The sequence below is a fragment of the Diadema antillarum genome, unplaced genomic scaffold, assembly GCF_040938485.1.
Source record: "Diadema antillarum isolate AM-2024a unplaced genomic scaffold, OU_Dant_1.0 seq00001043_RagTag, whole genome shotgun sequence".
NCBI lineage: Eukaryota > Metazoa > Echinodermata > Echinoidea > Diadematoida > Diadematidae > Diadema > Diadema antillarum.
The window spans coordinates 253-144,431 of NW_027271874.1; the positions used below are offsets into that span (position 1 = coordinate 253).

At 38.8% G+C, this 144,179-nt stretch overlaps 6 protein-coding genes across 6 annotated transcripts; 4 read left to right on the forward strand and 2 right to left on the reverse strand.

Annotated features, from left to right (window-relative positions):
* Positions 1-11,257: 11,257 nt before the first annotated feature.
* Positions 11,258-41,072, forward strand: LOC139743061 (ATP-dependent RNA helicase DDX24-like). Its single transcript, XM_071653568.1, has 15 exons — positions 11,258-11,530; positions 16,751-17,117; positions 21,389-21,567; positions 25,840-26,352; positions 27,353-27,463; positions 31,164-31,282; positions 32,245-32,363; positions 34,713-34,831; positions 35,362-35,531; positions 36,249-36,360; positions 37,465-37,582; positions 38,208-38,382; positions 39,151-39,215; positions 39,752-39,850; positions 40,672-41,072. The coding sequence occupies exons 1-15, from the start codon at positions 11,258-11,260 to the stop codon at positions 40,812-40,814; spliced, it is 2,682 nt and encodes an 893-aa protein (XP_071509669.1). The 3' UTR covers positions 40,815-41,072.
* A 2,513-nt stretch (positions 41,073-43,585) lies between these two features.
* Positions 43,586-56,238, reverse strand: LOC139743057 (p21-activated protein kinase-interacting protein 1-like). The gene is made up of 9 exons (XM_071653565.1): positions 56,152-56,238; positions 53,826-53,997; positions 53,206-53,326; positions 52,276-52,403; positions 51,605-51,750; positions 50,328-50,437; positions 48,544-48,661; positions 47,863-48,004; positions 43,586-43,666 (listed from the first exon to the last, which is right to left on the reverse strand). The coding sequence occupies exons 1-9, from the start codon at positions 56,236-56,238 to the stop codon at positions 43,623-43,625; spliced, it is 1,068 nt and encodes a 355-aa protein (XP_071509666.1). The 3' UTR covers positions 43,586-43,622.
* Positions 56,239-56,820: 582 nt separating this feature from the next.
* LOC139743062 (sister chromatid cohesion protein DCC1-like) lies at positions 56,821-68,865 on the forward strand. The gene is made up of 11 exons (XM_071653569.1): positions 56,821-56,843; positions 58,451-58,696; positions 60,004-60,166; positions 61,230-61,455; positions 62,136-62,274; positions 63,597-63,643; positions 65,888-65,970; positions 66,498-66,575; positions 67,092-67,177; positions 67,902-67,964; positions 68,627-68,865. Exons 1-11 carry the CDS (start codon positions 56,821-56,823, stop codon positions 68,736-68,738), a joined length of 1,266 nt encoding a protein of 421 aa, XP_071509670.1. The 3' UTR covers positions 68,739-68,865.
* A 4,497-nt stretch (positions 68,866-73,362) lies between these two features.
* Positions 73,363-87,685, reverse strand: LOC139743055 (peptidyl-prolyl cis-trans isomerase FKBP1A-like). Its single transcript, XM_071653563.1, has 5 exons — positions 87,542-87,685; positions 84,829-84,876; positions 81,606-81,718; positions 79,332-79,405; positions 73,363-75,953 (listed from the first exon to the last, which is right to left on the reverse strand). Exons 1-5 carry the CDS (start codon positions 87,576-87,578, stop codon positions 75,896-75,898), a joined length of 330 nt encoding a protein of 109 aa, XP_071509664.1. The 5' UTR covers positions 87,579-87,685; the 3' UTR covers positions 73,363-75,895.
* A 13,083-nt stretch (positions 87,686-100,768) lies between these two features.
* Positions 100,769-104,740, forward strand: LOC139743063 (inactive pancreatic lipase-related protein 1-like). The gene is made up of 5 exons (XM_071653571.1): positions 100,769-100,913; positions 101,235-101,536; positions 102,143-102,341; positions 103,108-103,244; positions 104,423-104,740. Exons 1-5 carry the CDS (start codon positions 100,769-100,771, stop codon positions 104,738-104,740), a joined length of 1,101 nt encoding a protein of 366 aa, XP_071509672.1.
* A 7,209-nt stretch (positions 104,741-111,949) lies between these two features.
* On the forward strand, positions 111,950-140,622 carry LOC139743056 (uncharacterized). Its single transcript, XM_071653564.1, has 4 exons — positions 111,950-112,495; positions 133,335-133,382; positions 135,071-135,235; positions 137,219-140,622. The coding sequence occupies exons 1-4, from the start codon at positions 112,243-112,245 to the stop codon at positions 138,538-138,540; spliced, it is 1,788 nt and encodes a 595-aa protein (XP_071509665.1). The 5' UTR covers positions 111,950-112,242; the 3' UTR covers positions 138,541-140,622.
* Positions 140,623-144,179: the final 3,557 nt, after the last annotated feature.

The following is a 144,179-nucleotide window of genomic DNA, read 5'->3' on the forward strand; positions in this document are numbered from 1 at the left end:
TATAGAGTCATTGCTATCTATTTAAACGTATTTATTCAGAAGAGCAACAATATGATTGTGTATGACGTCTCTATTAACTTATTGTACATTTCAAGATGGTAACAATGATTTTATTTTTGTGAGCTGATGCGATATTTATTAGAGAGTGTATTATAACAAAGTGAATGAAATCGTATTCTGTAAAATGCATTATACTTCCTTGATACGAAGGAAAAACTGTGACCACGCACATGACTGGTTTCTCAATTGAGAGGCCGAGTATTAGTAAGTGCCGCAATTAAGTAACTTTCATTTTTCGAAAGACTCAAAACATACCTCAAATATAATGTATTTTTATGTAACCATGTGGTCACGAGAGTGGCAAATGTTCTGTATTATGCATGGTCATGCAGTCGCAGGGGCGGATCCAGGGAGGACCGCAACCGGCGCACGCCCCCCCCCCCCTTTATTTTTTGTTGAAACAAAAGAAATAACAAGAAAAAAATGGGGGAGGGGTGCGTGCGCCCCCCCCCCCCTTTAATTTTGTAAACGCGCCCCCTCTTTACGGAATTCCTGGATCCGCCCCTGCAGTCGTATGGTCATAATTGCAATGCATGCATCCACGCTTGTCGTGATGCCTTGATTGAAGATGGGTTGGTGTTGGAGGTGGCGATCGGATGAGTATAACTCGATTGCCTGGTTATCAGGGGTTAATTAAAGATGCAGTATTTCCCATTCATGGGCATTTATAGTGTAAGACTATAAAATGTGCAGAATTTTGACCAGCGTGCAACGGATGTTTTTGATGTAACGATGAAAGATATAAGTTATCAATATTGATGTTTATATGCACGTAATGTCCATGTGCATTATAGTGTACTCACTATGTGAGCTCCATTATCTGTATTTTATACTTGGAAATTTTGAAACACTGTATTATACACAGTGGCTGTATGAAGAAAAACAATAACAACAACAGCTCAGAAATATGCGTTTCTTCAATTTAGAGACTATTTCATAAGATCAAGCATGGTATTCAAGTTTTCATCCGTATTCCACTTACATGGTATTTTTTCTACGATAATATGCGTAGCGTATAGTCTATTTATTGACTCACAGTAATATTCATCTTCTATTGATTTCCCCTATAAGTCTTCCCCTATAAGAACCTTTGTAGAAGAAAATATCCCGCGTTCGTTTTTTTTTTTTCATGTAGACAAAACAATTTGTCGTTTTTGCGTCATATAGCTACTGAACTGTCGTATAGAGTCTTGGCGAATCTTATATTATTGCTATCTGATGTAAATGCCAGCTAATTGCATTTAGGGTGTTTATTCTGGTACTCCCGTATACTCAGTATAGTCATGAAATGTTTTTCCAAGTTGTAAGCGTTTTAAATTGTTCTTATATCTATACCTATTTTGTATAGAGATATCAACAAACCAATAAACGACATGATTCCTGAAAAGTGTGTGTGTGCTTTGTTTTTGTATTTTTATCTTGTTTCTTTTACTGAAGATATTTTCGAAATAATTATGTCATTATACGATGTCATCTAAAATGATGTTTGAAGAGAAACGATTTTGTGCACATGGTCCTCTTAACAGTCATTTGTCGCAGTTAGTGCTGCCTTCGACTCTGAGAAATCCCTCAATAAGACAACACAGAGCTTGAATGTATGTATGCTGTATTATAATGCTACCCCCAACACCCTGGCCCCATTTCATAAAACTTGTTATCAATAAAAATGTTACGATAGTTGTTATAAACTACTGAAATCCTTGCATCTCATCGGCTGAGAGCAAATTTGCCATAGAACTGTGGCAGTTGTTACTGATGACAAATTTTATGAAACAGCTCCCCCTCCAACTTGGTGATTTTTGTCATGATAACGACCCTAAATTGACCATTTATAATCAATGAATTGATTAATAATCAATAAATGAAAAACAAATTATGAGAGCATGACATCGTCAATTAGCTGATTTGAATATTCATAAGAACTGGTCAAGAAATTCCGCCCCCCCCCCAAAAAAAAAAAAAAATGTGAAATTTCAAAATGTCATAAATTATATCTTCCTTATGTCTTATCCTATTCTTGCCATTTTGTATCGTTCTGTAGGTGACATGTTTTTTCTCTTTTTTCGAATTTTATTTACTTTTGGAGTGGATTTCCTCTTTTAACCCTGCTTCGTAGAGACTGAGGGGTATTGATGAGATAGGACCAAAGTGTGTAATACCCTCTTGGTAAACGTCCAGCATCGTGGTTCTGGGCATATCTTGAGTCGTCTTGAATTTTCGCGTGCTTGAAACTGTAGCGAGGAGGCACAATTCGCGATGGCAAAATGCACACGAAAGATTTGTTTATTCTTAATCCAGAATATAGAATACTTGGATTTGGTTGTTGTGTTTTTTTCGGGCAGAGGGGAGAGGGGGTGTGTCGCAAAAGTCTTTTTCGTTTTGCCAAGAGAAAAGCCGTCGGCCCCAATTCGCGACAAGTTCTACGCCGCGAATGTTTCTGCTCTCGCTGTACAGTCAGCACTAACATACTGCTCCCGTAAGGTGAAAAAAAAAAAAAAAAACTTGTAAGACGGCAAAAGATGATTAAGGAAAGCGATGAAGATTAGATATCCCATCCTCTAATATACACCGTGCCAACCTCGAAAGACATGGGGAGAAGATGAAAATACACTGCAAAAAGTCCGGTGTTAAATAGGGAACACCGAGCTGGTGTTAAATTTCCGGTGCTCATTCATGGTGTTAGATTAACACCTCCGGGTGTCATTTCAAAATTTAAAATTGTTTTTTGAATAGTTCTTTAGTTACTGCACTTCTTGTTAATTTTGAACTTCAACAAAACGATGAAGAATTTTCCGATAAAGTACTTGATTTTTGAAAATATGTGTAAACAAATGAAGAGTTTGTTTGCAAAAACCGATAAGTCCATATTTGCCAAATGGAGATATTTGCGATTAAAGGTCAAGAAAAATAACGAGAATAATAAGAAAATTTTTGCTTCTTTTGATCATAACTTCAAAAATATACCTTTATATGTAGTGACCAATATATCATTCAAAAGTTATTATTTTGTACTTTATGACAAAGACCGTACTTCAAAATCTTCAAAAATGGACTTATCGGTTTTTGCGAACAAACTCTTCAAATTTACACCACAGTAACACCAGTGTGGTCCCCTATTGAAGCTGGACGGGTGTTATACCATTGCAATTAACATCACCAATATCAAATCAACACCATGCGGTGTCATTATTGAATTAACTCTAGCGCAGTGTCAAAAATATCACCAGCCACAGTGTCAAATTAACACCACGAAGTGCCAGGCGAACACTTTTTAACACCGTCAGAATACATTTTCAGCACCTGTGGGTGTGGTCCTCTATTGAAGTTTGATCGGTGTTAGATTTAACACCCATGGTGTTAAATCTAACACCGATGTTTTTACAGTGTATAGATTGGCAAGTGCTAACAAACATCCATCACTCCACAATGATCAATTATGGAAACCAGACGATACTTGAACTCGATCAGACGTGACAGTCTTTAGGTAATTTAGTGTACAGACATGAAATCAAGATATATAAGCGTCCGTGGTCGCATGTGATGTACAGGTTTCTACTGGAATCAATATCTGATTCTTCCACAGACATGATTATCACCCCCAAGGACAACATTAACTTATTTCTTTGAGTAAGTGGCTACCGACCGTGGCTGCCTTCCAATCAGTGCTCTGTATTTTGTCTACATTCTCAGCTTTCATTGAATATTGTGTTTGCATTATTGTGTATCATCTGCATCGTTTTCTGTCGGCGAGTCTCCTGCTTGAAATGCTAATAACTCAGTGCAGTTCAGTTCAATACAGTTTTTTTTCTATAGTTCGACTTAGAAAAGTAAGATCTCATGATTAGCATCCACAGTTGGGCTTACAATCTGAACGTTAGAAATGTGTTCTTGCGGATTATTCATTTTTTCAATGAATTCATTCACTTTGCAAAAGCTAAGAAAGTTGCCTGCCTATGAGAGTATCAAACGGTGAGTTACCCATGTGCAACACCAGAACATGTCAAACGGGTGTCCTTGGAAACCGGAAAGATTGGAAATCCCTTCCGTAACATTCGGAAGCCCATCATCAGTCATGCAGAAGAAACAATCCTCATTATTTTTCATTGGTTACTTCCGATGATTATGGGCTTCGAGTCATATTTTTTTTTTTGTTCTTCCAATTAATTATATAAAACATCTTGTCCCGTTTGTAATTAAATCTATGATTTTATTTCATTGCAGAAATATAATCAATCAATCAAACAAACAATCATAATAACTCATTAATACAAATTCGATTCAGACACAGGCAATATCCAACCCGAGTATAATCATATACGTCAATCATTAATTTTTCATCATGACTACTACTGAAACTTAGAATAAAAAATAGGTGCTTATTGTCATCAATAAAGAGCAACAATTACAGGCAATATCATTTTCAAAAGTTGCAAAGCCGGTGAAAGAATAGAAAAGAAAAGTATAAATGCATGATAAAAAAACTCTTATCATCTGACTCAGATAGATAGGCGAAAGTCGAAACTTCCTTATTGCGTCACTACTTTGAATAAGTGTCCATGCCGACACAAATAGCATCGCTTATCATCCTTTTTTTTTTTTTTTTTTTTTTTTTTTTTGGGGGGGGGGGGGCTCTTAATTACTCATGGGGTAAAAGAAGATCCATCTCTGTTCGTAACAAATCTCCGGTATACCCCCATGTATTCCTCCCAAAAATAGAAGCGTTACTCCTATCGGATCAGGATTCCACAAGCATGCCTTCTGCATTTTTTTTTTTCCGCATAATTACCCATTGGTTTAAATCGCCATTGAGGGCAGCAAACAGGGGACTACTGCCGCCATTCACCCTGTTGTCTGCCGGACGTGTGTTCATTCTTATTTCTATTTTTTTTTTTTTTTTTTTTGACAGTCAATTCCGGAAACGTCATTCATCAATATGTTTTCCTATAATGCAAGCGGATGGGAAGGATTCACTTTGCATGACAACAGGTGAATTAGACGAGGAGGTCTACGCTTACGACCAGATCTTACTTACCGCGCTGTCTCTCAGGATCGAATCCGCACGTGCGCCAAAAATGCAAATTTCATCACTCCCGAATAATGCTGGACTTCCTACAGTACAGGCATGCACGTAAAAGAAGAGGGAAAAAAAGGAGAGAAAACGAAACTGAGAAAGAAAAACAACACTTTGAGTATGCATTCACGCCTCATTATCCCCAGTAGCTTACGATCATTGTAAATCTGAGTTCTATTGAGCGTTGTTTATTGAATTTCGGTGGTTTGGATATTCGGCCTAGAATAGCCAGCTGCCACCTAGGGATTTCTTTATTGCGTAACTTTCATTGTTGCATAATGACACAAGGGCTGTTTTGGGGGCTATAAGAGCTGTCAAATCGCAAGGTTTTTCGCACTCACCGCCCAGCCGTCGAGGATCATCTTTTTAGCCACATAAGGGGACATTATCATAACAGAGACATTTCTAAGACCTGCCATTTCAGATAAGCTGTGACCAGTTCTGCCTCATCTACATCGAATCTCACTTCAATCGTCAACGCGCTCCTCCTTCAGAGAGCCGAGAACATTTCAGTTTTTTTCCCGCCAGCACTATATCATCGTCTGCTCCAAACGGTAACTTTCTGACGCATAACTATATATATATATATATATATATATATATATATATATATATATATATATATATATTTCTTGCTTTTCCTATACACTTTAGCTTACCAAAAGAGGATCAATGATGGTAGGTCATACAAACATATTTTGAAGTCTATCATGATAATCAGATAAGGGCATTTAAATTTTTTTGTCGGCGGTTGGATTATTCTCAGAACGCAAATCCAGAATATTTGAGAGAACAGAAGTGGAATAACATATATCACCACAGCCTGATTATTTCATTTTCCTCTTTTTATTTGCAAAAGTTATTTCTTTGTGTATTCATTTTCACATTTTAATTCCTTTACTGTGTTCTATGTGCTGAACATCTAGTAGGCCTAGCAATACTCAATGATTCGATTCCATGTCATGCACTTTATGTTTGATGATCTTAAACAGTGAATTGGTTGAGATAAAAGCAAGTTTCGTTGAGCTCCCCTGTTTTCTTTGCCTGTCCGATCTATAGATGGCGTTTTCCAAGATGATGTCCTTTGCCGTGTATCTGATGCTGTATCTGTATCTGCTTGACGTAATCCTAGTGAGCAGTGCCGAGTCGCAGCTTTCTGGCATAGTACAATGTAACGCTTCTTCAAGTCCAGTCCATGAGACTCTCAGTGTTGCCAGACGGGAGCTTTCCAACGACACCGACGCGGTGGCCCTTCTCGACTTCAATCTCAGCCTGAGCAGCTCCGACGCGTCTGACATGTCAACGGAGAGTACGACGTCGAGTGCGAATTCGTGCATCCAAGCTATCCCGAACCCCGAGCGAGACGGCCTGTGCCCGTGGGACCTCGTCCGCGACTACAATGCTTCGCGCATTCCGCAGGTCATCTGGAAGGCGCGCTGCACACTGCGCACCAGCGGGTCGCATCACCACATGTGCGGTTGTGGGGGACTTAAGTGCGGTGAGATCTACTACAACATGACCGTTCTTGAGAGGGTCTCGTGTCTTGAAGACACGGGTTTGGTCAAGTACGTAGAAAACTCGCTCAGAGTGCCTGTAGCGTGTGCGTGCAATTCGATGATCCCGTAACTCGTTCGTAAAAGAGCCTCAAAAAGACCAAAGATGTAGTCACAAGTTTGAAAGGTGTTTTTTATGTTGTGCACGATCTTGCGAATTTATATTCTAGTATGCATGGTGTTTCAACATGATATCCTTCATAGACATACATTAATTCCTTGGAATCTGTCTCAAATTGATATAGGCCTAAGTCTTCTGAAGTGAAGAAGTTACTTTAATGCAGCATCCACTTATAAAGAGGAAATAGAGAGATTTCCTGAGCTTAGCAACTCTGAAATATTCGTTGTAGGGACACTGCCTCCCCCACCCTGCCCCCGCCCCCCCCCCCAAAAAAAAAAAAAAACCACACAGCTTGCTGAACTGTAATGCTTGAGACAAGACAACGATTCTCCCTCGAAACAGAGTATTCTTTATCTACTCAGGGCAGCAGTGAAATACATGCGGAGACGATTCGCTAAAATATTTAAGTGCAATCGCTCCCATGTTTGCCAGCATTGAACATTAATTTTGTTCCCTTTACCAAGTTGAGCAAACATTGTCCTTATTGACTGATGTACTAAAATTAAAGAGCAGAGTGATTTTTTGTCTCCTTTGCGATATTTGCTGTAGCCATTTTACTCAACGATGCCATTCTTTGTCGAAAGTAATTTTAAGTGTGTAATTGTATAGCACAAACTATCAGCCAGCCAATTATTATTACATCACACTACCAAACCCGAGCTGTTATGATAATTAGGGCCTATAGCCTAATACTTACCTCATCCACTCGTATCGTAGCCACAGGTTAGAGCACCATTTAGTTGTGGCGTCGACACTTTAAAAGACTGGAATGCTCAGGGAGTTAAACACGCACAAAACAGACTATCAGTGTAGCAGAGTTGTTGTATAATCAAAGTGTCAGACTCCTTTAAAAATGAGCATTTCTAGATAGTGAAGTAACCAACAATACTCTATTCTTCCGATTCCAAGAAATGAAATTCAACTTGAATTTGTCACCAATAGTTAAGACCATTATTATTTCGCTATACAGCTGCAAACGTGATCATAACTTTATACACCAGAATCCGACAAGTTTTCCAATAACACCTGTCATTAATTGGAGAAAAGTGATGAAACAAAAACGAGCAAAATGTCGAACGTTACTGATTTTTGATAATATTAAAATAGGCGTAGAAACACTTAAGCATACAATGATGTCTCAGGATATCTAAGAAACTAAGTAATTTCTGCCAACTGTCTTGAAGCTCAAATTGTGCAAACTTGAAACCGACAGTGTCCCTATCGAGTAACTTTGTGCAGTGTTATTCATTTCCATGTCTAAATGATCTTACAAAATTATTGCATTACGTAACTCTCCTCATGCTAACCACCATGTATGATTTTATTATGCATTATGTAAAATTCAGGTTTAAAGATAAAGCCGATTGAATGCATCTTGTGAAAAGTAGCTATATGCTATCATGTTATATTCAAAGTTCGTGTGCTGTTGGAATTCAACACTTCTGACTATAGTTTTTATCCGAGACAATCAAAATAATTTTCTTGGCTCGTATTACTCGTGTATAACCTACAATGATTGTGCCTATCAAAGAAATGAAAGCGTCTTTGCCTTGACGTGCGCGGTCACCGGAATCATGGGCAACTTTTGATTCTCATTATGTCGTCATTATACAGATTTATGCAGAGCCCATTGAACGATATTCATTCTAGATATTTTGAGCATAGACTCATAGATTGGTATTTTTGTGTTTTGATTGAATTCAACATGATGTTTACTTCTTTGACAAGCTGATTGGCTTTTGTTTTACATTCATATTTATATTCCTTTCATAAAGGATGAGGCATGAATACAGCTAGTCAGCAAATATGTGTATGTATAGAGTCATTGCTATCTATTTAAACGTATTTATTCAGAAGAGCAACAATATGATTGTGTATGACGTCTCTATTAACTTATTGTACATTTCAAGATGGTAACAATGATTTTATTTTTGTGAGCTGATGCGATATTTATTAGAGAGTGTATTATAACAAAGTGAATGAAATCGTATTCTGTAAAATGCATTATACTTCCTTGATACGAAGGAAAAACTGAGATCAACCACGCACATGACCGGTTTCTCAATTGAGAGGCCGAGTATTAGTAAGTGCCGCAATTAAGTAACTTTCATTTTTCGAAAGACTCAAAACATACCTCAAATATAATGTATTTTTATGTAACCATGTGGTCACGAGAGTGTCGAATGTTCTGTATTATTCATGGTCATGCAGTCGTATGGTCATACTTGCAATGCATGCATCCACACTTGTCGTGATGCCTTGATTGAAGATGGGTTGGTGCTGGAGGTGGCGATCGGATGAGTATAACTCGATTGCCTGGTTATCAGGGGTTAATTAAAGATGCAGTATTTCCCATTCGTGGGCATTTATAGTGTAAGACTATAAAATGTGCAGAATTTTGACCAGCGTGCAACGGATGTTTTTGATGTAACGATGAAAGATATAAGTTATCAATATTGATGTTTATATGCACGTAATGTCCATGTGCATTATAGTGTACTCACTATGTGAGCTCCATTATCTGTATTTTATACTTGGAAATTTTGAAACACTGTATTATACACAGTGGCTGTATGAAGAAAAACAATAACAACAACAGCACAGAAATATGCGTTTCTTCAATTTAGAGACTATTTCATAAGATCAAGCATGGTATTCAAGTTTTCATCCGTATTCCACTTACATGGTATTTTTTCTACGATAATATGTGTAGCGTAGTCTATTTATTGACTCACAGTAATATTCATCTTCTATTGATGTCCCCTATAAGTCTTCCCCTATAAGAACCTTTGTAGAAGAAAATATCCCGCGTTCGTTTTTTTTTTTCTTTTTATGTAGACAAAACAATTTGTCGTGTTTGCATCATATAGCTACTGAACTCTGGTATAGAATCTTGGCGAATCTTATATTATTGCTATCTGATGTAAATGCCTCTAAGTACCAGCTAATTGCACTTAGGGTGTTTATTCTGGTACTCCCGTATACTCAGTATAGTCATGAATTTTTTTTCCAAGTTGTAAGCGTTTTAAATTGTTCTTATATCTATACTTATTTTGTGTAGAGATATCAACAAACCAATAAACGACATGATTCCTGAAAAGTGTGTGTGTGCTTTGTTTTTGTATTTTTTATCTTGTTTCTTTTACTGAAGATATTTTCCAAATAATTATGTCATTATACGATGTCATCTAAAATGGTGTTTGAAGAGAAACGATTTTGTGCACATGGTCCTCTTAACAGTCATTTATCGCAGTTAGTGCTGCCTTCGACTCTGAGAAATCCCTCAATAAGACAGCACAGAGCTTGAATGTATGTATGCTGTATTATATGCTACCCCCAACACCTTGGCCCCATTTTTCATAAAACTTGTTATCAATAACAATGTTATACGATAGTTGTTATAAACTACTGAAATCCTTGCATCTCATCGGTTGAGAGCAAATTTGTCATAGAAATGTGGCAGTTGTTACTGATGACAAGTTTTATGAAACAGCTCCCTTCCTCCGACCTTGTGATTTTTGTCATGATAACGATCTTAAATTGACCATTTATAATCATGTTCGTTTATTCAGTAGTTTTTTTTTTTATACACACTAACATCGACGTAGGCCCATCTTCATCGTACAAAGATATCCTAACAATGAAATGAAATAGGGCCCATGCATAATGACAAAACGTGGTCCTGTCAATGGCCATCATAGACTATAATACAGATCATGTCACTTAAATCAAGCTGAAAAGGATGTCATCAACTTATAGTGACAAAGCATAAGGCAATCAAGGAAGAGGAGAATAAAAGAGCACGTGGTGATGATGATGATGATGATGATGATCCACAGCATTTGTACATGGATAGCGCCATATATCCTGCCAATATATTCTTCTTGTTCTTCTTCTTCTTTTTCTTCTTCCTCCTCCTCCTCCCTCTCCTCCTCCTCCTCCTCTTCCTCTTTTCTTTATCGCTTCCTTATTATTTTCCTTCACTCGGCCGGCGCCACGTTTTTAAAAGTGTGTGTGTGTGGGGGGGGGGGGGTGGATTATATTTCTGGTGCCACTTCCGGGTTTCATCTGCTAACAAGTAAAAAAAAAAAAAAAAAAAACTGAGGATGAAAAAGAAAAAAAAAAGACCATCGCTCTGGTACAACTTGCATTTGGCATTTTTTTTCTGGTGAAATTTCTGGGGTAAAAATAAAAAAGAGAAAAAAATGTGTGTGTGTCGGGGGGGGGGGGGGGGGGGGGGGGAGGCAAAGTGAATACACCCTATGTATTCCTATGTCTTCTGCAGGGGAAAAAAAAAATGGGGGCCGAGCCCCCGGTTCCCAGCAACAACGCGGTACAGTGTCCTGGGTGTAAGGTTGCTATTTCTCGCCGCACGTACAAGGTTTGGACTGCAGAAAGACCACAGTTTACCTGTGTGTGAAATGTCACTGGAAATGAGGTTAGGGGCTCAACATGGCGACTTCCATGAGGCATCATGTGCGTAGAAGGGGCAAAGGGATTTCCAAAAAAGCGACGAAGATGAAAAGAGACAGCCGACAAGAATACAATCTTATTTCGGATAATAATTGGAAGCCCTATGAAATGGACTTTTCAGCATTTGCTGACGATGAGATGGGTGGATTTGTTGGAATGGAGGTGCTCACTGATTACGACCCAAGAATGTTGTTGAAGAAAACAACGATTACACGAACGAGTGGGACTAAGGAAAGCAGTAGGGAGATGCAGGTAGGTAGGGTTGGGGGTACCACGTATCGTCACCCTAAGGATCTGTAGCTTGTTTATTCTAAAAATATAACACAAATCCGCCTAATTCTTACCTCAAATATGCCATAAATACTGCAGTTTTGAATGTCGTGACCGTCTCGTTGATTATGAATCTCCGTTTTAAAATAGCGCAATTTTAGTGCGTGCGTTCCCAGCTGGTTCCGTTTTCTTCGCGCAGCTAAAAAGGGAACCTTGCGATCGATCGGCACCCCCTCCCCTCCCTAGGTATACACGTGAATTTCACAGCATAGGTAATACACGTGAATTTCACAGGCCATAAGTAATACACGTGAATTTTACAGCCATGCGTCGTTACTGAGCGGATGTGTAATTTTTAGCTTGGTTTGTTTGAGTTTGATTTTCGTTTCTTCGTTTTTATTGTCTTTATAGCTAATGACACTTAATCCCGCGCGTACCTTTTCGTTCTATGTATACGCAAACAGCCATGATACGCAGGGTGCCGATGGGAAGGTGCCCTGCCGAAAGGTGGTGCCCCAACCATACATAATAATGCAAGATTTATTTCTGATAGATCTACTACTGGTACCAAGCATCACAAGATTGGCAAGAACGAGCAAAGTATTGATTGAGCAGAACATATTACAGTATAGAACTACCATTTTTAAAACATAATGGCCATATTCTTGCTATGACTAGGTCTAAAAATGGTAAAATTTATGCCGTGCAGTGCACGCACTCGCAGTGCAGTGCCAGTGGCAGTGCCAGTGGCTGCCCCATTGCCAGTGCCAGAGACAGAGTGGTGTACAGTAGAAAACATTTGAATTTAATTTTAAAAAGTTTAAATTTACAGCCAATAAATTTTAGAGCATAGAGTCTAGACTAGTTATTTTACAGTCATTCCACCACTACCACTTACCAGCATGGCGGCAGGACCAATTACAGGAGGTGTAGGGGATCATGGGAATTAAATTGGGGCTACTTCACTTGTACGACGAAAATCTAACGTTAACCCTACTACCTAACTTAATAAGTTATACATAGCCCAGTCGCCGTAAAACATGCACGGTGTCTGGTCGGCCTAATCCTACCTGTTGTTACACTTGTGTCTCCTTACTGATGGGCAAAGTACGGGTAGATATCTAGATCTTGACCGAAAGATCAGTCTGTATCTGGTCGTCGGGGATATGTTCCGCGGAGACTGACCGCGTCTGGCTTCATGTATCCCCTCATCTAGAGCGATAACGTCAAAAAAACAAAAGACTTCTTCCAGACAGACGCAGACGGATCTCTCTGTCTAGGGTAGATCTAAATTAGAGTTGATCTCTATAATTGAATACCTCCTTGCAAAAGTGCTGAAATTAATCTCATTTTTGAAATGATATCTTTGCTTTTAAATGGAGCACTGTGTTTTCCTTCTATTTTTTCTCACTCCATTCTCATCATCTTTGTTGTATATGATGGCTCTAAAATCAATATCAAGGTTACAAATTACATGCTGTTGATCTTGGAGGACTTCAGACTGATTATCAATCGCAACAATACATCATGGTTGTACAACTGAATCTTAGTACACCAGGCCAGGACTTTGGATAACGGTTTTTCTCCTCACCTTTTACTATTTAGCTCTCCTGAGCTGAAGGCTCAAGTGAGCTATTGTGATCGATCGCTCTTTGTCCAGCATCCGCCGTGCGTCGTGCGTAAACTTTAATTACATTTTCATCTTCTTCTAAAACCCCACAACCGATTTTCACCAAACGTGGCAGGTAGCATGCCTAGGGAGATGGGATCTCAATTTGTTCAAATGGGCATCATGGCCCTCCTGTGGGCCCCCAGGGGTCCACCCCCCCCCCCCAAAAAAAAAGAAAAGAAAAAGAAAAAAAGAAGGAATCTTTAAAAATGAAATCTTGGAAGCATTACCCACTAGATTCTTGACACCTGCTGAATTGCCTTGAATTAAAGTATGCCAACTCATACAATTTTGAACACTCAGTAATACCAGCTTTTAAGTTGTAAGTAACAACAAGATTTGTTAACCTTCTCCTTTAACGCAATGCTCTGAGAACCTTAATGGCCCCAAACAAGAATCATTATCAATGCACATTGACAAAAAAAAACAACAAAAAAAACAACAACAAAAACCCGGACAGGTTGGATATCCACTTGTGAGAACGCAGTCGAGCATTACAATTTACAATCCTCTTTCCATTTTGAGTGTACACTGTATGTGCCGTTGAATAATGTAAAATATTGATTGAACGTGAGTACATGAATAAAGCCTGTGCTGGGCTGACAAACTCTTAATAAAATACAATATGTACAAGGGAACCTGAGTTTGGTCAGTGAAAGACCAATTGTAGCAAGCTCAGCCTTGACTGCTGTTTACATCTTCATATGAGTTTTACAGCAAAACAAGCACATTACTATGTTGGAAAAGGTACACATTGTACAACTTGTATTAAAGTTAGACAATAATACACACACTTTTGATACACAGAAAGAAAAATAGATACCGGTACCTATTGTATGGAAAAAAAAACTGTAATCTTTTGATCAAAGTCATTTTTCAGGTCTGCATTTACACAAACTACAGATCGAAGCACTCTGAGAGCGCAGACCCCCGCCAAGCAGCTCATTTCTACCACTGATTTTGTTCTTCCATAGACATGACAGATCAGTGATTTCCACCCATACGTTTCCATACTGAAAGTCGCCTGATTTCCCAGTGTAGAAGCCTTTTGTTACCTCATCAACTTCCAGCCTCACCTTATAGCAGAAACTAGAGCACGCACTTCAGTGCGCGGATAATGTATGAAAACCTCAAAATGCGCAGCTGGGACTCCTAAGTTCATTTATCTTACCTGCCAAAATATAAAAAATCCTTCATAAAATCTCCAAAAATTCCTGGATCGCTACCCAAATTTAATAATCTACTTGTGTCATTTTCAACCTTTCATGTACATATTTTATGTAAGTTTCATCCAAATCCGTATGCACCTTTTTGAGTTATTTTGCACACAGATAAACCAATAAACAAACGCCAATGAAAACATAACCTCCTCCCTTGGCGGAGGTTATAAAGATTGATTTACACTGTGAATGCAGACACTCTTGTCTACATTCTGGGAACCTGTTATACCACACCACGACCAGGTTACAGTTTACATTATGACACCGCAGAAACCATGTACAAGGTTCCTGTAATGCATGGAACTTTTTGATTTTTGTGAGGAGGCAAGATTTTGCAAAAGTGAAATGCACACATTCATTTTTTGTTTGTTTGTTTGTTTGTTTTTATAGATATATGCACACAATGCATTGATGGGAATTCACAGAAATCTCATGCCAGGAAAAAAGACCATCGCCTTCAATTCATGAAAGTTTCTTGACACATATATGTTTTTGGTTTGACAGTATACCACATTACGAGTTATTGCCTTATGGTCTTTTGCCATGGTAGCCTTGGCATAATGTGTGCTTGCCCATACTTGATGTACTTGTCATCAATGGCCCTTGACTGAAGCCCTGTTTTAACAGAGCCTTTCTATAAACCAGAGTTACCGCGACAACATCCGCGCAATTGTGGGGGTTTCTTTTTGCCCTGTCTGTTAAAATGGTCCCCACTAAATATTGCTCGGACGTTGTGGTAGCTTTTGCCAAGTTCCACCCTAGCCAGCTCAGTGAATTACCCCGACATTACTGTGACAACCCTTCTGTTACATGTAAAACGCTCTTGCGGTAACATTCCTTTGATACACTCAATTCACATGCGGAGTAGTCCCAACAGAATGGCGCATGACTCGTCAATCATGTGCATGGATTGTACATACCCCCTTTTACCCATGAACGGGTAGGATGTAAAGGATGCCTACGCAGAGAAGGTTTTAGATCTGTGTCTGTTTGAAAATGGCACCACCCCTTGCTCTCTCCTGCTTTTCTATTGCCTGAGGTAAGGAATTGTATTTTATGGACATTGTCCTGATGTTGTCCTGACGTTGTCCTGATGCTGTCGAGGTATTAAAGATCTCTTAAAGGGGAAATCCAGTCCAAATGTGCATTGTAAGTTAGTCCGATAAGAAAGAGTAAAATATTACGAGTTCAATGGTATAATTTTGATTGAAATTGGATGGAAAATAAGGAAGTTATGACATATTGAAGTTTTGCTATTTTGGGGGGAAACAGTGCTTGAACAGTCAATATGAATATGCAAATGGCAAAGGGAGCATGTCATCCTCTCACAACTTACCATAATAAAGTTTATGCATAAAATTTTGTAACTTCCAGTTTTTCGTTCAAGCGCAATTATGCATAGGAGGCTCAAATCCTTGTTTCTAAAAATTGATGACTATTATGAAGTTATTCAACCAGGAATAACATCATGTTTCAGACTTCAATGACAGAAACATTGAATTTTCATCATTTTTGTGTACATGATCAATGGAAAATTGTGAGGGTGTGACACGGTTAGCTCACTCATTTGCATATTCATATCCACTGTACAAGAACTGTTTTTGCAGAAATTGGCAAAACTTCAAAATGTCATTATCCCTTATTTTTCATCCGATTTCAGTCAAATTTTTACTGTTGATCTTGTAAGACTTTACTCTTTTTTTATCAGACTAACTTGTATTTGGACTGGATTTCCCCAAAACAGGGCTTTCAAGGGATGTCCGTGCAGGTGGGTAGGTGCAGAGAGAATCATTTTTGTACTCCTCTTGCACGTTCAGTATCTGAATAAGATCAAATTGTACATACATTGCATATACATATATAATGCTATTAACCTGTATAAATGACGGTCTCATTTAGTACTAGGGTTACATGTATTCAAACTGAATGGTATTCAAATTTTGAAATTGAAAGAATTGTTTCTGCTGATCTTTAAAACACTGAGGCACTGATAGTTACATTGTAACTACAGTATGTCAACTCATTTCGTTTCATTTATTCTGACATACATGTATTGTATGCCTGGGTTTCTTTATTTGATCTTCATTTTTCTTCTTTCTGTATTTATTTATTTGCAATTGATGTATTTTTTATCCATCTACATCTATATATCTATCTATTTATCTATCTATCTATCTATCTATCTATCTATTCATATATCTGTCTGTCTGTCTATCTATCTATCTATCTATCTATCTATCTATCTATCTATCTAACTGTCAAACACTCTACATGATTCACACATTATTTTTGCCATACTCTGCTCTTCGACAGACCAGCAAAGCAGAGAAGAAGATGAAACAGGGGAGCATCAAAAGTAAAACAGGCAATGTTGGAGGCAGCAGGGCCATGAAGAGAGCTAGCCAAACTGCAGTGGATGCCCAGCAAGGGAGCAGAGGTGACCGACTACCACACAGTCCAGCAGCTAGACAGCAAACGACAGAGGTAGGGGAAGGGGGAAAAGATGAGGTGACTCCCTCAAAAACTCCTCACGACGTTCGTGGGATGAGGGATGGACGGAATAAGAAGAGAAGGTCTGGCGTCGACCATCTCCGGGAGCTCAGAAGGAAGAGGAGACGCGAAAGAAGTGGAGAGAGAGATGCGGCGAATGCTGAGCCGACTCCAACAGATGCGGTTGAAGGTACTGTAAAACGTGGAATGTTCACGTGCATTTCAATTTCGCAAATTTTGTGAGAGCCAAGATTCGTGAAATTAAAATGCACATAAAAGTTCTTGTCTGCACTATATGCATTGAATGTTAGAGGCAACTTCGCGAAAATTTCATGCCACGAAAAAGGCCGTCGACTCCAAATTCGCGAAAATTTCATGCCACGAAAACGTTGTGTTTTACTGTACTTTTCTTCCAAGTAGATCAGAGTATGTACAGGATTATCCACTGTCATACATGTACACTGTAACTCACCCACTTTCATGTAATTGTACAGCTGGGGCTAAACTGACGGGGTCAGTATTGCACAGTTTAATATTGCATTGCATGGAGCAGACTGGTATTTGATAAGGGTCAAGAGTCAATCCTCCTACAAATGAGAAGAAGTCCGGGCCAAATTGAGCCATGAATTTTGTTGTTAAATTTTCATCATTTTTCTGATTTTCCCTGTTTTTTAAAATTTCATTTTTGTTGCTTTGTTTTGTTTTGTTTAAGTGCCAAAAGTAAGTGAACAGGGAAATGGGAGACTGCCGTGTAGGAAGAATTGGGGGATGTATGGCTAAGGCTGTGGCAGCTAGGTGTTTTGGATTGATAACCAGTCCAGTCGTCCTGCTTCCACGAAGCAAAAGAAGCAAGATTGAATGAATGAAACCTTGATGTGTCTGTGGCAGGGAAGTGTGCACTTTATCATTCAGAAGCTTATCATAGCAGTCATTCATACTCATAGACAGCATCAATAATGTCACTTTCGATTAGTCTGGTTTTGAACAGCACTCAATTGCATTTGCTTCAGAGATGACTTCTCTATTAAAGTTTTAAGTTTAATTTAGTTTAGGAGAATCATTTGTGTCCATCCCACAGCATTTCTAACTAATGATTTGGCTCCTGAAGAAGAGTGTTGTATGGTATGAGGATACTAGGATACATTGTAAATTATAAACTATGTCAGTCTTACATGCATTGATACAGTAAAACCTTGTTACAAAGAGGTCAGATTGGATTATAAAAAATAAACGAAAAACAACAACAGCAACAACATAAAAAAACAACAACTCTGTAACAATGTGAATTTACAGGTGTCAGCTCGTTGCATTTGTGCATTTTTGTACCCAAATTAAATGACAAATCTGATGTAACAAGGTAAAGTAACGGTGTATTTACTGCACATTTGATAGGTCAAAGACCCCGTTTACAGTGCGGGGCTGGGCCGAGCCGCGGCCAAGCCCAGCCTCAATTGCAGGGCCGAGCCCTGCAATTTTGTCCGTTTACACTGCCGAGCTCGGCCGCGCTTTTAATTCAAACCTTTCAATATTTTGTTGTAGTGGCGCTCTGCTTGTAAACAAATGCAATTTGGTATAGTCTGGTTTTCAGACCCTTTACCAACTGGATTCCATGGTGACGAAGTCGCCGTTCGGGCAAAGCCCTTTGCTGAAGGAAAAATCCTTCGCAGGACAAAACCATTTTAAAGTATACTAGTTTTCGATGTTGAGGGGGTTGATATCCTGAATAGGGAAATAGTACGGGCAGAGGGTTTGGAAGCCAGACTAAAATTGGCCGGGCATTTGACCCAGTTTGCGTTTACACTGAGAATAGACCGGGCTCAGCTGCGGCTTGGCGGCGGGTGAGACCAACTCCAGAGCGTGGCCAAATGCGCGGCCAATTTTGGCCCCGCATTGGGCCTTTTGGGCGTTTACACTGAAATGAAGGCGGGCTTGCCCGCGGCTTGGCCGCGGCCGAGCCTCGCACTGTAAACGGGGTCTGAATTAAGGGTGCAGGTTATACACCATTACAGCCGGAATATCTACTGAATGTCTGAGTAAAGTACACTTGTATGCAGACATTGTTCAATGTTTGAAATGATTTCCTTTTGTTAGGCATTATACTGCATAATACCTCCGTTCTTTTTGGCACCAAGATCAACACATTTTTTCCCCAAAACATATTACTCAATTCAACCAACATGTCTGTACATTGTATCTCCACTCATTGTGTGGCAGTATCCACGCTTGTCGGGGAATGTCATTATTTTTTTTCCCCCCGATGGCCGAAAGAAGGGGGTGTGGTTTTTAATACATCGAGGCAGTTAATACTCCATTATTTACATTTAATTGGCATGGTATTTAGGTCTTAAGCGTCCAATAAAGTTAACGAGGATCCCCTGCACAGTGGGAAGCGGAACCTTTGTAAAACTGCCTATTATCCTTTCATTCACTTTCCCCCCTTAAACCATGGCCTTGGGTAAGGGGTGAAGCAATTGCCCCGCAGCCAGGGATAATATGGTACATTCCCACATTGAGGCCATCGCATTGCAACATGGATTATAAGATTACATAATGCCTATCCATTTGTAGTCCATTTCAGGATGTGTGAGCTAATTCCCAAAGAAGCCATGTCAGTGAAAGTGGAGATTTGTGAAATATTCAAAAGCAGAAATGCACTTGCAATAATGAATGATGAGTGTTTTATCCATAGAGAATGAGGATAAATTATACGTATGATGTAACATCATCCAACAACATAAATAGCAAACTTGTAATCGACTTTAATAGAGTGAGGGAGTTAAGGCCGCAAATATTTCTTGCTTTTATAGCAACCCACAGAAGGCTAGTACAGAGACTCCAACCCCGAGTACCTTCTGATCTGGAGATTCTCCCGCCTGAAACTCCTAGCAAACGGGAGACTCCAACTTGACATGCTTGACGAGCGCAAAGTCCTGTGCGGTCTAGGGTTGTAGATGCTCTATTGTGCTATTTAAGGCTTATTTTTCAACATACAATGAAATTAAGGAAGAAATCATTTCAAGCGGGAGAAATTAAATCTCAAGCAGGAGAATGGGAGATTCTGCAAAAATTATCTTTCGGCGGGAGATCTCCCGTCGAAAGCGGGAGAGTTGGAGTCTCTGCTAGTACCAAGGATACATTGGTCACTGTTGAATCGGGAGGGGTCAGGAAGTTTTTGTGCAGTCACTGCAAGATGAGAAATCTACTAGAGTTTATGATGTCACACATGCATAGAATGATTTTCAAAAAATATAGAGAGATTTTCATGAAATTTAATTTTTTCAATAAGCACATTAGTAATTCCTTTCACTTGTCACTGATGTAAGGTACAACTGTACAGCTGCATGTTAAGGGTTATATCGTCCCCCTGCCTTCTGAAAGAGGCAAGTCAGGTGTTCCTTTATCATGTGAGAAAGTTTAAAATGTGTTAGATTTTCTTTTCATTCTACACATGTGACATCACAAGCTGTACATGTGTAATTAGTCAATTCTCATCAAGCAATGGCAGCACTGAAATTTCAGAAATTCTTAACTTTTGAACAGATTGTCTGATTTTCCTTACTTTCAGTGATGTATTCCATTACTATTGCTGCATTCTCCCAATTCACAAACAGGTATCATAAGAAGGTACAGTGTAAACCTGTCCTTTAAGCCAAGTCTGTGGCCACATACTGTAAAGGGAGTTGTAATGCATACATTCCAGGGTTTAACAAGCTAGATCATCCCCTGATCTGCCTATCTGTCAGTGTGATGAAAAATTAGTAGTCTCAGGGTGCTACATAAGCACTTGCCCTATTGCCAGGCCGATTGCGCGGGGCAAGTAAAAATCAAAGTTGGGTAAGTGTTTTGGAACAATGAGAAAAAATGCTTGCCCTAATTGGGCAAGCAAAATATTTTGAAGCCTCCTTTACTTTGCAGCACTTACAATGAAGAAGTCCCAATGCAGTCGAACACCAACACTTGATCGAACTATTAAGTTTGTTACTCCATACGTACATGTACATTGTGTTGTTTATAAATTCCATGATTGTGTTAATCAAGCCCTTGGCTGTACAAGTGATTTTCAATCATTTTCTTATATCTTTGGACTTTTTTTCAGACAAGCAAAATTCATATTCAGACAAGTATTCTGCAGCAATTCGAAAATCTGCTTGCCCGACCAGGCAAGTGGTTAAAAAAGAACAGTCATGTTGCACCCTGAGTCTTTCTTGGCTGGTGATAATTTCAAGCGTACAAATTTCCCCAGTCTGAAATCCTATGACATTGACAAGAATAATTCAGAGCTCTAGAGCATTACTGACCTCCATGCATGAAATGAATTGTCAATCCAGTCTCGGATAGTTTACAGACATCTTTGTATTCATGCACATTCAGCGAAGTTTAGAGCATACAGGAGTGCAGCGCAGTTGTTCAAATTGTGGTTTATGTGATACGTACATGTATGCTGGGTGTCTTTGATCACAGATGGGACAGTTGATGGTCGAAGAGATGTCGCCATGTCTGAATGGGGTGCCCTCGCCGTCCCCACCCCAGTCCACCAGGCCCTCCAGACTATGGGGTTCGCGGGCCCCACCCCGATTCAAGCCGCATGCATCAATCCAGCCATCAAGGAGGGAAGGGATGTTGTTGGTGCGGCAGAGACGGTAAGATTTATGGACCAACTTCACGTCATGGACATTCATCGCTCATTAATTAATTAATGAACCTGTTGCTCTCAAAAGCATTTGAGCATACATGTACAATCCTGCTTTGATCTCATGATCACCGCAGACAGCGAGTCTGGATGAAAACAAGAGGGCGCTTTGAGAAATCTGAAGATGACATGCACAGGAGATAATCACTTTCCTGAATTAAGCAAAATGCGTACGTGCAGTTGTAGTGTAAAATTTTTGGGAAATCATTGCTCAAGCAATTTCATCTGTGAAATACACAAATTAGCTGCGTCACCACAATGTCTAAAGTTCTGAGTTTTATTTTGCACCATCTAATGATGGACTTACTCTAAAATGTTTTAAAATGACATTTAGCCCATTTCACTGTCAAACTCTTCACCTGCGCATAGGGGCACTCCCAGTATTTCTACTTTGATGAACATAAACTATCTTTTTTTGGTCTGATAAGACCAATAATCAATGGATATATCTGTTCGTATGAGGAATCCAAATTGAGCACAAAAAAAAAAGAAAAAAATTCTCTGGCAGTGTACCAGCTGTGCACCCAAAATGCGTGAACAGATTCACATGCATGAACAAATATTTTCACATTGCTCAGAGATGTCTGAAAAGTATTCATAATTGTTTCAAAAAGTATTAAATTTTGAGCATTTCAGCATTTGGATGTGAGTGTGTACTTTCAAATAGGGATGAGCTCTCAGGCTGTTAAATTCAAGATGAGATTGACACGTGACCTGAAGTTTATGACAAAAGCTGACATTTGGTTTAATACGAAGATATGATTAGTAACTTGATTTCATCTGAATAAAGAAGAAGAAAATGATGTCTTAATGACATGCTTCCCCAAACACAATACAATGTATAATGTATAATGTTGACTGCCACGACAAATGATCATGTTAATTTCCTTGTGCATTGGCGTATCAATTTTGACATAATTGACTTGGAAAATTGAGATGAAAGATTGGAGACTAAAGAAAAAAATTGTTGACAGTTACAATCATGGATGAAACACCATAGTCCGTATTAAGAGATCTATATTGTCTTGGAAAATTTCAATGAAAGATTGAAGAATAACGAAAAAGGATTTTGACAATTATCACAATAATTAATGAAACACCATGACCATACCATACCAAATATAAATTGTGACAGAGATAGACATACATCCCTTCGACCAAGTCATCAATGATGCAATACAGGTGTACAGACTGTACTTGCATGAAGGTGAAATGATCACTTTTGCGTGTTCACCGTGTGCCTTTCAAAAAACATATAATGCCATTTAGTAGGATTTATGTCTCATACAAGGATGTATCTTTGATTTGATGCTGGTAATTTGGTAATAGATATCCACTTTTGAGCATGAAGGACATTAAGTCACAGAGATGACGTGCAGCCAACTATTTTTATGATATTAATATGCGTATTTGTCTCGAGGAAAGCAAAACCAGTAGCCCACGTGGAGTACCATTATGTGAGTTTTGAGAATCTGCAAGTAGGGGGACTAAAGGTACATCATATTCAAAAACACAAACAACATGCGGATATGGGCTACACTATACCTTAATATGATTCAATCAAAGCTCTACTGAAACCTTTTGAGTTCACACAGTATACCATAATGTATTATTAGACACAGCAAACCCCATGAACTGATTTTATGAGCATTTAATGTTTTGTTTTGTTGTTTTTGTGCTGTTCACATACTATATATAAATTCGCAGACTCTCAGTTTTGATGAAAACTACATCATTGTGACCTCATTTAATTTCCTCCCCCTCTTCTCACCCTCCCCACCCCCCCCCCAAAAAAAAATTGGCCAGCGGTGTCATAATTAATTCTTCAATTGCAGCTGATTGCATGCATGATCAACTCAGTGTCTCGAGAATGGTTGCAGTGATGATTTGCTGCAGATATGCATGACTGTGCATGAAGTGAGAGACGATAAACAAAAGAGCAGCGAGTTTCAGGTGCATTGTGCTCCACTATTAATCCCACCCACAGGGATTGCAGCAAAATTTTGTTAAGTGTAGAATTGCGTGCCTCAACAAATTCTTGCCGTCTTTATCCTCCCAATCCCCCATGCATTCACCCATTGTACTCGGCAGGTTTCGGGGAAGTTATTGCAAAGGCCATCATCCAGGTCCGCTCCAGTTACTCACCGGCGTTTCTGTTTGCGTGTCAGAACCAAAGTTTTAGCGAATGATGTCATTTTCAATCTGCTGTTCAAACATAGTCCACGTCACATTTTTAAAAATAAATAACTTCTTTTGTTGATGTTGTTGTTGTTGCCTGTTTTTCACATGTGAATGCTTGTAATCAAAATAGATCATATTTCCCCGCATCCGTTTGGGTCTTGCAATTTTATAGAAGTGTTGAAGCCAAGTCCTGGTAGATGAGTAGCAGGCAAGTAGCAGTCGAGTGGGTTTTGGTTTTTAGATGTCAAGTTGAGGGCTTACATTGAGGTGGACAGAAGTCTTGACCTTATATATTTATGTCCTCTTTTTGATGAGGAATGGTTAAATTACCTCTCAAAGAATGATGTTGATTAAGTTCCCTCTGGTAGGAAAGGAAATGAAAACCAGAAGCTGGTTGGTAAATGTTTCTGAATACTTTCGGGTTGTACTTCAGATGTTATGATACAAGCTTGCTTTCCTTTGAGGGATGTCCAGTAGTATTTCACAACATTACTTTGGGTCAGTAGTTCTCTCCCCGGAAGTATCTTTAGTGGCCGTCAGCATTTGCACTTCATATCCTTATGGAATTCAGCTAAGAGATATTATCACCGTGACATTAGATGAGCTCCATTGATTATCACTGCATAACTTATTCTGGAGAAAAGGTGAAATTGAATTTGCTTTAAATTCATTAAATATGCACAAAACAGAAAGATATTCATGAAAGTTTGCCAAATCAAGAAAGAGAAACAGGAACTTCAATCATTCAAAATGTGTTTGCTAATTGAATCAGTTGTCAGTCTAGCAGTTGCAACTGAAACAAGAATTACAATTGTATAGTTGGACATATGAACAATGAGGGGCTCAATGAATGAGAATTTTTGGCAGATCCATGTGAAACACCAGTAAGGAATAGCAAAAGTATAACAAAAATATACACTGTACTAGACCAAACCACAGGAATGGAATTTCTGAGACTAATATACCTGTAGGTCTAAAATGTTATCCCACACTTTGTTCAAATTTACTTTAATGGATGGAGAAAAGTTGGAAAAAAAAAAGACAGGATTGCCCATAGAAGTTTCGTCAAAATCAACTGTGAAATTTATAGAAAAGTTATGGAATTTTAAAGTTCCATGTGTTTTCACCAAATTAGTCGGAACTCGTAACTCTCCCACTGGTTTTTGCACAAAGATATCATAAAAATCATATTTTAGTAAGAAATTTAGTCACTTCAACCACCCCTTCATCCCCCCCCCCCCCTTCATAAAAGAAAAGGTCATTACTGCTACAGTGTATCTTTTTATGTCATGTAAATTCTCCAGAAATTTCATTTTGGGGAGTCAGCTTTTCCCGTTGTGATTTCATGTTGAAAGGGCAAATAAGAAACAATGTCAGTGTATCGGGTATATCAGTATCAAACTTGTGAGGTCATGACACAATTGCTATATCCAATTTGCATATGTGTGGTTGGTACTAATGTGATTTGTTTCTTGGGAACTTTGAATTTATACAACTTTTTAGAAGTTCTGATTTAATATTGGTGGAACCTCTCCCATTCTGTTTGTGTGATTTTGTTTTTTATATATCCTGTTTATCGAACTTGTTGCAGAGTTACACTGTGAACTCCTTTGCCGAATTAACCTGTTGAGGACGGGCTGATTTTGCTGCAGCACACATTTCCCATAGACACCTGCCCAAGTATATGAAGGACTAGTCTTCAATGGGTTATACAACTTGTAGGTGGAAAGCAAACTTATCCCAAACAAAACAAGTCCATTTTGATAATACACTTGTGTAAAACAAGCAGGGATATCAGTGTGTGGTCACATTTTGTTGCTGTTGCTGGTGCTACTGTTGTGGGCAGAGTCACCAATAGTAAATATTTCTTGTATGCTACAACTTAGATAACAATGAATTCTTGAATTGGTTGTATGAACAATATTCAGGATTGATTTAATGTGCACATTGGAACTTTTGTAAAACAAGTGAATTGTCATTTGATTCGTCTTTTTATACCATTTACACCCTCTCCATCATTCCTTCATTCTGTTTCCAACAGGGCAGTGGGAAGACCCTTGCCTTTGGTATACCACTCATATATCACATTCTGAAGCATAGGGCTGGGTTGCCAAGCAACGAGAATGAACTCGGTTCATTGGAGGAGAAAGGAGAGCGGATGGCAGAGAGCATAGATGCCTTGGAGCCATCAGTGGATGATGAGTCTAGTGTCAGGACAGAAAGGCCAAGTGATGCGGGAGGTGATGTTTCCAAAGACACTGATGATGGTGATGATGATGATGATGATGAGGGAGAAGAGGAGGAGGAGGAGGAGGAGGAGGAGGAAGATGGAGAGGAAGATGAGAGTCACATGCTGGGTACTGGCTGCGTGAACGTGATCGACAACATCGACGACGATGCCTGGAAGAAGGCGGGCCTTCCGTTGGCTGGACCCCAACCGAGTGGGAGTAGCCAAGGGGGAAAGCTCTTTGGGCTGGTTCTCACCCCAACGAGAGAACTGGCTGTGCAGGTCAAGAATCATCTCGTTGCCGCGGCGATGAAGACCGACATCAAGGTGAGAGTTCTCACACTCTAGCGTGATGGAAAATACAGACACGTGTTTGTACAAGAAATCAGGCCCAGTTTTATAAATACTTACATTCAGATTACACATCTGAATTGAATTTGAATTTGAATTTGAAAATGAATTTGAATTTGAATTTGAATTTGAAAATGAATTTGAATTTGAATTTGAATTTGAATTTAATTGAATTGAATTGATGTGGTTTGTTTACTGAAAATAGCAGCCCAAAGGCTGTAATACATTCAGTTTATAATAGAGACATAAAATTACAACAATTGAGGAGTTGTTGACAATTCACAGACTGATGACAATATCTCTGATGATTGACAGAATTTTATTTACAATTCTTCATATCAAACCATTTCAAGTTTCTCCCTTGTAGCTCTTTGGAACCTCCCTGCGTTTGATGGGAGAATGTTAGCAGCCCTGGAAGAGGAAGAAGACAATGATTGCAACTCCCAAATTGTATGAATTTGTTAAATCCTACAGAAAATCAAAAGTTACAAGTCTTTACATTTGCAAATGGTTTCAATAAACATTGATATTAGTAGCACCCACTGTCTTAACAAATCATACATATCGGAAAATTATGTCTGATACATATGATTTGATAAGACTTCTGCCATGGCCGTTGTGTCTCTTTATTTATACTCTATTCAAGAAAGTCACCCTATATCACAGATTTAACATTGCACTTTCCATATATTCATCCATTCATGAAGCTGGCATCTAGCATATTGAATAGCTCACATGTAGTATCATCTTGTTGACAGGGCTTAATTATTTCTCTAAAGCACCTAGTTGAGGTAGAATATGAATGGATTTAGAATGGAAACTTGAGGTGTACAGTGCAAAGAATTTAGGGGTTGGCCCGCATTTCGATCATTAATTCAAACTAACTGTGTGAATGCAGTAAAGCGCTCACAGAGGCAACATCATCGATGCAATGATTGCTATTTGTGTTCTCATGACTACGCTTCTGCGGAACCAGGTTGCCGTGGTCGTCGGCGGGATGTCCGCCGAGAAGCAAAAGAGGGTGCTGAGGAAAAGACCAGACATCATTGTTGCTACGCCTGGCAGACTTTGGGAGCTGTACAAAATGGTGAGACGCTGTAGGATTCATAATCTATATACAACATCTTCTTCTGTTCCACACATAGAAACACATCCTGGCCCTTTTTTTATCACATCTTAACCCATAGCGGGCCATCTACGGGATATTCCATAGTTCGTCCAAACGCCACAGGGGCCATATACGGAATATCCCGTAGTAAAAGAAATGACATATAAACGACGTCATTCCAAAGTTCTTTCACCTTCTAACCTTTGACAACATACCCCAGAATGCTTTGCTACGCTGTCTGTGATAATTCAAGAAAGATTTGTCAGTCGAGCCCCAACAATATCATAAGAATCATCGAGAAAAATGTGTGTTTACATGGAATAACGCAAATAACCACGAAGCATCAGTGGGTGCTCTCTACAGCTGTACGGAATGCTTGATTTTGGATTTTCTGCCGCAGTTTTTGAGGAGGTTTGGACACTTGTCGGGCAATGATTCGACTGTGATAATAGTCCCACATGTACATCCACATTTATGTACAACAATTGTATGATTCAGTCGAAACTGACAAGCTGTAGAAGTGTATCTATCGTTACAAGTTTCGCTTCAACAAACTATAGGGTGCACACATTATACTATCGATTTCCCGTGCACTCGCAATGGCTTCATCGTCATAAATATAAAGTAATCTGCGATTATTGTATCAATGGCCATGATATTCATATGTCCAGAAAGCTGACACTCTGATTATTTCATTTTCGGTACTGATGTGTAAAATGACGACATTTCCTATTTTTAATCCACGAATGAAAGCAAACAAACCAATTGATTTCGTAATTTTTGGATGACTGTACTTCACTTCTGCTGAGTACTATGACTGCACTGTGCATTGAATGGCAGCTTGTCATATACCATTTTAAAGGGAATTTTATCTTCTTTCAAATGACGTATAACTTGACTATGTTTTGTTCATTGCTTGCTAATGAAGAGCGATTGTTTGGAGAGTTGTTTGCCTGTTGGCGTGTGTGCGCAAACAGTGCTGGGCCACTGCAGTGTTTGTTTACACAAGTGCGTTGGCCTGATATTATTAGTTATCCCCTGCTTGTTCACGAAATACGGGCAAATATCTACGGTCTGGTGCCATATTCCATGAGGCCGAAGGCCGAATGGAATATGGCACCAGACCGTAGATATTTCCCGTATTTCGTAAGAACAAGCAGGGGGTAACGATTTTATCTTTTAGTGTAAGTGCTAACCTTCTTCTCGCTGATTTCCCCTCGTGAATGATGTTGAAATCGCCGGTTGTCAGCCATGACCATGTTGACTTTAGGCCTACGTCTATAGTCTCGCGAGCTGATTACTGCATGCGATGCGCGCATACAAATACGTACACGTACACGCCATAAGCTACTGCAGTGCAGTAGCCAGGTTGTTTATCAAGCGTCTAGTGGTCTCAGGTTATGTGCGCAATACGCTTGAGGACCGCGCGCTGTCCATTTGTTTTGTACAGGATTAGCGCGCACTTTCCTATAAGCATCTTTGGTACACGCGCAGCTGGCTGTGTAATACAGTATCATGACGTCATATCCACGTAATACGGGATATATTATGTGGTTGATTGACCAATGAGATTACAGAATTCACGATCACTTAAAGATAAGGGTTAAGACCCAGGAATGTATTATCAATTTGTGCAAATCATAAGCCCATGAATCAATCATAACTTAATAACAATCAATCATGAATCAACCATAACTTAATAACAATCAGTCATTAATCTCTTCCAAAAATGAACACTTTTGGTTGATCAAAACTTAAATAGGACAGAGTTATACATGTAACTGATGGCAAGATCAATCATAGCTCTTGCTCAATGAAACAGGACCTGTGTTTATATCCTGTTGCCACATAATATGTGTATCAGATACAGTAACAAGAGGCATTGCACACAGGATTTGTCTTTCCTTTGTTGTCTAGAAATGCATTTTCTGGTTTGAGCCTTTTTTAGCACAATTCATTTTGAAGTGACCTTCACTTTTTTACTCTGTTTTTCCCTTTTTCTTTAGTCAAGAGCAGCATTCAAATAAAAGATGTTTATGCACTCCTATTCATCATTTCACAAATTAAATTTTTTTTTGTCAAAACATGATAAAGTTGTTAATACAAGTTCTTATATTACAGTCTTACTTTTGAGATGTATCGATGACTATATGAGAAAGATGCATTCAAGAGAGACAACAACATAAAAAGTGACAATTTAGTCAACAGAATGTGTCCATATCATGGTAACTTCAATGAGATTGAACCAATTTGCAAAGAAGTTGTGATTCTATTTTTTTTTTTCAGAGTAAGCATCCATTCTTAGATGCCGCAATTCCTAATTTATTCATTTGTTTGTATATTTATTTTTTCCATTTATTTCTTCAGCTATTGATTTATATGTTTATCTGTTCATTTGTGTATTCATTTCTAATCTATTATGTATGTATACATCTACTGATTCACTTGTTTATGATATTCATGTATTTATCTATTTATTCTATTTATCTTATGGGGAGGGAGTAGGAATCGATTACAGATGGGGCAGGGGTTACAGAATTGTGAACAAATTCTATTGACTCTTCTTTGTTGTTTTGTGTGATGTTTTGTTTTTAGTTTCCCCATTCATTTGGTTTTCATATCGATCCATTCTCACTAATCTTAGTTTGCTTGCAATGATGTATAGGTTATGTCTTAGAAGCAACATGATTTGCTACCAGATTTTTGTCTCCGCCGAACGAGTTCGAGCAGGGGACTATGAAACGGGCTCCGTACGTGCCAATTTTGATTCTGTTTGCTTTATATGATAGCACTACATGGGAGCTTTGAAACTTCTACACAGAAATTCAGTCGTGACCTTTGACCTTGACCTTTGACCTATATTGTACATTTTGCTACAAAATGCTACTCCTTCGCCATTTCTAACCCGATTTCGATTCCGTTTGCTTTATGTGATAGCACTAGGTGAGGGCTTCAAAACTTTTACACAGAATTTTGACCTTTGACTTCTTTGACCTTTGACCTTGATTTTTGACCTATATTGTACATTTTGCTACAAAATGCTACTCCTTCGCCATTTCTAACCCGATTTCGATTCCGTTTGCTTTATATGATGGCACTAGTTGAGGGCTTCAAAACTTCTACACAGAATTTTGACCTTTGACTTCTTTGACCTTTGACCTTGATTTTTGACCTATATTGTGCATTTTGCTACAAAATGCTACTCCTTCGCCATTTCTAACCCGATTTCGATTCCGTTTGCTTTATGTGATAGCACTAGGTGAGGGCTTCAAAACTTCTACACAGAATTTTGACCTTTGTCTTCTTTGACCTTTGACCTTGACTTTTGACCTATATTGTACGTTGGCTACAAAATGCTACTCCTTCGCCATTTCTAACCCAATTTCGATTCCATTTGCTTTATGTGATGGCACTAGGTGAGGGCTTCAAAACTTCTACACAGAATTTTGACCTTTGACTTCTTTGACCTTTGACCTTGATTTTTTACCTATATTGCACATTTTGTTACAAAATGCTACTTCCGGCGGGGACATACATTACGCACCGCGTAATTTCTACTTTTCCCTGTTTTTGTTTTGGTTAACAGAGCCCCCCTCCCTCCCTCCCCCCCTTCCCACACCCTGGAGTGTAAACCCTGTTAAGCTCTTAAACAATGTTATCGTCTCCCATGTCTACTCAGGGTGAACCACACTTGTCCACTCTGCCGGACATCCGTTGCCTGGTCATCGACGAGGCCGACAGAATGGTCGAGAAGGGTCACTACGCAGAACTATCGGAGATACTGGACCTCTTAAACAGGTAAAGGCTTCTATTAGCGTTCTGTACCACAACATAGCCCAGTATCTAAAGTCTATAGAAACCACATTTCTCTGTTTTGCTACTGTGTTTTATAATAGTCATCATTTTGGCTATTCATTGTTACAGTTTCTTTCTGTAGAATTCTTTATTTTTCTTTTCTAAATTTGGGTCTCTTGTTGTTCATAGATATGTAATTGTTCATTTGAGCTTCAGAATTTTTCTAAAGCCCCGAGATTGCTGGATCTTCAATTGATTCTTAAATTGGCAAAATATTTTGGAAGACCGAATTTCCAGTTTCTCTGTCAAATTGGCAAACTTATGTAAAATTCTTTTAAAGATTGTGCAGTTATAGGTCCTAAATTAATTTACTGTAGTCAGTTCCATTTGAAGATTTTGATCACAAAACAAATTGACTCCATTCATGCCAAGTTTAGATATTTGCCGTGAAGGCTGCAAAAAACAAACAAACAAACAAAATAAGAAAATATGGGATATTTTCAATCATAACTCAACAATATTGCTTGCTGTGTTACAAATGAGGTATCACCGGAAAGCTTCTATTTTGCTCTATCTGACGATGGACTCAGATTTGATAAAATTTATAAAATCGATCTTTTACTTGATTTCAAGTTGTCAATTTTATTGTATATTTTGTTTGTATTCATGTTTGTTTCAATCCAATTACAAATGATTATAAATGATTACACAAATTTACATCATGATATTTGTTTAGGGATCATTTTTGATAAGCTTATTCTTGTGCTTCTCATGATTCTGCCACTATGAAAAATGGTGCCAAGCCCATTTTGTGATGAAACTTTTTATATAATTTTTCTGCAAATATATTGTAAGTTATGCAGTGAAATTCACAGGTGATAGCACGGTGATAATTTCTTGCAGCAAAATTTATCCCAAGATGGCGCATTTCAAAAGATAACCCAATTTCCATAATACTCCTTCAGTTCTGAGCAGACGCAGAGACAGAGCTTCGTCTTCTCTGCCACGCTGAGTCTTATCCACCTCGGCCCGCTCCGGCGCTCCATCAAGACCCCGTACAAGACGGACAAGAAGGAGAAGTTGGGTTGGTATTGAACCATGGCCTTTCCAGAGGTCAAAGGTCCCACAGTGCTGTACTTCTGGGGGTTCCATGACATTTGCTCCTGCGACAATTGCTTCCATGAATAATCTGCATGCTAAGCCAAACATTAATTCTATCCACTAACATAACCGTAACCCTAATCCTAATCCTTACATCAAACTAAACCTAAAACCCTGTCACGACCCAAACCCTAACCCTAAATCCTCGATGAAAATAAGACCAGAGCAAATTGTCGCAGGATTAAATGTCATGTCACCATTTCTGGGTACTCCCCTGGTGCATGACATAAGACAGAACAGCCAAGTTTCTCCTGTAGGAGGCTTGTTTGTTTGTTTGTTTGTTTGTTTGTTTGTTTGTTTGTTTGCTTTCATTTTCCAGCTGATAAAATGGCTGGATAGCCCATATGCGGGTGTACTAGCTGATCTTCCGTGGGGTCCTGTTATACTTGTACTTGGGGGGAGGGGAATAACTTCACCAGGTTGTGCTCTCTGTCATGAATAAATGAAGCGGTACCTTTTACGGGACCTCCATTTTATGTCCTATCCGAAGGACAGGGTGTTTTCCTCTACTACTGTAGAGGGAATGGCATGATGATGAACAACATGCTTAGGAGGAAGACTCACTTAGATTCAAACTTGCCATCAAGCTTGAGCCATTCAATTGAAAGGCAGAATGATGATATGCTACTGACTGAGCCATCGCACCGCCCTAGCTGCGCTTATGTAGAATATGAATACATCTCTCCCTGCCCTAACAGGAGAATGTAAAAGCCTTCCATGTTTTATTTTAGCCTTTTGAGATGCATTTAAGATACAAGTGTCTAGTCTCTAATTGCTCTCTATAACCTTCCCTGATGTTTGTTTGACCACATAAATGTTTGCTGCTTTAGTTTTTGGTTCAGGAGGCCAATTTGCAAAAACCATAGTAATGGCATTCAAAGCCTCCCTTGACAATTTGCCCAAATCATCAATATCCAATCACATATAATTTGTCACAGGCATGCTCCATAATCAGCTATCTATTGACTCGATGGTGTGTTTGGTGTTTAAAAAGGTGGGGTCAAGACCGAGTGTGAAAAGTTTCAACACTAGTTGCAGTAATCCAAAAACCATTCAAAGGAGTTTCTTCAGTTTTTAAGGAAACACAGGAATTATGCCAGAGCACTAATCAAATTGTAAGTTTGGTGATTTTGAAGTCTTAAGGGTCCATTTCTCCCTCATGTTAGAAATAAGAGTCAATTTCTCCTTTTTGTATTATCAAAGTCAGAAGAGAAGAGGCAAGAAATTATTAACTGAAGGACTTGGACAAGGGCAACATTGTACATATTGATATACTTTCTGGTATTATTCTTCTCAGTATTATAAGAGCGACTCACATCAAAGGTCAGAATGTTGAAATTCGTAAGTAACATCTTAAGTTTTGAGATTTGTTTATACAAGGAACAATCATAGCTGAGGAATGAGTAACTCCAAGCTTTTAAAGTCCAAGTGGCAAAACAATTCTCTCATTGAAGCTCAGCTTTAGTGATCTGTGACACTTGATAATAAGAAATGGGTATTATTAATACCAATCTTGCTTCAAATCCTGATGACAGAATAATTCTCTCATTAAAGAGGAAATCTACAAAAAAAAAATTGATTAACTTCAAGAGAAAGAGAAAATATTCCATACAGAATGATACAAAAATGGCAAAAATCAGATAAGATACAGGGAACATATGACATTTTGAAGTTTCATTTTTTTGTTTGAAACATGTCCTGACCAGTACTTATGAATATTCAAATCAGCAAGTTGATGATGCCATGCTATCACAATTTCTTATTAATTTTGTATACAGAAATGACAAAAATCTCATATTTCATCCTTATAAACAATAAACTTGCCTTAAAGTCACCCAAAATTAAAAAGAACAAATGCTAACTCTGATATATCTTGGTATGGAAACATGCTTTTACTTGTATTAGCTAAAGATAACAATTGCTTCCAAATTTCATACATATTATCACATACATGAAATATTGTGAGGGTACCACATCATCATCGCTCATTTGAATATTCATAAGTACTGGTCGAGAAATGTTTTCCGGAAAAAATTGAAATGTCAAAATGTCATTTCTTCCTTATTTTTCATCCGAATTTTGTCATTTTTGTATGGTTCTGTGGTGGATATTTTTCTCTTTCTTTTGAAGTTTATTTATTGTTGGAGTGGATTTCCTCTTTATTCAAGTTTGTAACATGTGACCAGAGTTATAATTACTTGAAACTGTGTAACAAAGGAATTCCGTCCTGATAATTCACATTTCTTTTTTTCTTTGATTCCTGCGATGCCAGAGTCTGTAATGGCTAAGGTTGGGATCAAGGAGACCGCCCTCGTTGTGGACCTGACCAAGAAGGAGGGAACGGCCTCCACCCTCTTGGAGAGCAAGATAGTATGTGAAGTGGAGGAAAAGGTAATCAGCACCAAACTTGTTCTCAGGGAAGTATTTGTACAGCAATTTCCAGGTGCATTTCCTGTAATGTGTTAGTTGTTTTTCTTTTTCTTTTCTTTTTTTGCCACTATTTTTTTTTTCATAAGAAGTTCATTAAAGGGCTACCAGGTTTCCCCGTACAGATTTGAAAGTGTGGGAGATATGAATTTTGATGAGCTCAGTTCATCTGATACTAGATTTGTATTTCTCTTTTTCTTATAATTTTGTTGTTGTTGTTGTAGATAGGCTGATGGCCTGGTTTAATAACAAACAGTTACAGACTGAGGAATCTACATGACATTTTTACCACTTGCACTGATTAAGTCCCTGCTCTACAATTACAATAAACCAAAAGATGTAACTCAGCTGTAACATGTGATAAAGCAGTGAGGAGTCAATGGCACCAATATCTTTACAAATCTCCCTCCCCCTCCTCCCCTCCCCCCCCCTCCCCCCTCCACCCCCTCTAATCAACATCCACTCTCTCATCTCACACCTCTCTCTTTCTGCAGGACGTCTACCTGTTCTACTTTCTGCGCCAGTACCCCGGCCGTACCCTGGTCTTCACCAACAGCATCGACTGCATCCGGAGACTGGCGTCGATCCTGTCTCTGCTCCAGTGCCGTCCACTCCCGCTGCACTCCTCCATGCACCAGAAACAGAGGCTCAAGAATCTGGAGAGGTGAGAATCAGCCTACCAGTCTCTACCTTTGTTTTTCTCTCTTTCTATCATATTAGAGACTACCGAGACTATTTCTATTTCTATGTGATGTAGATAATGATAATGATAATGATGATGATGATGATGATGATGATGATGACGACGATGATGATTGATGATGATGATGATAATGAGAATGAGAATGATAATGATAATGATAATGATAATGATAATGATAATGATAATGATAATGATAATGATAATGATAATGATAATGATAATGATCATCATCTGAGGAGTTATTTAAGAATAAGTTGAGGACTTATTTGTTTCAGGATATTTGAACTTTTATTGTTTCTTTATCTTATCTTTGTACTTTCATCTACAAGTACACCTTGAGCATTTTATTGATGGAAATGGTGCAATATAATTTGTAATTATCAGTAAAATTACTATGATAATAAGGATAATGATATTTCACATTTAAAAAGGGCATTATAATCATTATTAATTCTCTATATGCTTGACATAAAAATAGATATGCATGCATCCACTCCATTACAATGTACATCAGGGGCCCAGCTAATCAACATGCAGTCAGCTGCAGGTGTTTTTTAGTTGTTGCTGAATAGGTAACTGGAGAAATTGCGACTTGCAACAATTGCAGACCCGAGATTTCATAGAAGACCCTCTTTGACAAATTATGTTGAATCTGGCTTCATCTATCTCTCTCTGCAGATTCACGGCCAATCCTCGGGGGCTACTCCTGGCCACTGATGTTGCTGCCAGGGGCCTGGATATTCCGGACATTGAGCATGTGATTCACTACCAAGTACCACGGACCTCAGAGGTACGGGGTTTTTTGGGGGAGACATCCGAGTGGAGGTGTGGAAGGCAGGTGGTTGTTGTGGTAGTGATGGTGGTGGTGGTGGTGGGGGTGGTGGATGTGGTGGTGGTGGTTGGGGTTGGTGGATGTGGTAGATGTGGTGGTGGTGGTGGTGGATATGGTGGTTGTGGTGGATGTGGTGGTAGGGGTGATAGTGTTGTCCCGATGAGGACGGGCTGATTTTGCTACAACAAGTATTTTCCATAGACCCCTGCCCGAGTGGGACTCGTCCTCATCGGGTTAATGGTGGTCGATGTTGTCGGATTTTTTATTGTTTTTTTGCTTTTACTCTTATTTTTTTTTAGGGGGTCGGGTAAGATATTTTTCAAAGTCATTGCCTTCTTTTGCATGGCTGTCTGGTTTCGACAAGCTGATATCGATTATTGCTGTTTGACAATTGGTTATGCCGTAATGAGGTAATACTGTACATGCCATTTCTATTGTGAGCATTATATTTCACAAGCCAGGTTTTATGTCAGATGATTTCATGATTGGTTGATTTTGTGATTATAAACCACAGCAACAAAATGATAAGTACGTAATAACCCTTTTCAGGAAGCAGATTTGGTGATTTCCCAATACACTTGAAAGAATTGTGCATTGCATTTGTGTAATGGCAGATGACATTTTATCGTCATTTATGAGTAGTGGTTGACTCATTAAATAGGAAAATTAACTACAACCACATCAAAACTATTATTATTAATTATTATTATTATTATATTAACTATTATTAATATTGGAAGTACTGTAGATTGCAAATGAGTGTTAGGACACTTTGTAAAAAAAAAAAATCTCGAAGATCATTGTTGGTTCCCTTCCCAAACTAGTAAATCTGTATTTTGTAATCGTCTTTTACTGTCAGGCACTATGTTGACAGAGCAGCTTGACACTCTCCCCCTCCCCTTCCCAAGTTACAGGAAGAATTCATACTTATAACTTCTGCCTTGTTAGTTTGGATATATGTTCATCACCATGGAGGGAAAGGGACTCCACTTTCTCATTTATCTTTTAATGGAATAATAAGGTTTACAACTTAATATAACTTTTGCTGTGTGTTGAGTACAGTCCTACGTTCACCGCAGCGGGCGGACAGCGAGACAGGCCAAGGTAGGACTGAGTGTGACATTCGTGTCTCCCAGCGAGCTCAACTTCTACCGACGGCTCTGCAAGACTCTAAACAGAGGTTAGTACCGGTATTTGTATCAATCGGGTAAGCTGTACAATGCATTTTGGAGTTTTGAGGAATTCCTCCAAAAATGTTGTAACATTTAGGTAAGGTTTAAACATGCCTTAAAATACATGGAGTATCTACTCATATGTTACTTTCTAGCCATATACTAATATCTTTTTTTTTTCAAGTGATATACAAATGACTTGAATAAATTAGTATGAAATAAAGTGACACAGAGGTGGGGGGGGGGGGTGAAGCTCAATTCGTAGGTTGTGTATTATATCTTGCTGACATACAGTGATACCCTCAAGTCTATAATGATAACTATAAATCTCTGCTAAATCATTTGCCTATTAGTATTTATAATCAACTTTGCAAGTTATTATCGTCCATATAAAGCACTCTGGAGAGATGAGATGAAGAGGGGGAAGGCGCAGGGAAGTGCCCAAACATCCAACCTTATTGTATGCACTCATGTACGTGTATGACATGGCAAGTAATTTGAATTAATTCTTTGTGCTGGTTTACTCTTCAAAGTTCCAAGCAATTATCACAAGTATGCCAAATTGAATGGTCTCATGGTAATATGTTTTTGTATCAATCTCTGGGGAACGTTCACACTCGCACACACACACAGAGGAGATCCCATCGTTCCCTGTGGAGCACAGGTACTACCAAGCCGTTCGGGAGAGGGTGGACCTTGCCCGGGACATCGACAAGCTGGAGCACCTGATCAGTAAGAAGAAGCACCAGAACGACTGGTTTGTGAGGGCGGCCAAGGAGCTGGATGTAGACGTAGATGCGGACATGAAGTATCCTTGGATATGTCGAGCTTGCCCCATTCACACCAGTGATGGGATAAGGATTGCCATTTATAATGTGGGATTACATCTGATGTCAAATGGGCACTCTTAATGTGTGGGAAAAAAAACAAACTATATTTTTACAGCACACCAGGGTGCATTTAATTATACATACTGTCAACCTTGCCTTTTAAAAAAAAAAGAGTGGAGAAATCCTTTGATTTATATGAATTTTCATGATTTTACCCATCTGTGGTAAAATTTTCCTTTTATTTAGCCAGTTTTTTTTACCTGTGTGAGGTCAATTTCAGTGAGGGTTTTATTCCAAACCACACACAGTCTGGTGGTGCAGTACATCTTAAAGATAACCCTCAGGTCTAGTTGCAGGACACAGGTGTTCTGTATTGATCCTTAATTTTAATAAACCAGAATGATTTTTATAACCGTCATTTTTGCAGTTTTCATATTTGAAAGGGGTCTTGGCAATCACTTTGGTATCAGGAGTTGATATCTTACTGACCAAGTTCATGTTTGTGAAGTAATGACACAAAAATATAGGCACCATGACTTTGCTGTATAACCACGTAGTAGCATCTTTGTGTAGAGTAGTGTAAAGTAAAAGCTCTAGGGTGTTGGGTTTCATTGGGTATATTGCTGTTGCTTTGCTACAATTTCTCACATTAAACTTTGCAGACTTGTGCAGCATACATTTTATCTGTTGGTTTGCTCACTCTTGGTCGACTGGAAGTATTCCTTAATACTACTGCTTTGTAACAGCTTGCATGATCTGGGCGACTCTTCAGAGCAAAAGCAGTTCAACAAGAAAATGCGCATGATGAAAGGCAAGGAATTCTTCCTCATTTCAGGAGCAAAAGCTTGGATTTACATAGTACACACTTCGGTTGAGGTTTCATGGAGTGTCTGCATTGACCAAATCTAGTCACCTTTTATTTGTTGACTTTGTATCAGAAGAGAATAAAAATTTTCAGTTATGTTTAAAATGCTTGATGCAGAGTTATTTGGTTTCTTGTTATTATTCTGGTGTGTTTATTTGCTTAATATTACAAAAATAAAACTACCACAAACTATAAGATATGGCAAAAATACTGTACCTAGTTTATGACACAAACCATATATTTTTGTGGCTTTTGGGCATAGAGTCATGGTACAATGTAAGTTTGAGAAGGCAGGCTTTTTTCGAATTCAGGTTTGGGCATTGTAAGCTCCTTATAAAATTATCTTTAATAGCACATCTCCACTTTACGTGTGTGTGTGTGTGTGTGTGTGTGTTTCTGTCTGTCTGTCTGTATACACATGTATGTGTCCTTGTCTCATTGAATTTGATTCTTAACAGTTTTTGTGGTTCTGACACATACAGGTCACTTGAACAGTTTGCTGAAGAAGAAGATCTTCCCCTCTGGTGCCTCCCAGCTGTATCTGACATCAAATGGCAAGCTCCTGTCGCCATTCACACAAGGTACATTTGCATCATAAATAGTTTAAAAAAAAAAAAAGAATAAAATCATATTATCTGTGTTTCCAGGATTCCTGTATCAAAATTAGCAATATACATGTATTGTACATATGCTTATTACACGCTTATGCTAATTAGGTTAATAAAAAAACTTGCCCAAGGTTGCCCAGGTGGCAACCAAGATGAGTTTACTTCAATACCCTTCTAGAACACGAATCAACCAAAAAAACCTTGTACTTAACAATTTTTCCAGGTCGTGTACATGATTTATGGGACCATTTACTGGACGAGTATTTACTTGCAAACCAACTGCACTGAAACTCGCAAACACTCGTGGAATTCCAGTGCTTTTCAGCTAGTGATCTTCACATTGTTTTACATGTATTGGAGCGTATTTCTGTGTGTATCCATCAGTCGCAGACTTCTGCTCCATCTGTGTTACTGTCAGTTGCAGCAAATTTCCACCATAGACTGTAGTGGTAGTGATTTTGGGACCTCAAACTTTACTTCAAAATTTTTTGTTAAAATCATCATCACAAAAGTATTATGTATCTTCTTGCTGTACATCTTACAGTGCAATCCCATTATAATGAACATGAATATAACAAAATTCCCCTCCAATACAATGAAGTAAAAATAATCCAGGCCCCAATACCATCTCCTCTATATTTTTTATCGTTTATTTGCACGTTATTAACAAAATTTCGACGTAACGAAAGAAAACTGCTGGTCCCAAGGACTTCATTATAACAGGAGTCAACTGTACTCAATTTTACAAGACTGTTTACTATTAAAAAATGCCTTGGTGTTTTTAATCTTTCCAGCCACTATTGGTGCTCACGAGGCAGCCTCCAAGCTGAAGGCACGGATCAGTACAGACAAACAGGACGACAGCAAACAGAAGGAAAAGAAGAGGAAGAAGTTCAAACGGATGGGAAGATACAAGAATAAAGCACCACAGTCATGATACATCCATTCCCCAAAAGGGCTGCAGTAGTAATGACGGAAATGTGCTGTACATTGATGCACTGTACGCTGATATTTACCCCGAGGAAGAGGTTTAACACTAATCAGGCCGGGCTTTTTTGGCTGTGCTAAGACTGGAGGGGGCGGATTCCACCGCCCCCTGAGATCTCGTTCATCAGTGGTGCGATCATGACGAAATTTGGCATGCATTACACCCACATCTTAATCTATAAGATTCTGTCATAAGATTTTTTTGAACAGTCAGTTTCTAATTTTAATTAATTAATTATGCAAATTAAGCCCAAGATCATATTTTAGCCTAATTATGAGAGTTTACTTTTTAGTTTGTGTATCTGTTTTAGCATATTCAACAATTGTACATCATAAAAACTTCCAAAAGTCATTTCAATTCTGATCTATTTTACCGTTTTCATAATTTCTTATGTATTTCTCTGTTTTTCGACTTTTGTTTTTTTCTTTATTTTGTTATTGGAAATTGTCACTGACCGCTTTTCTACCATAATTAGCATGAAATTAATCAACAAAAGTGGTTAATTGTAAAAATAATCAGGTTTTTATGACTTTCATGACAGCGCACCGTTTTCTATAGGAAATGTACACAAAATCACAAAATTGTGCCTGTTTTGGGGTGACATGCTGTTGCAAAAATGGGCGTGGCTTCGAAAAATACGCACAGACGTTGCAAATTTGGTCTCAAAAGTTGCGTGAGACTTGAACGCAGAAAGTCAAGAAGCCTAGTGACGAGGCCTTCTTGCGTTACAGAATTATAGTGCCCTCTTAGGGTTAAACACATGGGAAGATACAAGAATACAGTGTATCCACAGTCATAAAACATTCATTCCCCAAAAGGGCTGCAAGTAATAGTAATGATGAAAATGTGATGTACGTGCTGATATTTTCCTGCACTTATATATTCTCAAATGGCAGTTGATTGATTAATTTGGTGCTTTCTGGTCTTCTCATTATCATGAAATTGTAAACAGAAAAATAAAGGAAAAGTATTCATAAAAAAGTGTGACTTCTCAAACAGTATTTTTTTTTTAAACTAAAATGTTGCTTGAAATGAGATCAACTCTCATTATTAAACAAATACTACATTGTAGTATTGTACATGTGTTCAAGGATGTGAGCAAGGGCCTCTGATTGCATGGCATCAGGACTGTATAGCAGTAGTCACTTCAAATATTGCAAAGCTACAATGTACATGTAGTGTCCTAGCCTAGGACATTGCAGGCACAACAAGTTTTTGTTTTCATTTTTGTCAATGCTTTTGCAGGAGATTCTTGCAATCGAGAGCCTATTTTGCGAAATTCATGAAAATAAAACCGCCACGAAAATTTCAGCATATACAGTACATTTTCAGTGTTCTTCGTACCACATTCATGCATTCTAGCACAGGTACAGTTGAATCTCACCATAATTTGACTTCTTGGGACCATTGACATCACCGTTACCATTATATTTAGATTGTGCTACTGTGAAAGTGGACAGCTTCACAGTGTGGAAATTGTACTCTCGTGTATTTCATCTGGCATTGAAGCTAGCACAAAGATATTTTTTGCTTCTTGTACGTGTAACATTTTAGCTATTGTATCTTTCATTTCGCAGAATAGAAATAATCGTACAGCACTGTATCCTTGATTCCACAGAATGGAAAACGGGCAAAATTCATTTCACTGGCTGAGTGCAAGAGTTTCTACTTTTTGAAGTATGTATATCAGGGTTTTAAAAACAATACATTGCAAAGAAACTCTGAATTACGGGCGAGAAAAAATACTTTATGATGAGAATTTGTTATACATTGTATCAGTGTTGGATGAGAGTCCACTCTACACATATTTGCATTTTAAAAGATAGGTGATACCTTTTTTACACCCCTCTTTGTGCATTCTTGGGTCCAAGTCTCTTTGTAACAAGGTTAATCTCTGTTGTGATTAGACAATCACACATCAGAAATCAATGTGATTGCAAAATTGAGCAGTTACTCTTGTGGTGACCAATGTGTACATGAACTGTGCTTGATGTGGAAACTAGCACATGTGTTGCTAAAAGGCACAAGTTACCAAGAGAAATCAATGCTCAACTTCAGGTACTGTTTCTTATCTCTGTGCATCTGCACATTTTCTTTAATGAAATCTTATAAAATGGCATGTCCTTGAAAACATTCTCCTATTGAGTATACAGAAGTATTGGCATATCTGTGAGAATAAACATGGAGAAAGTTCTTATCCAGCTTTTATTCCAAAACTCTTTGATCTGACTAGTAAGTGTACTTCTTGGTTTGTCTTGGTTTGTTAGTGTGTGTCTGTGTTCAGTAAATAAGAATATTAAGAGAAATTACAGGGTGAACAGAACACAAAGTTTGAAACTAAAAAATACAACAAAAGTTGACAATAGAACATGGTACGATTTCATAACGAGGAACTAAGAATGTTGTAAGAATGAAAGCTATAGAATGCACAGTTGGAGCATGTTACAACTCTCTGTTCTACTTTTACTTTAGGCAAGGTACCACACATCCTGTTGAGTCCAAAATATTTTGATGGATAATCAATTTTCCCTGGTCAAATCTGTTCCTTGGAGCTGTGCCATTACCTGTCCATGTCTGCCACAATGGGAATAAGTCTGTCTGACACACACATGATGTTTCCATTCCTCTTGCTCTCTCCAGTTCCTTCAGTAAATAACTCTCTTGCAACTATTCAAAATGTTTTACGCTGCATGAAACACGACGTGCTGTTCACTTGACCCGTTGATGTCATCCTCTTCCGCAGCAATTCACATCACTTCATGGTTTCCCTTTCTTTTTCTTCTTCTTTACCACTGAGTCTCCTGGAAGAAAGAGACAGAGATAGAGGGAGAATGAGATTGAGTTACAGATCTTTATTGAGATAGAGATGTTGAGATAGAGATATTGAGATTGAGATAGATTGAGATTGAGATAGAGATACAGAGAGAGATATTGAGATGAGATATTGAGCTAGAGAGAGATTGAGAGAGAGATAGAGATCGAGATACAGATGCTGAGATAGAGATTGAGATTGAAATAGAGATATTGAGATAAAGAGAGATTGAGATTTAGACAGAGATATTGAGATAGAGATTGAGATATTGAGATAGAGAGATTGAGAGAGAGAGAAATTGAGATAGACTGAGATACAGAGATATTGAGATAGAGATAGAGATATTGAGATAGAGATATTGAGATTGAGATAGAGAGAGATAGAGATATTGAGATAGAGAGATTGAGATAGAGAGATATTGAGCTAGAGAGAAATTGAGATTGAAATAGAGAGAGATAGAGACAGAGATACAGATTGAGATAGAGAGAGAGAGATTGAGATAGAGATTGAGAGATTGAGATAGAGAGATATCGAGCTAGAGAGAAATTGAGATTGAGATAGAGAGAGATAGAGACAGAGATACAGATTGAGATAGAGAGAGAGAGATTGAGATAGAGATTGAGAGATTGAGATAGAGAGATATCGAGCTAGAGAGAAATTGAGATTGAGATAGAGAGAGATAGAGACAGAGATACAGATTGAGATAGAGAGGGAGAGATTGAGAGAGAGAGAAATAGAGATATTGAGATAGAGAGAGATTGAGATAGAGGTAGAGATTGAGATAGAGATAAAGATAGAGATATTGAGACAGAGATAGAGATTGACATAGAGATACCAAGACAGAGATATTGAGATAGAGAGAGATAGAGAGGAAGAAAGGAATAGAGGTAGAATCAAATATTATACTGAACTGGACAGAGCACTCATCTGATTAGATCCTGAATACTTAGCTAGTATCGTGTACACTTTACAGAACGAATATGATGTCCATGACATTTTTTTTTTCATAAAGGAGAGGAGGAAAACATCAGCAAGCACGATGAATTGAGAACAGACAGAACTACTTTATGTCAGGTAATAGATAATCGGCTCAATTGATCACACTTGACATGTCTCATACTGACCCGATAGTCGACTATAAACTTCAATGGGTGACCGTTAGAAAAACAACTTTACTTCCAACAAGTGAACAATGAGGAAACACTCTGTGGAAGGGCGGCCGTAATCTGGCAGAACTCCCTAAGTCGATTTTGGTCGATTTTCAGGTTTTGAGTGTTTTGTGTGTTTTTTCTCATGCTCTTTCAAGTGGGCCAAAAAATAAGTTGTGAATCGGTACAGAAAGTTATTTTTAGAAAGTGATTTTGGCAAAATTCCTGAGGAGAGAGGGCGATTAATCTGGCAGAACTGCGTAAGTCGAGATTCGAAATGAATTTTCCGATGTTAATCAGGCAGAACTGCGTAAGTCGACTTACGACAACGCTTGGACCAAGGTGTTCCTGCATCCCGCACGGACATGGTATATCTTAACACGCGCGTGCGCGACCTTGGTAGTGACGAACGCGCTGCGCGTTCAGGTTAGCAGTGCCTAGCTAGCTAGCTAGCTAGCTAGACACGTCGTGCGGCTACGTGTATTGTACACGACGACAGTCACGCTAAAGCAATAACCCTCGTTACTCTTGGGGGAAATTACCACTTTCTTTCCCTTCATAGACTGGCAGGCTTCAAAACAGGTCAATATGCGGTATGCCTTACTATTAAGTTTTGCTACAATCTAGTGTTTTTTAAGCCTAGAGCATTTCTAGATCTAACAAACGTTATAGTTTGCATCTTGTCTGACATCACGCTCCAGTCAACTTTAGGCCTACTTGGTACTGCTGCAGCACTTGTCCATTGTTAGTGTACGTGAAATCAATGTACTGTGCGGTAGCGTAGGTCACGCGAACAACAATATCTGTAATCCATTGACCATAGCTTATTTTATTTGTCATTGTAATAAGCGGTTAGTGGGCTTGGATCTATGGGATTGATCTCGAGAAGTTTAATGAATATCTAGGGTACCGTCTATAACGATGGCATTTTCGATCCAATCCTACAGACGTCAGAAATTGACCAATACTAACACTTTTACAGTTTACTTTTTAATACCGGTACCGTACCGGTACTCCCAGTAAATTGTGCAGTAGGGGCCTACTACTAGTAGACTACTGGGGCCTACCGTTACTTAACTTAGGCTGAATCGCCGGTTATTCTGTCTTTACTCAGTTTTCTATTTTTCTAGATTTGATTCGGCCAGACATTCTTGAAGTCTGTAATATGAAGAATCTAGAATCTACAGGTTAAACGCTAAATTATAAACATTTAGCCCTAGAAATAGATCTGAAACTTAGATTTAGATCTGTGTTCTATACATTACTACTAGTACTAAGGGCCTACTACTAGACATTATAGGCTATAGACTTTATAGACTTACCGTTAGTCATTATAGATAGGCATGTTAGGCTTTATGTTGTTCTTAGATCTACAACATTAGTACCTTCTAGGCCTAGATCCCCAATAAACAGTCTAGCTGTAACGCTAGATTTAGCCCCTACCTGGATATAGAGTCTAGCGTTTGATCTAGAGTCTAGACTAGAAAATCTAGAAACTAATTTTCATTGATCTACTAGTCTGTTATAATGACGCCCCAAAATAGACGTCTGGATGTTACATAGACCTAGACAATCGAGTAGACAGAGTTCGAGAGTTCTCGTACGTTTTTAATAGGCCTGCGTAGAAATAGATAGTAACGGTTAGAACACTACTACCTTAACGTTAGTAAAACTGTAGTGACAATAAGGCCTACATAGGACTAGGAGTCGACACAAACGAGAACTAGGGTCTATTTTTTTTATTTTCTAATAAAGCTGTAAATAAACTTTTAGTCAGGCCTAGCTCCTAGTATTCTTTAGTTTAAATAGAGTTTAGGCCTTCAGCCAAAAGGGTCTAGGCTTACTCTTACTTTGGGCATAGAGTAGGAGTAAGGATAATGATGAGATCAGTAGGCCTATCGTGTGCAGATTCCTACGTACCGCTCTACTAGTACTAGTCTCTAGATGTCTAGTGTATCGTTAGGCCTGAATAGACTACGGTCTAGACGGTCTACAGTGTAGTACCTGTAGTCTTGATGAACAATATAGCTTAACATCTAGAACCTAGTCTAATATTATTCTTAGTCCAAATGCAATGCTTCATGAGATCGACAATAACCCAAGCAGCAGCCAGGCTTTTGATGTAGCAGTACTTCTTGTGCCGCTAAATAATACTGAAACATGAACACAGACTGACAACATTTGGGGAAAGCAAGTTATTTTCCATATACAAATGAATGGATAAAATGAAATTAAATGTGAATCAATAATGATGACTTTATACAATACAAATATTTCAAAAAAATTGTACTCGATCTAAAATATTCATTGTTTTGACACTGCATCCGCTGAATAGTAAGAGGGTGGATGGTAAAATACGATAGACAACCCGCAGAAAATAGACCGAGATACGTAGTTCTGGTTGATAAACCACGTGTTTATCAGCCAGAACTGCGTATCTCTAGAAGATACGCAGTTCTGGCTGATAAGCACGTGGTTGACGACAAAAAGAGATACGTAGTTTTGCCTGATGAAACACGTGCTTATCAGGCAGAACTGCGTATCTCCTAGAGATACGCAGTTCTGCCTGAAAAACCCCCCGCATGGCCAAAAACTTACGCAGTTCTGGCTGATCAACCCGGGCACGTGACCAGAGATACGCAGTTCTGCCAGATTACGATCGCAAAAATTTGGCGACGATTAATCTGGCAGAACTGCGTAAGTTTTTTAAATTGGTAATTTTTACTACTTAAAAAGGTCAAATTATCATTTTTTTGCTGGAAATAAATTCTTTAGACCAATTATGACCGAGAAAAGAGGAAAAATGCAACTCATCGTATCTCAGTTTAGAAGGGTGTAACATTGAATCTTTAAACCCGATTTCTGGCGTAATGTGTTAAAGGAGATACGCAGTTCTGCCAGATTACGGCCGAGGGGGGGGGGGGGATCAGGATGAGTGGATATTGGAGGTCTTCATGAAATTCTTTGTCATTGCACGCAGAAACAAACTTTCATATCCTAGAAAGGGAAAGAAACTAAATGAGTTTTGATGTCTCACCATCCCCGTCTTGGGTCCTCTTTGCTGCTTGCTGAGAAGAGCCCTTCTTGCCTTCCTGCGGCTTTGACACCTCTCTCACCGCCAGACAGGTTAATCTGGCCTTCGTGTTGACTTTGGACAGGAGTGACGGAGCATCGCAGACCTGCAGAAAGAGAGTAATGCAATCGCAAAGTCTGTTCACTGATAGTTTCTCAAATGCGAGACTAGTGCAAGGCTTGACATTAACTATCCATTTTCTCTGGTGGCACATTTGGGCCACTAAAGGCTTTACATTTGAAATTTTGGTGGCTCGACAAAGAAATGTATTGGCCCCAAATAAAAGGATACGTAACAATCCAAATATTGGATTGTTATTTTAGTTGCCTGATCTTAGTTGGTTGATTAAGCCATCAAAAATATCCTTTTAAGAAATTTGGTGGCCCCAAATCAATTTTTAGTGGCTCCATGCCACTGCTAATGTCAAGCCCCACTATTGTGTGAACTCCCATCTAGAGTGCCGGGAAAAGGAACCAATGTTTCTCGCTAATGAAAAAAAAAAATGAAAGATAAAAGACCATCATTCCATTATTCTTCAGATGCTCTCCTAGACTCTGACGACATTATAGTGTCAATGAAGCTTACAATAGGGAAATAGACATGGAAAGAAAAAGGGGGAATGGAGGAGCAAAAATATGCACACACCTTCTCTGTGTCGACACACCAGAGTTTGATGTAGCCATCGCTTGATGTAGAAAACAGCCATCGTTCACAGGATCTGGACTGACTGCCGCATGCCCTTGTACACTTCAGAGCTTTTATCCTGCTAGGCACATGTACAAAATAGAGCATAATTTTATTAACGAGATGCTGCAGATCCTTTGAACTTGCTGCAGCAAGAATTGGGGAGGGGAGGGTAGTAAGATATACTGTACGAGCTGAAATTTTCGCGTACAGATATTTTTGCGAATTGCTACTTGGAGGACATTTTCGCGTGTTGTTAATTTCGCGGTTGCGAGGGTCTAACTGAACTTAGTTATTCGCGCGTTATTTTCGCGGTTCAAAGGTGATTCACGAAATTCGCAAAAATAAAACCACCGCAAAAATTTCAGCTCGTACAGTATTAGAGAAACCTTACAAGAGTAACCAGCCACTTCAGTGAGCTTCTAGTAGGGAAACTTCCTGTCCCTGAATCAGAAATATCAAGCTCCACATTCTCATGCTCCACTGAACAGCAGCAATAGTTTTTGTTTTTATTCTCTCACTGCTTAACCCTTTGAACCCGAAAGGCCGGAAAACCGGCCGCGCGCAGAACGTGCAAATACCCGAAAGGCCGGTATACCGGCCAGAAATCATGTGACTTTGATAACTTGAGTTTTAACTGTCAGGTGACCCCCTAAATATGATGCCATCTCACTACAACGATGTGGAAAGATTCTTCGGTCTATACTTTCGTTGATTACGGTTTGGATTTGCAAGTTTTGAGCTATAAAAATGGCAAAAAGATGCTATTCTGCAGAGGAGGCTCGTGCGATAATCTTAGGTGAATCATCTGGTGATTATGAGGAAGCTATTGACAAGTCATATTATAGTCAAAGCAGTGATTTTAAAGATGAAACGGACACAGATGATGAGCTAGATGCTACACAAGGTAATGTACAATCTCAGCCGGGTACCAGCGGGGGAAATAGCAGCTGGGATGCCGTTAGAGCTGGACTAGCTGGAGGTGATCATGTTGGTGATCGTAGAAGTCAAGGGGGGCGTGGCACAGTCAGGGAGTGAGGTTATTGTTGATTATCACTATCCTTATGATTATAATTATCATTGTCATAATGAGCTATTATTGCAGCTCAAATATAATTGGAGTAATCATAACCACACTTCACAGACCTGTGGTTATTTGTTTTTGTTGTATTTTTTTGTATGTATTACCAATGTATTCAGTCATTTAGCAAAATATGCTCAGTATGTGCAAATAATGCAGGGTGAGGGTCACGACCATCTCAAATAATGCAGGGTTAAAAATACCAACTTTACTGAGTAAATTCAACCCTTTCTGTGCCAGGACTTTGGACAGTGTGTACAACAGTGTATGATCTGATTTATCAAAATTGTATACATTCAGGGGCTATCACAAGTGAATTATGACTGTTTTTGTGTATTCTAGCTGTATACAAATTTGATTTCCAGGGTATTGGGACACTTTAAGTACCCATTTAGAGGGTTAGGAAATTAGTATAAAGTAAAGTGTGTTGCCAAGGCAACAGCTCGTCAATACCACATAGGCACGATGATGATAGCATCACTATGTACTTCTTTTTGTACTGACTTTACATCAAACAGCATACGGAGATTCATGTAGTGGGTAATGGCATTCATTAAGGATAAGGATCAAAATAAATTTTCTACAGGGAACCATTTCTTGTAATGAATTTCTTCAGTTTTCTTTTGTTTGGAAATATTATTACAGTTCTATGCATTGTACGCACCTGTTTTCATGTGCTTTGAATTCAACCAATGTCTTTATTCTCCTCTCCTTCTCATCCACTCTCAATATCTGGATTGTTTCTCCCTCCCCTGCCACAGCAATGGTCCGGTCCTGCGGAAAATAAACACAAACCATGCAGAGCATCTTCAAAAATAAGGAACAGACACTGCTATACTGTGCATTCCAATTATCACAGACACTACTCTGTTGTGATAGCATTTTGTTCAAAGTCAAAATTCAGGTCCCAAAATTATCATCTACAGTACATGTATTTTTACAGACTGTATATGTTCAACTACAGTGCCCTCCCGTTATAATGAACACGGTTATAACGAAATTCTGGTTACAACGAAATAAAAATCCAGGTCGCAAAATTATCGGCTCTATGTGTTTTGTTTTCTTTTATTGTTTATTTGTTCAGTTATAACAAAATTTCAATATAACGAAAGAAAATTGCCAGTCCTGAGGACTTCGTTGTAATGGGAGTCCACTGTATAACAAAATTTTGATCTAAGAAAAGAAAATTCCTTTTCCCAAGGACTTTGTTATTACAGGAGTAACTTGTAAACTATTTTTTAATAGAAACAATCATTCCAAGTTGTGATTGTACAATGTTAAGTTCTATTAATTCACCAGTGTCAATACTATTTCCTAAATGCCTATCATTCTTTTTAAACATGCAATCATCATGTAAAAAGGGATACCAGATTTCAAATAAAAGACTGAATTCAGGCCCTGATAGTTTCAAGTCTCAGGCCCTCTTTCATGTACAAACCAGCTTCTTGTAGATGATTTTCAGGCACTGTAAAACTGGAAATTTTCACGGTGTTGAAATTTTCGCGCATTTCGCGCAACCAGAAGCTAACGCAAAAACAAACGCATGCAAATATTTTTGCATGCCATATGTTCCAGTAGTTGATGTCTTGATTCCGCAGAATTAAAAACACGCGAAGCTCTTCTTAACTTTGTTTTGAAAAGACCCTTACAGGACTTGAACTGAGAACTGTCTGCATTAGTGGCATACACTTCAAATGATAATAATAATGATAATAATAACACAGTGCTTATATAGCACATACATGTATCACTATCGTAGTGTCTCTATGCGCTTTGAGGGAGAGGGATGAAAATTGAAAGGGGAAATGTACTGTACAATGTAAGTACCTATGATGATACCTATCTTGTCTCAAATAACATTCCCTACAGATATCTCTCTTGTGGAGAGTAAAACAGTTGGACATATTTTTAGGACCAGAGCTCACGGATGACGATACTCACTGTAATGAAGCAAGCAGTAAGAATTCTAGTGCTGCACTTGCACGAGCAAACTATTGTTGCCGTGGTGATGTCATAGACATCTATTCTGTCGTCGATGACCACCATATACAGCTGACCATCAGGTGACCACAGGACTATTTCAGACACTGGGAGAAAAATCACAAGAAGTGAACTCCTTCTGGATACATTTTGCTGACACAGCTGTCTTGTAAATCACATAGTACACAATCAATATGAAAATATGAAATGTATATCAAAAGTCAGTGATGCATATGACAGAAATTGCATCTAGGTAAGGATTCTCTTTGGTCTGCAATTTGATGACAAGAAAACAAATTTCTTAAAAGTAAAATAATCTCGGATGTTATGAATAATCATATGTAATCTTGAAATGATGCACTTGTAGGCTATATTTCTTTTTTCATCAACATTTATTCAGTACGGGAGATAAAACAGATCAGTTACAGTTTAACATTACAGATAGCATGAGAAAGGCAAAAGAACTTGGTCACATAATATATAACTTTGTGTCTTCTTCCATAGTAAGACTGTGACAAGTACTGTCCTAGACATCAAACTTCTGAAGTATGTAAAACTGGATGTCAGTTTGCTCTTTTACAAGTTTTGAGAGGACAGGGTCACAGAACAATTAATTCTGGTGTCCCACATACCTGCTTTGATGTTAGTGGTGTAAGCAGCCCTTCCCTTGAGCAGGTTCCATGTTCGTAATGTCTTATCCTTGCCAACGGAGAGAGCTAGCTTGCCGGATGGATGAACGGCGACGGAATTGACAGCATCTCTGCAACCAAACAAAAAGATGAAAGTCAGAAAACTTCAGAAGAGATGGCCATCAAGCATGAGATGTAGAAGGAGAGGTGCCACACCTACATAGATTGAATTAGAAACCTCCCATGCCTGCTTGCCTTGGGCAAAACATGACTAACTTACTGTTCAGCTAGACAGATAATTTGTTATTGTCACTTGCTAATGTAAAACTGTTGGACCAGTCAACTGAAATGGCACTTGCGCTCTGTGGGGAATTTGACAGAGGTATCACAATGCCCTGCAAACTCTTGTCATGTTCCGCTAGCCTAAATATTTGCCCCCCTCCCCACCCACACCCACACACACAACCACATACATACTGTACATGCACATCAATAAGAAAAATTCTCCAAAACAGTTGTAACACAGTGAAATACAAGTTTGACCAACCAAGAGGGCACAGATAAGAACAGATTACCTGTTATTTTTTGTAATGCAGTGTTGAATTGTTGAAAATGAAACAAACAACAGTGAAATCCAATTTGCTTTAATAATTAAATGAGGAACCACTTTTCATGAGGGAATTGTGTCGGTCCCATTTGAAATACATGTACATGAAGAAACCATACCTCACTGGAAATGCAGCAAGCAGCCAGAGAAAAAATATCTACAGAAATTTTGTGGATATCTTTTCATATTTCCAGCTACGGACACCAGTATGATCTACCTGATGCGATTGAGTTAATATGGTGGTATATGAGAACCTGCCAAAAATGGCCTAAAACTGTGTGTAAATGGCACCTATACAAGATCTTATAACAGAACACACCACTCACTTGTGACCTTTCATGACCTTCATGCACTCCCAGGATTGTGTGCTCCACACACAAATCTTCCCATCTTCACTGCTGCTGATCATGTGACTGTCCTCGTGAAACGCTAGGGATGATATAGAGCCTACATAGGAGAACCAAATATAACAAATTATACCACAATAAGAGCCAGCCACACAACTGTGAAATAATATTGACTTGAGCAAGCCCTTTGTATTTGGACAGGTCTGTAATGTGGTCTGTAGGTGTGAATAAATGCACATCTTTTAATTCTAAAACAGTCATAATTATTTGTAATACGTGTATCCTCAGAGACAAACATTGTTCTGTAAAGCTAGAAATACGCTAAAGAATACTACCTTTTACCACTTTTACTACTGTAATGTGTTCATAAATAGGGGGATCTGTTGCTATGCCTACAAATTGATCGCACCCTAATATCAAGGATCTTCCTCTGGCCAAAAAGTGCAGTTATTACTATGGTAAAAAATAATGTTATTGTGCAATACAATGTACAATATATCAATGTGCTTGAGCTTGACAAGTACAAAAAATAAAAAAAAATATCAATCTTTCCTAAATTTCTGATATCTACAACACATTTAAAAAGACACGTTCCTCACCATCATGTTGCATTAAAGAGCCAAGTTCCACTTTCTCTTCAACATCAAAGAGGTAGATAAGCTCATCTGTGCTGCCCGAGGCCAGAAATTTGCTGCTAGCTGCGATGGCTTCGACACATCCGATGTGAGCATTGTTTGTGAACTGTCCCCGGAAGACTAATTCACCACCATTCTATCACAATATTGTTCAAGGACAAATTGTCAAAAAGATGAGAGAACATTATTTGCGAGGTGAACTAAAAGTGTTTTTTGGTCAACACCTAATCTGTTATCTATGGATAAAATAGGACTTTACCCCGTGAAGAGAAAGGTTTCATTTTCTTCTCTTCTGTTGACAGATTTCTGTTGGTTTTGTTTAAAAAAAAGACAGATCACTCCATAAACTTGAATTGAAACCCAATTGTCCCCATTTCACATTCATGAAAGTAAATTTGAACTTGGTGTAGAACTAAATATCTTTCAATTAAAGTGGAGACTAAGCATGGATGTGTTCCTTTTTGTTTTCTCCTACTACTAGCTTACAACCCCCTCCCCCCCCCCCAAAAAAAAAAGCTAGAATAGTATAGATAGTAGTGTCTATCTGACTTGGTAGGAATAAACTCACTGGGTCACAGACAGTCACACACACATGCACACCTTGTCCTCGGCCTTGATCACCCGTGGCCGACCAGACAGCGTAGGCTGGGTGTGGCAACTTGCTGTTGTTGTTGTTGCTGTTGACGTTCGTTGTTGTGTATGATGATGGTTGATCTGATGCTTATTTTATTTTATTACAGTAACAAAGTTAGACTGCTGATATATGATAGGCGCTTGCCTTGGCTTTACCATGTGTTTACACCTTTATCAGTGTTTATCTTATAGATCTACAGTCCAGAGTCTACTTTCATTTCATAAATTACACGGCCATGATTCACACTCAAAAAATTATTTCCAGAACAGAAAAAAAAAAAAAAATTCCACTGTGCAGTGCGCGACTAGCACGAGGCTGATGGCAGTGGTCGGTGGTGCAGCACAGCCTAGGCCTAGCACCTTGCACCTGCCAGTGCATGCAGTGCCCTGTGTAACATGTGCAGACGGTGCAGCGACGGTGCAGCGACAGCTACACAGCTGTGTAGCTGTCGCTGCACCGTCTACGTACATGCCGTGCATGCTGAGCACGGCACGGGGTCTGGTCGGGCTACGTGCCTGCCATGCACCAGCGTAACGTCAGTGTTCATGAATGGTGTCAGTTCGGGAAACCCACTCACAAGGGGGGCCCCTCCTTATAAGTAACCCGTCCCCCTTATAAGTAACCCCGTCCCCCTTATAAGTAACCCCCGGGGCACCCCTTATAAGGAGTCTCCACGTTTTTTTGCAATGCAACGTGAAAATGAAAGGACTGCGGCAATTCGCTTGATTATGTCCATAAAGCTTCACAAGTTTCCTAGTTACTCACGAAATTTGAGCAAAATCGGTTCGAGGCATCATATCTAAAATCATGGATTTAAATGCGATGTCAAACGACCCATGCGAATGCTGAAATGCGAGCGATTACTGGCGTGAGTGTCGCCAGGCGCGGCGGCGCGGCAATGCTCGAGTGCAGACGTGGCGACAGAGTACTCTGTCGCCACGTCTGCACTCGAGCATTGCCGCGCCGCCGCGCCTGGCGACACTCACGCCAGTAATCGCTCGCATTTCAGCATTCGCATGGGTCGTTTGACATCGCATTTAAATCCATGATTTTAGATAGGATGCCTCGAACCGATTTTGCTCAAATTTCGTGAGTAACTAGGAAACTTGTGAAGCTTTATGGACATACAAGCGAATTGCCGCAGTCCTTTCATTTTCGCGTTGCATTGCAAAAAAGCGTGGAGACTCCTTATAAGGGGTGCCCCGGGGGTTACTTATAAGGGGGACGGGGTTACTTATAAGGGGGACGGGTTACTATACCTGTATGTATACTAAAATTTATGTGTACGTATATAGGACTATTGTTTGTTGGTTTATTGTCTTATTATTTTCTGTGATACTGTTGTAACGTGACACAAAATGTACTCTGTTCTATAGCGCCTTGAGTATCTTTTTTAGGTAGAAATGTGCGCTTTATAAGAGTCTCACTATTATTATTATTATTATTATTATTATTATTTATAAGGAGGGGCCCCCCTTGTGAGTGGGTTTCCCGAACTGGTGTAAAATATAGATATCTACGTGCATGTTCCATGTTGCATGTTGGACTGCACTGCAGTTGTATTATTCCGAAAATGCGAATGAAAAATAAAAATTCAAGAAAACAATAGGTAAATTGCACCTACATACATGCTTTCGTTCACAAATTCTTACTCACTTCTCCTTCTTTTTCCAGCAAATCATAGCCAAAGACTGTACGCTCGTAGCAGCCCGAGAAAACTTGACAACACATGTGCGCCGCCATGTTGAAATAAGTTGTCTCGTCCAGTAGTATGAAAAATCATATTTGTGGATAAAAGAATATTGTAAAAATCAGTTAAATGTTTGTTCATAAGATTATATGAATAAAATTATATTATTATTTAAAAGAAACGCTAGGATCATTAGGCTTACTTGTTCCAAATACATGGGAAAATGATATTATTTGATGTTTGAGTCTGTCAAGAATGACGATGTTTTAGTCTATAATTCTATACAAATCAAAATGATTGTAACTTTTAACCTTTGCGGTCGAGTTCTAATTAGATTAATATGAGTCTTTAATTTGTCAATTTATAATGTATACATCACTACGTATGCATATTTCAACATGAATACGACTATACAGAGCATCTAGATCTTTAATGATATTAATGGTTTCATACATAGATCTACACAAGTCTGTAACACAGAAACTATCTCCCATTCACCGGAAGTAGGAAGCGCGCGTTATTTGGTTTCATGTCACTGGCGGTGTCGGTAGTCTCTTCCAGTGTCACTTCACGGAGCTAGAGTCGTAGTACAGTCCATCATTGCATGCAGTTGACTCACGAAGACATCATTGAAAATGGGGGATTTGGAGTGTGAAAGGTAACCCTTTTTGTATTGCATTGTTGTGTATGTGTTTGTTTATTTTTGATTGAGCTGTCTAATCCACACTTCCAACTAGACTCTATAATCTCTAGTATCTAACCTTGTTAGACCATGATATGAGACCTACTAGGTAGGATTAGGAAGAGAGACCCTTAGCTAGTGTCTTTTTTAGTATAAAAAGTAGGCCTACACTTCTAAAGTAGGCCCTACTGAAAATACAGTAGAGGGGGAGAGCTAACACTCACAGTTAGCATGGTTAACTTTTTATACTTAATTTTATACGGTTACTGGTTAGTCGTAGAGTGTTATGTTTATGTGCATTAGCCATTACATTGTCATTGTGATGAGGTGCATATTTGGAAGGGAGTAGATCTAACGTTAGTTTTAATTTAGGCCTGCCGATGCCCTACCATGAAAAAAAAAAAAAAAAAAAAATGTCTGGACTCATCCGTGTTAATAGAATAGAGTTATGAAAAAAAAAAAAACACACCTTGGCAATAATACGTTAATGACATGTTTAAATTTACATCTTCCTGCTCATCTCATTGCAATCAGGCGCAGGCGCAGGCTTTGTTACGGAACGTGTCAATAATGATGAATCATGTGATACTTTCCCGTGGATTGATATTAATACTCGTGATTAAAATCATATACCTTGTAAGTTGTATGTACAGTTGTATGTATGCCAAATATTTTTCAGCTCAAATAATTTTTCAGTTGTCATGCAGTTTGAGGTGGAAAATGCTTGAAGAATGGCAAAGCACTTTGGGTGTTTTGGCTTTGCATAATCAACTTGTTGATTGTAATTGGCACTAACAGAATGATAATGCAAGACAATTGTCAAAGGACACCTAACCGCACCAGCAACCCTAGCACGTACATTACAGTGCCCATGGTTAGGACACCAAGAAAATATACATATCCATTTATATTACATAGACCTCGTATGTTATCATTTGAAATTGTGAGAGAAAATTGTTGCTTCTTATTATTCAGTCATAAACTATGGCCAGGCATTGTGAGTGGGTCTGCCTTCAGATTCAAGGATACTGGGTTCAATTTTGAGCCTCACTGAGCAATGTTTTATGTAATCATTCCTACCATTCCCTCATGTATTAAGAGGCATAAACACTCTGTCCCTTGGTTGGATGGGACATAAAATGGAGGTCCCGTGTGTGAGTTACACAGTGCCCATGACTCACTCAGCTCATGTTAAAGATCCCACTTCATTCATTCATCGCAAAGAGCAAAGTGCCAACCCGGTGAAGTGGTTCCCATACCCTCCCTCACAAGAAAATGAGCAAATTTAATATGCTGACCCCTTGTTGTTCACCCCAGGTAACCATAGCAATTGAAGTCAGCAAATGGCATCAAGCAGGCACATTGTGCCATATGCCAGAAGAAAAAGTCATAAACTTCAGCCACTTGAATAATTAACTATCGTAATTTATAATGATCAATGGTATAATCATTTTTTTTTATTTACTACCAGTTGTAATACCTTTTCCCAGTAGCATCAGTGTTAAACAATACCAAGTGCAGTCTTTGTTTTTAGATGCAATGTACCGGTGTGACAAATCATCTCACTATGCCTGTACCATTAGATTATTTGACTTGGTCTATTGTTTTACCTGTGATGTATTACCACTCACAACTACATTTTTGTGTACCATTGACCGCACTAGAACTCTTGAGGAAGTCCATAAGATTGCAGAAAATGCCAAACTGAACCTCACTGACCTGGCAGGGCAGCCCCAGTGCCTCTACTTTGGCCATGAATTGAACCCAGCGTCGATGAGGTTACTTGAGGTTGATGACACAATATTAAATTGTGTGGAAGAAGGTCAAAGGTGAGTAGTAGTATATACTATAGTATTACATGCAGGCCCTACTGGTATTCAGTGGTATCATTTGTGACCCTGCACCTCAAAACAAACAAAAAGTTGCCAGACATTAATTTTTAGCTAAGACCATATGCTGAAAGAGCAGACTTTAAGCTTTAAAATGATGTACATATGACTCAAATCAAATGGACTCTCCTAACCTATCTAAATACTGGAAAGAAAGCACAAACTCAGGAAAAGTGTGAACTGAGAAAAGAGGCTCTGAAGTACAGTGTCTATTCAAGCGCTTAATCTTTACCAAACCGTGTTGGCTGTGTGATGAATGGGACAAAAAACAGGAAGTAAACCACCAGAGTAACAACAATGAAGGGATTATCAGATTAAACTGAAATTAAGCCTGCCTCATTAACACATTCTGTCCATAATTAATGCCAACTTTCAAAGCAGTAGCACCATCCTTTCAAAAGTTATTAGAGTTGAAAGTGAAGAATGTGGACAAGGTTTTTCAGAAATGAAAAAGGGATTCTAAAGACACACCTAATCGCACTATTCTACCAAAAATGTTTGAGATAAACTGCTAAAAAACACGCTTTCCTGCCCGTTTTATGATACCAAATGTTAGCATAATGTAAAAGAAGACCCGCTCTTTCAGAAAATATGAAAAAGTCAAGTTCAGCTAGGTTGACCCATTTCACTTATTTTTCAGTCCTCACGCAAAATCAGTGTGTGCGACTTTATGTTCATTTTGAGGTGCACGGTCACATTTAGTGGGTTTAAAATCGGAAAATGTTGCATTCATAAAGATAGAAATTTGTGGATGTATGGAGGGCAAATTTTCACATATCTCATGAAATATGGCTATCCAATGCCCTGGATAAAATACATTGTTGATGAAATGAAATTCTTCACCATTCACTGATGTAAGTCAATTTAAAGTTTCTGCATGTAATTAAAGTAAAGAAACTGCTATCCTATGTAGCCATTGGCCAGCATCTCTCGATTCATGCAGTTCATCTGCTTAGTTTACACATAATTCTATGGAGTATCTACACATATTTGCAGTGCATCATTACCTCCTCTTTTTAACATGGATAATTGCTGCAATAGAATTATTTATTGAGAAATTTTGTGAAACTTTAAGATTCCCTAACTTTCTTAATTTTTTGTTCAATGTTGATCCCTTCTGCCATTCGTTTTTGTTGTATTTTATACCATTAAAATAAGCTTTATTGAATTATGGTCAGGAATCGCACTGTTAGAGAATTTTAAAGCAACACTGCCTTAATGAATACTTTCTTTTCCCCATGCTGCAGATTGGTGATCAGAGGAAACAAGACTGACCATGCCGTCCTGTGCACAGATGGCAAGACCTACGATCTCAAGGTTGCAGAGACTTCCAACACTCTCCTCCTCTTGGAGGATTGTTTCACCAAAGATGGCCTCCCTGAAGGAGAGAACAGGATACATCAAAAGCTGGTATGCCCCCCAAAATTTATGGAAATTCTCTCCTTAACCCGTCAAGGACGAGTCCAGAGTATACTCGGGCAGGGTTCTATGGGAAATGCGTGTTGTAGCAAAATTAGTCTGTCCTCAACGGGTTAAGAGAGATGGTTTTAGTCCGGTCTTAGAAATCAGGGACTGCTGAACATTTTTTTTTTTTTTTGGGGGGGGGGGGGTGGGGGGGGAGGGCTATGGGACCAGGGGGTCAGGGTCAATGGTATCCCCTGCTCAGACAGAAAGAATGTAAGGACGGAAACTTTGGAAATTCATGCATGTTACAAACTTTTTCCCCCATTTTTCCTCCCATGTTGTATTTGTGATGAGCCAAATATGTGAGGTGGCTGTAGCCCCCTGCCCTAGCTCCCCCTGCCCTAGCTCCCCCCCCCCCCATCCTGTTCCATGACTCCTGCAAATTTCTCTCACAATTCTGACAAATTGCATGCATCACTGTTGTGTCTTGTTGTGTGGTATGGCAGATTTTAGGGCAGCAAGGTGGCTCAGTTATATATACCTACTTTACAGTCGAATGACTGGGGTGCGGTTATGGGTTCGAATCCAAGGAAATCTTACCGAGCAATGTTGTGTGTTATCATGCCGTCCCGTAGGTACCAACCCACGGTACTCACAAGTGGGCCCAATGGAAGACCAGATTGTGCAGCTGGCTACGGACTATTCAGTTATCGTGTCAGATAGAAAATGAGAACAAAACAAACATTGTAGATTTCTCCCTGCTCTCTGTTTCTTTTAAACCTGTGTCATTACGTTGGAAAATATGTCTGTAAATGCCATGTGGTTGTTAAATGAGGCATTGTTTATTTCGTTTCGTTTCCTTTCTTCAATTCCTTTTAACCCCTTGAAGACTAGTCCCGAGTATACTCTGGTAGGTGTCTATGGGAAATGCGTGTTATAGCAAAATCAGCCCGTCCTCAACAGGTTGATTTCCAGAGATGTCACTGTGGAGAAGATTTTCATGTGAGTTTTGTTCTGTTCCTGTTTGTTTATCTGTTTATTTTGTCCTTGATTTGTGTTCCCTTGTCAGGTAACTGGTGTGATGCACTCCTATCTTGAAGTGCGCCCTCTGCGGCCCCGGCTGAAGAAATTACAAATGCTGCTGCAAGAGAATCCATTCGCCGGAAACCTGTACGAGGACACGCCCGAGCACTCGGGCCAAAGGTTTACCATGGCAATGCTCCTGGATATTGTGCAGGCTAGCGAGAAAGAAATACTTGAGGAACTGCAGGCCCTAAAAGCTTGTCTGATTAAAGGTAAGATGCACTCTGCAAGATAGTAATGGCATGTGAATATCAAGCAAATAATCTTGCAAGTAACAAACAGCGTTGAAAAAAATAAACACAGTGATACTGTCACAGTCTTTCAAATTTCTGATTGAATGCTCTCAATCCTTATTTTTCGATCTAACATTATTTAACCCATTGAGGACGAGTCCCGAATATACTCGGGCAAGTGTCTATGGGAAATGCTTGTTAAGCGGGTTAAGATTCCTTTGTGTGTGTGTGTTTTTGTTTTTTGTTTTGTTTTTTTTAACAATGGACAAGAAGGATAGAGGCAGTGTACTGTCAATTTAGATGTTGAGTTGATATTGGTGCAGCATTCATGTGCAATTTAGGTTTGTTTATTTTTTTATGGGGGGGGAGGGGCTTTGGGGGCCATGGTGGTGCTAGTTTAATGGGTTTGAAATATGCTTGGAGTGGCAAATAAATCTTTCTTTCCTACCACCCAGTTTTGTACTTGAAGTCACCTTGAATTTTAAAATCTTGTATTTTAAGCATCTTGTGAGTGGAGAAGATATTGTTCAATTATATTTGTAAATCTGAGTGTAAATTCATCGTCTCTATTAAAAAGAAAAAAAGAAAAAGCATCTGAGGAGTCAAAGTGTTTGAGAGAATTGTGAATAAAATCATGTTTTGTCTGTCACTATTTATAGACTGCTGGAGAGTCCTGGACTTTGACTACGAGTCCCAGGCAATGACCCACATCCTGTCCCTGGTCCAGGAGAATTCCTGGTCCTATGATGAGGTACCCGTGGAGGAGACCCTAGCTACCCTTGAGAGCCTGGAACCAAGGTGTGGATCAATGTCCAGATAGATACTGTCACACTGATAACAGATTGCGAAGTTTACGATCGTAATCTGTAAGATTTTACCAGTTTTACCAGTGTGACCGCAAACTTGTGAAAGTTCTCACAAAACTTTCCGCTAAACTTCCTGGAAAACTAGGGATATTTCCCTGACCCGGCCCTCGCCAATCTTCTTGATCTCTGGGCAGTGTTAATGCCAGCGGCTGAAACTTTTTGTCGAGTTTGTAAAGTTTGTGTCAAGTTTGTCAAGTCCACCATCTGTTTGCAGGCGGTGCCTCCAAAGCATACAGTCATTGTGATGTATGTGTGAGCATTGTTACATCACAATCACTACTTGTTAGATGGCCCACACGTTCTTTTTTCTTGTGCACATATACCTGTCACTTAGACTTAAAACTTTAGGGTTTAGAAGTTTGGCTGCCAGCAAACTTTGCAGAGATTTCTTGATCTTAAACTTCACAGTCTTTTGCTAGTGTGACCGCAGCTATAGTTTCCTTCCAATGCCTTAACCGTTTGTAGTCCACTGCCTGAAAATGCTTTACGCAGCACACACGACATTGGTGCTGTTGGTCATATTCAGATTTTAAAAGAAATCCCTGGTGGTGCTCTGGTTTCTTTTTACTAAATGGGAGTACAATAAAACAAACTTTGAATCAGACACAGAATAAGAAAATATTATATGTAAAGAATAAGAACAGAATGGAAGTTGAAAAAATATATGAAATTTTCTGAAACAGGGACATTTGTCACAAATTCAGGACTTACAACTGTTACATTTTTGTAGCATTTGAGTTTTTTTTCTCCAGTATAAAAGTAAGAAAATATGTTTTAACCTTTGAAAAAGTTATTTTTCTTTCTAAAACATAATCTGTGGTCTGGATCAGCAATTTTTGCCATCCAGGAAATTAGACATGCCAAATATATGAAGGATGATATTGTTGCCTTTCAAATCTTTTGTAGGCTTGTTCAAAAAAGTTTCCATAAAAGTTTGTTTTCTCTTTTTTGTTTCAAATGGATTTTAACATGAAATACTCTTCTACATCAACTTATTTCAGTAAGACTAACTTTATTTTTCTTTCACCTAGCATGTTACCAAGCTCGTAATAAATCTTGGTATATGGCAAAAACACAACGAGTAGAATTGAAATTTCTGGCCCCAAAATTACATTATGCACTGACTCTTTGTGTGTCTGTTCATATTCTTTTTTTCTTTTCTAGGGTTTGAACAGTTTAGTAATTTTATCTTATGAGTGGTATCTGACAAATGAAAAACTGAAAATCTTTATTTCCTTGATTTCTATTTGTCAGATGTATCATTTCTCACTGCTTGAAGTGTTATGGAGAGGAAAAACAAGGTAAGAAGTGTATAAAACTGCAATATTTTCATGGCCATGTTTCATTCATTTGTTCATCGTTTTCGTAATATCTGTGTATTTTTTTTGTGTGTGTGCATGTAAAAAAAGAATGTACAATCTTCGAACATGTAAACTATGTTCTGTTCATTTGTTTATGTTTTTTTTTCACTTTGTGCGTATTATTCACCTTTGTATTATGAATCGTGAGTGTCAATCGACAGTATTATGTACCAGGCCATTATTGGTCTCTTTTTATTACTTATATGCAATTCCTGACTGCCAATTTAGAGCCATAACAATAAGCAAGTGATGGTAGTGGGATTATTATGGATATAATTACTTTCCTCCTTATACTGTATAAAATGCCATAAAGGGGGTTACACATATGTGAACTCATATACCTGTCCTTTGTGTTGTCATTTAAGGCACCCTATTACCCACACATTTGTACATATATGTGCATATATACACATGCAGACAAATTTAATGTCACCCGAATAATCGAGTGCGTGCATCTCTATTATCAATCATTGTAGATAGGACACTTTCTGCGGATTTGCTTTTGTTTTTGATTTTTCAATGTAATCACTTTGAATTGTGCTCTGTAATCAAGAGGATGCAGCTACAGTGTCAATTTAGTTTCTATGATCAATTATAGTTGCAAATTACCATTATGTAAAGTCACATGCCTGCTTTTGAAACAGGGATCGGCTTTGATTGACTGTTTAAGCTCCCCAGCATTTCGCATCACTTTAATAAAATTCACTTTTGAAAGTGTGTAGTATCATGGCAAGCTGTACAGAGCCAGAAGGTAGATGACAGAAGTTTGCCTAAAATTTTCAAGCTTTTCCTATGCTACCTATGCCAACTGATGGGGGAAATAGATTGTTTGGGCCAGACCACGTGAGGAGATAGAAAGTCACCCTGATTTTGCTGGAGTCTTCCTGAAAGCTTTAATACCTCTTCATGTTCTTGATAATGACATAAATATGTTAAAATATATGAATATAATCTCCCCAATTTGGGACTTTATTACTTTTGTAATACCTATTGAGATGCATGAAACATGCAAGTATTTCCCTGATTGTACCTCATCATCTCCCTGATTTGTGTGAGTGAATGTTGGCAGCCCTGCAATTTTTAACCTGAAAATCTCCTTTACAAATTGTCAAGATTATCAGGAAAGTACATTTAATGTGTATTCACAGTTTGATACCTAGTTTGCTCTTACCATTCACAGTTATGTTTCTTTTCTGGCAAAATATAGTAGCTGTTACATGTATTTTAATTCAGGAGTCATACATCAAGCAGTTTTTATTTTAGGTGACTGAAAAATCGCCCATATTGATGTAAATGAGCCCCAATTGATTAATGTCTTTGGGTAACTAATTTGAATAAATATGCAGGACCTGAGCCACCATGACTATCGGGGCAGAAGCTTGGCAGTCTCATGGATGTAATGCCTGATTTGATAGCAATTAGGAGGTCCTGGGTTTGAATCACGGATCTCTAAAGGAGATATCTGGATGTCTCGTTGGGCAAATAATCCCTTTGAAGCCACTGCGATGCCATATCTTACCATGCCCATCACCCATACATTTAATGTGTACGAGATGTTAACTCACGACATCACATGATCTTAGTGACAGTCTCTGTTGGAAAATGATGTGCACAAATCCCCACAGAGTGTGCCTGGTGAGATGGCGGCGTGACAGCTTCACTTGTATGACAGTGTGAATGGGCCAATGAGATATTCAGATATTACCTCCTATAGACAGAGACTCCAACCCCAAGCACCTTCCAATCGGGAGATTCTCCCGCCTGAAACCCCTAGCAAACGGGAGACTCCAATTTGATGTGCGCGAAGCGCAAAGTTCCTTGCGGCCGGGGTCCAGGGCCCGCTTAAGGACCCTGGAAGCTCTAGGGTTCTAGATGCTCTCTCGTGCTATCTAAGGCTTATTTTTCAACATACAATGATATTAAGTAAGAAATCATTTCAAGCGGGAGACACAGAGCCAGGGCGGGAGAAATTAACTCTCAAGCGGGAGAACGGGAGATTTTGCAAAAATGGGCTTTCGGCGGGAGATCTCCCGTCGAAAACGGGAGAGTTGGAGTCTCTGTATAGAGATCAGTGGTTCGAATCCTATCTGAGTGTGTATGTCCATCATTTTCATCATGCTCTACTCTAAACACGTTGATGAAGGGTAATTTATCAATCAGTTGCCATATCATGTTGTGTTACAGGTCCCAAGGGAGCCCTCTGTAGCTTGGATACAGACAAGATATGTCAGCTTTTTGCAGAAATGCTCTTGAGACCTGCAGATAAGGTAACCATGGTCCCTCAGTTGTACAACTTGTTGCCAGGTCTGTCCCTAGCTTTCAAGAGAATGTGATATAAATTGTATGAATTTCATACCAAAGTTTGCTATAAAGTTCAGTTTAATCACAGTAGTCCTTAGTTAGTGCATTGTGAATCATCAAAAAGGGCTGTGACCTTCACAGAAAGCTTTTTCTGAAATTATGAAAATGTATGAATTTATGAATGAATGAATGAATGAGTGAATGAATTAATGAATGAATATATGAATGAATTAATGAATGAATGAATGAATGAAAAAATGAATGGATGGTGGATGGATGGATGGATGGATGGATGGAAGGAAGGAAGGAAGTATGCATGCATTATTACATCAGTGAGTGTGCAGTTACTTGTCCGGTATGATGTGTCATAGGACAACACACCATACTGTTATGCTCCAAAGACTGTCCAAAAACTGTTTGATAATTAACAATACAATTTACATATGGAAAAATCATTGCACAAATACTTTCCTTTGCTTTTCTTCCAAAATAGTTCAACTTGTCAGAATTCTTGGAAGTGTGGCAGCAAAGTGTGCCAGAGGGCATGGTTACCACAGAACAGCAGTTGAAGGTGAGATAATCTAGCTTGACATAGTTTTACTCTTCTTCTTGGAGTGAGCGGCCATTCCCAGCAAAATGAATAAGGTGTTGGACTACAAAGAAAGCTAGCTCTTTCCCTCCCCCGCCCTTTCTCCCATCACACCCTATACATATGATTCCTTTTAGGACTTTTAAGGATAAAAAAGTATGAATAATGTAAACGAGAAAACAAGACATGTCCAGCAAAAGAAAGCAGCAGGAAAAAAAGAAGTGAATGCCTACCTCTATTTTTCACTGTATGAAATGTGTGTTTATTTCAAATTCATGAAATTATTCTGTCAAGATGTTTTTAATTGCAACTAATTGACAAATTGCCCTACATCGACATAAAAAGACTCAATGGATCTGTGTTTTAGTAGTATGAAGAAAAATAATTTTTACAAAAACACTGATCAGTTCAGTGCTTATTTACGTCGATGTAGGGCAATTTGTCAATCAGTTGTAATATCATGTTCATTTAGTTGTCATGTTGGTTTTTTTGATACAGGGATTGGCTCTGATTGACCGGTCAAGCTCCCCAGCAGTGACGTGGTACTATCCAGTGTCTGCTCTCCCTGAGGACGAGAAGGAGAGGTCAGTGCTTGACCCTTTGAATTCCACTGTACTGGCTTGACAGGTGGTGATTTAAAGGGGAATTCTAGACCAGTTATAAAATAGTTATTCTGAAAGAAAGAATAAAATCTTACAAATATAATTATTATACAACAATTTGATGGATCGGATAGAAATTAGGGAAGTTATGAAATTGTGAAGTTGAGCTAATTACTGCAGAACAGTTCTTGCTCAGTTGATATGAATATGCAAAAGAGTGAGCTGATGATGTCATCATCTAATAAATTTCCATTGACTGTGTACAATAACAACAACAACAAAATGCTGAAAATTCAATTTTCTTTTATTTCATGTGTGAAAAATGTTATCGTGGTTGAATAACTTCAAAATAATGATCAGTCAGATGTGGGGCCTATCAGGATTTGAGACAAGCGCATAAATTTTGTGTATGAATCAAAAACTGGAAATTTTGAATTTTATGTACAAACTATATGGCACATTGTGATTGGATAATATCAACACTTCACCATTTGCATATTCGTATCAACTCTAGGTTACCGTTTATCAGTTGACACGACAGGAACCTGGTATAACGGGAACGTAAGGAATAGGTTAATAGAGACTTTATGCTTCTTGTACTATACTGCTCTTCGTACTGTAAATAAAGAGTACCTTGGTAGATTTCCTGAAATGGAGAAATTTGTCCAGTCTTCACTTTGTTTTGCTGGTCATACAAATATTGTAGATTCAACATGCTATTCAAGACGAAGGAGAAATGGACTCTGGATGAGATTACTCCATACATTGAGTGAGTCTTTCTCATTTCATTTCATATTTTTGTTTATAATGCTTTGTTTGGTTGTTTTGTTTTGTTTTGTTTTGTTTTGTTTTGGATGTTCTGTCTTGTTTGATATTAAAATCACAGTGTAAGTGCTAAACGATGGAGAGAATGTGATAATGTATGATGAGGTTGTTTGTATCATCACTGTCTTTCTGTACTGTTTTCTTTTCAAATTCCGGTACAGTAATAGGTAAAAGAAAACCAATGATGATACACTGTATGTGTCCAGTTATGTGGTTGTGTCTGAAATGTTTCCTTTGACAAGTACTTCTTCAGGTAAAACAATGTACATTGTAGATGTGAGTGTAGTGCATGTAGTTACCAGTATTTATAATTGAATACTGTTTTGAGCAACTATACTGTACAAACATTTCAAAATCAAATATATGAATGAATATAATCGATATGTGATATAATATGTGATAATGCCATGGAAACATCACACATTTCAAGCCTGTTATGTTTGCCGTATCACATCCTATGCCTGGGCAAACAGCATACAATGCTAGAGACCATACAGCACATTGTGGATTGTTTACTTCACTAGGTCATATTTGACCTTTGATATTTGCTCTCATTTTGATTTTCTGGGGTTACTGTGTGTGTGTAATATTTACCATAACTTACAGGGGCCTGGCTACGGAGAAACTATCTGTGGGGGTTCTTCTGCAAAGAAACTGTCGGACATCGCTCAACGCAGGTGGTGTGAGGATGTACAACTCAAAGAGGCCTGTCAAATGATCATGAGAGCCTCATGCTTTGGAATCTTGGATGGTTTCTTCTTCTTCTTTTATTGTGAATACATTTCTCAAAGCTAGTAGCCATAAAGAGTGGCTGATTAAGACTCCACAGCTTTCACCATATGTGACCATGCACCTCAAAACGAACATAAAGTCGCACACACTGATTTTGCGTGAGGACTGAAAATAAGTGAAATGGGTCAACCTAGCCGAACTTGACTTTTTCATATTTTCTGAAAGAGCGGGTCTTCTTTTTCATTATGCTAAAATTTGGTATCATAAAATGGGCAGGAAAGTGTGTTTTTTAAGCAGTTTATCTCAAACATTTTTGGTAGAATAGTGTGATTAGGTGTGTCTTTAGAATCCCTTTTTCATTTCTGAAAAACCTTGTCCACACTCACTTTCAACATAATAACTTTCGAAAGGATGGTCTTACTGCTTTGAAAGTTGGCATTAATTATGGACAATATGTGTTAATGAGGCATGCTTAATTTCAGTGTAATCTGATAATCTCTTCATTGTTGTTACTCTGGTGGTTTACTTCCTGTTTTTTGTCCCATTCATCGCACAGCCAGCACGGTTTGGTAAAGATTAAGCGCTTGAATTATAGATACTGTTCTTCAGAGCCTCTTTTCTCAGTTCACACTTTTCCTGAGTTTGTGCTTTCTTTCCAATATTTAGATAGGTTAGGAGATTCCATTTGATTTGAGTTATACATCATTTTAAAGCTTAAAGTCTGCTCTTTCAGAATATGATCTTAACTAAAAATTCATGTCATTCATGACTTTTTGTTTGTTTTGAGGTGCAGGGTCACATATATATACTACAGTGCTTTATATGTATAGCGCATAACAGTACCGTAGTGTCTCTTTGCTCTTTAAAGAGAGAAGGTTGAAAATGGAAAAAGGAAATGTACTGTATGTACCGCAGCTGTTGGAGTTTTCAAAACCAAAACTCATTCATAATACTTTTTAAACAGAAACATTTCCACGACCATTCTGCCACATGAAATTTTTTGACTGCGCAGCTTGCTGACTTTTTACTTTCAAGTCTCGCACATCTTATGACACCATTTTTTCAAAATTCAAACATACCGTTACGACGCTGCACGACCTTTTATACATGCTTGTCTGAAAGAAAATGGCTCAAAAATGTGATTTTGAGTACAAAGTCTATGCAAATAGAGTTTTCTCACCTTATTCAAAAAAATGTAATTATTTTCACTTTCAATGGCTGAAATCAATTAATTTTAGCACAATTATGCTTAAAATGGGTTCTGTAATAAATTTTGTGGAAAAAAAATGAAAAAAAAAACAAAAAGTCGAAAAACGACGAAATACATAAGAAATTCACAAAACAATAAAATTCATAAGAAATTAACTTTGATACCAGATTATATTTTCAAGTACATTGTTAGGAATGCTACAAGGAACAATGTCACCCAAAATTACGATGTCATTAGCTTTATTTTCTGATTAGAGCAAAATTTATGATTTCATGCATATTAATTAATATAAAATATAAGAAATGAAAAAATTCAATTCTTTCTTTTATAGTTTTTTTGGTAGATTACGTGACATGTAATGTATGTGCCAATTTTTAGGGCCAAAAACAGGCCAATAAGCCCGGCCTGGTCAGGGTTAAAGAAAAGAAACTACTGGGAAGTAAAACCAGATATTTTAGTTGCATTTTAATTTTGCAGAATATGAATAACAAAATTATAAAACAAATACACCATAGGGAATGGTCTACGACAGGAAGTGGAACAAGATTTTGCATTGTTTGAATGATGAAATTTTAACTTAACTTCGCCTGGTTCAGAGACTCCAACCCCAAGCACCTTCTGATCTGGAGATTCTCCCGCCCGAAACCCTTAACAAACGGGAGACTCCAAGTTGATGTGTACGAAGCGCAAAGTTCCTAGGGTTTTAGATGTTCTCTGGTGCTATCTAAGGCTTATTTTTTTCAACATACAATACGTAGCAATAAGTAAGAAATCCTTTCCATCGGGAGACACAGAGCCAGGGCGGGAGAAATCAAATCTCAAACGGGAGAACGGGAGATTTTGCGAAAATGGGCTTTCGGCGGGAGATCTCCCGTCGAAAACGGGAGGGTTGGAGTCTCTGCTGGTTGGACAGCATCTTGCCGTCTACCTCATGCAAGCTCTTGCAATGTCAGTCTTGTAACCTTTAAAAATTTGTGTATAGAAAAAATATTGTATTATATGTGTACAGTGTACATTGACACATTGTACGTGGTATGTATCATTGTTTGTTGGTTTATTTTCTCAAATGATAAGATGGCAGTATACATCTTGAGTGCATCATTGAGCACAATCCTTCAACATTCTTTGAGCACACCCAGTTTTGGGCAGGTTTGATGGTCCAACAGAATACATTGCATTATGTGTTTATGAAGCTCTTTTGGGCTCAAATTACAGTGTACATAAATTCGAGATTACATATGTACAGACTTATACATTTGTATACTGTACTGGAAAAACCCTGTCTATTATAAAATAACAATGCCAGGGGGGTGTTTCATCAATGCTTGTCAGCGCCGACAACTGTCGGCGCTGACCAATTTCAGCAAAGTCCTTGGTTTTGATTGGCTGAGATGCTCTGGTCACTGACTGTTACTATGGTGATTCAAGTTGTCAGCGCCGACAAACGTTGATGAAACACCCCCCAGATGCTGTTATGTCATATGTCACACATACAGTAGGCTTTAAATATCAATAAAAGTAAAAAGGCAATTGTGCATATACAACTTTGTATTTGATGTTTGCCTGGATTCACTGGATTGTGTATGTACAATTTTATTGTGCTTTATGGTGAGCATACAAAAGTACATGTAAAATAAACACAAGTACAAAATGTACTTTAGCATACCAGGTACCCGTACATGTTTACATATCTTGTGTTTGAAATGTACGACTATATATTCATGATGCATTTCTTGCTAGTGTGGTGTGTTGCACATGTATGTGAAAAACTAGGGGAACTTCTATAGGTGGCTGCAGAACTTACATTTTTTTTTTTTTTTTTTTTTGGGGGGGGGGTTAAGGGTCAACAGTACCCCCTCTCCATTTAGATTGGAAGAATTTACAGACTTAACAAGGAAAAGTAGAAATTACGCGGTGCGTAATATATGTCCCCGCCGGAAGTAGCATTTAGTAGCAAAATGTACAATATAGGTAAAAAGATGAAGGTCAAAGGTCAAAGAAGTCAAAGATCAAAATTCTATGTAGAAGTTTTGAAGCCCTCACCTAGTGCCATCACATAAAGCAAACGGAATCGAAATCGGGTTAGAAATGGCAAAGGAGTAGCATTTTGTAGCAAAATGTACAATATAGGTCAAAAATCAAGGTCAAAGGTCAAAGAAGTCAAAGGTCAAAATTCTGTGTAGAAGTTTTGAAGCCCTCACCTAGTGCCATCACATAAAGCAAACGGAATCAAAATCGGGTTAGAAATGGCGAAGGAGTAGCATTTTGTAGGCAATGTACAATATAGGTCAAAAATCAAGGTCAAAGGTCAAAGAAGTCAAAGGTCAAAATTCTGTGTAGAAGTTTTGAAGCCCTCACCTAGTGCCATCACTTAAAGCAAACGGAATTGAAATCGGGTTACAAATGGCGAAGGAGTAGCATTTTGTAGCAAAATGTACAATATAGGTCAAAAATCAAGGTCAAAGGTCAAAGAAGTCAAAGGTCAAAATTCTGTGTAGAAGTTTTGAAGCCCTCACCTAGTGCCATCATATAAAGCAAACGGAATCAAAATCGGGTTAGAAATGGCGAAGGAGTAGCATTTTGAAGCAAAATGTACAATATAGTAGGTCAAAGGTCAAGGTCAAAGGTCACAATTGAAATTCTGTATAGAAGTTTCAAAGCTCCCATGTAGTGCTATCATATAAAGCAAACAGAATCAAAATCGGGTTAGAAATGGCGAAGGAGTAGCATTTTGAACATTTTGATCACACACGGACACACACACGGACGGACACACGGACGGACGCACGGACGCACGGACGGACACACACACGTACGGAGCCCGTTTCATAGTCCCCTGCTCGAACTCGTTCGGCGGGGACAAAAACTTACATAAGTAATGGGGTGTTGTGATTTCATTTCAAATCTTTTTTTGTCCATTTTTTCTCAATTTTCTGTATTTTTTCCATTCCCTATGTAGATGGTTCTGCAGCCCGTTATACATTCATCTTCTGCACCTTCATACTACATCAACATCACTCACTTTCCACACCTTCAACATTTACATTCACCTTCCATATCGCTCATTCTTTCTACAATTTCAATCGCCTTCCACACTTCTATTCATCCAATTCTTCCATACCTTCACTCACATTCAACATCTTCCATCACCTTCCACATTTGCATTCATCTTCCGCAATGTCACTTGTCTTCCATGTCACTCCCTTTCCACATTGTCACTCACATTCCACACTTCTTCTTCTCTTCTTCCACACTATCACTCACCTCCAACACTTTCACTCTCCACACTTTTACTCATCTCCCACACTAATCCAAACAGACAATCAGTCACTCAAGATGCCGAAATCCCCTGGTTCAGAACCAGTCAAAAGTACACTTCCAAGTGTGGGGAGAATCAATATTTTATTATTCTTTTAATGGGTCAGACTGTTGTTACATCCCTTGTCATTGGACAAAAGAAAACACTGACAAAACACAGAACAGGCACAAAGATGAAAACAAAGGCAAAAGTGAACAGAATATATCAAAACTATCCAGGTGCTTTGATGTGCTTACACATTAAATATACTCATCCATTCCTCTGGCGGTACACTTCAGTGTAGTAACCATAGAATGTGATTACTTCGCTGGGTGTTCATACTCAATTTGGCTGTCAAATAAAGGAGAGTTGGCGGCTTGTGGTACCGGTAAACAAATGTGCAAGTGGCATGAGAAGAAGTGATGTACCATTCCCCGGGAGCCAACATGGAACCAAATGTGAAGATCAAGGATGGAGGCTCTTGAGCTCATATCCATGGACACCACTGAATTCCATTCATAGCACCAACAGGGATAATGCCTTATGATCAAAATATACATGCTTTCCTTTTCTGCAATGAATTCATACGTGAGATCATAACCAAATTTGTACATAAAAGGCACTACCCAAGAAAAAGAAAGAATGCAAGGAGAAAAAAAAAACATTGTTGGGTCAAGAAGAGGTCAACATAAGTTTGGACAGCTTTGGACTATCTTGCAAAACATTAACCAAAAAAAAAAAGAAGATAAAATCACATGATGCAAGTTAACAAAACAGATCATTTTTCTACCTTGTTTACATCAGTGTGTTTCATATTTTCCATGTTGTTCAATATACATTGTAATCTGGTTGTAAGATTAGCAGAGTACACAAGTACCTACGAGAAAATGTGGTATGACATTGTTGTCTTTAATGTTACAAACGTAAGAAGAGTCACTGTAATTACTGCTTCTGATAGATTATTTATACCTTGCACTCCAGATGTACACATAAAAATGCATGTAATGCACAAGAAAAGCAGTTGTATGTTCCTTGAACAGCATTGAAAGTATTCTTTGGACACTGGAATAGGAACATTGAAGATGACAGACTCCAGAACTCTTTGAACACCTTTTATTACAGGTCCTGGGCCCTGCTGCATAAAAGTTGTGATCAAACATAAGTCTCTGAATACTTGATTGCATCTTTTCATGCAACAGGGTTCAGATATGTTTCTCAGGTCCAGCTCACTTTTTTTTCTTTTTTGACCTTAGTCTATCAATATGTCTCCCCTCCTACAGAAAAGAACAGAAAGAAAAAGGAATGTACAATCTTTGCTTTGCACACTTCATGATCATTGGCATAGTTCTTCCAGAAGAAATTCAAAAATATATCTAAAACGGTCGGGTGAATGTTTAAAACAACACTCAAAATCTTGACCTTGTGGATGTATGGGGCACAACGCACCAAGAACATAGTAATGATTTTCTAGCATTGATAGTCATTCATCATATTTCACATCTTATACAAAAATGAGGTCTGAGGAGGATGGTCTACCACTACATGTACCTTGTAACTACAGCAAAACCCACATCACTACAGCTTCCAGTGTTATGATGTCTTACCATTCAGTCTCGTTCTGGTTGGTGGGATTAGGGTGTGTTGTTGTTGTTTTGCATTTCTTTGTTTTGCTGGTTTCTTTTGGTTTGTTTGCTACTTTGGTGTAACTTGAACAGACGATAGAGAACATTGCATGATATAAATGAAAAAAATGCCACCTTCTCAGAGTAATGATCTTGATTACAGGTAACACATGGTACAAATTTTTCATTATTTCCTTAAAATTCATGAGAATTTCCGATTATTACATATAACTATTTGTTAAACTGCAATATAGTTTATATTCCCTCTAAGCACAACTAAGCCTGAAAAGAAAAAAAAATAAACACAACTATTCAATACAGAACAAAAAAGACAGTGACACTTGCCTTGATGACTGCTTTGAAGAGTGATAATCTATGCAAAAGTGAGTTTTGTAAACAGGACTTTGGTACAAACTAAATGCATTTGCTAGATGAACAAGCACATATTCTTCCACGATACTGTTGTGCAGTTACATCACAGCTTACAGAGTGATGCTGGGAACAGGGCATACATATGCCTATAATTATGCATGCATTACTTAGCATTCCTCTCAAAATCACCTTCATTCAGATCTGATGCAAATGTGTCCAAAATGTTGGATGTGGAATTTCCACAATCATTCACAGTAATTAGGCAATGTCATAAACGAGCTAGAGATAAATATTTACTTCCATATTTTTTTTTTCAAATTTATTAGCCGTATCAACGCCTAAATTTGGAGTACAGATGGTGCTTACATTATTACAGCACTTGATTAAAAGTTTCATCTCTGATGAAGAGAAATGTTTATATCATTAAGCATGTTGACTGATGTCTGTTTTTCTTATTTTGCGACGTTCTGAAGAGATCCAGTCTCTCGGAATTCCAAGTTTCTGGTGCTAGGGCGAATGTACGTCCACCAAGGCAATAAAGACGAAAAAATATAAAGTAACTACAAAAATGATACTTTAGGTAAGACACACAGAACAGAGAGACTGCTTCTCAACAGAGGGGGCATCCAGGAGTGGCTGCATTACTTCACTGCCTTGAGGAGCTCGACATCGAAGATGAGGGTGGCATTCTCAGGAATAGTGGATGAATATTGTCAAGGAAAACGATGACAGACTGTGGAGATGTAAAAAGTGGCAGTATCAACTTTCGGTATGGCCAACAAGCAAAAAAAAAAAAAAAATCTGCGCATGCTGCAGAGCCCTGTCACAGATGCACTGTGGGATTCCTCAGGAACATTGTCCCTTCCGGTTGTCTTGCGCGTGTCTCAGTTCCTATGCTATTCAATGCAATTTTTGTCTGCTTTTCCTTCGTTGCTGATTTTTTCTTCGGTTAGAATTACCGGTAAGCTTAAAAAGAATGAAAACTTCTCAGTTTTAGTGATTTGCGGTCACTAGAGTCATGGTTCCCTCCAGTGAGGCTTCTATATGCTGGTCACATGATAGAAAGAGAACAAATCTTATTATACAAAAAATACCCTTAGATAAAGATGGAACGTGACCCGAGTGCATATGCAGCCAAAACCGGATGCAAGTTTGTCCCCTGAGCTATCCCACAATGCATCTACAGAGATGCTCACTGCATGGTACCCAGGTATTTGCAACTCCGAAAATTAAGTCTCTCCCACACGCTCTGTACATTCACCATGGAGCAAGAGACAGAAGCCCTGGAACAGGGATATACAGGTTTGTGATGGTGTATCACAAAACCAACAAAAAAGTCGCACAACCCTACGTGTATGTCACATGAGGACACAAAAAGCCTTGTGATCTTTTTTTTATTTTTTACATTTTCTATTAAAGAACACTTCTTCTTTTACATCATAAAGGACAAGTTCACCTTCATAGACATGTGGGCTGAATGAATGCAGCAATATTAGTAGAGCACATCAGTGAGAGTTTGAGGAAAATCAGACAATCCGGAAAAAAGTTATGAATTTTTAAAGTTTCTGCTCAGTCACGGCTGGATGAGAAGACTACTATAGCTTGTGATGTCACATGAGTACAACAGTATAAAGAAAGTATAAAGAAAATTCAACTTATTTTCACTTTTCTCGCATAACAAAAGAACACTCGACTTCTCTTTTTCAGAAGGCAGGGGGAATAATATTATCCTTAACATACATCAGTAACAAGTCCAAGAAATGTGCACTTTATTCAAAAAGTAAAGTTTTGTGAAATTCTCTTTTTATTTTCCTTATATTGTTGTACGCATGTGACATCACACACTGTAGTAGTCTTCTCATCCAGCAGTGATTGCGCAGATACTTTAAAAATTCATAACTTTTGAACAGACTGTCGGATTTTCCCGAAACTTTCACTGATGTGTTCTACTAATATTGTTGCATTCACTCAATCCACATGTCTATGAAGGTGAACTTGTCCTTTAAGTTTCGGAATCATAAAACAGATGGAAAATTGCTGAGTGTTTTTTCTTCCAGCTTTTAATTCCTACATTTTTTTCTGATTTAAATACCAGACTCAATGTTACAATGTACCTTTATCGGTATTTAATTTCACTCCACTCATAAACATCGAAGTGTAAGTTTATGCCATGGTCAAGGTGACCAAAGACTATAATAATCTAAAACAAACAGAATGGAACAGTACACAGATTCCTCCATGTTTACTTTGACTATCAAAGTCATGGAATTTTAAACATAAAACATGCTTCTACTGAAATGATATTGGTCATACACGTTGTATAACCATATACATCTGATGTATGCAAATTTTTTGATGATGTCATGTCAATGTTAAAGTATTTTTTCTTCTTCAATTCCTTGAACTGTAGTGAGGACTTGTTCAAAGATTAATAAAAAACCTGTGAGGTGATATCATAACTCTTGTTGTTGTTTTCACTTGGATATTTGTTTGTTCCAAATATGTTTCGTTAAAAAAAAAATAATAATAATAATAACAATAATAATAATAATGTCTTCTTTACCCAGGATAGCCTCTTCAGTATTGCCATGCTCTTCCAGATGGCCCTGCCATTATTATTACCCTAGCGTTGCCAGGCACCCATTCATACATCTGGGTCGAGAGGAACATGGTGGGTAAAAACATCTTGTCCAAGGACGTAAGCACTGGGCGGGAATCGAACTTGGGTTCAAATTGGGAGTCTGGAGTCTTATCCGCTATGCCACAGCGCCCCCACAGTCAATGCCCACACATATCAAACTAGAGAATTGTCCACATCTTTTCTCTTGTGCGGTGCACTCCCATTAAAATGTTCACCGTTAAAAAACAAAACTCAAGATAAAACAAAGTAAAAATTCAGGTCCAAAAAGTATTCACCTATTGATTTTACACTTTACTGTTAGGCTATAACAAAATTTTGATGACAAAAGAAAACTGCAAGACCCAAGGACTTCTCGTTACAACAGGAGTCGCCTACAGTACAAACTTTAAAGGACAAGTCCGACTATACATACATAAGGATTGAGAGAATACAGCAATATTAGTAGAACACATCAGTGAAAGTTTGAGGAAAATTGGACAATCCGTTCAAAAGTTATGAATATTTTAAGTATCTGCGCAGTCACTGCTGGAAGAGAAGACTACTACAGTGTATGATGTCACATGCATACAACTATATAATGAAAATAAAAAGAGAATTTCACAAAACTTTACTTTTTGAATAAAGCGCGCAGTTCTTCGACTTGCAACTGACGTATGTTAAGGGTAATATTATTCCCCCTGCCTTCTGAAAGAGAGAAGTCGAGTGTTCTTTTGTTATGCGAGAAAAATGGAAATATGTTGAATTTTCTTTATTCTTTCTTTATATCTTTGTACTCATGTGACATCACAAGCTATAGTAGTCTTTTCATCCAGCCGTGACTGAGCAGAAACTTCAAAAATTCATAACTTTTTTCCGGATTGTCCGATTTTGCTCAAACTCTCACTGATGTGTTCTAGTAATATTGCTGCATTCACTCAACCCACATGTCTATAAAGGTGAACTTGTCCTTTAAGTCTATTTTTGATAAACCTGCCACAATTTTGTTAATTGGATGTCACTACATCTATAAAGTGTGGTCATGGTGTGCACTTGCACTTTAAGGCATTTATGCTTGCATCATCCTCGCCCTGGCCTTCGTTCATCTGGCCTTACTCTCCAGATGTCCATTACACACCTCAAGGGATATGGAGGCTGGGCATTTTTCTCTATCGCTTGTTGCCTATGGAACTCCCTCCCATTTTTGCTCCGTGAAATTGACAAGCTGGATCACTTCAAAGCCACACTCAAGACTCACATATTTCACAAGGCATTCAACCGCTAAATCTCTTCGAGGAGTCTGCGCCTTAGAATGTTTCTGCAACACATACGTGTACATGGCGCTATACAAATGTTGTGAATCATCATCATCATCATCACTTCACAACTCGAAATCATGATTTACACTTGAACAATTCACATCATTTCATGAACGCAGGAAGATCTCAGAAAAAGGATATACAGGTGGGTAGCCCCTAGCACCGTAAGCATAATCAGGGCTGCAGGTGAGCTTGGCTCTCTCTCCTTGACTCATCTGCAAAGGTAAAAAAGAAGGGACAGAAACTTTCAGCTCAGGACTGCATACCGATACATAATTTATACAGTGTAGGGCAGTGTAGGGCGTACATTCCCAGATTTTAATTTAATGTGAATTCTCACACAAAATTCACAGTTCTTCTTCCTGTACTGTGCAGAAACTTCAGAGAGAATACTTGCACATTTACGGTAGGCTCTCACACGTAACAGACATGAGACTCGAGGCATAAAAGTGCACCAAAAAAAAAGGGTAAAAAATGTTTCTGGAAAAAAAAAATGTGAAGTTGAAAAATGTTCAGTTCTACCCAGGTGACAACTTGAATGAGACATCTTGGCATCTTTTATCTTTGATTTAAAGGGATGGTATAGTATTGGCAGAGATAAGAATCGAGCTTTTAACTTTTTGCAAGATACCAAGAAACCACTTATGAAATAGTAGAGAGCATACAATTTATTCAAAGTTTATTACATGAAAATCAGTTTTGGAATTGCTGAGATATCCAAAAACAAAGTAAAACAAAGCGATCCGAATAAAAGGTGGATCCCACCTTTCATTAGGAATGCGCCGTTTTGGATATCTCGGCCATTTTAAAAACAATTTTCATCATATAAACGTTGAATCCCTCTTGGAATTACATGCTCTTTCATATTTCATGAGAGGTTTCTCATTATCTCATCAAAAAAATACTAGAAACCTGAAGTTACATGTAGATCTCAATCGAAACAACACGCTCCCTGTAAAGATGTCAAGTGACATTGAGATCACTATAGTACATCTTAGTTCCACAGGCAGATGGTGTCTGGGAAAAATGACCTTAGTTCAAGTTGAAGTTCAAGTTTATTTAACCAATTCATTAAACATTTGACATTTTACAAAAGGATACAGCATTAAGAATAATGAATGGTTTGGGACCCCAAAAGAAGCAGAGCTTGTAAAAAAGGGGTCCCGGATAAACATATAAAACAAAGCAAAACATACTAAAGTTTTAAACATATTAACAAGAAGTATAATAGTAACATATTTACATAGGACAGATGCAACACAAGCACACACACACACACACGCGCGCACACACACACATTCAATCACACAAACACGTGTCACAAAAACGCTCATGCACATACATATAATTCACATGAAATTGCAGAAAGATACTTTCTATTTTACTATACTTTTAAATTCAGCTTCCCTGATCAATTCTTGTTTTACAAATTTCCCTCAAGATAGATGCGACATGTACGTTTAAAGTTGGAAAGTGATGAGGCTGACCTAATTCTCAATGGCAAATTATTCCATTCTCTAATACAAACATATACGAATGAATTCAGTTATGATAGTAAAGGAATGACAAATCATGAAGTGGAAAATGCATTTGTTGAAGAATATCAAAAGAAAACAATAAAGTATGAATGGCTGTTACATTTTAACTGCAAATGAGCAGGCGTGATCATCCCAGCAAGGGGAAAGCCTGATAGCATGAAGGAAATACATGTATGTGACCCGCTCCAAGAAAAGGATCCGAAAGTCAGGGAGGTCGATTTTCTGAAAACGACATGACCGTATCCCCTTTAATTTTATATATACAGTAACGTTACTCATAAAAGTACTAGGTTGTGGGGATATTGATGATTTAATTAGAGCATGTGGAGTGGTCTAGGAAATCAGCATAAAATTCGAGAAAACCGCTTCAAAGTTTTCCTTCTGACGCAATCGATCAAGGAGAGGCAAGACAGTTTTCACCTACATGTATTCACAATAGAAGGTATGCTCAAAGCAATCTCCGCGATGTTCATTCATGCTTAGCACCAGTGGTCTATGCACGACCAATCAGTAACCAGGATGCCACGCACTGACCAATAAGATCACTCCCTCGTCGATAGGGGCGGAGTCTATCTGTGGCGCTAAATCAAAATCTTCGGACACATTTTTGTTCTGCTGAAAAGTCGAAAAATCATGGCCTAGAAAAACGGTAATTTCTTCTCTCTCCTTTGATCATTTAGCTTCAAAATTTCTGCAGATGATAAACGATACATTACCCTAAAAAATCATGGCAAACACAGAAATCTGATGGTTTTGACCAATTTTGATGATCTGACTTCACACTCAATTTTCTTGGCCTGCCATCAGTGACTTTCGGATCCTTTTGTTGTGGCGGGTCACATATGACATTGAAACTGCCTCTCGTTAGTACACGTACCTGTGCAACACCCTCATCCCAACCTTTGATGACCTGGCCTTCTCCGATCTTGAACTCAAAGGGCTTTCCGCGGTCCCGTGATGAATCAAACTTCTTGCCATTTGTTAATGTGCCTGCCATAAAGCAGCGACATGTGGTGAGGGCATAGAGGGATACGATGTAGGAAATATATTTAACCTAGATGTACATGTATACTATAAAGTACGCACAACAAAAAGGTAAAACATAACTTCATAAAATTTGAAGTACAATTTTACTGGTACAGCAAATTCAATGCACTGTTATGGATCAGACCCTTCACATGCTACCATAGGTCAATGATCTGCAGGTGTTACTAACCAAACTTGATTTAACAGGCATTTGCTCCTTGTGCCTTTTGTTTTAAATATCATCCTTTTTTATATGGGGTGGTTCAGGTATCAATCTGGTATACCTGTAGATTCACCACAAACATTCTGTATTGTGAAAGATGTTGTACAGTCATCTATCAAAAAAATCCTCCAAGGGGAGTGTATGCTATCACACTGAATGTATTGAGAAAGATTGGCCTCACAATAAGTATTCACAACAGTAGCACAATGACTGATAAAAGGGGATAACTGGCACACAAATGATTTCTTTGACTTTCTCTGGTACAAGTTGTATTTGGTTGTGTTTTGTTCTTCTCTTGATTTTGCAGAAATTGTTGTAATGCTGGTCAACATTCTCTTTCTTGATTGGTCTATCAAAAGTACATGTACACTAAGGCTTTAAGTGTAGTTGCCACAAAATTTCACCCAAAAATGGCCTTATGAGACAGCAAAATGGCTTTATTTGGGCTATCAAATAGCTTCAGGTTTGGCTGTACGAAATTATTTCCTTCGATTTACATGTAACTTTGAGATTCTTTGCATGCCCTGAATTTCTAGTGGTACTGGAGAATGAACCCATATTTCAAGCAAAAAATCTTCAAATGGTATTTTACCAACTATAAAAAAGCACTCTGAGAGAGCAGACCTCCGCCAAGCAGCTACTTTCCACTGATGATCTTGCTCTTCCTCAGAGATCAGTGATTTCCGACCATACGTATACATGCTGAAAAATCGCCCGATTTCCCAATATAGAAGCCTTTGTTACGTCATAAATGCTCAGCTGCGCGGCGCACCTCGCCCTAGCAGAAACTAGAGCATGCACTAGTGCGCGTATGAAAACCTCAAAAATGTGCAGCTTAAACTTCCAAGTTCATTGACCCTTCCTGCCAAATTATCGAAAATTCTTCATTAAAACCATAAAAATTTCCAGATCACTACCAAAAATTTAATCATCTGTTTCTTGTATCATTCTCAACCTTTTCTGCAAGTTTCATCAAAATCCGTGCACAATTTTTTGAGTTATTTTGCACACGGACAAACCAACGGTAATGAAAACATTACGCTGTACCTTCCCCCTTGGCGGAGGTAATAATGCAAACGATATTTGCCCTGTTTTGAACTGTTTAGTGTTAAAGTACATTTACCACTTTTTTGATGAGTGCCAACCTTGTGATTACCAGTAGTCATAGATGATTTTACATAGTCTGACACATTCACTGTTTTCAAAATAAGAGCTTCCAAATTTTGCAGAAACAAGTATTTGTAACCTTTCGAACGACATCACAAAACCAACAAAGAGTCATGACAAAGTGATTTCTAATTGTGGACAAATTCTATGAGTGTGGATTTCTACAACGCTTCAAAGTTATATTTTAGAATTCACCAATTGCACATTCTAACTCATTTAAATCAATGATGGGAAATCAAGCATGCAGGAGTGCTACTTTTGTCGTTGAACTTCAGCTTTGTCAAAGATAATTTCAAGTCCAGATTTGTGTGAATACATGTTATTTCCATAGCACAAGTCGAAGATTTTCTTCTTCCTGATACATCCTTCAAACATGAAAGTAAAGCATTCTTGCATTCTTAACTTAAAAGGAAAATATTTTACTATTCAAATAAAACACTCCCAAGGGTCCGATCCAAGTTAGCCCTAATTTCCCTTTTATCCCTGATGTCCAGCTGAGCAGAACATAAATTACATGCACCATGGTAGAGGCAGGCTAGGTGCGGGCATTCAGCGATTCAGACGGTGAAGCCACATGACATATGAACATGTGATCTAGACTAGAGCTGTCGATGTGAGTTACCGTGTATACTGCAAAAGTGGATATTTCCACGCGCCTAATTTTTCACGCTCAGCTCGTGGGTAAGAAGAGTTTCGCGTGTTTTTAATTCCACGGAATCAAGATATCAACTACTGGAACATATGGCAAGCAAAAACATTCGTGCGCTTTTATTTTTTGCGCTTGTTTCTGGTTGCGCGAAATGCACAAAAATTTCCACTTTTACAGTAAAAACAACTCAAAACCAGTACAAGATTTGTGTAGCCCAAAGAAAATGTCTGTTTAGTCATGCAATGCACTTTATATAAAATTCATTTCAGCAACTTTCAACATTTTACATGAAGAGGCTTGTATGCAATGCAACGGCAACGCTTGATCGGACCAAGTTTGTTACTCCATTGTGTTTTAGCGTGCAAATGTGCTGTTTATTCAAGTGATTGTTTCCATTAAACCCTTGAGTAACACATGATTTACTATATTATTTCTTTAAATTTTTGGACTTTCGGGCAAGTATTTTGCAGCAAATTTGAAAATCTGCTTGCCCAACAGGGCAAGTGGTAAAATAAAGTTAGGTAGCACCCTGAGCAGGAAATGTACATTGTAAGTGAAAAAAAAAGCAACTTCGGTGGAAGTCAAATTTTTGCAAAAGCTGTGCCAGAGTATTGTTCATTAGTCCCGAAAGATTTGACTGAGGCGAGGTTGACTGTAGGTGTAAAGTACACAGAAAATGCTGAATGATGCCAAATTTATGCTTCTAATCATTATTGTAACTCTTATGAAAATGAGGATTAACGTTACACGTACACTGTAGATATAATTTTAATGACTAAAAATACACTAAAAAAGCAAGTAGAACTCCACACTCAACCATGCCTAAAAGTCAAATCTATTCAGACTGAAGAAATATATGTACAACTGTAGCTTTGATTTAGAGAAATTCAACTTTAGAGGGATTAAAATCAATAGAACACAAAGAGAAGACTTGAAAAGACCTTCTACTTTTTTGGCGATTATTTACCTTAAATGCAAGGTCGATGTTTGAAAGCAAGGTTGACTGTAATTTACTAATAACTGCAACAGACTTACCTGTATAATGAACCTGCACAGTTCGTCCTTTTACTGGAAAGGTTTTGCCTGTAATAAACAAAAAAATAAATAAATATAAAATTCATAATTGTATTCTCAATCTGACTTTCCTTCTCCCCTTTTGTATCATAGCTTAGTCAGAAAGATCCGTCTGTCCGGAGGTGTCTTTTATTTTTTTGACGTTATCGCTCTCCTCCATAGACAGACGGAAGGTTGTCCCATACCTCGCTGTATTGAAGCTCAAACCACTGTCTCTATGGAGAATTGGGTGAGGTGCCTCACCCTTCTCGACTGCATCTAATTCACAGCCTTAGATCGGCAAATTTGAACTTGTAGAGCAAAATCAACATTTCAAGAATGCATTGCACTAACCAGTTTGAAATATCCAAGATTTGGGTGAAATTTTCATGGAAAAAGACACAATTACCAACCCATCCATACGGTTGTAACAGCTCTTCAACATATGAATCCGTTAGCCAATCACATGCGATGTACTGATGTACGTCTCTATGTGTTTTAATAAAATTTTAATGGCAACTTACAGCTAGCGAACGGCCACGGTGATGTTGCGATATGGATACAAATTTCTCTGATCTAAAGAAAGTTATGCACCTGTCAATTGTAAGACCCACTACAGTTTGTATGTGACCCCCGGGAGAAGTGCATCATGGGTGAGTACTTGCGCCAAAATTATGGAGTCAGGGCACCGTCAAGGACACCTTTGGTGAGTCGCGCCAGAGACGTTATGGTGGGGCAATGTCAGTCTCTTTACTGGGTGGGTCCCGATGTGCGTCCAATTTAGTCCACAGCTGGCACTACTTTCAGCACTGAACGCGCGCTGTTATACGCACATACGCACAGGACCGGTACCGTATACCGTGGACGCGTCGATCAACGCATGTACATGTACATGAATGTAGAATCAGTGAATGCATGTGAACGAGAACTCTTCAAAACAACCAGTAAATACTATTGCAGTTCAAATATTTGACAAATGCAATAATACATTTCAAAGAAACATCAGTTTTTCAAAGCCAAATGAAAATGAATGTACATGTACGTAGGCCTACCTATTCACGATTGCCATTTTTGAAAGTACATGTATTTCGTGTGGCAGTGCCGTGCGGTTGCGATTGCTGCTGGTTTGGCATTGAAAATAGTCCCGCTATAGCGCAACGTACAATATGCATGCGCATGCACATTAGTTGTAACTGTGCAGCAGAACATATTCATGCGCATGCACTGCACGATCCGTATGTACTCGAACGACGAATTTGAATTTGGAGGGGGAAAATGTTCAACAATAAATATTTACGAGGGATATTTTTACATATCAAAACTATGGGTATAATTTTGTTATACATTGTATTTTAAAATCAAAATTTTCTGTTGATAGATTTTAATTAGTAGCAAGTGAAAATAAAGAAGACACAAGTTACAGACATCAAGAAACCTCCAAAACCCAATGTGCGTAAGATGGAAAGTCAAATTCTGTGAAGGTAAGTCAAAATTGCGACAGAGGGCGCGTATAATTCATTGAATGGCGAGTCCAAAGTGGGGGTCACCTAGTGGGTCTTACAATTGATAGGTGCATTACCCCAAATATTGCTGCATAAAGTGTCATGTCATGTCAAACTTGTTTGAATATAAAAAAAGCTGTATGAAATTGGGTTTATGATAACGACTAACGTTAAGTCAGTGCTCGACCGCTGGCAGACAATACAGGAGCCAGTAGGATAGCCTTCGGTCTGTATAGGATGGGATTCCGTGAAGCCAGACGAAGTCCACACGGAACATATTCCCTATGTCATGACCAGATACAGAACGATCTTTTGGTCAATGTACAATGTAGCTCACTGCAGCAGTAAGTTTCAGACTATCATTTAAGTGCAGAAGCGCCTGTACATTCTTGCAGGTTCTGGAAAGAGTTCCTTTTGGGACAGCCACCCCAGCCGAATTACACTAGTAGGACGGTAGGATCTAGTACTACAGAGGGTCAGTGCAGATCTATACAACTCTACCTAGCCTAACCTTGCTCGAGACACGCACGGATACGGATGCATGCACACGCACTCACTTTTGGGTGGCTGTCCCAAAAAGAACTCTTGCCCAGGTTCTAAAGACTGTTCTGAATCTGACTACATGTATGGCAATGGGTGACTTTTCAATCATCACCAGAAAGCTACAAATGGTAAATGATGCCATCAATAAATGTAAGGTCTTTGTGTTAGCATGCCTGTTTTTGGTCTTGCCATACTGCCCATGCCATCCATGGCCATAGCTACATAAATAGGCGTGTAATACTACAAGTACTAGAACCTAGTATAAGATCTAACACGGTTAGAAATGGTTTCAATGATCATGATGATGCACAAACGTCAAAGGCAGCGAATTTTTCTCGTACTAGTAGTAAAAGAATTAACAATAGAGCATTGGCCTAACGTTAGAGCTCTATCTGGTTACTGTTATACTGGTATCTATGTCCATAAACATGAAAGGAACACGATTGTATTTGGGCAGGCCGGTCTTTGTAATTCTGTGTACTGTGCACTCACGGCCTCCCTGGTGCACTTGTAGTTCAATTGTTACACGTACAGAACAGGTTGTGCACAGAGGCTGCGGCGAGGCGTGCTTCGGTTTATTCATCTCGAGGAGGTCTGAGACTATGAAGTTGCAACCTTTGTTACGCTAACTTACTCGTTATGTTACTTACCATCACCAGGTTTGATTACTTCAACGTCGACTCCCATTATTGTGCGATGGATATATTACGTTTTAAAGTCGTAAAAACAGAAATGGGCTCAGTAACCACAATGGCTTCCTCTGCTCTGCTAGTGTTCGTCGCGTCTCGGTGTCGATGTCCACCACACATAGCATAGCATGAGTATAAAATAAGCACACACCGCGCACCAAACAGCTTCCTCAATGAATGGGGCCCTTGCTGTGCGTTTGCGCTCTGTATATTTCTATATTTGGTCGAAACTGCACTCGCGCGCCACACATGCACACACGTACGATGCGCGGTCGACGGAGGGCATGGTGATAAAAAGGTGTCCAACACATCGACACTGTACGTTGAAACCGACACCCCTCTTGCTCGTAAAGAACGAACTTTCATGCATGAGAATGTTCTCTTCGATACTAGACTTTATAATGCAATTTAAAATGAAGCATCAGATTATATAGGGCCTAAAACACACTCAAAGGGTAAGTTTATAGATAATTTGGATCTTTTTCTTAAGAAATAATAGTTTATTAGATATAATTATGGAGGAGAAGAAACCCGGACGGTAAGCAATAAACCCTTTAGTAGTACAAACTCGTTTAGATTATTGGTTCGTATCAGACCACATGGTGAGATTAGTAAGAAATTGTGAAATTTTGACATCTGTTACTCCTGATCATTCAGGTATTAGCCTAGAATTACAATTTGTTGCGGAAAGTTATAATTGCAGGGGCAAATGGTATTGGAAATTTAATAACAGCTTGTGTATTGATAAAGATTTTGTAGAAGGAATGATAATGGAAATAGAAAGTATTACGGGAACGTGGGAAGATGCATTTAATGATAAATTAGTTTTTTGGGATTTTCTTAAAATGAAAATGAGCCACTATGCAAGAAAATATTCGAAAGTTAGAGCAAAAGAAAGGCGAATGAATATTGAAAAGTTAGAAAAGGAATTAAAAACTTTAGAGCAAGATTTATTAATTACTGCTACTCCCTTAGAAATAAATAAACAATATGTTGAAAAGAAAAAATGTTGAGTGAATTATATGATATATAGATTATTGGAAGGACTTAAAGTTAGATCACGAACGGCTTGGTATGAGGATGGGAAAAGAACAAAGAATATTTTGAACTGTTAATCAAATAAAAAGAAAACATAACACATGAATTGTATAGTGAAAATAATTCTGTTATAAAATATAGAAATGAATTTTTGAAGTTAATGATTTTTTTTAAATGAAACATTATATTCAAAGAAGAAGGGTGTAGCAGAAGATGTTTTGAATGAAAGTTTCTTTTTCAAAAGTATCCCAAAATTAAGTGAGGATTTGTGAAGGAAAAATTACAATACTGGTAGATGAATGTTATGAAGTTTTAAAAGCAATGAAGAATAATAAAGCTCCAGGAAAATAATTGGTTTTCAGTTGAATTTCATATCACTTTTTGGCCACAGGCAGTATAGTTGAAGCATTGAATGAAGCGTATGATAGGGGTAATTTATCAGTATCTCAGATGCAAGGGACCATTACTTTGATAGAAAAAGATGGTAAAGATCCCCTTTACATTAAAAATTATAGACCAATTACACTCCACAAATGTGGATTATAAAATTCTTTCAAAGGCTTTAGCGAAGAGAATGAAACAAGTTTTGAGTGAGATGATACAAATGGATCAAGTGGGATATATGGAAAACAGAAATATTGGGTAAGCAATTCGACTAATAGGCGATATGATTTTTCACTGTCTGTCACAGTCATGATATAGGTTGTTATTTAATAGCTGTTGATTTTGAGAAGGCCTTTGACTCGGTGTCTCATTCGTTTATTAACCGTCTTGAAATGTTTTGGATTTGGCCCTTCTTTTTGTTCTTGGATAAAGACATGTTATACTGATATAAGTAGCTGCGTAATGAATGAGGGGTTTTCAACAGGATATTTTAAAATAGGACGTGGTGCGCGTCGCAGGGTGACCCACTATCACTCTATTTAAATTTTGGCACATGCCTTGAGAAATGAGATTACCTTATGAGGGATTGATCTTGGTGATTTTGAAGTAAATTAAGCAGATACTGTATGCTGATGATATGACAATCTTTATAAGAGATAAAGAGTCAGTTGGGCTATTACAAAATCTATTTCAGGTTTTTTTCGGAAGTTTGTGGTTTAAAGGTTGATAGGGATAAAACGAGGTTTTGGCAAGAATGAAGAGAATGCAGCACAATTTCAGTTTGGGAGTAGAGTTACAGAAATTAAGATTTTAGGGATTACATTTGCATTAGAAAGGGAAAAATGGAGGAAGTTAATCATAACGAAATATTAAGTAAAATCAAAAGACTTTTGGGATGATGGAAGCAAAGAGATCTCACCATCATGGGGAAAATTAATTTACTTAAAAGTTTCGCTTTATCTAAATTAATGTATGTGTCGTCATCCTCTGTTGTCCCAAAATGGTTATTAATTTTTGATAAAATTCAAAAAAGTTGTTTTGATTTTGTATGGAAGGGCAAGGATCCCATCAAACGAGCCATTATGTATCAGGATTACAAGGACGGTGGCTTGATAACGATGAATTTTGAATTGTTTGTTAAACTGAGAGGGTGATGTGGGTAAAAAGACTTTTGTATGGAGAACGAAATATGAGTTGGAAAGTATACTTTGACCACAGTTTCAGATCAGTAGGGGGTAGAATTTTATTTCTTTGCAACTATGAGACCAAAAAAAAAAAACTTTCACTCAAGGCACCATTGTTTTACTTAGAAATGCTAGTCGCCTGGGAGGATTTATATAACTGCAGAAATTTTGAAGAAGGGAAAATGAATCCAATTATATTTGATAACAAAGATTTTTTCATTGAAAGGGACAAGGGCATTTAATGCAGATTTATATAGGCGAAATGTTTACCATTTACAACAATTATTTGATAAAGAATCTAAAAGATCAATAAGTGATTTTCAAAGTTTAGGTTTACGAAGTGAAATATTGCCTACTTTTGGAGTCTTTATACGACGTTTCACATCATTTGCCACTGTAGGAATGTTGCTATATACCCAAGAATACAAAATCATCAACTTTGTCGATGTTTATTCCATTCAAAGATTTGTGACGTTTGTCTTGTGACATGACTTTGCATTTGCTGGGGTTGATTTTCATACCCCATCTGCTGCAGGCCTTTTCCAGTTCGTTTGTTGATACTTGTAGTTCCTCAAAGACAAGGTCCATCAGTGTGGTGTCATCTGCATATCGGATGTTGTTAATGCGCATGTCGCCCATCCGGATTCCACTGTCTAGATTTTGGAGGTCTTTCATAACAAATTCAAGAAACAAGTTGAAGAGGCTGGGGGAAAGGAGACACCCGTGTCTAACTCCTGTCACAACTTGAAACCATTCTGTGATCTTTCCGTTGACAACGACGGAACATTCCGTTTGATTATACATGCTCTCAATCAATAGTCTACCATTACCTTGTCTACACCAGTGGAGCGCAGGCATTTCCACAGGGATTCTCTCCAGATTGTGTCAAATGCAGCCTTAAAATCCACGAAATTCCAGGGAAGTGCAACATTCCTTTCTTTGGCCTTTTCAATGATTTGCCGCACAACAAATACTGCATCAGTTGTGTCACGTGACTGCCGAAAGCCACATTGTTCTTCAGTCAAGTATATATAGCTACAATTGTGTCCTAAATTCTGCTGAGGATCATTCTGCAGAATACTTTCCCTGGGATGGAAAGCAGGGTGATGGCTCTGTAATTGCTTGGTTTGAGTCTGTCTCCCTTCTTGAAAACTGGAGTTATGAGGCATTTGCTCCAGTCTTTAGGTGTTTTTCCTTCAGCCCTTGCAACATTGATGATTTTGAGTAGCAGCTGCCTCATTGGAACTCCTCCTGCTTTTAAGGTTTCAGCCGCTATTTTGTCCCATCCGCATGTTTATGAATCTCGAGGGATTTGATTGCACCTTCCACTTTTGCTAATGTGAATGGTTTACAACAGTCCTCCTTGTTTGGGGGTCTGGAATGGATTGGAGCACATTCTCATCCCTTGGAAACTGTGTGTTCAGATGAGTGCAGAAGTGTTCCTCCCAACACCACTTCTGGGGACGTCTTAAAAGAAACCTGTACTGACATTTTCTACTTGTCTGATAATTCTAATCTACATTTTTTGATGCCTACAACTGGAAAGAGAGGATTCGAAAACCCATGATAAGCCTGTATTGATTTTTGGAAAAAAAAATGAAAACGAGCAAGCCAAGGAACGATCCACACAATTTGGCATACGTCACAGGTGCCAACCTCCGACTTTAGCAAAACGAACTAGAAAGGTTCTACACATGTCAATATACTGATGAAATCTCACACGAAGTACTGCAAAAACTGTTATTTAGTAAAATTGCAATATGGAGCTGAAATAAACATGTTAAACAATATTTATCAATTTTTAAAAGGAATCTTTTCAAAAGCTTTTTATTTAGATCAAATTTGTGGGGAATATTCCAGATATGCAAAATGAAATTGGCATCATTGTCCGAACGTGCTGCCCATAGAAAACTGTGTGTAAGTAACGCGAATAACGTTGCACTAACTATGCATTGATGATGAGCGATAATGGTTCGACATCACAATTCAAACTATCTAACGAAGATGAGGACTGAGTGATTCTTAAAATCTAAATCCAAAAAATAGTCAACGGCAATCACGGTTTACGCCTAGTTAGAAGAAAACGGCACTCAGTACATATAGACTCTAGACTAGAACTATATAGGACTAGGACTAGTGAGCAGTCAAGGACCGAGAAGATTCTACTCGCCGCTCCGTCGACAGCTGTACGTGCACAGCGCTAATAATAGGCACAGCGTCTTCTCTCCTCACAGGCTGTGCGGACATCCTTAGGTAGGCTTTTCATTTGTTTTGCTCTTTAATGGCCAACAACGTCTTCTGTGATCTTGTTGGTAGTGTCTTTGAATCTAGTCCACAGCCTGTCCACATCTGTGTCAGGCAGTTGGAGGAGTGGCTCAAAGGCCCCACCTATTCTGTCTCAGAATTCTTCTGCAATAACAGGGTCGCTAAGTCTGCTACCCGAAATACGCAGTACAATGTTCACAATGGGTGGAAGAGTCTCATCACCCGACTTTCCCCTACCAGGGCCGGCAGAGCGTTTTCAAAAGTGGGGGAGGGGGGAGGGGGGCGGCACTTCCAGGTTTCATGAGCTAACAAGCAAAAAAAAAAGGTCTCCAGCGCAACTTCTGGTGCCACTTCTGGGTTTCTTCAGCTGACAAGCAAAAAAAGAGAAAAAAAGAAAAGGTCTTCAGCTCATCTCAAGTCTTCAGTGCAAAAAACCATAACCTTACCGCGCACACACTTCAAGGTCTCAATCTATTTTTTTTTTCTAGTGCCACTTTGCACGCACTTCCGGGGTAAAAAAAGTAGGGGAGCCCGGTGGTGAAACCTTATGTATTCCTGCGAAAAAAAAAGTGGGGGCCCCCATCCCCCGGTTCCGCCGGCCATGCCTACAATCTCCTGATTACAATTAATAGGAAGATTAAATGAGAACTTACCTGTTTGAAATTTAATCTTGATTTTATAAGTAAGTCGTAGAGAAGAGACTACATGTCTCATCGGGTGTAATATGAGATCCCGCTGGTCACGTGTGTGGCAATTTTTTAAAGCTGTACGAGACTACAGGATATATTGATAGGAAGATGAAGATGTTGAGAACTTTACCTGCATAAGGCTATGTAAGTCGCAGGGTGGGAAGAGGAGGGATGTAGTCTCTTCTCTACGACTTACTTATAAAATCAAGATTAAATTTCAAACAGGTAAGTTCTCATTTAATCTTCCTATTTTATTACGTAAGTCTCCGATCGAGACTACATGTCTCATCGGGTGTAATATGAGATTTCAAAGCCCTGTAGTCACGTACAGAACAATACATCTGTAAGCCATCAACGGCATCACTACAGACAGACATACCTGTGCACTCTGTGCAGACTGCCATTCCATATGCAGACTGAAGTTGCCAAGTCACATTTTCAGTAAAGCCTGGGCAAATTGGTTAGTATCTTGTAAGGGCTTGCAATAAAACTTGCGGAATGTCTTCTCAGCCACCCATCCAGCCCTTGAGAGGATTTCTGACACAGGCACCTCACTCCTTTGTGCTGCTGACGTAGAGGCCGCCCTTGTGGAGTGAGCACTGAAGATCTGTGTATCGACACCAGCGTCATGTAGGACAGTCTTAATCCAACGTGCAATTGTTTGCTTTGATGCACGACGGTGAGGCTTCTTATAAGCTACTAACAAATGTCTCTCCATCCCTCTTAGATTCTGTGTCCGCTGCACATACTCTTTCATATAATTCACTATGCACAATCTCCTATCTGGAGGGTACGCATTTAGTGTGACACTGAATCCCGTATTTCCAGGCTTGTTTTGTTTCAGTGTGTTCTCAAAAGAAATCTCAACAGATGATTTTTTCCACCTCATCCTGTCCAGGTGGATAACATGAAGAGACTGCACCCTTTGTGCAGCAACAAGTGCTATCAGCATAGTCAATTTCTGAGTAAGTTGCTTCAGATTAAGTGCCTTGGATGGAGACAGCTTTCTGAGGTAGTCCAAGACGACTTTAACATCCCAGATAGAAGAGTAGCGAGGAGCAGGCGGCTTTAAATGAAAAACTCCTTTCATAAACCTATTTACGAGTGGGTGCGACTCAAGAGGCTGTCGTCCACCATCAACTATGAGAAACGTGGAAAGGGCACTCCTGGCTGTATTCAGGCTACTGTATCCAACTTTTTCTTTGTCTAACATATTTGTAAGAAATGCAAGGACATCACAAACTTGGACATTCAAATAATTAATGTGTCTCTCTGCACAAAATCTTTTCCATTTTCTGATGTACACCTGGTACTGTGCTTTAGTGGATCCTTTCCACGACGCAGCTATGATGTCTATTGTCCTTTGTGTGAGGCCCTGCTCTGCGTAAAGTCCCTTCCAAGCCTGCAACATAATAGAGACAAGTGATTATTCAAAGGATGTGGGGTGCCTGAAACTGGTTGACATAATAATGTCTTACTCTTTCGAATTAACATGGGTTCCTCAACCAGCATACTCTTAAGGATAGGGTACCAAACCTGTGTTGGCCAATTGGGCACCACTAAAATCCCACATGCCTTATCCTTCTGAATTTTCTGCAAGCACATTGGCACTAGATTGAATGGGGGAAAGGCATAAAACTCCCACTGACTCCAATCAACTGTGAAGGCATCTACTGCCCAGGCCTCTGGTTCAGGCCTCCAAGAAATATATCGGTCTACCTGTTTATTTAGGCGGGAGGCAAACATGTCAATTTCAGGCACACCAAATCTCCTGATTATTCGTTGAAATATGCTCTTATTCAACATCCATTCTGTGTCCGAGAATTTTCGAGACATGCGATCTGCTTCAATATTCAATCGCCCAGGTAGGTGAGCAGCTGTAAGCCAGATGTCCTTACTAATACACCATTCCCAAATATCAATGGCCATTTGATTACATTCAGGAGATTTTGTGCCACCCATATTGTTCAGATATGCGACAGCCGTTATGTTATCTGCTCTAACAAGTACATGATTGCTCCTTTTCTCTGAGCAAAAGGCTTTTAGCCCATGACTAACTGCTACCATTTCTAGCAGGTTAATTTTATTCTGATTTGCCTCTTTCAACTCATCACTATTCCATCTGCCACCTGTTGAAGTGCACAGATTTGTTGCCCCCCAGCCTTTACCACTGGCATCTGTGTGGATTTCCACATCTGGTTTTGCCCTCTGCATTGGGCTAAACTGTGACTCAAGGTTCCATATCCACCACTGTCATGGATGCTTTCTCTTGACAAGGTCATATGCCTATCGAAACGTCCCTTGTTCCTTGCAAGGGCAAGAATCTTGTCTTTCTCTAAGGCTCTATAATAGAGAGGGCCATATTGTACTGCTGGGAATGATGCCACTAGTTGTCCAATAACTTTTGCAACTGTTCTGATAACAGGTTTCTCAGTAGCCAACAGTTCTTTACAAGACTGCTTTATGTTCTCCTGTTTTTCTTTTGGAAGCCTAACACTCATATCCAGAGTGTTCAGATTGAAACCCAGAAAGGTAATCTCATGAGTAGGCTCTAAAACTGATTTTTCAGGGTGAACAATAAACCCCAAATTTGATAGCAACTTAGTAGTTGCGCTCACTGCTGCCTGCATTTCCTCGGCAGTTTTTGCAATGATAAGTGTATCATCTAGATATGCAATTACAATGTGGCCCTGCTCCCTGAGCGTTGCCAAAACAGGCTTTAGCAGTTTTGTAAAGAGCCTTGGTGCTGAACTAAGCCCATTGGGAAGTGCTTGAAATTGCCATAACCTTCCCTGCCATGTAAATCTCAGGAATTTTCGAGAATCTGGGTGGATAGGAACCGTGAAGTATGCGTCTCGGAGATCGACTGAAGCTAAATAATCTCCCGGAGAAATAAGCGGTAGAGCTGTCTTGATATTATCCATCTTAAAATGCTGATACAAAATACTCTTGTTTAATTCTGTCAAATCCAAGATGACCCTGAGGCCGCCATTCTTCTTTGGCCTTGTGAAAATATTTGATATGAATTCCCCTTATACATGTTCACATGCTTCTATGACATTTTTCTCAACCAGCTTGTTGATTTCTTCCTGAATCGAGGCCATTTCCTCAGAATTTCTTTTGAATTCATGAAGGGGTTTTTCCCTACAAGGGGGATATTTAGCTGAGTCAAATTCAAGCTTGTAGCCCTGTACAGCTTGCAAAATATATGTATCAGATGTAAGCTCTCCCCAGTTGTGCATATGTAGCCAATATCATTGACATTAGATGTTATTGTCTCCCTTACCTCATCACTGTTTGGGAGTTGCTCTATTTCATCCTGCCCTGCCCTTGGCCGAGCTTCCGGTACTGTGGGGCTTGGCGTCCCTCTCGAGACGCTGTCGGGGTAAACGTATGGGGAGCTTGTGGGGTCCTCTTCCTCCACTGGTTTCGTTGGCCTAAAAAAGGCCTAGATGTGCTCCCTGACGAATCCGCGTAGGATGTCCGCGACACCCAACCAGCTTCCTTGTATCTGCGTTGAGACCCTTGGCTTGGGTAGGGGTGATAGGCCGGCTTGGGTCTTTTAAACCCGCCTCTCATCACTCCGGCCGCCGCTTTGTGCTGGTCTTGCAAGTCCTTTACTTGCTTGCCCAAGTCATCCCCAAAGAGATACTTGGTTACAGGGTTTGTTGGTTTGCAGAGATGAGTAAATTTCGTGTTCAGATCCGGCTTGATCAATTCTTTACGAAGAGCATTCATCTCAAAGTTTGCGTTGCACAACAAAGCTAGAACGTCTTGCTGTTATCATGTTTCTTCTTTCCTGATTTCTTCCTTCTTTCCTTCATTATCTTTTCCTTCATTTTCAGCTTATCCTGCTGTTCCTTATTGGAGGCCCCTTAACTCTCATTTACGATTTCTAAACCACTGCAAACAGCTCGGTAACCAGGACTTTTATCCGAACGGTGGCCAGGAGCAGCCCGGGTGCGACCACGCTGTTGCCTGAAGCCACTCACGGGCCATAGAACTCTTCACGGAAAGCCTATCACGGACAGGCGGTCAGTTCCGCTCAACCCGGAAGGCCCGCACTTGGAAAAACCTCCTGGCGAGCGGTCATTACCTGGAATGCGGGGATGTTGTGGACACTCCTTGCCCAGAGATGGGGTACTGGTCAAACTGGACACTTGGAGCTGGAGCGTTTTATCTGGAAACCCATGGGCAGTCCCCTTTCTCGCAAAACTGAAAGCCGATGATTATTGCATGGAAATGAAGGATCAACCATATCGTGCAATCTGCAGTGACTGGTTGTAATATCACTAGATTCATATTCAGACTTCTTTACTTCTCATTATTATTATATGAAAATTATATTTATAGCCAAAAAGGAAAAAAGGAATACTTCAAGACTTTTACGTAATCATGATTACGTCTCATAATTGTTTATAAGGAAAACATTCGTTGTTTTAATTGTAATCATTGTCAATCTATTTCGCTGTATAACGGCCGTCTCATTTGTATGTTAACTGACGTTCTCTTGCTCAATGAAAATAAACTTTGAATTGAATTGAATTGAATTGAATTGAATTGAATCCTATGCAGGAGATGTGTGGTGACCATGGTATCAACAGTGATTAATCGCCTTATCTGATCTGTAAAATACGTGTTAGCCGTTCTTTTTCAAAGATCACTGTTTGTGGAAACAAGAGAAACTCTTATCTAATTATTTATACATTCGCTGCTCTGTTGAACTTTGGTCATTATTTTGTGTCTTCTCATTCTTTTGCTTTTTCTATGTATTTGCCTCTTTAAATCCTGTAGATTCTCGCAGATTTGTGTGTGTGTGTGTGCGTGTGTGTTTGTGTGTTTAGGGGACTGGACATGTGCAAGTGACGTGATGTAGGGTGCTTTTATTATACGTACAGCGTGCGAGTAAAAAAACACCTCGTGTTAATCAGCCCTCTGTAAGATGACAAAATCGTAACTAAAGGTCTCCGAGAGGTGTGATGCCGTTACGGCTTCTTCAAGTGGCAGGCTGTTCCATCACTACCTCACTGTGCGGGGATAGAAGGATCGTTGGTGCTGTTCAATCCTGGCGTGTTGAACGGTGCAGCAAAGTGAATGTGAATATGCCTCGTCAGTCTGGTTGCTGGCGCACTCGTAAAAATATTATACAGGTTAAACTTTGCACCTTTGCGTGTGACACAATCGTAGCGCTTCGCGGGGTGCAACTTTGTACCTTTAAAATGTGCTCTCTGGCCTGAAAGGTGCAAAGTACAGCCGGAAAGGGGCTATGTTATTGTGTCGCACGTAAAGATGCAAAGTTGATCGTGTTTTTCTGACGGAGTGTGTGGTGTAAGTATTGACTTGTGCTAAAATCTGCGAGGGAGTTGTGCGTCTTGTATCTTTTACAATATTCTCTGTTTTAGTCAGTTTGATGATAAAAATAGAGTTTTCGTTTAAGATAGGAATACTGCCACAAAGTCTGGATGCTGTGCAACCTTTGCTTCCCGTAGGCCGTTTCCTTGTAGGAATGCAAAAAGACGTATGCTATGACGTAATCAACCATTGTTCGCTGTGAGTTTGCAGTTTGCATATTAAGTAAATCAAGGGAGGTGGAAGCCACTTCCCTGGTTGGATATAGTCTATGGATTATGCCAATTTGGACTGCATTAAGTGTAGGCCGTACATGACATGACAATGAAAAATAGATGGACGAAGATTTAAAACTGAATTATAGAATGTTATCCGACCATTCAGTTTAGCGTTTATTTTTCTTTATAGTGCTTTCATTTCATCCTGTCCCCCTCCTCTAATTCCACCCCCTTCACCCCTCTGTAATTTTTTTTTAAAACTTTGTTTATAGGGCTTTTCATTTCCTTGTCACCATCGGTGTGGCTGTCATTGAACAAACAGATTACCCAGGTGAAAGTTAATCATAATGGCTGTATTCAGATAGAAACACACGTTTGTCCAATTGGTGAAATTCTTCCGTCGAGATGTTTTTACAATGTATTGAAACTGACTGACAAGTTGTCCTACATCGACGTAAATATAAGCACTGAATTGATGGCCATATATACTTTTGTCATAGCCATGACAAAAGTATGGGTAATATGTATGCCCGTGATTTCTTTTGTCACGGCTACTCCTATACACTAAAACACTGATCAATAATCATTGAACAGTGTTTATTAACGTCGATGCAGGACAATTTGTCAATGATCAATTGCAATTAAAATGCACGTTTATCTGCAAATTACGTCGTCTAAAGTTCCCCTATGCCAGCTAATGGCGACAACAATCGTGTTTCAATGGCAGCAGTTCACCTCCTGTCTTCCGTAGCGAGCTTTTCTTTTATTGTGAGTACTGCAGGGAGAGAGGGAGAGAGAGAGAAAAAAAAAAAGAGACAAACATTTCGGCTAGTGAGCATCAAGCGCACCTCGAAGTACATGAACCCATTCCGCCGCACATGACTGGGTTTGTACAGAAGAAGGAACGTAGTCTTGCTTTGTTGCTGGTTGACAGGGCTTAGGACCCTATAGCTTTACAAGCACTCTGCTCTCCAGTTCCAATATAGTGACTAGATTACAATGCTACGGTGCAGACAAGACTGTGGAATGGCCCAGACCAGGACATTCTTCTTCGTTCAGGACCCTGTTGCACAAAAAGGTATAACCAAACATAAGTCAGGTTTTAGCCAATCAGAATTGAGTATTCAGAGGCGTGTGTTTGATTTTCTGTCTTCTTTTTGATCAAAACTTTTATGCTCTACAGGGTCCAAGAAACACCGTCCAACTTACAATATCATGTGGAAACTTGTAAAGTGTAACTAAAGAGCACAACTGCGCATCAGAACGTATTACGGCTCCTCAACACATGGGTGTTTAGAGAAAACTATAAGCTGCGCATGGGTATACTGTGACAAGTGACGGTCCGTCTCCCTTGGTTCGGATTGGAGGGAAGGAGAGATAGGATCTGAGGATCTGCAGAGGTATACCTTTCGTGCAAGAAGCTGTCATTCTTAACGTGAGTACATGTATATTATTTTTGTAGTCTGCCACATAGCGCTCGTACCTTTGGTAGTAGCGGTGAAAGTGTCGAATGTCTTAAATGACTTGGTTTGTATCCATTTTTTTTTCCTTTCATAAAGAAGGCCTACGTGCAGGGGGGGGGGGGGGGAGGAGGAGGGAGGGAGGGGGTACAGCGCTAACCCCAAGGGTCTCCGAGCTCCCGAGTCTGGTTTCCAGACCCTTTATCAACTGTACTCCTTTTACAAAATGCACCCGCCGCGGCTAGACGAAGTCGCCGATCACGACGAAGGCAATGGCAGGTCTAAAAAAAGAAAACTGCTCATATCTTGATTCTGGTTTTGTTTTAAAGTCACTAGATTTTGACAGTAGGTAAAGAAAGAAACGTCTACAGGACCACCGAGCTGAACCTGCTACTTCTTATGTCATTAAAGGGCGTGAATATTCTGGGAAGGAACTTAGTACGAGCAGACGGTCTGGAAGCCAGACTATAAGGTCTCCCCTTCGTAGTAATATTAAAGTTACACCTCTACGCCATTCCAACGAAAGTGGCGAATATCATTGGTGACGAAATAATAAATGCTGATTACGTCATCATCGTCCCTAGAGCCGAGGAGACGGACGATGACCAGGAGAAGCCTTCTGACGCTCTTGAGACAACACACACCACACAACTTAGAGAACGCATTGACAGTAGCCTTGTCTGTCGCCCTCTACGTTTCCATCGGCTCCACGATTGTCTCCGAGATGCTCGTCAGTGACATCCTGGGTAAGTTAGGCCTACATTAGGTCCATCATTATATCCTTCATACATCATAGCTGTCACTAACTCTTCGTCTTTTAGTCTCTTTCTGATCCTATAACTGCTCTGAGATAGAAAATAAGTCGGAAAAGTTTTAAAGTATTGGGATGTTTCTTTATGAGAACTGGTTAGAGGTGATTATTGATGACTGTAAATTCCTCAATAGAATCCGCAGCCAACTGGAAACTATCAAGAACGCAACAAAAAGTCACAGAAATTGAAGATTGTTCTTCCAGAATCTTAAGCACGGTGAAGGAGCAAAACTATATTTTGTTGTGCTTGGCTCAGATTCGCTACCGATGTCATCGCGTCAGAATGTGTGCTACGAAGATGATCTTTGCCTCCAGGCAACGTCACCTGGTTGCCATCATCGCTTGCCCCAGTCCCCTGAGGCTATAAATACGAGATTCACACTCTTCACGAGAGACACCAGAGAAACGGCTGGCGAGAGTCTATGCCCTTTTGATCCATTAAGTGTACATTTATCATGTTTCGATCCAAGCAAGGAAACAAAGATTGCCATTCATGGGTTTCGGGACACGGCGGTGTACCCGTTGTGGGTTCGGCTACGGACGGCACTTCTCAACGCGGTAAGAATCCTGGCCATGACGTCATAATGAAGTTTTTTCTATGTGTTTGTTTTGTTTGTTATTTGTCTAAGTTACCGAGATGAGTTTGATGAGAGGAACAACATAAAGGGACTTTTAACCCATGTACACATATTTAGTGTATAATAATGTGGATTCAGTAAGTGTTTGATATCAGTGGAGCACTTTTGTGACAATAATAAGGAAAATCGCGCGGCAGACCATCTGTACATGACTAGTCTAAAGTACGACACTTATACAGAAAACAACATTATGATTCTATGAAAGAAATTGTCAAGTGAGATCGAAATTGCTGATCTATTATCAACAAACCTGTCGCAAATAAGGAACCAGCGGAATTCGAACCTATCATCTATGTACAGCTCTTCGGGCAGGGATACTACCACCAGGCTATCCCTGGTTACTAGCAGCTACACAATGAATTATAGATCAGCAGTTGCAATCTTACAAATTCGTTTGTACAGAGGAAGACAATTTCCATACCAAATACCTTACCCCTCTGCTTTACTCTCTTTTTTTTTCATTTAACATTATGATAATTCAAAAGACTTCAACGTTATAATAAGAGGTTTCTTTTTCTTCTTGAAGGAGGACTTCAATGTCATTCTCGTCGACTGGAGCGACAGTGCCTTCACGTTCGACTACGGCCAGAGCAGGGCAGACATACGCGTGGTCGGTCTCCTGGTCGCTCGCCTGGTCGAAATGATTAGCATCGAGACAGGAGCTCCGTTTGATAGCATGCACCTCATCGGGCACAGCCTCGGGGCGCACGCCGCCGGCTACGCTGGTAAAGCTAGCAATCAGCCCCTCGGACGAATTACTGGTACACTATTGACACTTTTTACATCATACTTAGTGAGTTTCAAGCAATGCTACAAGGAATGTAAGGACCCAAATAGCATTTTATAAATTTTTTAGTACTACAGTGTAGTAATAGTTTTGAAAGTCTGTTGTCTGCGTATATATGAGTAATCATTGTCGATAAAGAAAAGCAAGAACTCAACGATTCTACTTGTCTTCATCTTCAGTTTATGAAATTACGTCATTACTGTGATTATATCGAAGGAAAGGTCTAAAAATTAGAAAAAGAAATGCAATGAAAAGCCATTGGATGTAGGCCTAACTGCGCTGTTCGCGTCTTTGACGTGACTACTTATATTTTGATGAAACACCCATATTTTTATGTATATTTCACAATGCCTAATATCATACCTTGGTGCATTATCATTAACAACATAGTGCAGTTGTTTCTATTGTTACTAGATTGACTTTTATAACATTCACCATCATTATCATCATATCATTCCTCATCATTATCAGCATTATAATTGTCGCTGTGTTTGTGGCAAATATAGGTCCCTACATCACTATCTATCCGAATTGTCAGTATCACATTGACATTAACAATGGTGTCATTACTACTATATCGCTTTTATGTATCACTGCTCTGATCATTATTATCAATGTACAAATGTATTCATTTTTATCACAATCGTTATTATTTCAACTAGTGTGATTCTCGTTTATTTGTTTATTACCGTTGTCGTTACAAGGACTAGATCCGGCTTGCCTAGGGTTCAGTGGTTCGTACGGCTCGCCGGAGTGCAGACTAGACAAGCAGGACGCCCTCTTTGTCGACGTTATTCACACCAGCTCTGGGTCTTTGTTTGGCGTCGGGACTCGAGAGAAGGTGAAACGGTTGTTAGTGAAACAAACAAACAAACAAACAAACCAATTGAATGGCAACTAAAAGTAAAAAGTATTGCCATATATTCACTCGACATCATGATGATGTGAGCAGCTCTTTAGTGTTAAGAATGAGAAAGCTGGGCCCTGTTTCATAAAGATTAAGCGTAAGTTGCAATCAATCGCAAATTGCGTTTCATAAACAACTTTGCGATTTATTACGATTTATCGCAAGCAACGCTCAATCTACTGCAAGTATACACTTGATTTTTCTTGAAATCAAGCGTAAGTGTTTTTTATGAAACAGTGCTTACGGTCAATATTGAACTTACGCTCGATTCAACGAGTTACACTCAATAAATAGAGCGTAAAATCAATCGCAACTCTCTACGAAACAGGCCCCTGGAACGGTGTCGTCATTATTCAATGGGCAAGTTCGTACATGGCCCCTCAAAGACCATCCTCGGGACAGTTTGGGGAAAAGGGGGAGACAGGACAGATTGAAGGAAGATTGCCGAGGTGAAGAGTGTCCACGATGCTGTATTCGGGACCTATATCATGATTGTTTGGAAAAGATTTGAAAACTACGCCTAACTGAAAATATTTCCGGGAAAAATACTAAAGGACCCCCTATTTCAAAGATTTTTTTTTTTTTTTTTTTTGGGGGGGGGGATTTTTTTTTTCCTCCGAATTGAACCCCTAAAATATACCACTTTTCCTGGAAAATCGGGAACGCGCAAACTGTACAGATGTCCACCTAAGTTGGGGGGGAGGGGGTGTAGACAAGGAAAGCAGAGGGAAAAGAAATGATAAACGGAAAATTTTGTGGAATAGTCGAGAATGTCATTTTGTCCAAAACCCGGGTGCTTGTTTATAGAGCTAGGAGGTAGAAGCTTTTGTGTGACGCTGTGTCAATAAATAGTACCTTGATGAACACGGAGGGCTGTAACAGAAACCATTGCTCCGTAAGTAGTTAACGATTTAGCAGTGATCTCTATAGTGCTGATACACAAGAATGTTATTCGTCATTCTGTATCACGTTTGTATTTTGTTGCGAGTACTAATGTCGAGACAACCAGACAACTTTCTAACAAGAGGAGGGCATACTGGGTCAATATGATCATTTCATTTCAAGTGTTATCATCAATTTGTAGTAATTATTTCATGTCCGTTCCTCCACAGCTCGGCCACCAAGACTTCTACCCGAACGGCGGCGGAAATCAGCCGGGCTGCCACGGCAATCCTCTAAACTTGTACTGCGACCACTTGCGCGCTGTCGAACTCTTCACGGAGAGTGTATCGCCTTCTAACATGTCTACTGGTCGTTTTCAGTCCAAGCTTCAAGCAGCCACGCTCTCAGAGCTGGAGAGCGGCAAATTTCGCGAGTGCAATCATGACACCCCTTGTCCCCAGATGGGGTACAGAGCGGACCGACGAGTGGGAGAAGGGGTGTTTTACTTGGAGACCAATGGGACACCGCCCTTTTCTCAAGAGACTTGAATGTATTCAAGAGGAGGTGAATGTGGTTACTCCTTGACGACAGTCTTATGATATTGTATGTTTTCATGCAGCAGATAATTTCTCAGGTGCCGCTGGAAGTAACGCTCATTGACAAGCGAGTCTTCATCAATGACCTCTAGAGGTGAATAAATTATTGGATTACGTCATGATAGCTTGTCACGACCGATTTAACCTGAGTTCGGAAAAGAAAGATGATCGTATTTCATTCTAGTTTTTAAGTCAAAAATATCAAATATTTTAAGCCTTTTAAATAGCTCGCACATAATATTGTACCCCGTCTTTACAAACCACAAAAGTCAGGGTAGCCTTCCTACCGGGCCTTCCTAGGACTCTCGAAGAACATTGTTACCTCTTTTCAGTAAACGCACAGTCCAGTGGACAGCCTCCGGGTGCCTCCGGGTGCCTCCGGAGGGTACCCGGGTAAGCAGTCTGTTATCTCAGTCTCGAGTTATGGCGCCAAATCCATTAGACTATACCCCGGGCTTTCGCCAGATCGCCAGTGATGGTTCCGATCCCTATAGTAGCAGGTTTACTGGTACTTCATATTTTCCATTCAAATTAATATAATGTGTCTTCCGTCAAGTTGGTTTTATCGCAACTGATGGACGAATAAAATGCTTTTTCATCGACATCACTGATTGAATCGTTATTAGATCGATTTGTGCTATGCATAAAAGACTCGTAGAGTTTACTCGCACCAGAATTTTCAGGGATTCTTTAGTGTAAGCAGTTGTTCAGAAGTGTAAGCTGGCGTGGAACTCGCTATAACTCGCAACTGCAACTATTCAACATTGAATAGTATGCCGAGATAAGTTTACGTTATGAGTTATGAATCAAAGCTGCAAACGATGCAAATACAGGTCTTACTTGCCTAATAATAATTATCTTGTCTTCTTGCCATAATATTATTGGAAGTGATGAAGCCATGGAGAGTTCCAAAAATATATGCATTGGGTTTGCACAGTATAGGTACCATAAGTGAATAGCAGTATCCTCTGGGCCTATATACTCATGAGTTATTAACGATCTTGAAGCTGCGGAGCTTGCCAGTATACGTAGACATATTTATGTACCACGGTAGTTCTTTATCACAGTGACCGCGCGGTTAAAAGGAATGGCATAGTATTGGTGGAGATGAGGATTGGGCTTTTAACTTTTTTTGTGAGATACCAAGAAACAACTTATGGAATAGTACAGGTATACCATTCTAAGAGGAATTAAAAGTTCATTTAATGAAAATCGGCTTTGGAATGGCTGAAATGGCTGAAAAAACAAAGTAAAACAAAGTGATGGATTTAAATAAAAGGTGGGACCTTTTATTAGGATCGCTCTGTTTGGATATCCTCAGCCATTTCAAAACAAATTTTCCTTAGATAAACGTTGAATTCTTTGTGAAATTGCATGCTCTTTAATATTTTATAAAAAGTTTCTCATTATCTCACCAAAAAAAATGTTAGAAACCTGAAGTTAGGTCTAAACCAAAACTATACGATCCTTTCAAAGCGACCGACAACAAAGAAGAACATTTTGAAAACGAAGTGGAAATCACAAACCCTTTTCAGTCAATCAGTAACACAGAAATAATACGATTTCATTGATTTCTTCCTTGCCCATTGATGCACACTTATAATGTGTGGATTTGATTGATATCCTGAACTTGAACTGACTAAAAAAAATGTTTGAACTGAAGTACATTGTACTTCTCATTTGTTTTTGTTTGTTTGATGGGGTATGTTTGTTTGCTTGCTTGCTTGTTACTTGTTTGTTTTTTCCCCTATTTTGCAGAAAGATTTAACTGAGCGCATACCTTTGTTGGAAACTTCGATCTATTGGCATGGTCACGTGATGGAGAGGAAGAGAGAGAGAGAGAGAGAGAAAGAAAGAAAGAAAGAAATTAAATAGAAAGATGAATAGATAGATATAGTGGCAGCAGGGAGCTATGTAGCGACAACCGACTAGCCTGATAGAGAAGTGACAGCACAAACCCAAGTCCATACTGCTAAGAGCCACAGACTCGAGGTCCGAAAGCTTATTAAACGGGTTAATGCAGTTACCCCGACGTCGTCCACTGGTGTCAGTGTATTCGGTTATTACTGATGCATTTTTATTATGATTATGTATTATGGAAGGGAGGGAAATACTGGTGGCCCAAAAACATGTGGCACATTCTGACAACTAAACAAATCACCACCACTTAAAGTAACACCCCCCCCCCCAAAAAAACAAACAAACAAACAAACAAACAAACAAACAAACTTATTCTTCCCTCGCCTTAAGCGCCATCATCCCCAGCCTCGACCCATCTTCTCTTTCCAACGTGGGCTGAACAGGCCACACCCACTTTGTACATAATTGGTTATTTATGCATATCCCTGACATTATGCTTGCGTATTATTATGTGTAATAATATATCATATCATGTGCATGATAAAGGCCTTGTACACAAAAAGGGAGGTCAACGGTCTTTCCTGCATGACTTCGTTGTCTTCTTTTTATTCTTGTCCATTTCATTTGCGTCTAATTGTATATGTTTATCTTTGTAGGCGTTTTTGTGGTTATTCTTCTTCCACTGGCTTCCTTTTCTCTCTTCTTCTCCTTCGTTTTCATTTCAACTTCAAATCAACAGTTTACCACCATGATCACAGTAATCATTAACATGATAGCACTATACTGTTATTTTGCCCTATTGAGCTGACATTTAATGATGATTATGCATATTATGCATCAGGGGGGCATTTCATGAAGGAATTTGTCGGATAAAATATCTGACAAGTCAATTATATACGACAAGTTTTGAGAAATTCTTTAGTCTGATTGGCTGATTTCTCTGAACTTGTCGGATATAATTGACTTGTCGGACATTTCATCCGACAAGTTCCTTCATGAAATGCCCCCAGGATTCGACATTGCGGTGGCCCGGGGGCCCATGAGCCACCAAAAGTTTTTAGTAGCCCGAATGATAAAAAAACACAAACAAACAAACAAACAAACAAACAACCTAGATACACAGTAATATATACATGTGTGTGTGTGTGTGTGTGTGTGTGTGTGTGTTATATATGAGTATATAGAATATAAGAACGACCCAAGTCCGTGGAAGACCATTTCGAGTAAACTAAAAAACTTCATATCTGTCCAATAATGTTCTATTTAACTGTGATGGGAAGGCAACATTGTATATACAAATTAGAACATAAGTATTATTATGACAATTAACATTTACATTAATTGTGGAGAGGCCATTTTGTGTGGTGGACTTGGGTCGTTCTTGGATTCATATACATGATATTCTGTTATAGAGATGAGAGAAGGATGAGAGAGGGCGCTATGATATGAATGTAAGAATGACCCAAGTCCTTCATTCTTACATTAATATAAGATTTAACTCATTCATTTCAGGCACTTCCGGGGGTAAATAGGATTTATCATTTGTACACAAGATGAGTCCCTGCATAAGCTACAATTTCCCATGTCAGACTGAATTAAGCCAAAAATTGGACTTGGGTCGTTCTTATATTCAGGTCTTCATATATAATATATATATATATATATATATATATATATATATATATATATATATATATATATAAAGTCACAACAGAGGAATGCAGGGAATGCATTAATAGCCAATCTTGATTTAATGAATAATCCGAATTTTCGAGGAACCTTCCTCTTCTTCAGGATTGACAGTGCGAATATTCACAATGATTATTAAGAGTGAGGTGTTACTACCCTGCTAGCTTCAATTATATATTTTTGCGCGCGCTAGCAGGGTAGTAACACCTCACTCTTAATAATCATTGTGAATATTCGCACTGTCATCCCTGAAGAAGAGGAAGGTTCCTCGAAAATTCGGATTATTCATTAAATCAAGATTGGCTATTAATTCATTCCCTGCATTCCTCTGTTGTGACTTTATTATTGCTATTTCTAGTACTGCCAATACGCGGAACAACTACAATGTATATATATATATATATATATATATATATATATATATATATATCCCTGCAACGTCTATACTGCAAGTTTTCCTTCCGTCACACACACATGTATTACATGTATACATAATATATTTGCGTGTGTGTGTGTGAATGCGTGTGTGTATAATATGTAGAAAACGACCCTTTTATCAGAACGAGTCCGAGTTAATATCTGTGTCAAGAAAATTATGCCACACAACTGAATTCAAACAAAATAAATTAAAACAAAAAATGAAGAAACACAGGATGAAGCCAAAAACCACCGATGAAATAAGTCGAAGGTTCCTTGGTATACGTTGCGATAAGGCTCGAGGGAGAAATATAGATAGCTTCGGATTACCACCGGTGCGTAATTCGATTTGATGATCTTTCAAACTTATTGAAGGGAAAATCTATACTGTGTTTAATTTAGTCGATGTATGCCAGAGTAAATTCAAAGCATCGGAACAGTAACCTGTTTAAGCCACACATTGTAAGTAGACCGATCAAATACACCACCAACCAAGAAAACAAATACGAGAAAGGAGAAAGTTGCGGAAAGTTGAAATAAGACTTGTCGCGAAAATGTGTTAAATATATGTATATATACATATGTATATAATATATATATATATATATATATATATATATATGCCACGCGACTACTGGGAAATGCATTTATAGCGGACATAATGATTTATTCGAATTTCACTTGATCAGTTAGAAAATTTGATGGTGCATCCTAAAATAACGAAATGAGTCATTTTGTAATACTGCGTATGGAAATGTATTTAATTTTGTGTAATTAATGTTGTGTAATTGTTGTTATTTATTCACTGCGTAAGAATTTGTAAGTGTGTCATGACCTGCCATGTGTCCAGAATAGGACCATGGACCTGGTATAGAAATGTCAACGTGTCCTTTGTTGTACTTATCAATAAAGACATGATTACAAAAACATTATATACATATATATATACAATATCGGTCACGATTACACTCTCCCATTGATCCGCACGCAGACACACACACACACACACACTCACACACACAAAAAAGTAGGCCTATATATATATATATATATATATATATATATATGCATATCATATAGAAAACTTTGAGCAAAGAAAATGGGTTTTCATCGGGATTCGAACCCGAGACCTCCGGATGACTAGACCGGTGCTCTACCGACTGAGCTATTGAAAGCCCTAGTTCGGTGTTCGTCCCAAACCCTTAATTCTCTTTGCTCGTGTGGTCAGAAGCCACAGTATGTGTATTTATGCCACACACACACACATTAACCTGACATAAACCAAAAGGATGTAAATCAACTTTGGAATAAATGCGAGCGATCACCGAAGCGATGCAGCTTTTTTATTATTTTTTTAAATATATACATACATGTATACATGCAAAACGGACTCGTACTATATTTGCCCATAATGTAAAAAATCAAAAATTTGATTAAAAAAATAAGTTAACCTCCTCACCTTTGCAATGTAAAATTGATGAATATTAACGGAGCAACTCTAGTAATTGAAACGTGAAGATGTGATTTCTTCTTCATGAATGTCAATCTAAAAAGGAACAGTATTGTTAGAGGAAGCAAGTTTTGTGTACACCAGCAATTGTTGGCCGACGAGCGGTACTGTGTCGTCATAATCTAATCTACCTGGCTACCAAAACTGTTGTGGAAAAGCATGTGAAACTGTTCAATTTACTAGAGGGAAATGAAACCCTATATCACCATGGACCCTATACGGTATAGGATCCATGATAACAGTGTAGGCCAATTGAGTGAATGCAGCAATACATAGTAGTAGTAGAACACATCAGAGATTTTAAGTTTGAGGGAAATCGCACAATCCGTTTAAAAAAAATTATTCATTTTTAAAGTTTTTTTTTCCGGATGAGAAGAGTACTTCTGATCAGTTCGTGACGTCATGTATGCACAACGATATAAAGACAATTCTAGAGAATTTCACCAAATCTCAGTTGCTGACATCAAAAACGAAGTTTTCTTATTACGGTCCAATGCTCTTACCTCTTTAGTGTCCAAATTCAGAAGAGTGACATCATTCCCGCTGCTTTCTGAAAGAGCTGATGAGTCAAGTGCTCTTTCAATTTCGCTAAAAAAGGGGGAAATTAAGTTCACAGTTTCTTAAAATTGTTGTCCATTGTGACGTAAGAAGTGTTGTAATGTTCCAATCCAGCGATGGCTTCACTAAAACTTAAAAAAAAAAACAGAAGTTGAGATCGGATTGTCCGATTTACATGGAGAGCTTAGATGATTTAATTTGATAATCATTTATTGGTGCATTTCCTCAATTTATACATTTGAATTTCTTTCTCCTTCAACGTGCTTTTCCTTTTGTTTTTATCTGAAGGTTTCATGTACAGATTAATTGTCACCTCTTCGAGAGGGGTTACGCTTGTGTGTGTTGAAAACGATGGTTCGTCTATTGTTTGTGTGTGTTTGTGAGTCTGTTTGTAAGCAACTTATTTATGCAATCTTGAACGTTGTGAAGAGATCCCAATGATGGACCAGGGTTACTTTCAGAGAAGGTCAGAAATTGACGGAAGAATGCACGATGAGTTTTGTTGGTTATCCGGATCAGTGCAGAAGGATAGCTTATGATAATTCATGATATTCAAGAGATACGTCGCAGCGATGTTTTTGTTGTGTTTTTTCTCCGTGCATGTTTTAGCTCAATTCTGTTCTATTTTCTTTTTCTTTTCTTCTTTTTTCTTTTGCAGAAATGCAAAACATGGAATGTTTTAGTAGCATTTGTCTCTTTGCGCCTGCAGGCATACCGTATTGATATTCGAGGGCGAAATGGCAAACCTCCAAACAGAGCGAGTGGAAACAACGAAAAAAAATTTCTATACCAAAGTGTTTTCCAGTGTTTTTCTGCATGTTCTGCGAAACCAATCTGTCGTATACATCTATCGCGAGGTCTCTATTTAGGCACAAATCCGAAAGCGATATCATATTATCCGTATGGCTGACCAGGATGAAAGGACAATAAATGTGACTTTTTTGTTTTGTTTTATCTGCCACTGAGAGACCCTCGAAAGAGAAAAAAAAAATGGAGGGTCGAAGGCCAGGGAAATGGTAAATATTGGTATACTGTCGCACCATCTGGCAATCATGCCATGATGTCATCCAAACGCCGTATCGAAGTGAGAGCTCGAACAAGCCACACATTTCCCCCAAATACACGCCGAGAGGAAACACGTCCGAGCACTGAAGTATGATACCGTTTAGATTTTCACTTGCCCTCTAAAGTGTGTTAACAGCGCAGGTGTAGAAACCAAGCTACAACGGGGGCATTGCGTTGACCGAGGAAAACAATCGTATTGTCGTGCGCTATAAAGAACAGATCAATGTTTATCGATTTCCGGTGAGTTAAAACTTTGAAAGACGTGTATAGGGGCTCTTTCGGAATGGTGTAATCCCCCGGTTTCGTCGTGTAATCGAAGATTTCTGCGTGGATTATCTTTTTTTTCCCCTCCCCAATGCACCCCTTCGCGATGCCTTCTATTCCTTTACATAAGATGCCCGTGTACGCTCCTGCCAGCGGCCGATCCCGACACCAAAGGTTCCGGTTTCTCCCGCGAAGGATGTGGCGGCTACGACGTCTGGTACATTCACACTGGCGTGCCCTGGTGGTCACGGCTCTCACGATCTCCACCGTCTACTTCGTCTTCGCCATCAGAAAGAAGGCGCTGACATCGTCGAGGACGAAGTATGCCAACCTGCAAGCATTCCGTGAGTACCAAAAAAAAAAAAAAAAAACTGTTTCTTCGCCCCACGGTCGAGAGACCGGACAATAACAACGCGGGTGGTGCATGTACATTTATGGCAGTTTATCGAAAGCTGTCACTTGGAGGTACAGGCAGGATGTGTCAAAATAATCTTTCTTGTGCAGAGCATAGTATGCAGTTATTTCTACGGATATCTGCGATAACAACACATGACGATTAATGTAAACAGTGTCTCGTGAGTTCTGTCCATATAATTTATGTTGCACATGCTCAATATGAGAGAGAGAGGTGATGGAACTCTTCCACCTCCCTATGATGAGAGTAGACCACCAGACCACGGAGCCGGGAGATGGGAAACTCGTACCTAATTGTAGCAGGGAGGTACCTGCTTGGAGTAAGTTCCATGCTCGTACCCAGTCCCCCTCCCCTTGAGTTGATCCTGCCACGGAGATACTAGTACCCGGTATCTTCTTCACCGCGGTCGATACCATTGAGCTAGTACAGTACATGATCAGAGTGTTATGACCACGAATACCAGGGAGGTGGAAAGAGTCTCTTTCCATTTCCCTGAACTTATTATACCAATGAAGGTGCGCTGTTATACCAGGCGTTGGAACACAGGGCTGTAAGAAGATTGGGATGTGGCGTTGCCAAAGCAACGCCTCCTTAGAATGATACCTGACCGAGTGACCTTTGCATCTTTGGCAGAGCGAGGTTCAGAATATACAGTACAGTGTACTACTAGTAATTACAGCAATTGCGCCGCAAAGAACTGGGGAGCTACAACTAGTCTGTGCCAAGGAGGTACTAGGCGAGCTCAAGTACCTCCTTGGTCTGTGCTATGCCGGAGGGTTACGAAGTCCGGATTGTGTGCGTGTGCGTGTGTGTGTCTGTGTATGTGCGCAGGGACGTGGAAATTTTAAAGAACAAAGTTTTCTTTCCACCTTCTTGGTGTGTATGTGCGTCTATATGATATTATAGCAATGAGCCTTCACTATCAAATTATATTTTCGCTGCTAACGAAACTGTATGGAAAGGTGGTTGCATTATAACAATTAGACAAGGATAGGAAAATGATAATGATAATAATGTTATGAAAAGTTTATATAGCGCCTAATACTTTTTTCTAAGTACTTTACAGACATAATAACACAGAAACAACACTGGCAATCAACAAAAGATACATATAACTTAATAAATCAATCACAAGTTCAAAATATCAATGAATTGTACATAATCGTCAGTATTTTTCTTCAAAATAGATGCGTCTACAGAAATCATTTCATTGAATCGTACCCGCACCGTGAGAGGTAATGGCTATTTATGAAACTGTCAATGAGTAAGTTTCTCCTAGTGTCCCTTCGCTACCTCCATTAGGAGGGGAAATTCTTCAATCCCGATCTTGTTTAGTTTCTATTGTTGTTATGTTGCTTGAACTCGATCAAAGTCACCTTATACATTGCAATTTGCACGCACCATCCTCTTCTCGTTAACTAAAACTTATTTCACTTCGCTCCTGCGGCCGCCCTTTCTCTATTTTTCTACGTAGCATTCAATCACTGACGCATGTCATTTCTTGCGGGATTAGGGCCCAGTGCGTTTTTAACAGTGGAATGTGTACCCAAGTAGACAAATTATTACCTTAGAAACCCAGCAAGGTCTGTAAAATTGGTTAGAGATTATTAGCTTATTAGATTATTAGATTTATATATCACACTGAAATAACACGAAAGAGGCATGAATGCACCCATTTGGCGCTGTCTGCCACAAATACATGGTTGGAATCGTTTCTTTCAGTGGTACTGAACAAACATTGAACTGTAACACAACCATAGATCTGCATAGCTCCATGGTATTCACATGGAGCTATACACGCTGTAAGGTCTACTGGTATTTAATAATAATAGTGTAATTGCTAATGAGGACGGCAATGAGATAATTTTGCAAGTAAACAAAAAACAAGTTCATTAGTGCGGGACGAACGTTCTGCAATATAGCTAGAGCATGTCACGCTACTTGCATCGGAGTTGTAAAGAGATCAAGCCATGTAAATGCATTTGTTAAAAGTATTGGACTGTTCTGGTGTTACTCCTAAGCATTGTGTCGGTGCGACACCGGCACAATTTTTTTAAAGGGTATGTAAATGTTGTATTATTAGATAGAACTACCCTATAACCACCCTCTCCCACAGTGGGCGTATAGAGTTGTAATAAGAGCTTGCTCTATGTGTACATACCATCACTGCCTCGAGTTTCAAAGATTGATTTGTTCAGGTTGTCTTTGGTAAATTGGTTCAAATCAAATGCAACGATCGACGTGTCATCAATATTGTTTATAAGACTTCATGGTACTTTATATAAAATTTCCATTTACTCGAAACGTTCACAAGACGGTTAGGGTGCGGTTAGGCTACTATCCACATACTATGCATGAAATGAAATCTGGCGAGGATGTCATCACGTCAAAAGTTTCCCACTTGCCGGCACGCAAATCCCCACTCTGTTTCCTTTGTGGATTTGTAAGACAAAGAAGAATACAAAAATAGAAAAACAAACAAAAAACAAACAAACAACAATACAAAACAAAACAAAAAGCAACAACCATATTAGATTCCTTGCATTAAATCATTGTCGATTGCTGATTACATTATAAGGGTTGAAACGGGCCTTATGTGTTGAATTATCGACCTGGGTCATAGGTCAATGATATGTTTTTGTGGGCAAACCAATTGCGGAGGCGCTGACGTCATCACATATTCAACTGGGGAAGCTGTACCTTTTGTAAATTCGTTATCTATGTATTTCAAGTCTCATTTTAACTATTCGGTTGTCATCATCTTCATTAGATTTCACCCTTTGTAGCCGAGACCCTCGACACTACACCTTTACCTCCGGGGAAAGGGGGTAAAGAAAATCAGAAATTGATGCATAGTGATGGTAATTACGAGGGCTTACCAAGTTGGGCGTGACAAATTTTTGTGTTCGACGTCCTTATCCTATTCATGCATATTGACTATATTAGCTAATGAACGTATCTACCGCCGCTCAGTATAGGTAAATGGGATCGGGAATAGACGGCATACGAGGACGCTGCTGTACCACTGTTTGTAGAACTCGGCTGGACCCGAGTACAAATACAGAAGACACGCTCATTAGGATGTAATATTCAACTTAGTATTTTGTTCGCGTAATGAGATACAGATGCTTGTAATATCCTCCTCTCCGCCTCCCGCTCCCCAACTCCCCCTTCTCACCTGACGCTCTCCTTCCCTCTCCCCTCTCTCCTCCTCCTCCTCCTCCTCCTCTCCCGCTCTGTCCCTCTAACAGTTGAATGTGCTTATCTATTAATCTATATTTACCAATTTACATACCATATCTATCTAAAAAGTAAAAGAAGCTCGGGACCTGATTGTATTGATAACGTTATTCTGAAAAATATAGCTGAGAATATTGTTGAACCTTTAACTTACATTTTTAATTTGTCATTAAGCAGTGGTGTTGTTCCGCTACGAATGAAAATTGCTAAAGTAATCCCAATTTATAAGAAAGGTAATAAGGAAGATATTAGTAATTATAGACCAATTTCATTGTTGTCATCGTTTTCAAAACTGTTAGAAAAAGTTGTTTATTCTAGACTCCTTAAATTTCTTGATTTTTATGATATCATTTCTGATTCACAATTTGGTTTCCGCAAAGGACATAGCACTTCTCAAGCAATTCTCTCCTTTATTGAAAAAGTAGCCAAAGCAGTAGATAGGGTTCATCACACAGTGGGTGTCTTCCTGGACCTCTCCAAGGCCTTCGATACCATTGATCATAAAATATTACTTCATAAATTATGTCACTATGGTATACGTGGCAAGGCCTTGGAGTGGTTCAGGAGTTACCTCTCTGATCGTAAACAGTATGTTTTTCTATCTGGTCAAAACTCCTGCAACCAATCTGTCACCTGTGGTGTACCTCAGGGTAGTTTACTGGGACCTCTTTTATTCATTTTGTATATAAATGATATAATAAATGCTTCTAATATTTTATCTTTTGTACTTTTTGCTGATGACTCTAATGTTTTTCTTTCTCATTCAGATCCTCATATTTTGGTGGATTTGTTAAATTCTGAATTAAAGAGATTGTTATGTTGGATAAGGTCAAATAAGTTGTCTATAAATCTTCTTAAAACTAAATGTATATTATTTAGTAATACTTTAAATAATCTTCCTAATAATATAAAAATAGATGATATAGTTATAGATGAAGTTGCATCAATGACGTTTTTAGGTTTGGTTATTGACAATAAACTTTCATGGAAGTCACATATTGATAGTATTTGTCACACAATATCTCGAAATATTGGTGTTATTAATAGAGTTAAATATTATTTTTCTATTCCCACCCTTTTAATGTTATATTCAGCTTTGATTTACCTTATTTGAATTATGGCATCATAGCTTGGGGGAACACACATCCATCATATCTCGACAGACTGTCCCGTCTCCAGAAAAAAGCTCTTCGAATAATTTGTCATGTTTCTTGGAGAGCCCACACCGATGTTTTATTTTCTGAAAACAAAATTTTAAAGATAACTGATGTTTATTATTATTGTCTTGGCCAATTTATGTATAAACTTTCTAATAATTTGTTGCCGTCTGTCTTCACAAGCATGTTTGCGAGAAACCGCTCGTTCCATAAATATCCAACTCGTCACTCAGATGAATTCCATCTGCCTTTAACTAGAACAATGTTTACACATTCTATATTTACATTTGCTGGACCTAAATATTGGAACAACCTTTCTAACAGTTTGAGGACATCTCCAAGTTTAAGTTCCTTTAAGAGTAATCTGAAGAAAAATATTTTGAACAGTTATAAGAATTGTTGATTCTTTATTGGTTGCAAAGAAGTGTAAAATCCAACCTTATATTCTATTGGAATTACAGCTAAGCGGCTCCATCCATCCACTACCTCTCGTGTCCTTCTATTTTTTTTTTGTCTCTTATCTTCACACCACGCATTAAGCTGCTTTCTCCCCCCTCTCTCTCATACACACACACACACACTCTCACACACACACACACACACACACACACACACACACACACACACACACACATACTATTTTGTTTCTCTCCTCTCTTTTCCGGCATGACAGCGACTTAGTGTAGTGTAGGGATTTGTTCAGGGTTTTTGTTTCGGACAAGTTAGGTTATAGGTCTTTTTGTCTTAGTTTCTTTGTTTCATCCATTTTCAATGCTTATCAGTCTATCGATCATATAATTTCTTGTATTACGTGTGGGGGGAATGCAGCCTACAAGCTCAGCTTTTTAGCATTCCTCCCCATTTCCAACATTTTCCTATACCTACAAGTTTTCTGTAAATTTATCCTTTACTTTGTATGATGAAATTTATGCACTGTATTCAATTTTTGTAATATATTTATATGTTTTTGTTGGAAATGAAAAATAAATGAATGAATGAATGAATGAATGAATATCTGCCTATATCGCACGATCTATATATGCCTGTAAAAAGACGATAATGCTATAGCGTAATAGTATAGTCGAGCGCTATATGATGATAGTCATTTTGGTATAGGAAGCATGAGTATCTGTTATGAAAATGATATCGATAACGATTATTTGGTCTTATCTCGTAGGTCTGCCTATCGTCCGTCCGTCTCTCTGTCTATCTATCCATCTATCTATTTATCTATCTATCCATCCATTTATCTATCTATATCAATCTATCTATCTGTCTATCCATCTATCCATCTATCTATCCATCTATCTATCTGTCTATCCATCTATCTCTATCTATCTATCTATCTATCTATCTATCTATCTATCTATCTATCTATCTATCTGTCTATTTAGGCCATATCTATAATCTATCTATCAATCTAGCTAGCTAGCTATTTAGCTTTCGTCTATCATATCTTCCTATCTGTCTGTGTAGCTGTAGTGTACAGTTGTATGTTTATAGCTTTTGACCTGAGGCTTACTCGTTCTTTGTGTTGATTAAAAAAAAACACTGATTCAGCGAAGCACAATGAAGTACAATGAGAGACCATAGGCCTATATCGTGAAGAATGGCAAATGCAACAGGTGTTGCATGAACCACGCCACGTCAAACCTGTCTTCAAAGTACAGTTCAGTGGCAATTGAGTCATGTTGTTGATAGAAACAAGCGATGGTGATGGCAGCGATAAAGAAGTTGAAGCGAGTTGTTATGACAAGCATCACCAATATTGCTTTAATGATGATGATAACCATGACTAAGATAGTATCACTACTAAGACTGTTGTTGGTGTTCACAACAATGACGATCAATGGTGACGATATAGGCCTTACTACACCTACTAAATAACAGGAGCAATATACAGGCCCTACATGCCGAAGTTGAGAAGATGTTATCATTTAATACTTCAAGCACATTCGTGTTATTGTGTTGTTTCCGATATTGTGTACATTATTGGATGGATTTGGCAAAAATTTTGCATTAGCTGCTATTTTCATAAATTAAGTATAAAAAATAGGCCTATATGATTCTCATCAGGGAGGTTTTCTCACCTACCTGTTCTCATGAAGGCACAAGGCACGAGTGCTACAAACACACATGCACAACAAACGCACAACAAACCCACGACAAACTTACACACACACACACACACACACACACACACACACACACACACACGACAAATACATCATCACACACTCAACCATATACCCCCCCCCCCACACACACACACACAGTCACAATGGATTTTACACTCAAAACACACTTGAGAGGGCCGTGTCTGAATACATCGTAGTTTCAAGACATTGACTCTTGACCTCCAGCGCTGATTCAATGACGAGGGGGTCAGCCCAGGGTTCTCCGATCTGCTGAGAGTCACATGAGAGTAGCGGGAGGCAACATCAGCAGAGAGGTCACCCAGGTTTTGTTGTCGTTCGTCCTACTACGTGCATTTTCTCCCCCCCCCTTTTTTTTTTGGGGGGGGGGGTGGGGCAGCGAGGTGGGATGGGGATGGGGTGGCGAAAAGTCTAGAGTCAAAAGCGTCTAATCGCGATAGTACAGGCAAAACAGAGAAGAGTGCAAATGCAATTGGATTCGTACATAAAATGAGAAAATTTTGAAATTCCTTGTATCTTACGGAGGTAACATCGGATACAAATAGGCTTACTTATGCTATATATTTGATTACGTCAGGTACTGATGTCACGGTCTGCTAATTTCACTTTTTATGAATAGATAATGTTTATATGCTATACCTCTCTCATAATATATTTCTCTCTCTCCTTTATCTCTCATGTCACTATTTATGTCATTAGGCCCTACATAGTCAATTGTGTGTGTGTGTGTGTGTGTGTGTGTGTGTGTGTGTGTGTGTGTGTGTTTGTGTGTGTGTGTGTAATCTCAGTCAGGAGAATGACTGAATGAGGAATGGTCGGTTAATTATGGGGGAATGGACTGTTTGAACCCTTACCTCAGCAAACTAAAATTGCAAAGAATGCGGATGTTACTATTGAAGAAAAAGATGTTGCAGATCGTAACGAAATTATTGGTTGAGAGTATACAAGTGACCAGGCATTTATTTTGCCTAACACGTAAAATCAATTTGCTAATGACCAGTCATTAGTAAAGTGTAGGCCTACTGACCAGTCATTATCACTTTCACGTCCCGGGTGACCGGGCGAGATTTTAATATCGTTGTATATACTCACGAAAATGGCTGCCACGGGGTATAAAACCTCTACATTTGAAATTCTTTCGACAAGGATCTGCCTCATAATTTTATAAAACAAATCATACACATCGCGTTGTTCCGGCATTAGTAATATTACCTACATTCGGTGGACCTACCTTCGAAACAGTCCAATAAAGTCCTCTGCTCAGCTAGAGCCTCGGGAGTGTCACTGCTCCAAAGGTGGGTAATTCTTACTAATGTCCTCACTGATGTGTTATGTGAATTGGAAATGCAGTTTGTATCTCCCGTGTATCTCGTTTAAACTCAATGGAGGTGTGATCAAACACGATACGTTAGAAATAGTATATCTATCATGTGCATAACAAGAACGAGATCAACAACAACAATAACAACAACAACAACAACAACAACAACAACAACAACAACAATTACAACAATTAAGTGAGTGACTGCAATCATCCTGGCGTCCTGAACTTGATGTTTCGTTTATTTCCTGTTTCAATAATTATAAAGAAATATATCTCTCTCCTTTTTTTTCAACGATTCAAATCATGGCGAGCAGAACGAGAGGTCGGACTGGGAGGTAAACCTTTCTATTGTTACGTCATTGGTACTATAACTTTTCATGTTGCCGTGGTTGTAGTCGAGCACATAACTTACAAGGTTGATTTTGGTGTGTGGTTCAGTTATAAGACAACGGATCTGTGACTTAACGGAACTATAAGGGTGTGCAAATGTATTATGTTGACTCGTGTAGATTCATGATGCCCTCGACATTATGTGCACAAATGAATTCTATTTATACTGACGAAAGACATGGCAGGGAAACACTCAAGCTATGCTCGGTCGAGTGGAAGGTGTTTTCTAAAGAACTTTGTTTATTTTTTCTTTAGCGATGATTGATAGATTATGTCACTCCAAGAATCTTGGTATGGAAGGTTTCTTTTGCTACGGGCGTATCCAAGTTGCAGGAAGTAAAACAGTACAATTATATTTATGAAATATGTTGCACATATTTAGATATTCTTTTTGGCACAAAAGTAATGATCAGGTTAATATGAATCAATACAAGTCAACATAATATATTTCACTGTATGGTCCCTTTAACTCACTTTTTCTAAATATATCATTATTTCATAATAAACCCAGATTTATGAGTTATGGTCTAAATAGACGGGTTTACTAACATTCAGACTCTATATGTGTATACGTTGTCATTATAACAAGCGATGCTCCTGCCAGCTACAAAAAGACAGAAAATCCACATGAATCCTTTCTCTCTAGGCTTGCCTGACATAGCAGCAATTACTGCTGAGCTGCCGAGTATTCGTCCTGATTCCGCAGGATGCTACCTTCAAAACATTAGCATCTCCTATCTCTCAATGTTCCATAGCACGAGAATATAATGCCCCCTTGATTTGGAATTATTATCTTTTTTTATTACTTTTTCAGGCCTGTAAGATGTTTATAACACCGCTCTAATTGCTTTTTAGAACCTCCCGAATATAGATGTGTGAATTTTGGCAGCCCTAATATATCATACACATAAAACGAATCCACGCAAATTGCGATCCAGGTAATGGCAAGTAATTAGCGGTAATAGGCGAACTGAATATCACGTGACCAACTCCGAAGGACTCAGGGGAGGGGGTTACATTCGTAGAGCAACCTATCTGCTGATCATAGGACTAATGGTGAATTTGCACTCTGTCCATTGCGAGATGGAAACGAGACCTCCCTGATGCACGACGTATTATAACAAGACACACTGTTCCCTTGAATCCGCTCATCCACGAGTTTGCGAAACGCACACAATCTTTTTACTTCACACGATATTCGTTCTGATCTTGAATGCATAATGATTGAACTACTCACATATCATATGATTTCAAGCCTTTGCACAGCTGGTAGTGGGCAAACTCTGCTGGACCGCACCTTTTCTGCATCTGCATACAGCACGTCACATTTCTAATCTTCACCTTGAAGTGAAAAAATAAACCCTAACTTATTGTTTTAGGATTCTATTTCTCTTATTTTACTATCTTTCGAGGGAAATGTTAGAAGTAGGGCTGCACTCTATATCGATCAATATTATTAGGACCTTGACTCTACGAATGACATTGCCATCCACTTTCAAGAAAAGTCATATGAATTGGGAGTCACTAATGGGAGATAAGAACGAATCAAAGCAGGAAAAATCTATTTCTATTTCTTTGCAAAAAAGAAGTTCTTGGTTTCGATTGTACTGAGCTTTAGTTCAGAGTCGCATTTATAAGTATAACTCATCGATCTCTGTATACTTATACCTTATTTATAGTCGAATGAGGTCGAAGTTCACAGAGGATTAAGTTTTAGAGTAAGTTTGGATTTCTTAATATTTCATATATGCCACTGTGAAGGAAGCTGTGAAATGGTATTAAACAGTCCCAGAACATACGGCTTTTAGTCCCTTGTGGAGGATGTATGAAAATGGTGTTTCTTGTCTGCAGAATCGATCAGCTGACCTCGAAATTAAAAACGAAAATAAATGAATAGAAATCCGGGATATTTTTCAATGGCCCACAACAGGTCATTGATTATTCACAACTCGTATTACGGTGCTTCGTTGCCCATATTTTATTGTACATCCGAGTGAAGCCGAAAACTACGGTACATTATGTTGTATGAGAGATACATGCTTAGCGAATACAACATAGCAAACATGCACAAGGCTGCCTATACGATATGGCAATGTACACACAAAACTGATCTAACGATTCCTAACGAATCTACGGATAATTATATCACATAATAGTCGTGTTGACTGATAGTCAGGAAATGGCCCATACACCTGCCATCTTCTCACGAGCCCAGAACAATGTGCAACTGCTTTTAGTCAATCGAAATCGAAATGCGATAATATGTGCAGACGGTCTCTCTTGTAAGGTCCTGGTTTCCTAGCATGCCTAGTCCACAGTGGTTTTGAGCTCAGACAAGGCGTTCTATCCTCATTCCATAGACATACGATACACTGTAAGAAATGGGTGTAACTTCGCACCTTTACCAGTGTCACGCTGGAAGCACCTTTACGGGTGCAACTTTGCACCTTTCAGGCCAGTTTGTACCGTTAAAGGTGCATTCAATGTGGCACTACTAAAGGTGCTCTCAGTGTGACAAAATGTGCAAAGTTGAACCTATCTGTCTGAGTAAAGTAGTAGGAGGGGAATTAAAACCTTCGGTAGCGTGTAGATTGTTCACTTTAAGCATCTAACTTTAACTAAGTGCTGACGTGGTCACCACTGGTATCAATGTTAGATAAGCGCAAGCATACAGTATATGGCAACCAAGACGGCTACACTTACTTTGCAATTTTACTGCAGCGTTCCTATATGACCATTTGCTTATACTATTAGAAGTGATAGGGAATCTTTCGTTCTATGGGTCTACGGGTCAAAGGTAAGAATGAAATGCTGACATTACACTATTTCATGCTGAAATTACGCTTAATGCTTTCTCCATACCCTTGAAACAATGTATTGTTTACACTTAGCGGTGAAATCAAACTTGGTTTAAATTTTTGCACTTGTATTAGCACACAGTGATTATATCGGGGAATTCTTGGGACATTGTGTCAAAGGTCAAGTGGAAATGGTAAAATTTCTCCTGTTTCCCATATTTTGAAAATAACTGAAAACATTGTCATGAAAATCCTTGTGTAATTTCCATAGAATGATTATTTGCCACTCACAATGTGAAATTGCTGTCTCATAATCATAACATATTATGTCAATATTCACTGCAGACCTATTTGGGAGAACAATTCAATATGGCGGAGGCATACCAGTCGCCATCTAGCTGCATTTCTAGAGTTTCGGGGTTTCATTCTCCTTCTGGACTTTGACTATAATGTCTCTCAAATTACACGTGGATCACATTTTATGATTGATAGTGTTCTACTGTAGGCTTTTGTGACAAAGATGGATTCAAATGTGTATGCACGTGAGTATTTGTTTTTCGCACTGATGTCTACATTTGCACATAATGAAAAAAAAAGTGAATATTGCTATTCTATTCTGGTCCTTTGTCTGAATCTCACTTCCCTTCGGTAAACTTCACTACCGATTGTTTGACTTTAATAAGTTGTACACACAGAGAAATTAGGGTTCTATTAGGGTTCATATTTTCACCCTACGAGCAAATCTAACTAAAAGGCACCTTATAGGGTTCGGGATGGGTGTAGGGGTGCAAATCCGAACCCTAAAGGGAGCCAAGTCTTAAGGGTTCGAATTTGGAACCATTCCATAGTCTTTCCCGAAAGCTGACATGTGGGTGTTGAATGGTGTTTGCTTGAAATGCCACACTATTTTTGGATATTATCGTATATTTTTATTTGAAAATATAACTACACGTTGTTAAAGAGTAACAGTGTCATCAGTAATACTGTACTAAAAAAATTACTACTTGAATTAAACATTTGTTTTTTCTTCTCGCACCGGGATCAAGAATATCATTTCAATGACGTTATCATAGAGTACACGTATTATGCGTGCACGCGTGGACCGTTCAGCACTTGGTCAATGGCAAAGCTAAAATCGCATGCGCACGTCACGCCGTTGGTCGCGCGGTATACGTACGTACGTGCATACTACTGACGTTCCTCGTTTGAAATGGACAGACGACCGTGAGGTTGGGATGATGAATTAATCTTTTTGATGAGCCAAACGTTGTGAGTAGATAGTTGTACTATAATTCCGTTGAAAATATTTCACAGTAATCGATGATGATATGTGTGAATTATGCTAATCGAATGCTGAGTGGTGAAAACTGATGCGAAAGAGTTGTATCGAGGTACATGTGTACTAACATGTCAGAAGTGCGATCATACATATCAGGTACATACAGTAAAGCATAGCGAATAAGTCAATGAAAGTGCACAGTAATACGGAAAGCCTCAACCAAGGTACTAACTACGACCAACAGCCCCATACGCATAGCCATAGCGTAATTACGCTATGCGTATGGGGCTGCTGGACGCAGTTACCAAGGTACGTACGTAAATAGGTGACCGGATATAGTCGCATCATATTCGTTAATAGGAATTATTACGTTTGAGCCGAGTTGAGGCTCAGTTGGATATTGGTTTCTGTGAAGTTGACACGAAGAACGATGTAGGCATGTATGATGTGCCTAATGAAGAAAAATAGCGTTCCTGGTTCATTTAGGAGAATTTAAGACATGTATGAAGATTGAAGTCAGAAAATTTAGGTTGGCCTTGACTCCTTGTTGTCTATCAATGAAAATAGAATGTGTGTTATAAATTAGCAATGCCATAGTCACAGAGCATAAGCAATGATACACGATATGTGAATTTAGATAATATCTACTGGAGAAGTTGCATGTGCTAGACATGACATAAAATAAGTCACACAAACAAGGTATGTAAACGGTAAATCACTTCATAAGTACAACTACTTGATCCCATACTTTAGCAGGTAGATATTCCAATATTGATTGTATGTTGAACTTTGTTTTATTCAATTACAGGTTGAGCCTTGCTGATCCATGCTGATGCATGGTGTTAGCTTGGTCTCATACTGGGCCAAAGGGACCTGTGATTATTCATCATCGAGTTCACTATGCATCAAGTTCAATAATGGTCTTCAGGATGAGTGATGCAGGTCAACCTCGAGAGACTGGTGAGCCATATAGGATGCCAGAGCTGGAGATGGAAGATGTTCAGGATGTCAATCCTGGTTCCTCGTTGAGTCAGTGTGGAAGCCATGCCAGTCCTTCTGAGAGTGATGGCCAGAAGGGCATACTATTTGGCAGCTGAAGCAGGTGCTATAGAAACGCATCAAAAACTAGAGCTCGAGGAGTTTCGACTTATGCAGCGTAAGATGAGATTAGCTATGAAGACCAAGCTGCCGGTTGCTGAAGCAGAGGATCAGATATACCTTGACTACGAGAACAAGAAGTTGGGAGTCGGCTTTCCTGTGAAAGCAGAGGATGAAACCTTGCTGTACCCAACTGAATGCGCCAACCAACCAGTACACACGAGTACACCGATTTCCCTGACTAGAGAAGTAGCAAAAACGTTATTTTCAAATTTTCTTTGACTTTTAGCAGATATAGTCCAAAAGCCAATAAGATCATCAGCATCATGTAGTATCCCTGAACCAGGTTTGATGAAAGCCCATCAATTTTTCCGTAGATACATCCGCACAGACCGGGAGACAGACAGGCAACCTGAAAACATATGCCTCCGGCACCATTCAGGGCAGAGGCATAATAATGAGACTCCTATGTCATAGGCTATGTCATGTATGTTTAAACCATATAAAATTTGAGACGGGTCACATTGAATCCCCCCCCCCCCCCCCCCCCCATTAGAATTGCTAAACACCACGGCTCTAGAAACATCTTTCCATTTTAATCCAGAAAGTAATCACCTCCCTGTTTTTAGCCGAGGGTGAGCATGAAGCCACTCCATGAAATGAAGATTAGCATTTTTTTTTTGCAAAATATATGTGAAAATGTCTAATTTCATAGATAACGAGAACTATTTATTCTGTCTTCTAAACTGTTGTCAGGTTATTCCCTTTCTTAGAATGCACTGGGCTTGAATATTTACAAGAATACTCTAAAGAAATATATAATAGAAAAATACAAGAGAACGAACTGGCAAATTACAAATTTAAACACAACCTAAAGAGAACTTGACTTCTATTCACTTTTATCTTTTATCTTTTTTCTTTTTTTGGGGGGGGGTGGATTATGGATGAAAATATGAATCTGCTAATGGATATGAAATACTCAAATTATGCTTTCCATTATATTTCATACTAGATGGGGTTAGTTTGTATTGTTCATATATCAGATATTTCTTCACCATCGATAGCCTCAGTGCTTCAATAACACATGCACACTTTGAATTGATTGTTTAAGTAGGGAACAAAAAAAAAATAAGTCACCTGCTGTTTTTTGTAGTAGACAGCCACACAATGTATGTCAATTTTGGGCAATCTCTGGCAATGCAATGTCATAAGTGGAGTAGCTTTGTGACACTTGACAGAAGCATGATTTTCTCACAAACCCTTTATGTATATAAGGATTGAAAAATAGAGTTTGTTCCAAAACCTGAGAAAACTCAACATATCATATCTACTTTTTTTGCATATAAAAGAACACTGGACTTCACTCTTTAAGAAGGCAGAAACTACATGTATTATCATTGCCCTTACATACGTCAGTGACTTGTTGAGGAAATGTGCATGTTTTACTTAAAAGAAAAAAAAAGTGAAATTATCTTTAGGTTTTCCTTGAATTGTTCTACGCATGTGACATCATAAACTCTTCTCACTCTGCTGCGACTGCACAAATGATTTAAAGATTATTAACTTTTGAACTGAATGTCCGCTTTTCACTTTTTTTACTGATGTGTTCTAATAGTATAAGCCAGTTCGGGGTACCAGTTTGAGCATGTGCGGAAAAAGGTTATTTGTACCGAGAGACAGGTTGGTTTTTTAATTTCACTGAGATAAGCATCTGTAACGCTAGGATTATTCATGGAATCCTTATAAATGGTGCCTGCCAGTACATCCACTTGACAGCAAGCCTGGTATTTGGCAATGTTAACACACAAAAAAAGTTTGTTAACATATTCAAAACAGCACTTAATAAAATAGATGATTCCCTAAGTGTTGATTGACGAACCATACTGGTCACTTCATCTACACTGGTTAGGTTCATTCTTTGTTTGAATATGAGTTCCATAAATGGCTATGGTGGGCAAGCTGCTGCATTATGTCACTTTGAATTGAGTGAAGTGCCTAACCAACTGAGAAAAATGAAAGGTCAGTTGTACCTATGTGCACATGAGCTATCTCCGGACTGGCTTATTGCTGCGCATTCACTCAATCCACATGTAGGTCTATATGAAGGTGGACTTGCCCTCTAACTCTGATTATAATTTTAAGCTTTCTTTAAGTAGGTTGTATAAAGTGCTGATATATTTGTGTAAGGTTTGGTGAAAATTAAGTGTTAAAATGATTGGAAGAGTTGTGAGACTGTAACATCAACACTTGAGGTATTTATCATGCATGATCATAAATCTCTGTAAAATATTGATGGTAATACATGTAGTAATAATGATAATGATAATAATAATAATAATGATAATAGTAATAATAATGATGATGATAGTAATAATAATATATTTTGCTTCTGATCATTATGCTTGTGATGGTGCCAATACCAATACCTGCTTTATGAATGTGAAAAATCGACTGCTCTTTACAATATTTTGAATGTTGGGGCTAAACTGCATACATTGTGTAATTATATTTATGGTCTACTGAGTACAATGTGCTTCTTGTTTCCATCGCTTGAAAAAACAACAACAATGTATCAAAAAAATTGTTTTTAAACTTGTCTCACAAGACATATTCCTTCCTCTTTATGTCCAGTTTGTCATACCACTGATTGGTTAACTTTATTTTCCCTTTCTGAGGTTACATTTTCTGTGGAATTGTTAATGTCAATTTGATGCAATGAAAAGTGTTTTCAGATGTGCTATTCTGCCCAAGATTTATAACTGGGACATATCTTTAGCTGTGTGCATAAAAAAGTAACCAAATTTAGATGTGCATTCTTCATTTTTTGATTCTTTTTTTTCACCTTTCTTATCATTGGTGTAATTGTATATGAAAAACAAAATGTGAAGTATACTAATTGTATAATGGCGCACATTCGCTATAGCTCTCAAGTTTGGAATTGGATGGAATATGTCAGTACAAGTAGTGAGTTTCAAATATATATGACAGAACTTTGCCATACCCTTCATTGTTTTGGCAATAACTTGTGTACGAGAAATCAGAGTTGACATATCGCTGTTAATGTCTAAGAGCGTCATAAAGGTGCTTTTGATTACACATAAAGGTGCTTAAGATGTACCGGTAAATTCAAGGTACATATCTATGATCCATTCTAGAAGTAGAAGGACAATGTGAAAGATATTTGTCACATAGTTTACTATTACTCTGCACAAGCTTCAGGGATTTTTTAAATAAAAAGAATTAGTGCTTTTTGTCAATGTGGTAACTTCCTTTAAAAGAAGAAAAAGTAATCATTTGATGGAAAGAACAAATATTTTTTTCTTTTGCAATGTACTGACCAAATTTCATACATTTTTGATTTACATTGCCCTTTTTATGACAAAAAAAATGCATCTCGTATTAGAATTTGTAGAAATACAATGTATATTTGATGTTCACTTTAAAGTAAACCATGAAAAAGAAAATCGCTGTTAACTTGTCCCTCTTCCATTAGACATATATTAAAATGTTAATAATTTATATGTAAGTATGCACTGTATTCATCATGTTTATGTTCTATTTGTTGTTGAATTGAAGTCTCTGACTTCATTTTTCGAAAGATTGTGGATTTAATTGACTGAGAAACTGTGTGTAAATCTATGCATGCTATTTTGCGTCATGTCTGGAGTGTTGCCTTAGGTAATTGTTTGTGAAGTCAGTGAAGGCATCCAGTAGACATTAGGTAATTGTTTGTGAAGTCAGTGAAGGCATCCAGTATATAATTATTTTGGTTTAAAAAAAAAGGTTATAATTTTCACCATATGGGGTGCAGAAAGGTAACCCTATATAGAGACGTGTGCAAATTGTATTGCATCCTATATTGCGGTGACTTTATCACCCCATAGGGTGCAAAATTACAACAATAACAATATGAACCATAATGGGTGCAGGTATGAGGTGCAGAAAGGAAACCCTGTATAGAGGTCCATATTTGCACCTTATAGGGTGTTGAATATAGGGTGCTAAATAAGAACCCCCCAAAATAGAACCCTAAATGGAGCCGCTGGTGTTACAACGATATGAACCAGAAAGGGAGCAAATTTGCACCTGAATTTTTGTTCACCATATGGGGTGCAGAAAGGGAACCCAATGTAGGGGTGCAAATATGCACCAGATATGGTGTTGAATATAGGGTGCTAAATAAGCACCCCCAAAAATAGAACCCTAAATGGAGCCGCTGGTGTTACAACGATATGAACCCTATTGGGTGCAGAAAGGGAACCCAATGGAGGGGTGCAAATATGCACCATATATGGTGTTAAATATAGGGTGCTAAATAAGCACCCCCAAAAATAGAACCCTAAATGGAGCCGCTGGTGTTACAACGATATGCACCCTGTAGGGTGCAAATTAGAACCGTAATTTCTCTGTGTGTATAGTGGTTGATTTTCAGTTTCAGTCATTCCAAACCCGATTTTCATCAAATAAACTTTGAATTCCTCTTAAAATGGTGTTTCCATTAATAAAAGTGTTTTCTTGGTATCTCGCAAAAAAGTTAAAAGCCCAATTCTCATCTCCACCAATACTGTACCATCCCTTTAAAGGGACTATGCGATGCAAATGCATGTTGACTTGCGTTGAGTCATGATATCCAAAGAAACACCACTCTAACTTTGACCGAACATAACTTGCATGTTTCCATGTTACTATAATAATGATTAACAAAATGCATTGCCTGCAGGGAAACATGCAATGTAGGGTGCTCGGTCTGTATAGGAGAAGGCGTATTCCAATGTTTTCAGTCAGTCATACTGGTACTTGTAAGGAATGATTTTTACATATGATGTTACTGGCAGAGTCTTGGTGTGGAAGATCTATTCATGAACAAAATTATTCGAATAATCTGAAGAGATATAGTAGAAAAACTATATGACAAAATATATGGCACGTATTCAAATACTCTTTTAGCCACGTAAATGATGATCAGGAATCATGAATCAATATAAGTCAACATGCATTTGCATAATTTTGGCCCCTTTAACGTCACAACGAGAGTTGTAGTCTTTGTTCAATGATGTGATAATATTTTATACCAAGTGGACAGTTTGTAACGGCCCTCTGACGTTCTCTATATTATGTATCCTCTAAGAACCTAAATAACCAAGAACGTAAGAGATGAAAACCAATGGTGATTTCGTTTATATTTTTTATCTAAATTAGATACTGTTATAAGACGCTTTCCGTTGTAAAGCTCTTTACACCGGTTGATATGAAGAGCTTGCTTCCAAAAGACGTTTAATCCATCGTTTTCAATTGATTTAGCGCCTTTTGGAAGTAAGCTCTTATGTTGTCTGACATTTGATTCCACTTTGACTTCTGTTGATGTGAGTAAGTTTGCAAATCCCGAGTTCTGGAAATGTTTGGTAAAAACGTGCATCACAGAATTTTGATTATTATTTGTTATTCATTCTTTTCTATGTCGCACCCAGTAAACTCTGCCAGTAAAAATCATAAATCTTGTCTTCCGTGATGTTAGCAAGAGCAAAAATCAGCTTGAAAGTAGCATCTCAGTGCCTTTCAGTGTTTATGCACCTCGCCCCGGCTAATGCACAAACCCACTGCAGCATGACAGGTCTCCTATAGAATAACACCTCATAATACGAACCTTTCAATTACAGTCGTCATTGATGTAAATGTGACAGGATTGAGTTTATGGCAAGAATGGATGTAAAATTGCATTGCAAGGGGAAACAGAGGCTTCTGCCATAATAGAGAGCTGGTGAACCTATATGGCAAGGTGCATATGATTATGTATTTCTAATAATTCTACTGCTGTTGAAATCGTGAAAGGAAAAAAGTGATTGCTGTTGTTGACTTTTTGGGGCAGTATAAGGCTTACTGTAGAGGGTACAGAAAAAAAAATATCATAGAAAGACATTTGATACAATATTATTTTCATCAAACAAGTCCTGAACTTGATTTGAAGACCTATTCAAATAAAGTCATTGTGATCACTGGAATGAGATTTCATAGAACTGGAATTGGATGGGGGGGGGGGGGGGGGGGAGGGGGGCTTTTGAAAACCTCTGATATCTAAAGGATGTTAAGTTTTTTCCATTCTTATTGAAATTTAAAAAAAAAAAATCGTCCTGCACTCTATGAATTGCGCCCAGAACAAGACTGGTTAGTTGTTTACACACCAGTCATCGAAGGGATGGAGAGCGATTATAATTATTGTTTGCACGAATGGGTGAAGGCGTGTTACCTCTGAACTATCAAGTATAATACAAAGAGCATAAGTGTAAGGCTACACTGCGGATGAGGTGTTGGGCAATTTGCGAATATCACAGGTTGATATTGGTATTGATATAGTACAGCTGTTATTTTGAGAAGCAGCTTAAGTTGGGACAGAAAGATTTAGTACCTCTTTCCACACAGGCTCGTAATGCTTCGTAATTCCACTCCATAGATTGTGTAAGTGGACTTAGGTGAGTATAGTTTTGGTTGAGATGGGAATTCACGTTCAGGTTTTAACCTTTTGCGAGACAATTTGAAACCACTTAAATTAAATAATAAAGAACATATAATCAAAGAGGAATTCAAAGCTTATTTGATCATGTTGATGGAAATCGGTTGTGAAGTGACTGAGATATCCAAAACAAAATAAAACAAAGTGGTCCTAATAAAAGGAGGGTCCCACCTATTATCAATTTCACTGTATTTTTGGATATCTTTTGGAATAAAAAAAAAACCTGAAGAAAAATAAATGGAAGTAGGCATTATTACTCTATTATTATTATTATTATTATTATTATTATTATTATTATTGTTATTATTATCATTATTATTATTATCATTATTATTATTATTATTATTATTATTATTATTATTATCATTATTATTATTATTATTATTATTATTATTATTATCATTATTATTATTATTATTATTATAGCACTTGCACTTCATATCTAAAACTCATATCTGACCAAAGCTCGCCGAGCGAGGTTGCTCTGACTCAAAAACAAGGGCAAACAGGCGGGCATAATCTGACATATCGTCAGTAAGTCACGTCCTGTAGACGTTGTTAGAGGTCACGCTAAACCATGAATGCCTGCTGAATTAGATTATGCTACATGACACGTAAATTATGATGTCAGGTTTTTGCGCGATCTTGGCATTGCAAGAAGAAAAGGGTCTCGTAATCCATGCAGGTTTTTTTTTTTCTCTCTCTCTCTCTCTTTAGTTTAATCCGTTTGCAAGGACAAGACGGATTTCACACAGAACTAGCTAGGATTAACCCACATTTGTTCCTTTTTTTCATCCTTTCATTTTTTCCACTCATAGAAATGCTGTTTGGTGCTCCAGAAGATGAATTTGAAAAGGAGTTTCGTGGTGAGTTGAACATGTCGATGTTTTGCAATCATTTTGGAGGAGCATTCTGTCCTGTATCTGTCTATCTATATCTCTCTTACTCTCCCTTCTCTCTATCCTTCTATATATAATAAATATATATGTCTATATATATCTATCTATATCTATATATATATATATATATATATATATATATATATGAGTATATGAATATAAGAATGACCCAAGTCCATGCATGGAAGACCATTTCGAGTAAACTTAAAAAAACTTCATATCTTTTTTATTTGTCCAATAATATTCTATTTAACTGTGATGGGAAGGCAACATTGTATATACAAATTAGAACATATATCATTATGACAATTAACATTTACATTGATTGTGGAGAGGCCATTTTGTGTGATGGACTTGGGTCGTTCTTTGATTCATATGGACCTGGGTCGTTCTTTGATTCATATACATGATATTCTGCTATAGAGATGAGAGAATGACGAGAGAGGGCGCTATAATATGAATGTAAGAATGACCCAAGTCCTTCATTCTTACATTCATATAAGATTTAACTCATTTATTTCAGGCACTTTCGGGGGCAATTAGGATTTATCATTTATACACAAGATGAGTCCATGTCAAACTGAATTTGGCCAAAAATTGGACTTGGGTCGTTCTTATATTCAGGTCTTCATATATATATATGTATATATCCCTTCCTCTCCCCTCCCCCCCCCCCCCCTCTCTCTCTCTCTCTCTCTCTCTCTCTCTCTATATATATATATATATATATATATATATATATATATATATATATATATATTTCTGCCTGTCTGTTCATCTACCTCTTTCTATCTATCTTTCTAGCTAGCTAGCTACAGTAGCTATCATGTCAGCTGCATGTGTTTTCGTGTTAGGCTTCTTCGTGCTCGCCTTGATGTTTATTTCTTTTTGATTCCTTGCTCAATCGCTTTCTTTTTTGCTACAAATGGAATTTGTACTGCTCTCAAGTAGTGTCGCCATGGTAATTCCACCCCGGGAACAACAACAACAACAAGACTTAAATATACGACAGGATTTCCCTCGTATATCGAGTCACCAACGTTTAAAAGGTTATCAAAATATGAATTCACATCCGGGAATTTCCGGTATAGAATAGATTTTATAGACGGTTTCAATTGCAAATAACCACTACGCACGGGTGTACGGGTGATGTTTGTTGTTCCGAAGGTTCTTCATTCTGAAATACATAGATTCTGTATACCTCGATGTTCTTCAATCCGAAAATGAAATAGGGTTCGTCAATCCGAACATCTGTGACGTTAATCCGAAGTTCGTTAGTACGAAAATGAAATAAGTTTCGTTATTCCGATGGTTCAATTACCCGAAAATGAAATAAGTTTCTTTTTTTTTCTGCCTAGAAGGTTCAGTAATCCGAAAATGGAAAAAAAAAAGGAAGAAGGTTTGAAATTAACCAAATCCTAATCCTAATTACGGTACTCTTAAGATTTGAGTATGATTGAATGTTAGGGAAGAAATCGATTGCGTAGGTGTGCGTATGCGCCACGTGTATATACACTATGCCAACGTTGCATAAAGACTGTCTAAGTTTTGACTGTGATATTTGTCATGAATTATTGGCACGTTGTCCCCCCCCCCCCCCCCCCCCCCGCTCCGCACCACCACCACCACCTTTTCGCTCTTTTACCCAAATGTAGACAAGTCTAGACTACCACCCTGTGTTGAGACAATGGAGGAGACGCCCCGCTTCCACACGGGAGATCCCCTGCTCAGCTACTTCCTCTCCATGTACGTGGACGGGATGGAAGTCACGTGGTCCAGTGACGTCAACAGCAAGTCATCGCTATTCCAGGCTCTGCAAGGTGCACACACACTACATATTATACTTAATCCCCTCGGTACCAGCTATACGGAAATTTCATTTCTAAAGCACATGATATTCATACGTCTGGCCATAATGGGGTTAAGGTAAACAGTGTTGTCGGCTGAAATAATCTGATGAGGACCTTGCCCAATGCGATCTTTGCCTAGTCCATTCAAGTTATTATTTTCTCCCTTTTCTTTTGGGGTGGGGTTGATTTTGTTGTCATTGCTAACTGCTAACATTGCATGAAATTATGAGCCTCACTCTGCAGCTATTGTAAGTTTAGGACCTATGGTAGGCCCATTATACAAGGGCAAGTGTAATTTCGTTTCATATACATTTTAAAGGCATAATTTACCATAATATGCAAATGAAAGAAAAACCCAGCATTAGTGCTTTAAAAATTAATAGTTCTAACATGTGAGTTTAGGATATAAACAACCACTGTAAAATTTGAATTGGTAAAATCGATGTTAAGTATTGTTAAATATACAAAATGTGTACAATAGTTATAATAAAACTGTTTCCAGACTAAACCATCTACAGTTACGGTTTATTGAGAAAAATACAGATATCTCCTTGTATTTTTGGCTTTATCGCAAAAATTTCATATGATAGGATGTTTTGTGGTACAACACACCTACACATATGCATTAAATGTCATATCTTGAAAATTTTTGAAATCACTGTTCCCAAAGGTAAACACGATCTTTAAGGCCCTACTTTGCCCACTTATATCAGACTCGTGAGTAACATGCGCGGCCTTCGGAAAGAGCGCACTTTGTCATTATCGTTCGTTTCATTACTAGCACCGGTTCAATTAAACGCTGCCGACAGGTCCGTGTGCTCTGCACTCCTCGCATGACACGTCGCATTAAGGAACCATACCGCGTTACCATGGTGATATTTCGCAGTAATTCATCAATGGTGTCAGTTGCTACAATCCTTCATGCGTTCTACTCGAATGACAATCCATCCTGCAGGGGAACTAACTTTATCATTTGCAAAAAAAGTCCCCCCCCCCCAGTGTTAATGCCAATCTAAAGAGTGACATATTCTATCCCTTGTTTTCACTCAGTTTTCTAATATATACAGTCAAACCTGTCCATAGCGGCCGCCCAAAGGAGACGTTAAAAGTGAACGTTTTAGACAGTTGGCCGATATAGACAGGGCCGTTAACATAGCTTTTTTTCTTTGGGGAAACTGTGTTTAGTGGTTGCATACGGCAGGTGGTCGCTGTAGACGGTGGTCGCTATAGACAGGTTTGAATGTATTTCTGTGAAACCTCATGGATCTGCCATGATCCCGATCTGCGTTAAGACTCGGCTCCTCAATCAAGTTTGGTCCCGGCCTGTTCTCTTCGACATACTTGAACATGATAGCATTCTATGCAAGTTCTATTCATTATGTTTTCTATAATTTTGTGGTATGTTTGCTAGACTGATAAGTTTTACATGGACAAGATACTGTCTTATGATTTTTAAGTGAACTGTTTTTACCTGTTGGTGTCTATATCTCTACTTTCTCTATCTTCTTTTCCTTCTGCTTCTGCTCCTTCCTTTTGTTGAGGGAGTATGACTCATGTCATTAACATGAATGCATTTTCGACGGTCTTCTTAGCCTCAGTTAGGTCAAATTTTGAGAACTCAAGTTTTAGATGGACACTGGAGTAAAGAAAGACACGGTAGATCATACCCAGGCTATAGTCTGGTCGTAGGAGGTGTTCGTGGTACAGGAATGAAGGGAAGAGTATACAGTATACTCCCGTTATAACGAAGTCCTCGGGACAGGCCGATTTCTCTCGTTATATCCAAATTTTGTTATTAATGAACAGTATAGTGTATAATTTTTTTCGTTGTAACGAGGATGTCGTTATAACCGTGTTCGTTATAACAGGAGTGCACTATACATCAGCCAGTGCGTGGCGTCTAAACTTAAAGAAAGAATGTACAAATGAATGTTTCTCTTTCGTGTTTTCCAGACTACATGCTGATGATGGTGGAGGCAGAGGTACGTGTCTTCTGGTCAGATCCAAAGACCAGGAAAAATGGAACCGCGATGATAACACCATCAGCGACCAAATCGGACGAAGATGGTCTTCCCTTGCAAAGATACCTTTACTACGTCGCGAGATACTCGAACAAAGGTGTCCAATTAAACTTTCCAGATGTGGAAAGCGTAAATGTAGCTCTGCCCATCTTAAAAGATATGAGAACGCAGTTGCATGCCCCGGTTTGGCTGCATGCAGATATTCTCCCGGGTCCAAATAGGGCTGACTTCCCTATCGATCCGGTCCAGTTTGTGACCGCGGTTCAGAACAATTTCGTCACCTCGACCCTCTCGCTGGGCTGGGCCACGGACTGGAGTCCTGACGCGCCTCAGATCCGATATTCGTGGTTCAACGTCATAGAGATGGCAAAAATTTGTGCTGGTATCCGACAACCGGTAACATTTGCTATCCGAGCCGTTTACGCGCTGAGATCAATGCGACAACTTCGGTTTCTTCTCAGTCTTGCCAGCCGGTTTACCGTAACCGTCTGGATGGATAAATATGATATCATGCCACTGCCGGATCTGGGTAATTTTCGGAGGAATATGGACCCAAAGAGGATTTTTTACAATTTGCCGAATAATTTTATGGAAAGTATCAAGAATGTGAACGGTCAGCAACCGCCACCTTTGGATTCGGATGGTGTGCAATGGAACCGGAACCTCTGGCAGCCGGTTTTAATGGACGACGTCTCGTTAGTGTTTCTCGGGGCAGACCAGGTTGTTTTGGAAGGAACCGGTAGTTGGATTGTATCAAAAGTTCCTTATCAAGCCGAGATGCAGTCCAAGGGAAGAATGGTTGTGGTCGAGGGAAAACTGCAATTTTTAAACCGCGATCCGACGGCGGTCGCAAAGAAAGAGGCGGCCCGGATCATCATCCGGTCCTCCGGGGTAAATCCGCCGGAGCCGAGTATGGTACAGGGTGTACAGCTTGTCGTGCGACCAGACGGCTTCATAGAGCTCTCCGAAATCAACATGAAGCACGCGCACATGTTTGACGTGCGGACGAGCGCGCATTTACCGCAGAGCGACTGCTACAACTTTAAGCTCGTGGACAAGGGCGAGGACTACCCGATCTACTGCGAGGTTAAAATGGTGAAATGCGAGTCAGATGAGGCTGATGTTGAGCCTCTTCTAGTATCGTTACATTTTAAGGCTCCCTATGAGCCTCAGACTCAGATGTTTTACGTCGTCGTCAACGCGGCTGGTGGCAAGCAGGCTCTCGTTGTAGAGAATCTAGTGGTCTACTCTTGAAGCGAGCAACAAAGAGAAACTTTGTGACATGCAATAACTCACCGGCCTTACGACAGAGCATGGAAGTCAATTGTATAGTCTGTGTATTTTGATTAGGAGCCAGTACTATTTTGAACCGAAATGCTCGCATCCGTAACAGTACTAGCGTAATGGCTGGGGAGTCAGTGTTCGCTGCCAATTATTTTACCTTGAGACACGAGAAACAACGCCTTAAAACCGTGCTACTTTTCAAATTTTGGTCATTAATATTGTTGTGGATTGTTCTGTGGTAAATGTATGGCGTCGTCGTATGCAAACGCTGTGCTTACTATGTTATGTGTGACTTTGTATAGTCCTGCCGACTGCCATTCCAGAGACCCAATTTGATCTTCCCGAAGGGTGAAACCCCGGAGCGATCGAACTAGGTCAATAATTCGTAATATTTATTAGGGTATTGCAGTGTTGGCTTGTGAATTTAGCCTTCTGCAGACAATCAAGTCGGCAAGTGAATGTTTTAACTACTGAAATCACTCTCGTTCGTGGATTACTGACTAAAAGTTAAAGTGATGTTCCTCAGTAATTCCTGTATACGAACTACCCGTTTTGGTACCACTAGCATAGTCGTATTTCACATGCCCAGCCATAAGCACGTTAATGCGCATGTGCAAATAACACAAAGTAATCTTTAAACGAGGTGCCAGGGTTCCACATATTCGTAGCCCAGCCTCTCGTCGCATTTGAGGGACGTGGCATACTTTTTTAATGTCCCGCTCGAGTTGTTTTCTTTACTTTTTTTACTTTGCTTTTTACATTTCACAGATAGTGTTATAATTTGCTTCAACCATCAAAATCAGTTTAACATAGGTGAAGCTTAGTTTGTTTTTGTCTTTATAATCTTGAAAATGGTAACATCCGTTTTCTAACAGCTTAGAAAACGAATTCTCTAGCTCAAAGAGATAACGGCACAATAAGAAATAAGAGTCTCTTTGTTCTTGCTTTCATTTTCTCGGCATTTTAGGCGTCTATACTAGCCGTTTTTTCAACAAATAGCTCAGTGATTCTAGTACATGTTGAAATTACATGCAACTGATTTCGCATCGGCAGAGATTTTGAATTCAGTTTTACAGTATTTTGCTTGTCTGTAGTTTATTACTCTGATATTTTTTTTGTCACGCTATGATAACGAAAAACGACAACAAAGAAATTATGAAAAACAGAATCTTGAATTCAAGCGTCCTCTCAATTATAACTATACGATCATTTTGATACCATGAATTACTTGTGTTTGATAGTGTATGTCTATCATGCTGAATGGTCGTTTACCATCATGAATCAACGTGTTGTTTTTAATCTTCCAAGTCATTAGCGAGCTATAGATCTGCGACGCGAAACGCTTAAACGACGCTAGTAAGAATAAACACTGTGTTCTGCAGATGCGCGAGGCAGTTATTTCCATTGTTCAACCCGGGAGGCTGCGTCGTCTTAGCTTTCGCGTCGCAGCTTAATAGCTCGCTATTGTTATTGGTGCACGTCACGAGCTGGACACCCACGAGCCATACAGCCCACGAATTATACATCCCACGAGCCACACGGCCCACGAGTATTGTAGTCCACGAGTTATACAGCCTATGAACTAGACACTCTAAATGAACAAGGCCCATGAGCTCGACATGAAGTAAAATAGGCCCACGAGCTATACGGTCCACCAGCTCGACACTTAGACAAATAAGTCGTATGATCTCGGCACTAGGTAAAAAAAAAGGCCCCCGAGTCCAACGTGACATCACGGGATTAATGTCGGCAATGTCGTTCTCGTTGGTCTCTTTTGCCTAGTGTCGAACTCGCGGGTGAATGACTCGTGATGGGTGTCGAGCTCGTTGTATGATCCCATCGTATAAATTGCCGAAGGTGGTCGTTGATTGTGTGAATATCTTTGCCAAGCTGAGAGGCGTATCAATACCTCAGAATTTTACATAGCGTGTCTCTAGCTTACTCGAATAGTTCAGACTATAGCGATTTTGTACTGCTTAAGTACTTCCAAAACTATTGCTATTCACTCTGATATTGCCTTTTATCTCAATTTATAAAATTAATTTATTGATTTAATTTTGTTGTGTGAGTTGTTAATAATCATTTGTGTTTTGTCTTTATGTGTCAATCCTTTCGCTGTGGTCTGTTCTGGCGGCGGTCGCAGGAGTAGGGGGAACGAGAAACAATTGTGAATGGCTACAACATAGAGTCTTGTCTCTGAATAAAACAAAGGATATAATGTCTGCTCAATTGGACACTTTACGCATGCGCACAACAAAGTAATGCGTTGTGTCAGATAAACAGACACGTATGTAGCAACAGACATACAGATAAGCAGCAGGGAGTTAGAAAGAGAATAAGTAATGAGTAACGGAGGAATATTCGGATGATTTCTGGACTTTGCATAAGTAGACTAGAACTTTACATTACGACAAGATAGATCCAGGGAGATTTTGGCGTCCGTCAGTAAGCAGCTGATAAGTGAGAGCGAGGTAGTGAGGGAGGGAGAGTCGGGAGGGGGGGGGGGGGTGGAGAGGGAGAAGTGACAAGAGAGAGGGAGAGAGGAAGAAAGGCAGGGAGAAAGATTTATGTGTCTGTCTGTGTTGTGATACAGAGCGTTAAAGCGTTAAAGGGATGATATAGTTTTGGTTGAGATGGGTCTTTATGTTTCCAATTCTTATATGAGATAATGACAGTCTATGAAATATGAAAGAGCGTACTATTCTAAGATGAATTCAAAGTTTAATTGATGAAAATTGGTTTTGAAATGGCTATGACATTCAGAAACGAAGGGGTCCGTGTAAAAGGTGGAACCAACCTTTTATATGGACCACTTTGTTTTACTTTCTTCTTTTTTTAAAGTACCTCAGCCATTTCAAAACCGATTTTCATCAAATACACTTTGAATTCCTCGTAGAATTATATGCTCTTTAATTTTCATAATGCTGTCTCTAATTATCTCGCAAAAATTAAAAATCTGAATCCCCCATCTCAACCAAAACTATACCAGCTCTTTAACTGTGTATATGTCTGGTGCCTGACTCGCTTTCATTATCGTACAAAAAGAGGAAATTACGGTTGAAAGCTAAGTGAGCTGCGGTGAGGTGTACAGCAAAGTTTGAACTTGGATCCATTCAGGGGATATGACTAACAGACTGAAGATTTCTTGTGGAGGAATCACGGTGTCTGTATATGGGGTGCCAAGTGTCGCATGGTTTATTTCGTTACGAAATCAGTCATTTCATTACCAAATCAATGTACAAGTGTATTTTGTTACAGAATCAGCCATTTCGTTACCAAATCAATGTATTTCCTTACGAAATGATCATTTCGATACGAAATCTTGTCATTTCGTTACGAAATGGCTATTCCGTCGACGAAATAGACCATGGGACACTTGGCGACCCATACCTGTACACTGTGCTCTCCAGACCTCAACCGTACATCTCTTCCGGGAACGAGATGTTAACCACCTTTCGGACATGGAAAAATTAACTTTCACTGACAAGGCAGGAGTGCGGCTGAAAGCAGTTGACGATTATAGACAAAATCTGGTCATTTTTCCCCTCGTTCATTGCAGCATGTCGCTAGGACAACGGTAATCATTTTAGAGCCTTTAGAGCAAGTATAGTCTTGCAATAACCAACAATTCCCGCGCTTTTCCTCTAACAATCAATCTGGACGACAGTTTTCGTGTGGTCTGATGTTTGAGTTTTCGAAGGGCCTGGGTCAGCTAGTTCTTAAATCTTAACTTCGTTATTACAGTGCATGTAAAATGGCCATGATTCTTCACAGGGGCTTTCGGTGTTCTTTTAAAATGTAGGTCTAATAAGTTTTGTCTGTATACGTTGTCATTACATATCTGTTGCTCGGTCTTATTAACAGATGAAGCTTTTACCACCATTCACATTGCAAGCCTAGGGTCAGTTATAACAAGGAGGTTCAAGAGATGGAGTTACAACAGTGTTATTCCCTTTGATCCCATGTTTGATACCGCCACTAAGAAATATTTGAAGTATGTGCTAAACTGGTGCTGCCTCACAGACAGGAAGATAATTGACTCGTACCTCATTGCATAATCACCAGCCACACTTTCTAAGGAAGATATGTCTTTGTGATGGTAATCACTTTTTGCTATCCCTTCTTAGAAAAGGTAGGTGGTACAGACACGAGGATGTGCGAATAGAAATTGCGCAAAAATGCTGAAAATAAGATGAAAATTACTCGACTGGGCATACCCGGGCACTAATCTGATATATCTATCAATAAAGAATTATATTTGAAGACTATTCCATGTTAGTTTTATTTGTCGGAATTAAGCGGAAAAGTGATAAAACCGGCTTTCCAGGATGGTACAGTTTTAAACATTTTCGCATGATACCGCTCTGATTTACACTTTTGCTCAAATTTCTGTCCGGGATTGACTTTTGTTTTACATGCTTTATCATTAAGTGAAATGTCATTTCATTTAATAAATAAATAAGCAAAATATGGCCAATATTATGTTAACGTTCAAAATTAATATTCAGATTGCTCAGCAAGACGGCGGCTTCGAACATCGATCATCAAAGGCACAAATGCACCTGTGAAATTCTTTTGTACACCAATAGCAATCTGACAACTGTTTGAATAATTACAGATAGTTGGAACTCCATCTCTTAAACTTATCTGGTTATAAACACTTATTCTGAATTTTCTTGTTCGCTATCGCCAAAATTCTGCTTAGCAATGCGCTTCACCATGGTACACGCACAAAATGCACACACATACATTAGGCCTATATATCCCATTGTACATGTATGTCACTATTGATTTTGAACACTAAAATCTAGATTTATTTTAAGCCAGCCGTTAGCTAAGACATGTCATTTTGTTACAATTCCAAGGAAGTGCAGCACGATTAAAACCATGGACAAAGACCATACTTTTGTATGGGGTGCTAAGTGTCGCAGGGCCTATTTCGTTACGAAATCAATCATATCGTTACGAAATATTGTCATTTCGTCGACGGAATGACTGATTTCGTAACGAAATACAATGCGACACTTGGCGCCCCATACAAAACTAAGGTCTTTGTCCATGTTTTTTCAAGATTGTACCACCTTCATGAATTCGGGCCAATGGGAGGGAGCAGGCGAATGATTGCTTCGTTCCTAAGCTGTGGAAAAAGAAATACCCATTAATTGTAAAATTTTATATTGCAGAAACGGTCTATTCAGAATGGACAAGTGAAATCATGATACAAAGAGTCATTAAACAACATTATATATCAAATGGCAAGCCCTACGACATAGTGAAAGAGAAATTGACCTCTCAGAGTCTTTAACTGAAAATCCTTTTGTAGCATAGCAACAAGTAGGAAAAAACAGACTTAACGGGGGTGGGGGCGGGGAGATATGTTACCAAAGGATGCATGGGATGTCGTCCTCACCATGTAAATTTGTTGATGGGGCACAGGCCTTGACTTAACAGGTGTGACCGTGAGAGGGCGATCTTGGGTGTGTGCTGAATTTAGTGATTAGCACGTCAAGAACAACTTGACTTTGTGATAAATCCTTGTGTGTACAAATCACATCATTTTACTTTATGACTCTAATTGTCCAATGTCTGCATGTTTCAGTGATAGAAGT

What these genes read in the sequence shown, in the direction of transcription:
- LOC139743057 (XM_071653565.1), bottom strand. Translation starts at nt 56,238, where the DNA reads ATGGCGGCGCACATGTGTTGTCAAGTTTTCTCGGGCTGCTACGAGCGT. An exon ending in AAGGTCATGAAAGGTCACAA is followed by an intron (nt 52,404 to 53,205) that starts GTGAGTGGTGTG and finishes GTTTGGTTGCAG; the next exon opens with AGATGCTGTCAATTCCGTCG. An exon ending in GGTGTGTCGACACAGAGAAG is followed by an intron (nt 48,005 to 48,543) that starts GTGTGTGCATAT and finishes CTCTTTCTGCAG; the next exon opens with GTCTGCGATGCTCCGTCACT.
- LOC139743055 (XM_071653563.1), bottom strand. Translation starts at nt 87,578, where the DNA reads ATGGGAGTCGACGTTGAAGTAATCAAACCTGGTGATG. An exon ending in TGTGCAGGTTCATTATACAG is followed by an intron (nt 81,719 to 84,828) that starts GTAAGTCTGTTG and finishes GCTTTATGGCAG; the next exon opens with GCACATTAACAAATGGCAAG. An exon ending in GCTAGGGGCTACCCACCTGT is followed by an intron (nt 75,954 to 79,331) that starts ATATCCTTTTTC and finishes ATATTCATCCAC; the next exon opens with TATTCCTGAGAATGCCACCC.
- LOC139743061 (XM_071653568.1), top strand. Translation starts at nt 11,258, where the DNA reads ATGGCGACTTCCATGAGGCATCATGTGCGTAGAAGGGGCAAAGGGATT. An exon ending in AAAGCAGTAGGGAGATGCAG is followed by an intron (nt 11,531 to 16,750) that starts GTAGGTAGGGTT and finishes GCTCTTCGACAG; the next exon opens with ACCAGCAAAGCAGAGAAGAA. An exon ending in TTGTTGGTGCGGCAGAGACG is followed by an intron (nt 21,568 to 25,839) that starts GTAAGATTTATG and finishes TGTTTCCAACAG; the next exon opens with GGCAGTGGGAAGACCCTTGC.
- LOC139743062 (XM_071653569.1), top strand. Translation starts at nt 56,821, where the DNA reads ATGGGGGATTTGGAGTGTGAAAG. An exon ending in TCTTGAGACCTGCAGATAAG is followed by an intron (nt 65,971 to 66,497) that starts GTAACCATGGTC and finishes CTTCCAAAATAG; the next exon opens with TTCAACTTGTCAGAATTCTT. An exon ending in GAGATTACTCCATACATTGA is followed by an intron (nt 67,965 to 68,626) that starts GTGAGTCTTTCT and finishes CATAACTTACAG; the next exon opens with GGGCCTGGCTACGGAGAAAC.
- LOC139743056 (XM_071653564.1), top strand. Translation starts at nt 112,243, where the DNA reads ATGCACCCCTTCGCGATGCCTTCTATTCCTTTACATAAGATGCCCGTG. An exon ending in ATTTGAAAAGGAGTTTCGTG is followed by an intron (nt 133,383 to 135,070) that starts GTGAGTTGAACA and finishes ACCCAAATGTAG; the next exon opens with ACAAGTCTAGACTACCACCC. An exon ending in GCTATTCCAGGCTCTGCAAG is followed by an intron (nt 135,236 to 137,218) that starts GTGCACACACAC and finishes CGTGTTTTCCAG; the next exon opens with ACTACATGCTGATGATGGTG.
- LOC139743063 (XM_071653571.1), top strand. Translation starts at nt 100,769, where the DNA reads ATGACCAGGAGAAGCCTTCTGACGCTCTTGAGACAACACACACCACAC. An exon ending in GCTCGTCAGTGACATCCTGG is followed by an intron (nt 100,914 to 101,234) that starts GTAAGTTAGGCC and finishes TGCTTGGCTCAG; the next exon opens with ATTCGCTACCGATGTCATCG. An exon ending in GCACGCCGCCGGCTACGCTG is followed by an intron (nt 102,342 to 103,107) that starts GTAAAGCTAGCA and finishes TGTCGTTACAAG; the next exon opens with GACTAGATCCGGCTTGCCTA.